We start from the raw sequence: 144,179 nt of genomic DNA on the forward strand, positions 1-144,179 counted from the left end.
CGTCTTCTCGCAGACCACCATCTGCCGCTTCGAGGCCCTGCAGCTCAGCTTCAAGAACATGTGCAAGCTGAAGCCTTTGTTGAACAAGTGGTTGGAGGAGGCGGACTCCTCCTCGGGCAGCCCCACCAGCATAGACAAGATCGCGGCGCAGGGCCGCAAGCGGAAAAAGCGCACCTCCATCGAGGTGAGCGTCAAGGGCGCGCTGGAGAGCCACTTCCTCAAGTGCCCCAAGCCCTCCGCCCAGGAGATCACCTCGCTCGCGGACAGCCTACAGCTGGAGAAGGAGGTGGTGAGAGTGTGGTTTTGTAACAGGAGACAGAAAGAGAAGCGCATGACCCCCCCGGGGGGGACGCTGCCGGGCGCCGAGGACGTGTACGGGGCCAGCAGGGACACGCCGCCGCACCACGGGGTGCAGACCCCCGTGCAGTGAACTCGCGGCGGGCGGCGCCCGGCCCTCCTCCTCCTCTTCCTCCTCCTCCTCCTCCCCCAACTTTTGATTGTCCTTTTTTTTTTTCTTTCGTTTTTTTAATTCTCCTATCTTAAAAAAAACACACAAAAACAAAAAGAGAGCGAGAGAGAGCGAGAGCGAGAGAGAGGAGAGCGCGAATCAAAGCAGACAAAGCATCCGCACCGGACTGTCCCTTAGACGGTAGCAGGTGTAATGCTGTATTTTGACCTTTCCAGGCGAGTGCCCGCGCGATGGAGTGGAGTGAGTATCGCGCACACGCAGGCAGACAGCCGGCAGGGCAGGGGCACGCACACGGGGGCAGGCGCAGGGCGAGGCAGTGCGCGGAAACTCCGCTCCTGGCGGAACACTGCGCGCTGCGCGGCTGGGGAGGGGGCGGGCGTGAGCGGCCGCCTCGGAGGGCCTCTGCAGCCCCCCTCCACACAAAGGCAGGTCGCATTGTGGAATGTCGCTCAGTGTTGGCACATGCTGCTGTGTTTATTTTCTGTGGATCCCCTGTAGGAATATATTAAAAAAAGAAAAAAGAAAAAAAAAAGAAGAGAAAAGCTATCCCTTTTGATGTAGACAGTATTTAACCGTACGAATTTGCACTGCAAGAAAATCGAAGTTTACATAAACAAATTCATTCTTTTTTTCTTTCCTACCTTAATTTTGAAAATGACTTGCATTTTCCACAGTGAGCGTTAAGTCAGCCAGTGACCGGTCTACAATATGTTCCTGTGTTATAGCCTTTGCTTTATGTGTATATGTGAACTTTTGTTATAAACAAGTCTTCTTAAATATGTGTAATGCTTATTTTCTCCTTTTACCGTAGCAAAAAGAATACATATATCTATATCTATGTATACATATGCATGCATACATATACATACATATAAATATATATTATATTATATATATTTATATACATATATATGCACCGCCAGCTCCCATTCTCCAGAAATGTGACTCTCGTAATTGCTTAATATATGCCTCCACAGGCGAGAGTCGAGCGTGGAGAAGGGAGAATAATGCAAATCAACAAAGTAAACTTCATTTTCAGGCAGTGTTTCTGGGGGTCGAAGCGCAGCGAAAGGGGGAAGAAAAAATACTCCGTCCTGCAAGAGCGTTTCAGTCCGAGCGAGCAAGGCCCATTGTGGACGAGCTCCAGGGAAATGTGGACGTGAGACACGTTTCCGGAGTTATCCAGGAGAAAGTGGCACTTCCTAGAGAGGGAAAGGGGATTCTCTAACTCCAGCCCCCCCCCCCCAGCCCCTTGCCGCCCCCTCCCCCGAGGCTCTCTGTGTGCCTTTGGCGTCTCCAGTCCCCCTGCCCTGGCAGCTCCTGCCCGTGGCAGCCTCCAAACTTTCTTGCGTTGAGCAGCTTCACATAAAGATGGAAACAGAAAGAGCCCGAGAACCTGCTTTCTCTGCTGCGTGTGAAGGTGTGTGTGGCTGTGTGGTTATACCTCCGTGTAAACACACAGCATGGTCCTGCCGACATATACCGTGTGCAGTTATTTTTGCTTTGCTTTTCGTATTTATTTTTCTATTCATATCTAGCCCCCCAACGTCCTTTGGTCAGATGGCAGTATAATTTATTGAACGAAAAGACCAGTTTAACTTGGGCAGCCTTGTGTCTTTCACGGGGGAATGAAATGAAGTGGAAAAAAATGCCATTTTCAATCCGTCTTTTCTCCCCTTCGTTAATAGTTTTAAAGTGCATTTCGTGGCATTAGCTTGATGGCGAACGGTTAACTTTCCAAAAAAAAACCCAACCCCAGCCAAACAAAAATGAACACAAAACAAAAAGCTCTAAAGGGGAGCATAGGAGCGGAAACTCAAAAAATCATATGTATATGTGTGTGTCAGTGTGTGTATATATTTACATACTTATACACACACGTCTATACATATACATTAGAGGAACTTTAAACTATGATAGTTATAAAGGCATCATTTAGTCAGCACAAACGGGTGCTCTATAGACAAAACATTTTTATAATCTAAAAGTTTACTTAGACGAGTGTTGGACAATTATGGAGAAAAAACAATGAAGCATTCTCTCACAGAACTATCATATAAATATTGCATTCAGTAGCTGAGGCTTTAGGATATGTTTCTCATTGTCTTTTAAAGCGCCTGTGACATTTGATTTTTTCTTTTCTTTCTTTCTTTTCTTTCTTTCTTTCTTTCTTTTCTTTTTAGTACGACAGATGTTGATTTCTAAGAGGCACATGCATTAGCCTTTTTCCTAGTTTTCCAACAATTGTTACAACGATACGGGCACCAAGGTTTTTTTTTTTCTTTTTTCATTTTTTTGGATGTATTGAGCTGCTTGTTATTTAAAGTATTGAGGACTAGCGCCTAGCAAAGTGAATCAGATCAGGGCAGATCCAGTGGTAAAGGGAGGAAATGAACTTTCAGACACTTATTAATATGTGTGTAAGGTCAGAAAACGGAGTCTGGAGGATGTTTGAGAAAAGCCTCAAGCTCCAAATAGGTTTACTAAAAAAAAAAAAAAAAAAAAAGTTACCACGCAAACCTTACCACTATGTATATATGTTTAATATTTGTCCTTTGAAATGCAGAAATAGTTTCAATGTTTTCTTTGTCTATTTTTCTTTTTTTTAATGCTACCCAGGGAAATATTTTCATATCATTTTTAAGTGGCCTGCCTCAATGTATATTTATTTCCTTTAAAGCAAACAGGTTCTGGAAACTGTTTTTCTGTAGCTTTAAATGAGTAGGTGAACAAAATCTATATGGGATGTAATTTTTTTTGGTTCAGTCTCTTTAAAAATACTTTGTTTTGGTACATTTGGATGTGCTTGTGGGGAAAAATAAAAACGCAGAGATCCTTATATATTTATGTTAAAGTAATATTTTATTATCTACATAAAACAGAAATGCACAATACCTTCAAAGTTTGTTCTAATTATTGAAATATCTTTATTTTATTTTTGAAGATAGCACAGATTTGCATAGTTCTTAAAATTTGGAGAGAGAACACCCCAGTACTTATACTGAGTTGAGTTCTGTGTAAAGCACCGCCATTCCTTTATATTTCATGGAATTTTGGAATAAATTTTATGCCTATACCGACAGATTCCACGTTTATAACTTCCAGGGTCTTTAAGTGGAGCGTAAGGAGCTGTGTTCACTGTGTCTCTCCGCAGAAAACCGCAGCAGTGTGTTTTTAAGCATTGAATTCTGTGTTTGTAGGGGTGTCCTTCCTTTGATGTTTATATAGAGATCTCCTCCTCAAGTTAGTGGCGGCGATATGTTCTGGCGGAAGGCACGGGCGAGAAGTGGCTCTTCTCTAGTCATCCCCTCTCGATAATTTAAGATCTGACTCCTTAAAAAAAGGCGGAGCTTAATTATGGGGAGTACAGTTAAAAATAGATACGAAGCCAAAGGCCTCCCAGTGACTGCAGGTGCTCGCCCGGCGGCCCGCGCTGCGGGGCCGGCGCGGCGCTGCCGCGGAGGCGCGCCCGGGGCTGCCGGCGGGCTCCGCGCGGGAGGCGGCGGAGGGGCCCCGCTGCTCCGCGGCGGACGGGGCGAGCGGGCTCCGCGCCGCGGCATGGCGCAGGTGCGGCTCGGGTGGGAGCCACCCGGGCTGCGATGCCTGCCGGGGTCCCGGCACCGGCGCGCCTCGGGGCTAGCGGGCCGGGGAGCAAAATCCAACCGAGCAGTGTAAACACAGGTGGTGATATGCTAAGACCCTTTTGGGCTTGCTCGGTTTAATAAGTACAACATCCTTCTCTCTCCCCTCCCTCCCCTTCTTTTCACGATAGTTTCTAGGCTTATTAGATTTAATCATCTTTTCTAACTTCTAGTCAATATTACACTCATCCCGAACAGATTCAGCTAAATGATCTTATCAATAGTTTCGAAGAGAAGTGACAGAAAGAAGAAGTGTTTTGTAACCGCAGATGTGCTGACGGGTAAAATGTTTAAGCTGGGTATGGATTTAAAGTCCTTGGTCAATATCCCGTTGAATTGTCTGCAGAACACAAGCAGCCTCTGCCCTCTGCAGGACATTTCGGTGGACTCGGAGGGAATATTTCGCCTTTGCCAACAGGGCCTTGCTATCTTCAAGCGCTCACGTGCTGGGTGGGCAGGATGTGACTTTGATGGATACCTGCCTTTCCCAGCCGGGCACGTCGGGCGGGCGGCCCTGCCATCGCCGCGGGGCAGGCCCGGCGCCGCGGGGATGGCCGCAGGGGAGCCCGCCCGCGGGGCCGCGCACCCCGCCGCTGCACGGGCCGGGGCCGCCGGCCCAGCAGCCTCCCAGCCCGCCTGGGCTGCTGCTTCAGGGCTTTTTCCCCAGCGGGAAGTTGACCCTATGGGAGCGACTTCGCTCGCCCTTCTCTGCTGGTTGTGGGAAGGCCGGTTGGCTGGGGTTTGCCGGATTTCCTTTCTTTTCCTTTCTTTCTTTCTTTCTTTTTTCTTCTCTCTCTTTTAAGAGAAAGAGAAGGGGGAAAAATGAGTAGTCGCAGGATGCACTGTCTGCAGGTGGATGTCACAGTGTGCGGCAGATAGCTGGGCTCACCCACCTTTATCCCTAGCTGAGACTCTCTTTTATAGATCCGATGTCAACAACAATAGCACTATTTCCTCGGCTCGCTCCCTCTAATGGAGGCGGAAACTGGAAGGCACGGGGATTGCGTATCCTGAAGTCCCTGCTTTGTGATTGACTCCCCCAGCGCCCCGGTCCCGCGGAGGCAGCGAGGGGCTGAGAAACAGCGGTCGCCGTTATCTGCACCGCCAGGGAAAATACCGAGCCGTGCGGCAGCCCTGAGGTGGGCGCTCCCCGCCGGCGGGGCTGCTGGCCCGCCCACGCTGCGCGCCAGCTCTCCCCGAGCGCAGGCAGAGGGGGGCGGCCGAGGGGGGACACAGGGATCAGAAAGTCCAGGAGAAATAATTCTAGCCATTGCCCACGTTGTGGGACAGACCAGGGCAAGGACCTAGCCAAGGGAGCCACTCGGGCTAGCGACTTCCGAGAGCCCTGACGGGGGGGAGAGTCGCCCCCGGGTCCGCCCCGCCGTCTCTCCCTCGCCCTCGACTGCTCGCGCTTCGTCTCTTTCTGCCCCCATCCCCGGGCCCGGTGACCCGTGCGCGTTTCTGGCCCCTGCCGAGCGCCGGGGACACGGCCGGGGCGGCCTGGCGGCGCCTAGGCACCCTGAGCCTTCCCAGACCCCTGACCGCCCCGGCCTCGGGGCCCGCAGCCCCACGGCGCACCCCGCCGCCTCTGCTCCCGCAGCGCCTCTGCCGAGGGGACCCCCGCAGCCCCGACGGCCCCCTGCCCTGCTGCCGGCCGGGCCCCGCCACCGGCGCTGCCCTCCCGAGGGTGCCCCGGCCACGTTGGTAGGGGCCTTTCGGCTCTTTGTTCCGGCGGTCGCGGGCGCTGCTCTTGCCTGGGAGAAAACGGCCCGGGTGGAGGGCAGGGGGCCCGGGCGGGGGAGCAGAAACCCCGCGCCGGGAAAGCCTGGGGGGGGGGGTGGGAGGCCCGTTGCCGGGGAGCAGTGGGGCGGCCCTGCCCGGGCCGTGGGCACCCGCGGGGCTGCCCCGCCGGGGAAGGTGCGCGGCTGCCGGCGGTGGGCAGGGCCGGGCTGCGCGGGGCTGTTTGCGGCCGAACCCCCTGGGTTATAGGGACGCGGGAAGGGGCTTTCTCGCGCGGGTGCTCCCCCACCGCCACCTCCGCAGCCCATTCACAAGCGAGAGCCGGGCCTATGCGCTTTTCAGAGCACAAGAAAGCGGGCGGTCGGAGCAAGGAGGGAAAGTTGTCTGCGATTTCTTGACGGGCGCATGGCAGTGGCAGCCTTTTGATTACCAGACAAATGGAGGCTAGGCGTTGTGATGTGTCTTGGAAAACGTGGCTCTCTTGCGTCCTCTGCTCCTTTGGGGTTTATTTATTTATTTTGTATTCTGGAAGGAGGCGGGGGGCTTTGCCCACGCTCCGGGTTTAATTTCGAAATGGAAAAGAAAAATATTTCAGAGTTGCAGGCGGTAAATCGGTACTTCGCGCTCTCGACATGCTTAGGTTGACAACAAACGTAAGATGCTCCAAACAAGGCAACTTTAATTCTGTCTTGGCCGGGCAGCGAATGCACTTAGCTGTACTTTGAGAAGGAGGTATTTTTCAGGGGGAAATTGGTTAAAGAGAAAAACAAAAAAAACAAAAACAAAAAGCGACCAAGCAGAACTGGTAAAATAAAAGCAAGAACTCCTTCTCAAACGCGACTTCTCATCAAATTACAAAACAAGCAACTTGGCTTCTCGGCAGACGGAGTCTGAGCCGCAGTGCGTGGATTTCCACACCGCACCATGGCCTGAACCCAAGCGAAAAGTCCCTCTGCGAGAACAGCAAATCCCTCCCTGCAAAGTGCATGCAAATAAACCTGAAAGTCGGTGAAGTGTCCCCTTGTAAACTCCCACGTGTGCCTGAATTTAAAGCGGCGCTACGGCCGCCGGGGCGGCTCGCCTGCGCCACGGGCCGCGCCGGGAGCAGAGCCCTTTCCCCTGCCCCGCTGCGGGCCGGCTCCGCTCCGCGGGGCCCGTCGCCGCCGAGCCGCGCGCAGAGCCTCTGCCCGCGTCCCGCCGCCCCGCCCCGGCCGCCGCCGTGCGCCGCCGCCGGACCCTGTGGCCCACCGGGGACAAGGGAAATGGCCCGGGGCTTGGCGAGGTCAGCGGCAGAGACGCGGCAGAAACTCTTCACAGCCCCTGCCAGCAGAGCGGGGAGGAGCGGGGGGCGACGGGCGGAACAGCGGCGCGGGCTTAGCCTTTGTTCGGGATGAAACACGGGCAGCGAATCGCAGAGCCAGCGGAGGTGCGAACTTTCCCGCACTCGCCAGGAGACTGCAAAAGCCCGGAGCGGTAGGTGGGGGCTCGTCGCCGCCGCGGGGCCCGCAGAGGGGCCGCGGGGCGAGGAGGGAGCAGGCGGAGCCAGGCCGGGCGCCGCAGCCCCCGGGGAGGGCGGCCGAGTGCGGGCTGCGCGGCCGATGCCCAGCCCGGGCCACTCGCCCGCAGAGGATCAGACCCGCGCCGGGGGAAGTTGCCTCCCCGCCCGGGACAGCGCGGCGGCCTCCTGCGGGAGGCTCCGGCGGGCCGGGCCGGGCCGAGCCGAGCCGGCCGATGGACCCAGCGCTTCTCCCCGCTGCCGCCGGGGCCGGGACTGGGGCAGTTTGTGCAGGGTCGCTGGAGAGGAGCTGACCGAGGTGCAGGGCTCAGACTCCCGATTATGGCCGTGCCGGGACCAGCGGCACCACAGCGCTTATTTGGCCTGGTTCGCCCGTACTTATCTATGTATTTAGAGGTATATCTGTAGAAATACAATTTTTAAGAGTATCAGGGGAGGATTATAAAGACACTAGGCCAGAACGCTTCCGCCGGGGGAAGTTCGCAGTCAGTGTTTCTTCCCTTGTTTTTAAAAGGGGGGTAAATCCTGGGCACGAAAACCCGAGCAAAGTAGCCTGTAAAACGATGGTACGATTGCTTTCCCCCTCGTCTTCCCCTATCCCGTCCCAGAAGTTGTAAGAGAAGCTCGTCTAAAAGTTAGAACTTGTTTTTAGCCAGCCTGGCTCATTCATTAATTCTCTTTCCCTCCTTGATTCATTCATGTCTGCAGTCATTCATTGCCAAGTCCATGGAGGCATCAGCTCCTTGGTCAGTAGGGGAGACATACAAACAAGGATGGTGCTATTTATTTCCCTCTGCCTGTGGATTTCTAAGACATTCAAGCAGGCACAATCATTAAACTAATTTGTATTTGATTGTTTGGGCGGACGGGGGTGAATTTTATTGCACTAAGCATTCAAGCACGCACGCATCGCTGATTACCAGTATACATTAAATAAAGTTGTTTGTACACATTGTCTTACCACATATAGGCAGTCTTATTATTCTAATTACTCTAATTAGTGCATTGAAATGTTTTCTACTTGATTTGAGGAGACAGTGATTAGTTCTATTACTTCTTTTAACTCTTATTTCATGGAAAACTGTTGATGCATGTTCCAATTACCTTATTTTTCTCTATAATATAGTGCGGGCCAGAAATATAATGAAATAATAGTGTTGGTGGGCAGAAACTTTCATCTATTTCCCTTACTTAAAAGATCTTCAATTTTTATAGATTTCCTCATCAGATATACATTTTTCCCCAAGCGATCGCAAATAATTATTTCTAGCCAATGCAGCACGTTTCTTCTTCACAGTTTCTTCTGTTCATGCTTTGACACATTACGGTTTTAGCATTTACTTTTTTTCCCAAAAAGAAAGTCTGAGGTATATTTTATGCGAATCTATTTCATAAGATTTAAATTAATATTATTATTAATTGATAAGATTAGTTCATCAAACATGTTACTTCGATAGGGAAATGTAATTAAAACCTTAATCCCGTTTGAGACTTTTTTTTTCTTAAACACTTTCTTGAGTTTATTTTTTTGGTGGTTGTCGTTTTAAGAACAGCAAAGGTACGAGGTTGTGCACAGACCCTAGCAGAGCAGGGAGGCTATTTCGTTATCAAAATAACCATCTTCACTATTGATCCAATAGACGTTTTGTTTCGAGTTTTGTTGTTTGTGTGTGTGTGTTTTTGCCTTTTGTGTTGATCTCCTAGCCACTTAAAACGAGACGATTTACAAAGCAGGCAGTGGGGACAGAATCTCGTCTTCCTCTCACGTTACAGACAGGGAGACTGGCTACTTCTTAGTCATAAAAACACTGCTTTTATTGTTGCTGTTCCCCCCTCCCCTTCCCGCTATTTCGTTAAATAAATACGAAGGGGTGGGGAAAAAAATACAAAACCCCCGTCCCGTGAATTCTTAGAAGTCCAGATCTGGAGGGAAATCTATGGAGTTACGTAGGTAAATATTCGGCCTAGGCTACTTATACTTTTAATATTTAAACTGGGATTATGCGGGATCTAAAGACGTGTTCCTAACCTTTGCCAATTGCCTATGCAGGAGAAATCCCGCAAGATGCACAAAAGGGAGAGCCCGCTTCCAATTGCCTTTGACAAATGACTCCACGCTGATAGGGCTGGGCCCCCCGCCCGCTGGCCCAAGCCGCCCCCGTCCGCGGCCTCGGGCCTGCCCCGCCGCGTAGCACCGGCCGCCGCGGCCTCGGGCTGCCCTTGCCGGAGCCGAGGCGGGCGGGCCCCCCTCGGGGGCTGGGGGCTCCCCTTCGCCGCCGCGCGGGACGGCCGCTGTCCCCCGCCGCCATCGGCCCAGGCTGCACTGTGGCCCGCGGCAGCCCGGAGCGTGCCCCAAGCGCGGGCCACGGACCAAGCTGCCCTGCGGCGCTGCGGGCGCCAGGGAGCGGGCCGGGCGGGCGGGCCGTCGGCGCGCTGCGGGAGCCGGGTGCCCGCGCCCCGGCAGGGAGGCAGCGGCTGCAGCGGGACTGGGGGGGGGAGGTCTCTTCCTGTTCCGCTGCGCTCTCTCCGCAGAAGCCTCACGTTTCCCGGGCTGGGGCGGGGCGGCGCAGGGCATGGCCGCTGCCACCCTGCCCGCCCGCCTCCGACGGCCTCGCACCCCGGGGCAGCGGCGCGGGGCAGTGGCGCGCCCCGCCGCCGCTCGGCCGCCAGCGCCGCGCGTGGAGCGCGGGCGCCCCCCAGCGGCCGCCGCCGCTCTCCCGCCCCGCCGCAGCGGCCGCCGCCGTCGGCCCGGGCGGCCCCGCGGAGGGGCGCGGCGGGGCGGTGGTGGCCCCGCGGGCGGCGGGGCAGCGGCCGGGCGAAGCGGCGCTGGCAGCCCGGCAGAACTGTAACGACGGCACGGGGGCGCCGCCCCGCCTCCCTCCCCTCTGCGCCCCAGCCGTGGAGGAGGTGGTGTCGCTCCCGCCGCAGGCGGCTGCAACACGCCTCCCCCGCCCGGCCTGGCACCGGCTTCGCCTCGGCAGGTCGCTCCGGGGCAGCCGCAACCGGCTGCGGGCAGGTCCGCGCCCGGGACTGCCGGGAAGAGCGCTGCCGGCAGGAGCCTGATCCAGGGCCTGGTAAGTCCCCGGACGGTCTGGTGCCGAGGGAGGATACTGGGCACGAACAAGAAGACGGGTCACTTCCTGTCCCCTAGCCCAGGCTTCGGGGTCGGGCAGGCCGGGCTCGAGGGCATCTAACGGCGAGGCCACCGGAGTCCGTCGTGCCCGTGTGGCCCTATCGGGGAGCAAACTTGTGAGTACGTTGTTTTTGTTTTTGTTTTTTTTAATAAACACACAGCAACAACAAAAGCCTGCGTCAACAAATAGGCTGCTTCTCCCGCTTGCTGGCTGGGAACCTGGCTGAGAGAAAAAAAACAGAAAACCTTCAGCTCATTTGCAAGCCTCTGAAGGTTCAGAGAGTGGATGCGATTCGCCTTCCTATGACAGGAGCAGGGCTGGGGAGATGTACTATCCGTTCAAATCAACCGCTGACAATATCTCTTCAAAGCAGCCTTCAGTTCCATAACAACGTGTTTGATAGTCTGATAAAATAATTCGACCTTCCTTTCACAGGGCTTCTAAAACAATTCAACGCGATTCCTGCCTATTCACTAGCCCTAATGGCTTTCACTTCGCCTTCTTATCTCGAGGGTGGATCTGTGCTCCGCGGCCTCTCCACTAATCACGCCGCCTTTTTTAATCTCTCTTTTTGTCGGTGGTGTTGTTATTGTTGTCGCTGTAAAGTTTCTCCGAGGTCTAATTCCACTGCGAGTTATCCCCGTGTAAAACACAATCGGTGGCCACACCGCGTGTAACGAAACACCCCTGACCGCTTCCACTGCTGCTGCCAGACCTCGGCGCACCTCCGCGGCGGGCCCCGCGGGACGCTCCCCTCCCCCCCCCGGCCTGCTCACCGCCTCGGCACGACGCGCTTACCGCTGGGGGCAGAGGGGCGCCCCGCGGGGCTGTCTGTCCGGGATGGCTGTGCCTGCACGGCCGGCAGCGGCTCCGCACACCACAGCGCCTTGCGGCGGCAGAGGAAGCAGCGCAGCGGCGCCGTGGCGGAGGCGACCGTTAGGGCGCCGACCGCTGGGCGCGCGGCCCCCACCCCAGCCCGCTCCCTGCCGGCGCCGCCAGGCACCGCCTCAGCCTGGCCCGGTTGCGACTTGGCATCGCCCCCGGGGTCCTCGAAACGCCTGCGGTCACGGTGCATCGTCGCGACCAGGCCCACAGCAGCACACCTGAACCGCAGCTGGGGCAGGAGGAATGGGGGTTGTGGGATGAAACTACTAGATAAAAGGCGAAAACCGTAAGCCAGGTCAAATTTGATAAGCAGCGGCCCACGCATTGGAGCAGGAACCTTATCTGAGCAGGACACAGCTGGGCTCCCACCTCTTCGCACCGTGCACTGAAATGCTCAGACATGTTCCTGGCTTACATAGCACTGGCCTCAGTTTCCATGTGGACTTTCTCAGGTGGGATTTTCAGAAGCATTTAGTCAAACTGCTTCTGTTCTCACTGAAGTCAAAATCCCCTCAGATGCCAGACCATCACTAAAGGCCTCTGGGGGAAGGGGAAAAAAAAAGAAAGAAAATCTTCCTGCAGGCAAACCCCTAACTCCCCTGAAATAAAAACAAAACTTTGCATGGGTTTCCTTTGATGTCATTTGGTGCTGGCTGGGTGCTGTTCCTTTTCACCTGGCTAAACACCACAACAGAAGCCTGGTACCACTTGAAAGCGCCCTTCAAACTGCCTGACGGCTCTCAGGGTTTTGTCTCCTTATGGTAAGATTAAGCCCAGAATTCAGCATCAACACTGGCCAGTAAGGCATTATACAAGTTTACATCTTGCATTTATATCACTGTTACTGGTTTCATAACAACCACTTGCCACAATACGTAAGTATGGGCTGGAAACGTTAAAATACTGTATCAAAACCCCAAGCCATTCAGACATTCTGCTGTAGCAGACTTTTGCACACGGAAAACAGATAAGTGACATATCACGATCTCAGTCTTTTGCTAACACAACAGGCAAATTGAGCTAAGACAAATAAAACAAAAAACACGTGTAAGTAAGATTAAGTTTTAGAAAGAAATGAGCGTTCTGCACAAAGCTAACCACACTATAGCACAGCAAATACCATATTGCCGAACAGAAATGGGAAGAACACACCATTTTGCAGCTCAACATTAATTATGGACCTGCCCAGATTAGAAAAATAATACACTGTGTACACGGCTAGAGCAAAAAAAGTAAACGGGATTCCACCCACAGTTCAAGCCTATGTATGTCCTAGCTGTGGAAACAGCTCAGCAGGCAGGAAGCACTATGAAGACTCAGCCTTAAAGGGAAGAGCTGCCTTTTTAAAACTATGAATGTCTTTGAAGTGGGCAAGAAAGAGCATTGGCAACCCAACCTGCCTACATGCCTAGTGTAGTCAAGTAAGAGAGGTGGGTGTTTCAGAGGATGCGACTGTCCATTTGACTTCTGTGCTGCCATCTCTCCAACTGACCATTCAGAAATACAGGCACATCTGTTGCTGGATTTCACTTCTCCCCTACTCATAAGCCCTAACCACAATGCTACAACCACTCTCCTCCCTCTTCGCATCCCTCCCAGCCCCTCCAGTGGCCCCCACTTCGAGTGAAAGGGTGCTCACCCAGGACACCTCCTTGTAATCTAGAAGCTAGGTTCAACCTGAGCTGCACGTTCAGGGCCAAAGTCCAAGGTCTCCCATATCCTAGTAGTGCTCTACCACCAGCCTAGGACCTAACACTTCCCAGGTCAAATAAGCGTAGCTGTAGTCCTGACCAAATCTAGCTTGAGGGCATTTTGATGGGGAACCTGGGCAGAGTGCAGATGCTGTTACAATCCTGCTTTAGCTGAACAAGAGTTAGGTGAGAAATGGGTGTTGGAGGAGCCAGAGAACTTTTACATTAGTAATGTAACCAATACATTAAGGAGCCTTTAGATTGGGGCAGTTCTGATTAAAACAAAAGCGGTGGGGATCTGGATGTCTATTTAGACTTACGTAGGTCTTAGAGAATTCCAAGACAAATGACAAGGTTTTGAAAGTGTGAAATAATCTCTTTTTCACAGAGATTATTGGTCAGTTTATGCTGTAGTTTAGCGAAGCACATATCTGCTTAAATTCTACTATTTAGGTAATAGTGATTTAATAAAATTCACCAAAGCATATACACACATGCGACTTCCATCATTTATATTAGAGGAGCACTCAGAACCTGATCCAGGGTTAGGACCACTGTTTCACTAAGCACTGTATTTGTTCAGCACCAATACCCAAGTCCTAAACACACGACCTAACCATATTGCCACAGATTATTACATGCAAGTGGGAAGCAATGCCATTTAGATATCCTCAATGCTTTCTATTTAAGATGAAATTCAGCAATGTTCAGTGACTTTCAGATAAGGAGTACTACAGAACTTCTAAGAATCATTAGAGGAAGCTGTTATGACAATAGTGAATGTTGTAAGACATCAAAATGCCAGAATCCCAACCTGTTAGCCAATACAGAAAAGAATCCCTATTGAATATAGCCCATTTTCTCATTGCATTTTCCATTTCAAGACAAAATCTAGTATTACAATTTCTTGACTAGTAGGACTGGTCTTTCTGCCTTTATTAGGCAGACTCTGCTGCGCTATGCGAGAATGGAGGCCACAACAGGTATTAACCATCTGGTAGACTGAAAGATGCAAGGAAGAGCTGGAGTTCCTTTACTGTTCCAAATTTAAACATTGTCTGTAGGAGACTTCTGGAAAAAATTATTTTTAAAAAAACACCAGTGTTGTTTTGAGGAAAAAAAACACTACAGAGCACACTCTTTCCTGTAAAGAGATGGTTGTACATTTTCACGTAGTCTTTTACAATGCTTATAAACATTACGAGAAAACAATCTATTTTTAGTAATAAAATGTATTTAATTATTTTGAATGATAATTAGTGGTAACATTAAAAATATGGTATGATACTTGCCACAGATCAACTACATGCATGAGGGGGGATCCATTTACTGATGTATGGCATTAAACTCCTCCAGTCTGGAGCCATAATTTCATATGGCAGCTCTGACAAGCGCAGTTCATGTTCAGCTCCTGCTAACTGAGAGATGTATAAAACTCCCTAAGGATGGCATATTTGGGAAAACACAAAGAGGTGGCATTCCCCAAAATGGCTTGCTAACAGGTGACAGGTAGCACCTGATCATAAGATCAGGAACTCAAGATCATTAATCTCAGTCTATGCCTCCTTTGCAAAGATGTGCTTGAGCAGCACAGACACAGATGTGAAAGACTGCACTTTTTGGAGAACGGCAGAACACCAATGGATCAATACTTGAACTTGAAAGCTGCTGTCATTGCCCAAAAGGACTGAATTATTTAAAAGGTAAAAAACGAAACCAAAAAAAAAAATCCCAAACCCCCAAAAACTGCATTGTAGATGATACACTCCTGCATAAGATTTAAGTTCTTAATAAATCTCACTAAGATACAGTAAATATTACTGATCTCACACACATGGAAATTGGATTACAGGTTTAGTAACTTGTCCCCAGGTCAATCAGCAGGCACTGCATAGCCAGCAACACAGTTCAGGGCTTCCATTTCAAGTCTCTGTATCTAACCCCTGCTTTTTTCCACCTTCTCCATAGCTTAAAAAGGATTAGTATCTTGTGCTCAACACTAGGTAGTGTTTGCAGACCTTAAAGAAAAGATGTCTGCCAGAGGAATGAAAGTTATTCTAGACCACGCTACCAAGTGAATCAGTATATTGTATGGGAAAAAAATGCTAAAAATAGCATGTTATCATCTTCAGTGAACCCTCTATATGGGTCAGATAATTTTGCACACAAACACATTGCAAATACTAACAGAAAGCAATTAAAAATAGTAAAGATTTGTCTGAACAGGTATATTGTATAGTAAGCTTTGTAAAGTTCATCCCACAGCACAATCATTTTACGTATTTTCAAAATGCTCAATTAAACAGTTTAGCACAGACATTCTACCATAGTCACTGCTAGGAAACAGAGCTGCTTTCAGCAACAGATCCCATGAACAGGTGTTGAAAAGTGATAGCTGAGACCAAACTAAATCATTTTCAACAGTTTCTTGAAGCAAGAATGAGAACTGCTTACATCAATCACACTTTCTTAGATGTAATGCAACATTTTTTTTATTCCTATTCCAGTTTTTCATTAGCTCTGAGCTGCTTTTGATAATTTTTTGCAACTGTTACAACATCTAATTCAGACAAGGTGCTCTTGATAGTTTCATAAAAAGGCTATGTTAAAATAACAGCTCCCCACATTGCTATGTTTACTGTTGGAAAAAGGTATTAGAATAAAATAAAGTAAGTAGAATTTTTAATCACATCTTTATGCCACAGTGTTTTTTTGTTTTTTTGTTTTTTTTTTTTTTGGCTATTTGATGCCTGCTATCTTCAAACTTCTAAGTGACAGCTAATTCAAAACTCACCACTTTTTTTGCCTGTTGTCTGTTGTGGTACACTTTGGTCAAGCCTTGCGCTTCTAGCCAGTTAGCTGTAGCCAGCTATTTCTAAATATAATTTATCATTTTTATTAAGGACATGTGGTCTGTGTCACGAGGCTCAAACAGTCCTCTGAAACCAACGGCCTGGAAATGCTTCATTGTGCTGGTTCCTTTTCAAGTGGACAGCACTTCCTGAGCTTGCACATGCACACGTAGGCTCTGGCACTTCTCCTCTCCCTGTGCTTCTGAAACACAGGATAGCCCACAAAGCGTTGTCCCATTATGACTGAAAGAGAGGCAAGCAAATCCTTGCTATGGCTCCTTACTATTTTCCAGAAAAACAAAACCCTGATAAAATATAATAGTGTGCATGATAAAAGTAAATTCGGTTCAGCAAAAAACTGCGGTGTGAACTTAATTCAAATTGTGTTTGCCTATTTGCATCCAAAGAGACAGACACACTCTTGTTACAAAAACACCTGCACATATTTTAATTTCTGAAGAAATTTGGCAGTTCTAAACTGCATGGTCACTGTGTCAGAGCATTTCTAATTTCTAGGTCTTCAAAACTGTGGGGGAAAGTGTTATGATAAAATCTGCTTATAACAATAAATGTCCACATTGTATATGATACGTATACATATATATGAATGTAAATGTCCACATTGTATATGACATTTGATAGTATCAGTGAATAAACAATTGCAGCATGCATAGTATTCTGCTTACAGAAATTCAATTAAGATTGCCAATTTTGTCTTACAGTAACAGGGCCAAGCTGAAAATTTTCAAATATTTTCACAGAACACTAAACTTTTATCAATCCCTTTGGATCGATAACATATAAAACTACCTAAATATTGAGAATGTAACTGCTTTTACTCCACTCCCCAACTAATAATGCAATAAAGGAGATTATATGACCTCAGGCATTAAAATCTGGAAACCATGAAATACTTTAAACTTTAGCCTTATTTGCCTTATTTTCCCATTTTTTTTAACATAAGTACCACACAGAGAAAAAGACACACCTGACAATTTTCAGTTACAGGTGTGAATTTTCAGTACTGCAAAAGGAGCACCGAGAAACAGGTATCTGTCAAAAATAGGCCAGGAAGAAATGAAATCTCAAATTGTACTTAGCACGTGTCAAAAGCCAATGGTATTTTGTCCAAGAGACACAGAAGCAGGGTCCAATCTTGTAGTTATGTTTCTTCCTAATCAGAGGGAACAGTAGCAATAAGCTGGTGCTACAGGATAGTTTTAGCATGTTCAAAACAATACCAGCCTGAGGCAAAGCTGTGATACAAAAGCATACAAGCGAGGCTGAACAATTCTGCGTGTGCGGGAGATTAAAAACTGTTCTAAGGAAACTTTCCTTAGATACACAAGGAAACAACTCAAAGCTCACTATTTTAGTAGTTTTTACATGAGTATCTTCTTGAACAATTACCAGTATCAGGTGAATCTAATATATTTACACACTCTTCGTGAACATTGTGTAGAAGAAAATGGGAACAGATTAGACCAACACCAGTTTACTAAGCAATTCATAATCAATAAATACACTTTCTAGATAATGAAAGAGGACAAAATCTAGCAAAATGGTTGCTCATTTCTAATTAAATACTAACTCAGGTTGTTCAGCACAACCTGAGTCCACTTGATAACTAGTCCTTTTGTTTCTCATTTTCAAAAATTATACAATTTTGTAAAATCTTTCCTAAACTTGGTTTATCGTATTGACTTTCCACAGCATTTAAACAAAAATATAACTACCTACATAATTAAATGGATTAAGAGATACACTAACATGAATGTTATTATCATAGAGTAGAAAACTATTCTTGAAAGAAATTCAGCCATTACCTTTTTCTTGGAGGCTTCTTTTGGTACACTGCAATCTCCATATTCTGTTTTATATCCCGTCTGTCTATATCCATCTGTTATTTCTTACTCTGTACCTAGACCATAAACCTTTTCAGGCAGCCATATATTTTGTGTACTGCACCTAATACCATGTACTTTTATATGGCTACAGTAATAAATATTAAACAATAATACAACTTTCTAAAAAAATTAGTTCACAGATTTGGGCCTAAAGACACTCAGAATAACTTACTTCAAAATGCACAGTAATAAAAATATGCTCAAACTGTTCCTCCTCAAAACATATTTTGTGTTTTATTTCACTTTTTTTAAATCAATGCACCAAAGATCAATGAATGTAGACAAATCATTTTATTATTTAATGCACACTTGGTATTTGCAACACAATCAAAGAGAAACAAATTAAGTTTGCAAAGCAAGATAAACACTATAGGTTGAATACATTTTAAACACATCATTTCTGTCATCTCTGTATTAACAGACAGCGACATCTCAGTGAGGACATTAACTTCATCTTCTTTATACTGCTAGTAACAGAATAAAACTGTACAACATTATTATATTTTAAATGATCCAGCATGTCACAATAAAACAGGCTTAATTTATTAAATAGAAATAATTGGTGTGTGTAAATATGTAACTCACTTTTTAAGACAAAACAAAACTAGCTTTGAGTTAGTAATATAAGGCATTAGATGATTTCTCCACAATGAATCCAATTTATAAATACAGGGATAACTTTCCATTTTTCTGTGTGTACAACTTACACTATAAGTGCATATTAAGTGGTACAAATCAAAGTTATTTGAATAAGAAAGAGTCAAGTATCTGGGTCTGAGCTGTGTCTGAAGATGGTACATTTAACAGCATATACACAACAGAGACCTTTGAGTTAAACATACAGAGAAGATGCGGTAATCTGAACACAAATGGTATACTAATAACATACCTTCAGTTTACTATTGATTAAGCAGAACACAAAACACAGAGGGAAAAAGACATCATTCTGCACTGTAATCAAGTACTTGTATAAGTATTTAAAATGCACAAGTCTCAGAGGGAAACATTAAAAACAAATATAAAGATGCTAAGGTAAATATCGCTCGTATACTGAAGGAGATGCACCAAAGGGAAAATGGGGTTAATACTGAATGTGTATGACTTATGGAATGACAACCTGGAGAACAAATTTGGGAATGGTACCTACAGACACAGCTCTTAGAATATTGACTATATTTGGGACTGCAACCGTACAAAATAAGTGGATGTTAGCTTCCTGTGCCCATGTAACCAACAGCAGAAAACAGTCCTTACGAACACCTCCATGAACCTACTCTCTCCACCATCACCTCCTGCTTTTGGCCTTGCTAACCACCCTCTTCGCCATGACTTAATTATATTCTTATTAGCTTTCCTAATTTAAACTTTCTGAAGTCTATTTTCCCAAAGGATCTCAGCTAGGAATTTGTATAGTGTATGATTTGTATGTTCACACTAGCATTTCATACATTAGAGCTTGAATCACCATTATGAGATGAAAATAACCTCAGTTTGGACAGCTTTTGGAGGCAGTAGTGAGAGGGAAGTAACGGAGGTATTTAGAAGTTAGGGAGCCTTAAAACACAATCAAAAGGGGCTGTCCTGGTTTCTGATCACCCAAATTAAGACATGTGCCCAATAAACATGATCCCACCTGCGTCTTGCTATTCTCTCACTGAAGTTTACCATCCTGTCCCTTCCACTGGTTTTAACACCTAACTTGGTAGGGTAAAGGGATTTAAAACACTTGACTATTAGGAAAAAAAAAGTTTTCTACTTTTAGCCATGCCATTTTATAAGGAGCAATCAGATAGAGTTCAATCAACAGAACAGAGAAAGCGGTGGCCATTGGTGAAAGCAAGAGGAGCAAGGGGGCTAATGAGGAGCATCAAGGGATAAGCAATCTCTTACCCTCAACCCACGCGTGTTAGGATAGCCTGACTATAGTTCAGGAAGCTAGCTTCCAACAGAGGTGCTATATGGCCTACATGGACTTCATGTCCTCAATTTAAGATTGATCTTCTGATCCAAACTACCCTTTGGAGTAACCTATCCATCCAGAGTAAAGGGACCCTAGGAGACTAATTTCCTAACTTTCGTACCTACCCATGCTATTTATAAATTTGATAATTCAAATACCCTCCAGCTATAAACACATGCTTAGAAGCAGTTACCCCTTTTTTCCTTCTCAGTCTGTTATTAAAAAAGGCATTGCTTGCTTCTAGTGCTTACTGGCATAGCACACACAGCAAAACTATTACACATAGTGTTTGGAACAGTTCTCTCTATTGCTGTTCTTCTACCTTTTATATAAATTAGTCCTTTCAAAAGGTAAAACAGTAACAGTTTGTTATGACATTACTCAAACTCTATTGTTGAGCATATTATTAAATCATAAATACTGTGCAAGCGTCCCATTGCTGGCTATCGGGGGGGGGGGGGGGGTGACAGAGGTATTTAAGTGATTTCAGGTGCTGAGTTCAGGCATTTAGCTTGGAGGCCTGGAGGTGCCAATCCTTCTCACCCCCACACAGGAATAAATGTGAGCAGGCCATTTCCCCAGGCAACTGCACATGCCTCAGCTGACTATTAGAAGATCCACTTGTAGAGACAAGGCCAGCCTCTATACACCCTGACTCTTCTACCTGCCTTTTAAAGTGGATTATAAAAAGCCGTAAGTTTCTAAAGAGCTGTAGTGTTTTTGTGTTCACTAAGAACTAGAATGTGATCATCAAACCCATTTCACTAAGATGGCTCAAGGGACAGATGGTAATTAGGACTTGTCTATACTTAAAAGTTAAATCAAAAAGTGCAAGGTCTCCCTGTGGACACACTAAACTCCTGATTATTTTAATTCACTTTCAGTAACTATTCCAAAATAAATCTGAGTATAGACAAGCCACTACTTTCCAAATCACAACCAAACAGCTATTTTTAATTTGCCTCTGTTCATTTCAGAACAGTGCATATGGTGCAGAAGTGTGCTGCACTGCACTGAAGAAAATAAATCTAGAGAGACGAATGTCCCATACAGAGAACTCATCTCTGGACAGTAAGCAGAGAATTGTACTATTTGACAGCAAAGCAGTCTTTAGTAAAAAGCTCTTGACAATTGTATAATTGTAAATAAATACACAAAAGACGGTAAATTCACCACAGCTATACACAGTACCTCCCTAAAATTCTGACAGTTCAGTGTTCCATAACTTTGTCCTGTTTCTCAGCTGAATTCAAATTTTCATGTTTTGACATGATAAATAATCAACCACTACACTCGGTTTCCAATAGAGTAAGCAGAAAAAAATGGCACCTAAGCTATGGTGATCCTGACTTATAAGATCCATGGAAACAAATGCTAAAAATAAAAACATGCAAACTTAACAGTTCCTAACATAGATGATTTTACTCAGTTTTTAAACAGAAACTATTGTTGGTACACAAAAATAAGGATTGTTATCTTAATCCATGGTCTAACTTTCAGACTTCACAGTGACAATCCTACTGTAAAATAATCTGGTGTGTTTTGTGCATTACAAAACTGTACGTTGGAAACATTACCAAATTCTTATATTAACAACAGTTACATTTAGGTTTTCCTAAGCTAAGAAAAATATTGCTTCTCATTAAAAAAGCAAATGAACATGATTCAAGTTTCTTAAAATAGGTATTCTCCCCATGCCCCATCATCTTCAGCAATCAGTATACTGAAGCAAATAAAACAATCAAAGGGCAGATCTCAGGCTACCATTTTTATCTCACAACTGCAAAGTTTATTTGTCCTCCAAAAAGAACCAATTACAAAAATCCTAACCAATTAACAGTCTGTGTGTGCGCACACAAGCACATGTGCACAAAATCATTTCAGATTTTAGTAAAGATACAGGTTGGCAGAGCTGGGTGAAGAAAAAAGCCTATTTTTATGTAGTTCTTACAAAATGAAACAAAGGTGAGAGACATCAGAAATTACTGCACAAACATGTACATGAAAGCTCAATAATAGGAGTGCCCAAATGCTAAATCTTGACTTTATAAAGAAATGTTATATGAAATGTATGGGAGAAACTAAATTTCTGGGAAAGAGAACAGCTGATTTAGGGCAATGCATTTCTTTCTTCATGTCTGCAAGTAGCGCTCGCCACTTGCTCATGAAATTTCATAGCTGCTCCCCTAGAAGTTTCCCTTGCTTTATTTCCCAGCTTTCTCAGCATTTGGTATTTCCTTAGTATTCAAGAAAAAAAGACAGAACTTTCAAATAGTTAAGGTTTGGGAGAAGGGGTTGGTTGGTTGTAGAAAAAAGTAACAAAAAGTGGAAGAAAAACTTCATTCCTCACAAAAGATCCTCTCCAGCTTGGGATGTCTCTCATAACACTGCCATTTATCATTATTAAGTGAAAACAAGACAGGAGAAAACTACAGCTACACAACTTAAACTGAAGTAATAGTACTTTGTCCACTAGCTAAACGAAAAGATTCTACCATTATCTCCTATTAATGAGGTTGACTCTTCTTAAAAAGAGCCACCTCTTGCCCAGGCCCTTCTTTGAAGATCCTTAGGATCTGTAACACATGCAAGACTCATGCCTTAGCTTTTCTTAAGTGGCAGTTATCAGAATTTGTCCTACGTGTGGTAATATTTTCTAATAAAGAGCCCTTCCATTTTCAAGTCAGAAACCTAAAACCATAGCAATTACCATCAAGGTAAAACACTTTTTTGGGGGGAAAGGTGTCAATTGTGTCTAACACAGCATGTACAGATGCATTAAACCTGACATCTTTTAACACAGTAATTCCAAAAGCTACAACTTATACAATCATTGCAAAAGAGTAATAATGAACATACAAAACAACCCCCCGTCCCCATCCACACATATACTTTTTATAATAAAATGCTACATTTCATCTAGATTTTGTAATCCTGCAGATGTGATGTGGAAAACTTACCCTATGAAATGTAATAAATACATACAGTAAGAACCAGGACTAAACAGAGTTTCCACATATGTACAACGGGTAACATTTCTGATGACAGAAGAGCAGTTAAATTAGGTATAGTCTTAATTACAGCAATCTGAAAGATTATTAAAATAGCTGCACTATATCATGATTTTCAATTAGTTTCATGCATTTTTGCAGAACTATACATATAGCCAGTTGGGCGCATGAGATTTTAAAACAAGCAAAGAGGATGCAGCTCATTAAAAAGAAAAAAACCCTACACTACAGGCATTTGCAAGGGCCTCAAGGGCAGATCCTGGCATTTAAATAAGTGACTTTCAAATTGTCATCATCTCTTTAATTGGCTTCTTTCTGGATGGAATTTGGAGGGTTTTGTTTGGTTAAGGTTTTGGGGTGGAAGTTGTTATAGTCTTGCTTTTTTGCTATTTCAAGGCAGGTGGTATTGACACTGGGTGGAATTAATCTCAGTTTAGTATTCTAATGTTAAGTATTTAATCTGAGCTAAATCACAGTTTCCACAGTATCCAGAGAGGCAATCCAGAAAATGATTCACTCTGTTTTTCTTAGATATCTATCTTAGGATGAGATGAATAACTCTGGAGGTGCCCAGCTCCTTCGAAGAGTAACAGAGCGATCCAACAGCTTAAACTAGATGTCTAACTTTCAGATAGCTAACATGCAATGCAACACATTTCACTCACTACTTACCATGATTACTGGACATCATCTATCTAGAAAAGCTGGCATGAGAGTCCCAAGGAAAGAATCAGGCAGTAAATACAAGCATTTTCCCTCCTTTTGTCTGAAATTGTGCTTCTAAGCACAAGCTTAAGGTCCAAACTCCTATGAAAACCTGTTCTTCCATTTAAGATCTGTTCACTAATGTGAGTAATCATGTGCATAACTTAAGAGAAAAGTCCCACTCATTTTTATAGAGCTATTTAGTCAGACAGTTCAGGATTACAAATACAAGCAAGTATGTTATTGAATTGAAGCCTTCAAGAATTGGGAAGATGTCTTAAGTGGTAAAATTTGAACACTGATTTTTAAAATGAGCAAATATAATGTCATATTTACCTATATGAGATCCCATGCCAACTACACACACATAGTAAAGAAGTCTCCCCTTAGTTTAAGGGCACGGGCTCTTCACAGCAAGCCTTTTTCTTCTACGTCTATTTTTTTTTTAACATCTATTGCCAAAGCACATTGTCTACAATGCTTAAGAAAGAGGACAAAATAAAAAATGGAATATCCTTAAAAGCAGTATTTAGGTAACGTGGCTGAGCGACGGTCTACTGTGGGACATGATGACCAAGTTCCAGGATAATTAAAATTCTTTAGCTGATTTAGCATCACTCATTTTGGATTAAACAAAACTTGAGAAAAATTCCATCTAAAGGACTGTTTCACATAGACACAATCCACAGTAGTTAAACTCTGCATTCACACTCTATGATACCCTGTAATATCTTTCACATGTAGAGGAACGAAAAGGCACTTCAGAAAGCAACACAGGAGAACCAGTACACCTACTGCCCTGGCTTTTCCTGTTGCATGGACAGATAAGAACTCAGTCTCCAGATACAGTAAAACAACATTTTAGAATAAAATTGCTAAGAAACACCTTTTGCTATCATAGTTACTCCACAAAAGTAATTACTACATGAAAATGTTGAGATTTATACATATATATGTATAAATATATACATATATACATATACATATATATGTATAAAAATTCACACATATGTATAAATATTTATACATATACCATACATGCATGTATATATATATATGTACAAAATAACAGAACTAAAAAGACAGTGACCTATTCTTGCTTCTTTAAAATGTACAAGGAAGGTCTAAAAGTTTTTTTTTTTTTTTAATCTTGAAATATCAGGAATGTCAAGCCTGGTCTCTCCTGTCTTTGCTGGAAGACTTCTTGGAGGTATAAAGCCACAGGTAAAACAGTTGTCTCTTCCCCGAAATATTTTTCAGCTATTTGAATTAATGACACATTAGCAATAGCTAAGTTTTAAATAGTACAAATAAAAAGCAAGTTTCAATTAATCCTAAAGTGTGATCTTTCGAGTTACAATACAGAATTCCTGACAAACAGAATTTCAAACAGAAGGCACAAAATAACAAATACTTTAGAATGAACAATGAAATGTCAATTTAAACCTCCTTTATACTTCTTAAACAGCAATACAGAATTATATCCTTTACACACACATGACTGTAAATGTACATTTTTTAATGCAGTTCACTGATGCTGTAGAAGTAAACTAACTATTCACCTACTTTACCAGTTTGAAGGCACAATGGATATCGCTTCATCCACATCCCATTACTATTTAGAGTGAAAAACCAACAAGAAGCATCTTTAAGAAAAAAGGAGATAAAAATACAGATGCACCCTGAGAAGTGAAATTTCACAACAAAAAAAACCCCACATTTATTGTAAAATATCGGTATTTGTAAACTCCCATTGTCTGAACCTGTATTGTCTTATAACTAGGACAATAATGTTTAATCCTCAGTCACTATGAATAATATTACTTCTAGATAAAAATAATATTAAAAGTTAAGTTCCCAGAAACATAAACCAATCTACACCTGACTGAAAGAAATGAGGTCTTGCACAGAATCACACCAAAGCTGACATCTGTCAGTGAGGAAGAAAAAAAAATCTAAATTTAAAAATTTTTAAGGATCTCCACGTTTCTGGGGAAAAAAAATGGAATGGCATAACCTAGCTGGAAATCCCGTAGTGCCATCTGTATGGAAAGAAGGGGGGGGGGGGATAAAAAAAAGACATCTGTGCATGCCCTTCTTTGGATCTGGAATTCTCAAAAGATTCTGTAAATTTTAAAATCAGAAAAAAAGGTCTTTTTATAAAAATCAGGTAAGTGTTCTGTAGCTGTCTCATGACATGGTTTATAAAGTTTTGGCACTAGCACAAAGAGTTCAGAGCATTCATTCAAGAGTCAGAGACTGCCAAATCCTCAATGATTCGTAGCACTCCTCTACTAGTGGATGGTTATTTACTGAAGTATTATACTGATGTATAAACTGAAGTATTCTTTGCCAGTGATCTTCGGCGTAATAAGGTACTTCTGCTAGACAAAACATTTTGCCTTTTCTTCCTGTAGGTAATCAGAAATATGTGGGTCCAGTATTTCTGCCTTGATGGCAATTTCAAATGACAGGTGATGTTTCATGGTCCACATTCACCAACATACAGCTAAAAATGTACAGTTACAAACTCAAGCTGTAAATAGCAACATACTCTTGCAGTGGTTATCGAGGGGGGGGAAAAAAAAGAGGAAAATTTCATCCAAGGAAGTGCAAGAGGAAGAGGAAGAAAGCTCTGGAATTCCTCCATCAACACAGCCTTCCTTCTCCAAAGGCTAAACAGTGTTGAGAGAGAGAGAGTCCAACAGTACCTGGAGCTATCACCTCTCTTGGAAAGAACAGGAAACAAAACAAATACCTTAAACTAGTAAGTTACCAAATCATATTGCCCTTGTTTCACAAACAGTGTATTTTCATTGCTATTTTACTGAACAAAAATGTTTGCTTTTACACTTGACAGCAGATTTGATTCCAATAAAAGGGACAGTTGCCAATGCATTATCGTAAGTACTGATTTTTATGGTACTTTGCATGATAAGCAGATGTATCAACACAATCTTGACCATGAGAGAAATTTGAGAAGAAAATTGTTATGGAGTTTTCTACAAATTATCAGTTATGACACTAAGTACCTGGCTCAAACTTTATATCCAATACCAAGAAGCAGCTGGTAATTTTCTCTTTCCTTTCTGCTATAAGTTCAGGTGGAAGGTTCTTGCATTTATCTGTTGTGTCGCTTAGGCTGGACTGTAAAACATCACTATATCTATTTCAGGTGGAGGAAGGGAGAAAAATGTATCACATATAAGCCATTGCCAATAAATTGAAGAAGAAAAAATGTCTTTTCAATCCATTCTTATACAAGCTTAAATAGTTTTTTCGAACAGCTAATTAGAGGCCAATAATAAGATCTTACACTGCAGGCCAAATTAAAATGCTACAGTGTATATATATATTTGTGTGTGTTTATATATGCATGTGTACACACACATATATATAAATAAATAAAAGGAAACACCCATCTTTCTCTTACAGCTAAATATTTAACTTTTGCTTTGATAATTTATTGTCTAGAACACCCTACAAAGGGACATATAAGAATACATTTTTAATTTTCCTCTCATTAAAGCCATACATGTCTACTACTTAAAACATGCAATGCCACCAATTAACAAGGAGTAAAACAATTACTAGGTACAATATCAACTCTTTAGGAAATGCATAATGTATTTAAATATATTTTTACCCATTTTGTGCAGATAATTAATACTTTCCACTATTTCATAGGGGATTTATGTTCTTCTTTAAAAAATCAGCACAAATTCACAGGAAACAACTCTGTCAAATGAATTCCATAGCAGCATATGTAGTGAGTTACTGGGTGAAACTCTTTTTTATGAACACATTAGGAAAGTTGGCATTCAGTTCTAGGACAACTCTATTATCAATCTGTGAACAGAAGGACACATCGAGTAAAGAAAGATCTTTACAAGACTCCAGCAATTTTCTTAAAGATGCAGGGCTTACCATCCTCGTTCCTGTTCAAAAACAAAAAAAGAAAGAAAATAACTTTTAAAGTTAATGAGAATAGAGTCTCTTTTCTTTTCCTTTTTTTTTCAAAGTTGCTAATACTGCATCATGAAAAAAATGCTAGTATAACCTAAATTTTCTATAAATAATTTCAATTAGATTTAAAATGAAAAGCTTTTCTCAGAGACAGTCTTTGCAGGATCTTGCCTTTAAAAAGCCTGTTGTATTTTCCCAGCCCAACTGTGTAAGTAACCCCATCAGTTTCTACTTGAGAGAAACTTCACAATTTCAAGGGGAATTTCTAACTACAGAAGCCGACCCCAAGCACCAAAAGCCACAAGACTTCTCAGTGATGAGATTCTGGCCTTTGGCAACAAGCAACATAGTATGCTGCCCTCCTAGTCTCACGACTTCTCTGCTGACTGTAACAGCGTATGTGCTGTGCAAGCCACTATGGACTACTCCAACTGCAAATAAATCAGCAAGACTTCTGTAGAAGCCAGATTAGGGCTCTAACGTGAGGACAGGCATTACACACATGCAGGAGTAACTCTCAAAGGACTGTCAGCCCTTCCTATACATACTAACTGCAAGAGGGAACACTTAATGCTATTTGCCTCTACTAAAAATGCATCTGAACTCCTGACTCCTGTCGTACAGGGCCAGGTCAAGCATGGCATTTAGTCAGAAATTGAAAACAACAGGCATTATACGCATACGCACACGCTTCCATTACAGGTGATGGAGGCCTAGTCAGTACAATTGATGGCGCATAGCACACGATTCAGCAGACACCAGGGAATGATGCAATTACTTAGAGAGCCACCTCGCGCCCCTTGGGATTTCTTAGGCCATGCGGGACATCCAGGCAGAGCCAGCCGATATGACACAGGAGCCACGGGGGACCCCTGCCCTAGTGGAACAGCAGCTGGAAGGCAGCCAGGTTACTCGGGCAAGCGAATCAAGCCCTGACATCGAAGGTGCGCTAAACTGCTAATCAGCCCCTGACTAAAAAGTTTACATGCTCAACATGTAGACACCTACTTGTAGACACGTCAATTTAGATATCAGTCTTGAACTGAATCTCACTCCAAGAAGCCATCTAGGCCAGTATTTTGTCTTTGGCCAGGGCCAATAACACTTACAAAAGGAGAGGAAGAAACAGGATGTTTATAAACTTCCTCTCAACTGCCAGAAATGATCAGTTTAGGGATTTCTAAGCAATATTCCATGAATGCCTGCTACTTTCTAAACACATTTGTATTTATGGCCCCTTCACATGGGTTCCGCAGTTTAACTAAATATTATGTTTAAAAAACAAACAAAAGAAATCAGTCTTAAATCTGCCTGTTAACTTCATTGCCCCTTAATTTTTATTTCCTAAAGAAGCAGTGAAGATCATTCCCAATTCCCTTTCCCCACACCAATCAAGAGTTTATAGCCATCTCTTCGGTCCCCTCAAGGTTGTCTGTTTTCCAGACTCTTTTGTATCTCAGATAATCCTTGTTGCCTTGTCTCTGTACTTTCTAATTTAGTACTTTTGAAATGGGATAACCAGAACTATTTTATTCATTGTACTGAAAAAAAGGAAGTAATTCCCTCCTTTTCTTTCATAAGAAATCCCAATAGTTTATATGTCCTTTGGAGTGCTGCTGAGCAATGAGCTGATGTTTTCAAAAAAACTACCTGCAGCATCTCCAGGATCTATTTCCTTCACAATAATAACTACTATAAAGCCACTCCCTTCATATGCTTAGTTAATGTTATTTTTGTCCCATGTGATGACTTTGCTCTTACCAAGAGAGCAGTCTGTCTGCTGCATTTTATCACCTGGCTACTCAGTGCCACAGAATCATTTTGCAATTCTTTGGTGTTAAGTTCTTCAGCCTTAGATTTTTCTATCCTCAATACTTGCACAACATCAGCAACCTCTGTTATATCATTATTCATTCATTCGTCTAGACTACATTAGTCAGTACCTACCCTAGGACAAATCCGTGGTGACCACACTAGTGACCTAACTTCACTGTGAAAACAGACAATATATTCTTACCCTCTGTTGTCTATCTTTGAAACACTCATTATAATCCAGGAGAAGATAGCCAAGCTCTTTTAAAAGCAGCTTTTAGTGAGAGATCTTGGTAAAAGCTTTTGAAAATCCAATCCTATATAGCCTAGATCAGTGTTATTCCCATCTTCCTCAATTACACCAAGGAATTTTAAAAGATTTGAGAGGAAAAATTATTCTCACAGGGATGGAGCTCTCCTTCCAAATATCTTAACACTCTTCATGCACATTGATTCATTCTTTCTTATGGTTGCAACCAGTTTACACCAGACAATTTTGTTTTGTAGTGTTTAGGATCATCACTGCACTCCTTACAAAAGCTTGTGCCACATTTGTCACTCTTCATGCCTCCAGTGCGGAGGTGAATTAAAGTGACGAATCACACACCAGAAGTAAGATTTCAACAGCCTTGTATTTGAGCTCATTTAGAACTCCTGCATGAATACCATTTAGACCTAGTAATTTATTATTGTTCAATGTATTGATTTGTTCAAAAGCTTCCTGTATTGGCATTCCAATTTAAGGCAGCTTTGCAGGCTAATCTCCTGGAAAGAATGGCTTTGATGTGGCAGCCTACTTGATCTCCCCTGCAGTGAACCCTAATGGACAGACAAGTTTTCCTGCAATGGCCTTCTCATAACTGAGTGATCCTTTACACCTTGACCACCTACCAGCCTCAGTAACTCTTCTGTAAACTTCTTGTATCTAACATTTGAAATACAGTTTTAGCATTTACCATTAACCAGTGGTTTCCTAATACTTCATTCTGCCTTGCTGCAATTTTGTTTCACTTCCTAGAGTTCATTTTCCTATTTTCCATCTTTAAATAACACTCATTTCCAGAAGGATGTCTCTATTTTTAATAGTTTCCTGTACTCATCTGTGTAAGCAAAGTGGTTTCTAGGAGTGGTCTTCTTCACCTCTTCTATAGTAGGTTCTTGGATTAGTTGCTCTGAGACATCATTTAAATCATCTAAAAACAGTCTTTGTTATTATGCCCCCAAAATTTACCTCATCTGTATGGAGGTAATCAAGGCCTGACATTATTATTGTGATTTTTAACTACCTTAGCATTAAACAGTCACTGCTACCACAACAGTCAGGCAGTTGATATGATAGTCTCTGTGGCATACACAAAGATTCTGTGATGCATTTTAGTTTTTTCCTTCAGCTGACTCAAATTTTATTATAGTACTACAGTCCTACCAGTATGATCTGCTCTACCGTTCCCACTGAAATTCTAGGAATACAGTATGCTGCTCATTTTCCTTCCACTAACCCTTAGCATTGCTACTGTATCAGCACCTTCCTTAAAACTAGACAGTCATGTTTACCCATCACAGCTTTTAGACTTCAAGATCCAGCACCGCTAACAGAGGCAGCGAACAGACACAGCAGTCTGCACAGCAGTTTGCGCAGCAGGGCGCAAGAAGGCACCTTCGTTTCCAATCCTAGTAGTGTACACTTCCTCAGATATGGCCATGACACGCCGCAGAGCACATTCCCCAGTAGCTGTTGGAGTTGCTGCATCAGCTGTGTCACAAGCTTCGACCCAGACAGACCCTCTGACAACAGATGCAGCTCTACAGGTCTCAGGCTGCAGGAGTGCTTGGGGCCTCTCTATGAGGCCTGGGCTGATGGTCAGCTCTCCTGCAGAAGGTGTGCTGTTGTTGATGAGTTGTGCCGTCAGATAGAGGAGTTAGAGGATGAAGTCAGTAGGCTGTGTAGCATCCAAGAAGACGAGCAAGAGATAGACAGTATTCTCAGAGGCCATACACCTCCAAGAGTCCCAACCCCCCACAGCAGCAGAGTTGCTGGAGGGCTCTATGCCATGTGAAACAGTACATAACACTGTAGAAGAAGGCTGCAAACTGGTCACTTCTCATAGGAGAAGAAAGGCTCTTACTCCTCCTGAAGACTTGCAATTGAGGAACAGGTTTAGTGCCCTCCAGGCTGAGGAGCTGGGCACGGCTTCAAGGGAAGCAACTGGGCCAACAGATCCCGTGCCATGAGGGAATACACAGAAGAAGCGGCAAGTGATTGTTGTGGGTGACTCCCTGCTGCAGGGGATGGAGGAACCTATCTGCTGACCTGACCTCTTGTCTCAAGAGGTTTGTTGCCTGCCAGGAGCTCGAATACAAGATGTCATGGAAAGACTGCCAAGGCTTGTCCACATGTCAGACTATTACCCACTGCTGCTCTTCCATGTGGGCAGTAATGACACCAAGGGCAAATCAGAAACCATCAAACAGCATTTCAGAGCTCTAGGGATGGCGGTCAAGAGTCTGTGAGCCCAGGTCTTTTTCTCCTCCATCCTGCCAATGAGGGGGAAGGATAGCAGGAGGAGTAGACAGATTTTCCAAGATAACAACCGGCTGCACTGCTAATGTTGGCAACAGGGTTTTGGTTTCTATGACCATGGAACCCTGTCTGAAGATCGACAACCGATGGGGAGAGATGGGATACACCTCACTAAGCAGGGCACACGTCTTCACCAACAGGTTGGTCAGCCTGGTAAGGAGGGCTTTAAACTAGGTAAGATGGGGAAGAGTTACAGAGACAGGGTAGTCAGCAAAATGCAGCTCAAGTTGGGATGCCTCCAGCGGGTGCATGCAGCCAGGGAAGTGCATACAGGACATGACTATGGAGGATCCTCTTGCACCCCTCCTGGGAAACCTGCATGCTCGATTACCTCTCTGAAATGCCTGCACACCAATGCATGTAGCATGGGGAATAAACAGAAGAATTAAGAGATCTCTGTGAGGTCACAGGGCCATGATCTCATTGCAATCACAGAGACATGATGGGATAGCTCACATGACTGGAATGCTGTCATGGATGGCTATGTGCTTTTTAGGAAAGACAGGCCAGGAAGGCGAGGTGGTGGAGTTGCTCTTTATGAGAGAGCGCAACTGGAACGTATCAAGCTCTGCCTGGGGGTGAATGAAGAGCAAGTCAAGAGCTTACAGGTAAGGATTAAAGAGCAGGCTAACATGGGTGACACTGTTGTGGGTGTTTACTACAGGCCACCTGATCAGGAAGAGGAAGTCGATGAGGCCTTCTACAGACAGCTGGAAGTTGCCTCATGATCATAGGCCCTGGTTCTCATGTGGGACTTCAACCACCCTGATATCTGCTGGAAAGACAACACAGCTAGGCACAAACAGTCCAGGAAGTTCCTGCAGAGCACTGATGATAACTTTCTGACACAGGTGGTGTAGGAGCCAATGAGGAGAGGTGTGCTGCTAGACCTTGTACTAACAAACAAAGGAGGACTGGTTGGGGATGTGAAGGCTGGGGACAGCCTTGGATGCAGTGACCATAAGATGGCGGAGTTCAGGATCCTGTTAGGAGGAAGCAGGGTAAAAAGCAGGATCACAACCCCGGACCTCAGGAGAGCAAACTTTGGCCTCTTCAGGGACCTACTTGGAGGAATCCCATGGGTTAGGCCCCTAGAAGGAAGGGGGGGTCCAAGAGAGTTGGTTAATATTCACTTCCTCCAAGCTCAACACTGGTGCATCCCTATGAGTAAGAAGTCAAGCAAAGGGGGTAGGAGACCTGCATAGATGAGCAAGGAGCTCCTGGCAAAACTCAAACAGAAGAAGGAAGTATACAGAATATGGAAAAGCAGACAGGCCACTTGGGAGGAATATAGGAACACTGTCAGAGTATGCAGGGATGCAACAAGGAAGGCTAAGGCCCGCTGGGAATTAAATCTGGCAAAGCATGTCAAGGACAACAAGAAGGGCATCTTCAAATACATCAGCAGCAAAAGAAAGACTAGGAAAATCGTGGGCCTGCTGCTGAATGGGGCAGGGGCCCTGGTGACAAAGGATACAGAGAAGGCAGAGTTACTGAATGCCTTCTTTGCTTCAGTCTTTACTGCTAAGACCAGCCCTCAGGTATCCCAGACCCTGGAGACGAGAGAGAAAGTCTGGAGGAAGGCTTTCCCTTGGTTGGGGAGGATCGGGTTAGAGATCATTTAGGCAAACTTGACACCCACAAATCCATGGGCCCCGATGGGATGTGCCCACGAGTGGTGAGGGAGCTGGTGGATGTTATTGCTAGGCCACTCTCCACTATATTCGAAAGGTCATGCAGAACAGGACAGGTGCCTAAAGACTGGAAGAAAGCCAGTGTCACTCCAGTCTTCAAGAAGGGCAAGGAGGAGGACCCAGGAAACTACAGGCCAGTCAGCCTCACCTCCAGCCCCGGAAAGGTGATGGAACAGCTCATCCTGGATGTCATCTCTAAGCATATGGAGGAAAACAAGATGATCAGGAGTAGTCAGCATGGATTCACCAAGGGGAAGTCATGCTTAACCAATCTGATAGCTTTCTATGGTGGAATGACTGCCTGGGTAGATGAGGGGAGAGCAATGGATATTGTCTACCTTGACTTCCGCAAGGCTTTTGACACTGTCTCCCAAAACATCCTCATAGGTAAGCTCAGGAAGTGTGGGTTAGATGAGTGGACAGTGAGGTGGATTGAAAACAGGCTGAATGGCAGAGCTCAGAGGGTTATGATCAATGGCACAGAGTCTAGTTGGAGGCCTGTAGCTAGCAGTGTCCCCCAGGGTCAGTACTGGGTCCAGTCTTACTCAATTTATTCATCAATGACCTGGATGAAGGGACGGAGTGCACCCCCAGCAAGTTTGCTGATGATACAAAACTGAGAGGAGTGGCTGACACACCAGAAGGCTGTGCTGCTGTTCAGAGGGACCTGGACAGGCTGGAGGGTTGGGCAGAGAGGAACCTCATGAAGTACAACAAAGGCAAGTGCAGGGTCCTGCACCTAGGGAGGAATAACCCCAGGCACCAGTACAGGTTGGGGGTTGACCTGCTGGAAAGCAGCTGTGCAGAGAAGGACCTGGGAGTCCTGGTGGACAACAAGTTAACCATGAACCAGTAGTGGGTCCTTGTGGCCAAGAAGGCCAATGGTATCCTGGGGTGCACTAGGAAGAGTGTTGCCAGGAGGTCAAGGGAGGTGATCCTCCCCCTCTACTCAGCTCTGGTGAGGCCACATCTGGAGTACTCTGTCCAGTTCTGGGCTCCCCAGTACAAGAGAGACATGGCGCTACTGGAGAGAGACCAGTGGAGAGCTACCAAGATGGTTAGGGGACTGGACCATCTCTCTCATGAGGAAAGGCAGAGAGAACTGGGCCTGTTCAGCGTGGAGAAGAGAAGACTGAGAGGGGATCTTACCAATGTATACAAATATCTAAAGGGAGAGTGTCAAGAGGATGGGGCCAGAATATTTTCGGTGGTGCCCAGTGACAGGACAAGCGGCAATGGGCACAAACTAAAACACAGGAAGTTCCATTTGAATAGGAGGAAAAAATTCTTTCCTGTGAGGGTAACAGAGCACTGGAACAGGTTGCCCAGAGAGGTTGTGGAGAAAGTTAAAAAGAGCATCAACCCAGTTAGGGTTTGGTTACTCTGACCACTGGATAGCAAACAGTCTCCACAGCCTTACTTTTATTTATACAGCATACAATTAGTGATATATATTTCTTAAAAGCACATACAAAAGCATTTTAGAAGAGTAAATAATATAGCACATTTTCCTTTGTCTTTGAAAGACAGACAACACATCCTGTTACCTATAGGCACATTTTCCTAGATTTTGGAAGGGTTCGGACTTTTATTTACTACAGTTTTTCAGTTTGGACTAATTGCTCCTTTCTCAAAATAAATACATAACCAGTGTATTAACATCTGCCATTTATTTTTGTTGTTTAATTTGTTCCCTAGAATAATTCTCTGGTACTGCCTTCAAAAGGACGTTTCTGAGCAATGATTTGTTTACTAGAACGATTTTATGTGTTAGCTGTATATGATTTCATTCACATGCAACCATATATGCAGCACACCAACTCTAGGATTGTTAGGCAAACCTGTTCATGATGGTTCTGAAAATATCACCTCCAGAATATTCCTACAGCCCCAATTTCTAGGGCAAGGGATATTATTACATACTAAATAATACTTGAGAATATTCAAGTTAAAAGGTGTGCCTGCAGTAATTTCATTTAAACACACACTCTTAATAAACTCTCAACAAGGTACATACGAGAAAATTTCCAACTCCTGTACAGAAAGAACCCACACATGCAGCTAATGAAGTACAGACCCTGAAAATAACAAGCACTAGTCCCTCAAATGCTTACTTTTCCTTTCTTCCCCTAGATCAGCCAGACTAGCCTTTTATTCTTTATATTTTATTCAATCTATTGCACACTACTCAAATTCTAAATTGTAATGTGCTGCAGATTTTCCTGTTCAAATTGACTAACTACATGTGGATGTTCTCAAGAGAAAGCTGAAGATGTTGACAGCTGGCAAGGGGATAGTTGGGTTTTCTGTTGCTCAGGAAGATGTGGGAGGTGTTTTTGTAAGTAGATAGAGTATATTAATTCTGCACTAACACGGGTATCTACTTTTTTACTACTCTCTGTGCAGGACAGAGGCAGCTATGACTTTTAGGGAGAGAGATTAAGATGACTTATTCTTCATTCTTGACAGCAGCTGGTTGCTCGTATGCTCCTCATATGACATACGATAAAAGCTTTTGGCACCACCAATTCAGGCTCTCCTCTGACTCATCGCATTGCTCAACAAATCTGAAAATTAGCTTTTAACTACAGGCCTAGAGGTTTCCATTTAAATTTCTCCAGCACTAGATCACAGAATGGATAAGGCTGGAAGGAACCTCTGGAGATCATCTAGTCCAAACCCCCTGCTCAAGCAGGGTCACCTAGACTAGAGCACATTGCCCAGGACTGTGTACAGACAGCTTCTGAATATCTCCAAGGAAGGAGACTCCACAAACTCTCTGGGTAACCTGTTCCAGTGCTCTGTTGCTCTCACAGTAAAGAAGTTTTTTCTCATTTTAAGTTCTAACAATCGCACAGAGAAACCAATGTTGCACCATCAGCTCTGGTGACTATGTTGCAAGGTAAGACATTTTGATCCTTGCTTAGATCAAGGCCCAGTACATAGCAAAAAACTTCAGGCTTTTGCTGTTTTGCTGAAGCAAGAGAGGTTGCCTCACAACATGCACAGTTAACCCAGCAGCAAGCAGAAGCTGTCAATTTTACTTCCTCCAAATTCCCCCCAATATTTCTACACCCCTTACAACCCACATATAAGCCAAACATTTCATTACTCGGGAGACAGTGGGGGATATAACCTCTCCCTCATTCACATCATAGAGAAGACCCACTCTTCAAGGTTAGTCTTGCAAAACTGAGAACTGACCTCAGGTCTCTAACAGCTTCAGACCAAACCAAATAGCAGTCTTACCAGGAAAAGCCACTTGACTCAGGAATACTGTAAGCACCCAGGTGCTGAACAAATTCCTTTCGCATGTTCAGGTATTGTTTTTCCACATAAGTGTCAGCAAGATGTTAAACTGAATTCAAATGCGAAAGGAAGCGTGTGGCAACAAGCCTCCACTGCTGGCAGAAAAGCAACAGCACTAGCAGACTATCTGTAGGCTTAACACAACCAAACTATTCATTGCACAGCCTCTCTGGCATAGTGAAAGGTCAGACCAATTTGTAGGCAGACACAATGCCATTGTAATAGAAATGCATGAAAGTGGGTGATCAAGAGAACATACATGTTTTTCAAATACTTTATTCACTATGCGTTTTGGAAACTTGTCATATCTGACTAGGGAAATGTGCCCTCAAACTATCTACAAAACAGATTCCCTTAAATATAAGCAAAGCCCATTAACACCTGCAGACGCATATATCAAGCCTGAACAACTTGTACTAGGTGGAGTAAGTTTTCATCTGTTCATCCTCTTTCCCAATGGTTGTCAGAAGGTGACTTTCTTATTCAGAGATGAGTAAAAACATTTTTTATGGTAGAAGAGTATGTACTAGCTATATTGGAATGACAGTCTGAAGCCATACAGTAAATTTTTTGTAATGAGAAATGCTGATAGCCTTAAACGCACTTGGAACATTATTCAAGTTGAGAGCTCTCAGTTCTTTGCAGCATCTCTCTCAACCTAAATGTAGTGTTTTCATTAAAATTTTTAAATATTAAAAATGTGCAGTACAGCTTTCTTCCCTTTTTTAAAAAAATCTTCCTCTTTCAACTAAGCCAATAAAAATAACTCATAAAGTGCATAGGAACTTCTCCCACATCAATGTTCAGACTACTGCTGCAGTCCTACATTATTAAGAGAAAACCCCATCTTCCATTATAAAAAGAACAAATACAATATCGAGCAAAGCTACATTTCTCAAAGTCCTTACTTACAAGTATGAAGTATATTTGGTTTAGATTTCTAAAAATATTAGTAACTAGGGTTCAGAGGATTAGAATTTAAGATCTGCTTCTTTTTCTTTTTTTTTTTTTTTTTTTTTTTGCTCCTCCACGTTCTTCCCACCTGAGTGGAAAGTCCATTTAAATTTTTTTCTTAATTACTTTTTTCTCTTTCATGAGACAATTCACTTCTTGGTAAAAAGGACAAAGAAATTTAATACTGTTGCATCTATCTGTATCATGCAAAAGCAAAAATCTGTTCATTGATCATAAGACTCATGCTGTACTTTGTCACACTTCACACAAAGTAAATAAGCAACAATCAACAAAAGCAGAAACAAGCAGAAGAAATTGGATCATCTGATAGCCAAAAGTTAGTAAAAAGGATTTGAGTCAAAAAAATACTAGTGATTATAGAACTATTGGGGAAAAAAACCACACTCAATTCTCAGTTTAATCAATTAATACTAAACAGTCAAATTATATGGTTCACATAAATCCATTGAATTCTAAGTCAGAAACTCACTGTGGTGAATAGTATTTCCCAACCTTTTTTTCCTACGCTGAGCCATATTTTAAAGAAAGATTTATTCAAGAAAATGTCTGGAAGACAGTTTTATCTTGTGGACTCCCTTTTAACTGCAAGGCTTTTCAGACATAAGTAAGAAATATTCCAAAAGTCCTATGTTTTCTTACCCAATATATCCAGTTGCCGTAAATGAGTACAGTTAGCTGCAAGCTCTTCAATGTCTGTATCACACACAGACCTGTTGGCTGTAAGAAAGAGCTTTTGCAAGTTTGGGAGTTTACGTGCAAGGTTGGTGAAACAGCCTGTACTGCTCTGTAATGTAGGGCACCAGCCAAGATCAAGTTCTTCCAAAAGCTGGCATCCTGAAGCCAATTCTGCTATTCCACTTTCGGTTATGTTTTTACATCTCCACAAATCTAGACTGCGAAGCTTTTTGCATTTTGCTCCCATCATACTTGCTATAAGATCATAGTCTTCAATCTGCAAGGAAAACAAACACTCTGTCATGTATACCATCTTTTCCAGACATATATAGGTGTTACAAGAACTTGCCTGCTAACACACCTACAGATCTGTCTTAAGCATTTGTCATTTCTAAAGAGCTCGAAGAATTATGCCTTGTAGATTACAATGAGGTCTACTTTTAAAAAAGACAAAAGCAAAATATATTTTCTATCAATCACTGAATACAAATGCTTCCAAATTCGTTTAAGAAAAGGATCTGTGGAAATACAGGAAAAAGTCGGTTTTCTTTCAAAGCACCCTTTTTCGAACAGTTATTTTTCTTTCAAAAGATAATTATTTTATGGTGATAGGCACTGGAACCATAAGCATACATGCATTAAAGAATGCACATATTTCTGTTCTAGGTCGACTGGTTGCTACATCTCCTTACAAAAGCATTTCTAGTTACCTTGGGCAAGCCAAAAGCGCTGAAATAATGTCTCATTAAATAGGCAGCAGGGAATGAAATCCACTCTCAAAAAAACATAGGAAGACTAGGACTGTTGGAAAGATCAAGTCACATTGCTCCCCTTTCTCTGTCCCTGAGTCGAAGTAGGGAAGGCTGAGCAAATTCTGCTTTGTCACTTGCTTCCTGAACTTTTAGGAAATTCTACTAAGTCTCCCTAGTTATTACAGCTAGTGTGTCTATCACCAGAGACAAAAGCAAACTGGAATCCCACTACATATACCTCTGGCATATACACACAACACAGCTTAGCTGAGTTCCCTGCAGGAACTGCTATCCCTGTGTTTTCTTTCTTTAAATCAATGCATGCCCCCAGGAAGTCTATGACTAAAATGACTTTTGCAGAAAACATCTCTCTCTCATGTTTATTACTGTAGGATCATACGCAAATGTTGGCCTGCTAGGAATGATGATTCAGCTTGAACAAAAGTAAGTCCTGATAATCAGTTTTAGAAAGAAAAAGCCACTATATGCATAAAGAATGCCTGAGATTTTAGGAAAAGGTTGGAGTTCAAGAACAATGGAAAGCCTACAAGCTAAATTTTAGCCCTACTAAATTGGCATGCAACTAAGCCACATCCATTTTGAACTTTTACATGAAAACACAGTTTACTTTCTGACACAGTATCAACATAGCAGTTAACAGGTCTTTGTGCAACATAACTCCAGGTTGAGTTCCAAAGCAACTGTGTGTGTATACACACACACACAGAGTAGTCTAAGTACTCACCATGACACAGCTACCCAGACTGAGGTGCTGAAGCTCGGAACAGAAATTCAGGATACTGAGCAGCGCTGTTTGCTGCCATAGGGGAACACATCAGAAGGAAATATGGAAAGAGAAACAAAGAAGAGGTCAATTAGACATTAAAGGTTGTCACCACTTTTCCTGAAATACAGCTCAAAACTCAGCTACAGACACAGCAAATGCCACTTAAAAAATCCCTAAGTGCTCTAACTATTGATTATCTTAGAGTCACAGGAATCATTACAAACCTTTATGCAAGTCACTTTGAACGCTGTTTTTCATTGCCCTGAAGATACCTATATACCTATGACCTATGGGTTCATTTCCCAAGAAAAGCTGCAGGAAAAAGCGTGGCAAGTTCAAACAACAGGTAAGGCCAAATCATGGAGGGCTGGTGACAAACCAGGAGAACAGCAGAGGCTCTGACATTCTCTGCTCAGCCACAGCCTGATAGAGGTGCTAACAGAGCTGCACAGCATCAGGGCTGAGCTGGTGACTTCAATGTCAGAGGAGTCTCCATGCTGACAGGGATGCTGACAATCATTCAGCATCTGTCATGACTAGCATGCAGGCTGAAACACATATAGTGTATACCTGACAGTCATGTTTTTGCCATTTAACATGGTCATTCTTTTCAAAAAGTACCGCACGTTACTGAGGGAGCCTGAAATTATACTGGAACATCAAATGCAACGTACAAAACATTAAGTATATGGCTATTCTGTTCTATTTTCATATGACAAGGGAAATTTCAGTTTTTCAAAAAAACCTTGTGTTTCTAAGACATAGAAGAGACTCCATTGCATTGTCTGTAGTCATATTTTGTTTTACAGTTTGAAATATACTCAGTGCAAAAAGAAGAACTTCACCGTCTGGGATTCAAATTACAAATAACTGTGCATTATACTTAAAACATCCACCACTTTTTGAAAGATTTTGAAATCTATGAGAGCCTGAAAACTGGAGTAAGTTTCACAAAACATTAACAATAAAATCTGTGGATGTCTACAGGATATACAACAGTTTCTCTCAGAAAAAACAAAAAACAAGCTGTATACAAGGGAGAAAGTAATCTACTGCTAAAAAGCAGAAGCCCTAAGGGAACACTAGTCAACAATATTTGTATGCATGTATAGTATAATTCAAATAAAGCTAGTCATTTGTTTACTTGTTTTTAGAAAGTTTACAGTAAATGTTTCTCCTTAATTTTCTCAGTTTGTTATATTCTAATGAAACTCGGCAGGATCATGACCTTTTGTCATACCAGTGTGAAGAAGTATCTGATCCCTTGCACTGAAAGACTTGCAGCTACAGAACAGGGACATGGTGCAGAGTTTTCATGGACTCTTTTTTAAGATATCTAATTTAGGTGTCTCCTGGGAGAAATCAGAAATACCTAATGCTCAACTTTATATGGAAGCTCAGCTTCCAACTTTGCCTTCTGAGATTTGATTTCCCAAAGGCAGTCTAAAAGTAGAGGGTGTGAATAAGCCTTCCTCATGTACATCTTTACACAGGTCTTACAAAGCCGCTGGCTGTTTGCTTGCTTTACTCCATTTATGCTTTTAGAGATGAAGCATTAAAAAGTCATTACCAAAAAGGTAATACTCAGTAATACTTTAAATCTAGTAAATGTGTAAATATATTCACCTATACAATAAGCTTTAACTAAAGTACTTATTAAGCAAACACTTCATTTTGAGCATTAAACCTGAATAAGTGAGTAACTCCAATAAAATGAGACATGTATTCTACTCAGTGAAAGCTATGAGCTTTAGAATCTATTCAGGTGTCCAGATTAAAAGCAAAATCCCCAAACCCTTTGCTACACACCTTAAATATCAGAGCTAAAAAAAAAAAAAATCAGTCTCAAAAGACTGCACACACAATTCTAAATAGGATTCTGCAGGTATTCAGGTGTATCCTCAGGAAAATTAAATACTTTGATGTATTCCCCCATGTCCTTCAGTAATGGTTTTCAGTGTAGGGTTTAAACACTGGCCTGAAAGGACTGGAAGCAGCAACACTTATCTGCAATTGACACACAACGCAAGAGAGAATGGTCACTGAATAGACTGTAGGATGTAAGAGTAAATCAGTAAACTCCCTCCTTCAAAGAGGTACAATACATAGGAAGACTAGTATTTATAACTGTCTTGATCATGCAACTGAACTAATGTGTTAACTTGATCAGGGATTTTTGTATACCTCCCAGAATACCTTTTCCAGTCTCCCTCTAATTTCATGCAGTCAGTCCTTTACCTTTGAAAATGTGGGCTGAGTCCACATCTGTTTTCACTACCTATAAAACCCATAGCATTATTTTAAAAAAATCTTTTAAAAACAACCAAGAAGAGAATAAGCACAAGGAATCTGGATAATGAGAGGGGAGCCTGGTAGAACATCATGTCATACTGCCCCACAGCATCCCAAGTCAAGCCCAAGAGTAACAGCTACTTATTCAACATGAACTACATTGGATGTATTGATTTCTCTTCTGGGGTAGATTTGCCCATGAACAATAAATCAGATCTTTTCAGAAGCAGTGTCTGTTCTTCTTTAACTGAGGTAGTTTTTGCATAAGTCAAGAAAGGAAAAAAAAATGTTCTTTCAGCATGTCCAATTGTGCCTCAGTTGATTCAGAATCCAGGTGGTAAAGGACATCAAAATAGCAGGAGAGGATGGCAACTCACAGAATCCATATGCACTATATCTAGAAGGACTATCATTGTAATAACCTGTCTCTCTCTTTCAAGCCATATGTCTGTACAATTCATCTCTCTGATTTGCCTTCAATACAAGATGAGTGGTAAAACTCCTATTTAAGGAAAGCTTGGAGAAGTGCAAGGCAATCACCTGACCTTGAAGATGTAACTCAGGCCACAAACTTCAAAAGTTAGTGTGCTTTATAAGAGGAGCTAAGAGGCCACCTAAATTCTTGATCAACAAGCTTTAACCTGGAGAGAATCCATTTCACTTTCTCAGCCAAGCAGACACCATGAAATCAAAGACTACCCACATAACACTTTATTCTTCAGCCTAACAGCCAACACATGCACAGTCTGCAGATTTCTTGAGCAATGTCAATGCATTTTCCTTATACCAAGGGTAAGAAGTTTGGCTTCTATGGTGCTCCCCTTTGCACATACTCAAACTGTAGAAAGAAAAAAAAGTGGGAGATTTAAAAAAAGAACTGGAAGCAAATGTAATTTTTTTTTTTTTTAATAGAGTAATGCATAACATGGCCTCAGTGGTCCAAATTTCTTCTAGAACTCAGTTGAGTTGATCCTGCCTTGGAGAAGGGGGAGAGGAGATTAACTCAAAATATAACTCTGTGATTCCAAATGTGACAGGCGACAGTTCTGGCCCAAAACAAAAAACTTCAATTTTGTAATACGGGTCAGGGTAGAAAAGGTTTACACCCTGGGTATCAAGAGGGTGTATGCTTCAATTGAACAGCCACTACATAGGTAACTTGTATCCAATCTGTCTTTATGAAGAGCCTAGATCCAGGCAAAACCATCCAGATTTTAACCTTCGTGTTGCAAGAGTGCCCCTGGTTTGAAAAGACGACCCATCATCAGTGGAGAAACCAAATACCCAAACACAGTTAGTTAAACACATGTCAAGACTGAACTTCGCCTTTTTCCAGGATTTTTCACATTTATGATCCAGGAGGAAGTGCACAACATTTCTGATATCATATGATAAGCAAAACATCCAAGACAGCCTGAGCTCAATATCTTGTTGAACAGAAAAAAGCCTCTGTCTGTGGCAAATTAGGTCCAACTGTGAAAGAGGCATATTGAGTATTTGACAGTTTACTCACTGCAGTTGCACTGTAAAATATCCCAAGATTTAAAAGAAAACCTTTTTTTTTTAATAATACAAAAGACAGCTACCTCTGTACTATAAAAAAGTGCAAAAACAAGTGCACTACAGTGTGCCTCTAGAAGGTTAATAATAGAACTTAAGAAAAAAATGTTATAGGATTGGGACAAGGAAGAAACAGTTTGCCTTTTCTTAATACATAAACCTCCTTTTTAGATAGAAAGCTTGAAAACTGCTTTAAAAACTGTTAAAAATTGTTTCTATGCTGGGAACAAAGAACAAACTGCTCTTTCCCACTGCTTTCTCAGAACAGGATCTGACATAGGTTGGGAATTCTTACAGTCCTTTACCAAAATGACAGGAGACCCTAAATCTTTTACAAGATTTCTTTTCCTGTAATTATTTATTCAAACTTTTCAGTGAATCAGGTGCTGACAAAAAAGAAAGTTTCCAACCAAAAACTGCTTTTTCTCTTCTTTAAATTAGGGTTCCCTTGCTTGCTATGTATATTATCACAGAGTTGCTACTCTCCAGATTACCATATTGTTGTCCAAGAAAAATTTGAATTAGGCAAGATTTAGTTTCATTTTTTAACATCAAAAATTCAGGTTGGAGTAGAAAAAAAGTCCTTTAATTTGCCCTCTGTCCCCCACAAAAACAGCATTATATGTAAGAATAACCAAAATTGCGTTTACTTTTCCTTATCATTTCCAAATGGTGACCTCATCTCTAGCCCTCCCTGCCCCTTCCCCCCCAAAACTCTGTCTCTACTTACAGTAAAATAGTTACATAACACTAGTTGCAGGCAGATATCAGATAATGCACCTATATTTGCAAGCTCACCACAATGAGAATATTGTATTTTTCCATGATATCAAAGAATTAATATAAGAGTATTCCTAAAGACCACAATTTCTTCTCTCTTACATTTCAGTTACTTATCTCTTCTTCAAGAAAAATGCATCTTCAAGAGTCTTGGCAGTGAGATGCTTCTGCATGTGAAGTTTATGAGGTTGTAATATTTAATAACAGGTTCTATCACAGCATTTACCTGTATTTCTAGTTAGTATTTTCATCTTGCTCTCCTGATCTGTCTACATTAAAATGTTGCTTAAAATATTTGCTTATAGGTTAGAATTATGGTCTTTTGGGCTATATCAACAATTATACTGGATAACATACATTTATAATACTGGCTGCTATCCCACAATAAACAATGGTCTTTTCATAAGACAAACAGGTAAAGCATTAAAAGATCTGATCAGTCAGCTAGTAATGAACTGTGGAACCCAGAATACCCAGTACCCAATCATCATGCTATTCCTGTACAAACCAAACTGACATTTCTCAACAGATCTAAGAAAATTTATACAGCAACTAGACAATTACGGTAAGATATCAAACAGTCAATATCCATTTGATATCATGTAGTTATATTTTGGGAGGCTACTCATCCGACAGAACACCTGACAATATTATTTCATTCAAAATAGCTAATAACCTGAGTGAAAATCCATGACACAAAATTCGACCTTGCACAGCTAAAGAGTAAATGTGTCATGAGGGCACCCAGGAAGAAACTCTGTCTATTCTGTCTTCCTAATAAGGGGTGGAGACACCCCCACACATTCAGTACTCCATCTCTTAAAAGACTGTTTGAATGTGATAAAACAGACTGGAAAGGAGAACTGGAAAAATACAGACTAAGGTGGGGCCAATGGAATATACCACGTCTCTCTTGGCCTATCAATCACATCCATATTCTCAGTGGTCAATCCTTCAGAGAAGGATGTCCACATCAGCTGAGAAATCCAAATATTCTCAGAACTGCACAGAAAGGTTCCTCTTTTCATGACTGGTGCAGGAGATCTTTTGTTTCCAAAGGCTTTAAATTTGCAGCAAAGGACCAGCCAATCCTGTGAGGCAAACTCAGAACCCTGGAAAAAGATTACACCAAGACATCTTAAACAGCAGCATATACATTATGGGTGCTGCTTGTATCACTGCACATACCCAAACACTCCTTGTGCAACTGTCTCCTCCTGCACAGAAGCAGACTTTACTGTGTACAAAGTAACTTTGGGAATTCTCCATACAAATAATGCACCTCACAGACTAGAACTATCCTGTTGGAGAACTGAGACATACCATACACACAAAAGACATGAGAAGTCTGCATTATGTCTTTCTACATGCAGTCACAAAGTAAAGATGATAGAGAAGTTAGTAAATGAACATGCCAGAGAGAGGTAAAACCCCTCCTTAAAAAAAAACAAAAACCACCCACGATCTGGCAAGTAAAACCAAGTAAAACCAAGTCTCATAATGCTGAACATACATACATGCAGGAAGAACCCCATGTTGAAGCAAAAAAGCTGATTACCAAGTCAATGGGAAAGAGGAGAGGAAGGAAACAACCACTTGCTTTAAGAAAACCACACGAAGGCCCTTGGTAAATCTAGGGAAATCGTAATATTTACTTATTGCTCACATAGGTTATTTATTGAGACCAAGTAATCTGAATCAAAAGTGTATTTGGAAGTTTTTACAGAACAGCCTGACTGCTGGAATCAAGACCATACTTTCTGGACTGACAGATGAGTGATTGCCAGTTTATTCCCAATTTCGCACCAGCAGTTCAAATCTCCTTTGGAAAGATCTGGCTTACTTAACTAGAGTCATATCCTGCTCTTCACCAAAGATGCTTTTCTGAGAAGTGCAATGGTCGTGATTCAATGAGTAGTAAAACAGTTCTTCCCATACAAATTAATGTAACAGAGGGAATACATGCAGAGACTTAAAAAATACCCGCCAGTTAAATACAGACAAATCATACATATGATGTGAGGGATCAGGATCCTTCACATACGATGTGAAGGATCAGTCAAGCAGGATCATGAACTGGGAGAAGTGATGTTGCAGTTGGGTTTAAAAACCCCATTCATGACATGGGGTTGCCGGGTATTTCAACAGTGTGCATTAAGTCCCTGCATGCATGCTCCTACCCTGAATTCTTACAAGAAAGATTGCTTTGCTACCAAATTCAGTTGCTTCATCTGCAAGATTGAACAGCTGACAGAAATCTTCTAATGTGAGCATTCTTGCTTCCTCTTCTGGACAGTTACATTTCCGTCATTGTCACTGTCCTCGAAGTCAATCGAATTAATCAAAGGTGACAGATAGAAAAATGGGATAATGACGATGGTTAACAGAGCAAAATATTAAGTGACTGGCAAGAGCACCGAAGCATGGCTAGAAGTGATGGGTAGCAGAGCACTGCTGCAGATGGGCATGGCCTCACCACTTGGAGAGCAGGCTTTCCTGAAGCCCTTTCATCTTCCTTGGATGGACTCACTCACACAACGGCTGGCAGCTGGAGTTCTCCTGCCATGCCCCAGATCTCTCAAAGAGAACCTTTTATGTGGAAACAGGATTCGGTGGTCTACTGATGAGGGTCTGGAGAAAGAAAGGCTGTCCTCAAAAAGCCAGAGGTTTGGGGTTTTGCTTTTTGATGTTTTAAAGTTTAGTGGTTTTGAGGGTAAAAACTTAAAAGCTGCTAAAGCAGCAAAGAAAATCCTGTGTAAGCTCTGCTACAAAAGGAGTCCTGGGGAGCACTGCATGTGCAGCCTAGAGGCAGAGAATTAGAGAGCTCTGCTTGAGGAACAGTCCACAAACCAGCTAACAGCACGTCTTGTATGTCCCAGTTGCAGGTGAAACAAGGAACTCCTGCTGCTTGCACAATAATCTGACACAGAGTGGACTGAGAAGCCTCTTTGCAATAGAAATATTCTGAACTATCCTCTCTCGGACTGCAGCTTCCCCTTTCTTCACTGCAAACTGACATCTATGACTGTTGCCAAAATGGCAAATACATACAAAATGAACATAACTACTTCTAATTCCAGTGAAAACAATCAAGACACACTTAACTAAAAGCATTAATTCAGCTTTGGTGCTTCCAGAAGTATCTTACTGAATATCAATTGCTACATGTTCCTGCTGAAAGGAAGGCTGAAACAAGCAATCTTGATGGCAGCACATTACTGGATTTTTTTTTTTCAAACTACAGGTGTTTCTATACATAGTTAAGATATCCTTAGAACAGCAACTGATTCCCATATGTAAAAACTAGATAAAAGGAGGTTAATAAAAAGACTACTTAGAGGGGAGAAAAAAAAAAGTTCAACATAAAAAAGCTTTCCCCACCAGCAAGTTTTGGGTTATTGTAACAAAAATACTTCAGAAACATTGATAGAAAAGCAGCTCCCAATATCAATTGTTTGATAATATAAAATTATAACCAATTATCTATTTATCACCGTCTTTGTTCTACACCAGTGAAGTTTATTTCACAGGTATATCAAAGAATATGTTTTACCATACTAGACCTATCTATGTTAAGAAAATCAGGTGAAAGTAGACAATTTTACTCCAAGCTGAGTGCTGCTATTGTTATAAGTATTTGAAATTACAAATAGCTGATGTTAGTTTAAAAGGTAATCCTGTTAATATCACCCAAAGCAATCCAAAAATCTATAAAATTACAGAAATATATACATTTTTTTTCCTTTAGGCATTATATAGCACAAGAAGAAAGCCAAAAATCAAGGTTGTTTTTTGGCACAATCTATGTAACAGCTATGTTGGAAGATTTCAGAATTCTTATCTTTTTATCTGATGTACTTTTTAATCATTGTATTAGAATAAAGGTGCCAAGTGACTTCTACTAAACCTTTCACTTTGAAAGGTACAACAGGGCAAATCAATATTGCATTTAAAAGGTAGTAAAATTTTATGTTATGAATTTCAAGGTATTGTACCTTAGCATCTAAAAACAACCTACAACATTATCAAGAGGAAATTCTTTTAACGGAAAGAAGAATGTAATATGCTAATAATGCAGAAACAAAAGATACATTAATCATGACATAAGATTCAAATCTAAATCTGCTCAAGCAAGGAAATATTGTTTCTGGCCTTTTTTTCAAGCCATACAAATCTTGATATTTAAGGTATCAAGATCATTTCAAAGTATGCACTTGTTGCTATTACAATACTTTGAAACAATGTTAAAAATCCAATAGGATGGAATTTGAGAGGTTTAGAGAGTTAAGAGATAATTTGCATACTCAACCATATGATCTCATTGGTTTAACTGGTTAAAGAGAAAAAGAATATTTAGATAGCCACCTTTCAGTTTTCAAAAAAGTTTTTCATACCAGTTGGCTTCCCCGAAAGCACTCATTTTTAGACTACTATAATTTTGTGTTCTAAGGATAAATACTTATCCTTAGTACCTTATTTCTGACAGAAAGAACAAATTTTGGGATAGTAAATGAGCATTCAATAACACGCTAAAGGCATAACATTCTGTTTCCGTAAATTAAACTTGGATCTAAAGAACTGCACAGCTATTCAGGTTGTTCACCATCCTTCGGTTTCATCTATTTTCATTCTTCTATGCACTGCACTTCAGTAGTCATGCTACAAGCTGCAAACAGGGAATCATATGCCAGATCAGAACTAGATGGCAGCCAAATCTGTTTTTATATTTAAGCCATTCAGTTCTCTGAGCTAACTTATCCATTTCATAAGAAGGAAGTGAGTAGGAGATGAGGTCATCTCATCCTTTACAAGGTAGTTTATTTGGCCTTTAAGAAGAACAAGATGCCCACATAGCTCCAGATAGAGCTGTCCACAGAAGGCCTCCAGTCACTTAGTCCACAGAAATGCTTATACCTCTTACGCAATTTTTCTTTAGCTATCGTTTATTTTTTACAGAGAGAAAAGGCCGACTTCTGTAACTAACTAAATTACCTGCAAGTTAGAAAAGCTTGTATCAAGACACCAGCAGTATTTCAAGTACATATACATACCCTTATGTATTTATATGGCACCACGAATATCAGACAGTCTCTACATCTTCAGCATATTCATCCTCATACCACGGCTACCAAGTGAGAAGGTGCTATGATGCAAATTTGACTGATGGAAAAAGCGTGGCATTCAGGAACAGTGCATCTTGCAATAGGTCATTAATCCTGGTCACAGATTAGGAGAACAGAACTCACGTTGGAATTCCTCAATTAGTGCCAGCAGCAATGAGTCATCCTCCTCCAACTCAAACGGCCTCACCAACCAGGCTGAAAAAATCTGTCATCTGTAAGAGCCAGTTCCTTCACAGTCCTCCTCAACTGATGTTCACAGAAGGGGATAACGGACTGCAACGTTGTTTAGGTCAACAAAAGTTATAGCCTCTGTACATAATTTATTTACTATATTTTGATTTTGCTTCATTTGGCCAAGTTATGGCCTCACGTCTGTACATCTTTCTTACATCTTCATTCTTCCCCCCCCACTTTTCATGTTAGAGACTCAAATGTCCAAAGTCAGCTCTATAAGCCTAACATGGGATCAGAGGGCATCATTAGAGTCAGGTCCCTACATTCGACGATCATTTTATTTGCCACTGGATCAACCTTCCTCCAAGAATCTGCTCTCTCGTTAGAGGCTTTCACTATTTTTCACCATTTGTTTGCAACTCTTAATCCTCATGATTTGAACACAAGCCAGCGAAGCTTTGTCCATGCCGAAAACCTTCAAACAGCGCTCAGAAGTATAATGTGCCCCATAATAAGTTACGTCTGAAAACTCTGCAGAATAATTTTAGGGCAATATTAACTCTTTCATTGCTCATTATTTAAGAAAATAAGAGCTGTTATGTTCATTTCTGAGATTCTCATGCCTCTTCTGGGTAACTACAATTTTCAATGTCCTCTCCTACAGCTGCCTGAATTTCAAATTTGCTCTTGGTTGGAGATATCAGTGATATAATTTATAAATACAACACTTGCTTTAAACTACGTAAAACCCAAAAAGCTGTGTGACCACTGTAATGCGATTTTAATTTAGTTCATCCTATATTGCAATCATAATTGCATTACAAACTTTAAAAACTCTTCCTTCACACATTACAAAGAGCTTAGAATATCATACAACATGAAATATGTAATCCTACATAAAAATTTACAATCAGCAATAAGGAGACAAGTTTTTCTGGTTTAATTGTGGCTTTGGTGTCTTTAAAATATAATTTTGGCTGCACTATACATACAGATCTTCGTGATAAGCATTAAATCGAGATAACATTCATATCCAAACCATGAAGACATGCATTGCCAATTACTGTATACAATAGTATTCATTGTTCATTGTGCTCTTTAAATGTATCAATACCAACAAGTGCTTAAATTATGCTGTGAATACGCTCTCAATGAATAAACATTAAGGACTCATGTATCAGCAAATACAAAAACCACCTGCACAAAAAACCCTCAAGTATAATAGTGGTCTCAAGCTAGCAGAAATTACATTTAAAAAATGTTGGGATTAGTTTCTCAAAGCAAGTTACAGACTATTTCAAGCTCATACAGAATCTAACAACCTTTAAGAATGAAACCTTTAAAAATGAATTTAAAGCACTGGAAACATCAACTGCACTTAGTGAGGAAGAGCACAATGATGCAAGACAATTTTTTTTTCTTGTTTGGCCTGGAAAAAGTTAATGAAATTCACGGAACATCCCTTATTGTAACATGGAGATACAAATACTTTAAGGGTGTTGGAAGCTTCACTTTGTAGCAGCTTGAAACTGATCTTGTGCACAATGATGAACACTCAGTAAGTCGAGGAAATAACATTATAGAAGGCATTAAGTATCAGCAGGATTGGGACTAGAGATCATAAACTCTTCTAGATAGTACAGCTGTCTTCCAAAATATTAACACAGTGCCTTCAGTGCCAGAGGTAGTAACAGAACACCAGAATCACCCATTTCCCTGAAAATGTATGCTTAGAAATGGGAGCTTTGATTACAGAGACAGTGGGAACATATTTTGAAACACAAAGCCTATATAAAGAAAACAGCTAAAATAACAAGTAACTGTCGTAAGAACAGCTCAGATAATAAAACTGACAACATATTATGCAATAAAGTTCCTCCTTTCACTAAAAGCGATCAGTTTTCTGCAGAGTATTTTCTCAGAATGTATTACGTTAGTGTCACAATAATCATATAATCAGAGAAGTTCAATACTTAAAATTTCAATGTGAAATGCAACCTTTCTTTTTCTTCCCCCCCGTTCACTCCCCAACCCCCCTCAAAAAAGGGAAAGAGTACTGCAAGATGCAGTCTGAATAAGGAAACCCTCCACCTGTACAGGTACCTGGGAGTTTGTTTTTATTTAATCAAAATAGCATTTCTTTTAATAAAACTTTAATGCTGTACTTTATAAAACATAAAGCAAGAAGAACAAACAACTTGATCAACATATTGATAACAAGGACAGACAGTCTTTTTCTCCATATCCTATGTTACTTAAATACATGCCCAAATTCACAACTAACAAAGAATAAGTTGTACTGTTTGCTCAGAAGGGCTCTCTAGCACAGCACTGCATTTTCAACAGAGAACAACAACCGGAGTAGGAAAATGACCTTTTTACTTGCGTCACAAACATATGCAGAAAGAGGTCCTCTTTTAAAAGTCAATTATGGCTTGAATTCCTATTTTTTCTTTTCTTTTTTCTTTACTGTTTCTTCTTTGTGTTGCCATTAAAAAAAACTCACTTCCATTAAATAATTCAACTTCAGTGTTTACCTTGTACATGACAATAAATTCTTCAAACTATTTACAAGCATAAGAAGTACACCCCCTGCCCTGATTGATCTAATTATACTATGCTTTAATTTCAGTGACTACCTTCTTTTCAGCTAAAAGCAGATGCATATCCTTACACAAGAAAGACAAAAGTTAATCTTCATAACTTAAAGGCTTCTGAATCAGAGACTATCGCATTTAACCTTATTTCAAGTCAAGTTCAGCAAAGTGATAACTGAGAAGTGACATTTAATCATTTTCAGAGTATATGTCAACCACGGCACAATTATAAATTTAGAATCTCAAGCTTTAAAAGTTAACCAAGTAGAATCAAGAAGATTGTACAATGATCTCTCTCAGACGTGAAAAAGCCTTACAAATTATCCCTGTTACAGGGCCCATGCCCAGGCGAAGTGGGATAAAGAGGTTTACCCAAGACTTATACAGACAACTGAGCTCAAGACAGAACAGATATACCCAAGGTACCACTTCAGAGCACTAATCAAAAGGCACTTCAAAGCAGGACTCATCATTTTGTTTTTTCTTTGAAGGAAATGCACATTGCTACGTGTACAAGATTTTGATGCACAGAGAAACTACCGCAAAGTAACAAGCTATTGAGTGGTACTGGCTTTGTGGTAACTGCCTGCATATCCCACAGCAAACACCAGTAATTCAAGGTAGCTGACCTTTTATCCAACTACCTTGCATTAATCTTTTAGAGATGGCTAGGCCTTCAACATAAAAGTGCATATGGTTTACTGAAAAAATGATAACGAAAACGCAATTAACTTTGTACCCTCTGTTAGATGTGAACTGCTTATAAACAAAAAGTATACTGTAATTTCAGGTCCCTCTTAGATATCTTGGAAGTGAGTCACGACCTACTGTTTCAGCTTCACTTCTTCCATTCTTCCACTACAGCTTAACACCCCACACAATCCAGTGTCATAATCTCATTTTTCCTGACAAAAACATAGCAGAAGTAATAAACATAAGTAAACTCTTCCTAAAATCTTTATCTTCTTCTTGCTTTCCCATCTTAATAACTTCATATATACTTTATCTGAGAAGGAGTATTTTTAGTGTTATCAAACTACTACACATCTTAACCTCTGCCAAAGGTGTTAGGGCTAGTATGCTGGACATTGATTATATATGTCAATAGACCATGGTAGCTACTGAAAGGTCATCACTGCCCTACTTTGTGCTTTTAAGAGAACTCAGGGAGGCAAAAGACACATCCACAGGCTATAGAGAGAGCAAACAAACTTATGCTGAGATTTCCACCAACACATTTTTAACCTAGAATATGAACTGCAGAGATATGAGTTGCTCATTTTGGCACTCTGAGCGGTAGCACTTGCAACAGGAGGAGCACAACTCGTATGAGAGCTTCAATGGGAAACACAATAGTAAGGCTGTAATACAGGAGTAAGATAACTAGTGAAAAATAATGGGACTGCTTCCAATTTGAATAGCCGAGTATACTAGGATACAACATTCGTAAAATGTAGTAAACTACAACAGTCTCATTGAACGTAATATGTACAACATTTCATTTAGATAGGAATTATCCTGCAAGAAACAATAACCTTGATTTGGATAGTTGAGTAACTCTGCAAAATCATTTTTACACTGTTCTTGAAAAAATATACTAAAAAGTTTTTGTTTCATGTCTCAAATACTGCTAATATACAAAGACAGTAGGAATCTAGTAATCAGCAAGTTGTTCCAGAGAGAGTGTTGATAATTAACAGTAAGTTACTAAACACGATAATTTCCCAGTTACATTGCCAAATACAGTCTGTCTGGAGTGCACTTTAAAAGAGAAAAGCTTTCACATTTATGATTTCACTAAGGTGCTTAAAATGGTCGATGCAAAGTCTCCAATCTTGCACACAACTTATAAAACATGCAATAATTTCTTTTTTTTTTGAATACACAAACTATCTTGAAAATAAAAAAGCCTGTGGTGACCACCTTTGAATCTGCCTATGTAATTCTAATTCACCACTTAGTTAATAAAGCAATTACAATTTCATTAGGATTAAAAATGTTTATTGCAAAGGTTAAAAATAGTTGTTCCTACCTCCACTTTCGTTCGGTAAAGAATGAGACGCTTAAGGCTGCCCACTTTGGCTATGTGGTTGAAAGCCTGAGGTGGTATCTTATCACATGATGAAAGATTTAGTTCCTGAAGATTTGGACACAGTTCAGTAATGACCTCCAAACACGTTTCATTGAGGAAATGACCACAAGACAACTCAAGGCGCACTAGCTCAGAGCCACAAACTTTCAAGAACCTGTAAAAAGCACATTAAGTGAAAAATAAATCTACTTTCCAGTCAGAATCTTTGAATACTATCTAAACTTCAAGCACGTGAAATAGGAAATACTTTCAGCAATGAAAGCTCTACAGACCACAGCTCATATCATCTCAATTGACTAACAGAACACATGATTAGGTTAAAATAAATTGACCGTAACCACTCTGAGGAAATGAATTGTGAATCAAATCTTTACAAATCTGGAAAAGACCAAATTAAATTAACATCAGCCTTGAAAATCTCACTTTAGGTTTAGAAAGTTGAAACATTCTTCCTTCTTGCCATTTACCCTGAGCCAGTGAAGCAAAATGCAACAGAGAATGTTTGACACAACACTTTTGAAATGGTCCCCAAAGCCAGTTTTGACAATGGCCTGCAACTTTCCACGAACATTCTCATATTTTTTGTCTCTGAGGAAAATCTGCAAATGTGAAGTTAACTGAATATAGATATATTTTTAATAGATATAATATTCAGGAGAAAAAGTATTTTAAAAGCTTTCAGAAAAACACTGACAAGCCAAATCAACACTTCATAGCTGTTTTAGAACACAAGGATTCATTAGAGGAACTGTTTCATAGAAACTAATTTGAATTAAATAAATTAAGCTCTTAGAAGACAGAATATCCAAATACGTAGAAACTGCGATGGTCTCTATACGAATTACAACTCTGTCAGAGATCTAGCGTCAGAATTTCAAGCTCCATTACATCTAATCTAAACTTTCATTAGAGACATATAAGCTTATGGCCCTCTTCATTGAAAAGATAACCTTCAAAATGTAAATCAATCAGCAGCCTTTTAAGTTTGATATTTAACAGGAGGAAAAAAAAAACTTGCAGTGATTGTTATACTCTATTCAAAAGTTTCTCTAATAGAAAAAAAATAACATCCTAATCCACAGGCTGCAATCAGTTCCCCTCATTACTTAGAATAGAATAATGGAGGTACTCATGAGAGGGCATGAATTAGTTCATCATGAAAAAAGTTCCCATCTGCTCTATTTTCAGTTCCACTATCCTACAAAAGCCTTCATGCAGAAAAGGCAGCTTCAGGTTCTGACACTTTCACCTCAAAGTTAATACTGTTTCTTGGGTTCAAATGATACAACAGAAATGCCAAAAAGACACGAGTCTTTCACTTCCGCAAAAGCTCCTATTCCTACAATTAAACAGATGTTAGCCCTACCAAGATTTTGCTCTTGCTAAAACTTAGGAAAGGGAGGCATACCCTAATGACACTAAATAGTAATGGAGGACTTGAAGTCCCTGCCTGTCTGGATGCCCACAGAGATTGTGGAATCTCCATCCTTGGAAATAGTCAAAGCATGACTGGACATGGTCCTGGGCAACCTGTTGTAGATGACCTCACTTGAGCAGAGGGGTTGGAGCAGATGATCTCCAGAAGCCCCTTCCAACCCAAACTATTCTGTGAAGTCATACTTGCCATTCATCATCACCTTTCTTTATTCCTTCAGTCCTGAACACTACCCACCCCACTATGCCTTACTTCCATTATATGCTTCCTAAACAACAGGATGAGGCATGGAGATTTTAGGATGGAACCTCCATCCCTGCAGGTTTTAGAGAGTCACCTAAACACAGCCATGACTGACCTTACCTAACGTTGGGGACAGTCACACTTCAAGTGGGAGCTTGGACTAGATGACATTCAAACAGCTCCTAACATCTCACATGTCTATGAGTCTATGGTAACAGAAAGAAAGAGAGGCTCAGAGATATGAAAGGAGACATGGCCCCAGAGCCACGTGGGTTCAGTTGGGTACTGCCTTCAGCTCTCCTCTTCCACTGTTTTTGTGTAAATCTGCAGTCTCTCTTTGGAATCTATTTTACCTTGTAAAACCAGAGTCTACCAGACACCAAGGACCCATCTGTTGTTTTCCTACTGGACAGAGTGAATTCACCTGTAAGTCGGACTGATAAGCTTTCTTACAGGAATGCCAGAGCTGAAACATGGAACTCATGACAATTAACATTGGATATCTGAACATTAGACTTAGTTTAAAACTAACACAACACTATCAGAGAAACACAGGATAGAAATCCTCTGGAAATCTGAGTAGAGGCATACTACTTTAATGTATGTATCACATTACACAATCAATTGATGACTACCAATTAGCCAAATCCGCTATTTAATGAGTGCTTTAACAATACTGAACCTCACGTTCACACAGCTTCTTTCATCAACAAATTATCATCAGGTTTGTTTGCGCGGTGATATTTTCCATAAAGCGATGTCAGTTGCCATTTATTATACCCCTAGCTTTTAATTTGCTAACGGATAAATATTTCATGAACTATTCCATTACAATAATGGAAGTTAGGTTAACTACCATAAAATTTAACAGGGCTTGGCTGTTATAAATACTGGTATACATAAACACTTTTCTCATTCTAGGCCTACTAAAATTTGATATCATGAGAAAAACTCAGTTAAACCCCTAGATTGGAGAAGAACCTGAGTCTGTGAATCCCCATATAACACCCCAATTCTGCCAGTTAAAAAGAACAGGCAAGATGCTGATGGTGATCCAGAGTATCGCTTTGTACAAGATTTAAGGGCTATAAACCAACATGTAGTTGCTCCACATCCAGCAGTCCCCGACCCATCAGCCATTTTACTACAGATACCCCACTGCGCAACTTATTTTACTGTGATTGACCTAACAGCAGCCTTTTTTAGTATACCGATAGCTGAAGATAGCCAAGATCTCTTTGCTTTCACTTGGAAGGGACAACAATTAACTTGGACAAGGCTGCCACAGGGATTTACTGGGTCTCCGACTATTTTTTCACGTATACTTAAAAATGACCTCTCAGATATCGTACTTCCAGGACATTCTGTATTAATACAATATGTAGATGATTTGTTATTAGCAAGTAAAGATTATGAGACATGTCTGAAAGATACTGTTTCTCTATGTAACGCTCTTGCAGAAAAAGGGCATCGAGCATCTCTGTCTAAACTCCAGCTGTGTCAAAGAGAGGTAAAATATTTGGGTTTTATCTTAAAAGAAGGACACAGGTTAGTTGATCCTGAACGAGTAAAGACAATTCTTGATATGCCTCGTCCTGTAACAAAAAAACAGCTTAGGGGATTTTTAGGAGCTGTAGGATTCTGCCGACCGTGGATTCCGGGGTTAGCAGAACTTACTAAGCCTCTAGTACAGGCAACAAAAAAGGAGGAGATAGAGCCTTTGGCCTGGGGCCCAGAAAGGGAGAAAGCTTTTACATCTGTGAAAAAAGCGTTGGTTTCAGCCCCTGCTCTAGGATTACCAGATTATAGCAAACTATTTGAATTATTTGTCCATGAGCGACAGGGAGTAGTAAGTGGGGTACTCACCCAAAAACTAGGCCCTCACCGTAGACCAGTGGCCTATTACTCCACGCAGCTAGATGAGGTAGCTAAAGGCACTCCAGGATGCATCAGAGCAATAGCAGCTACTGCAGCTCTTATTGAAAAAACACGACCTGTAGTTTTGGGTCACTCATTGACTGTTTATGTGCCACATGAAGTAGAACTGTTAATGAAACAATATGCGACTCAAGCACTATCCCCACAGAGAGCTCACCGCTATGAACTGATAATACTGCATGCAGATAATGTGACTTTAAAAAGATGCAATATTTTGAATCCAGCAATGCTATTGCCTCTACTGGAGGACGGAGAGCCACATCATTCCTGTGAGCAGGTGGTCGTCAGCTCGAGCAAGCCCCGGGAGGACCTTAAAGATGAACCTTTGGAGAACCCGGACTTAGTTCTGTTTACAGATGGGTCATCCTATTATTTTGACGGAAGACGTCACTCCGGCTATGCTGTCACTAATGTCTTTGAGGTGCTCGAGGCCAATCCTTTGTCTCCATCAGTAAGTGCTCAAGGAGCAGAATTAATAGCACTGACCCAAGCAGCAAAAATAGGTAAGAGCTTGCGGGTAAATATCTATACCGACTCTAAATATGCATTTGGAGCGTGTCATGCAACAGGGATGTTATGGAAAGAACGAGGATTCTTTTCGTCATCAGGAAAGAAATTAGCTAATGGAGAAGAAATACGTAATTTGCTGGAAGCAGTTCAACTGCCCAAAGAAATTGCTGTAATACACTGCCCAGCCCATACTAAAGACACTACAGAAATTAGCAGAGGAAATGCTTTAGCCGACGCTGCTGCGAGGGCTGCAGCTCAACAACCTCTGAGAGAATGTATGGGGGCAGTTCCTAGGATGGACCAGAGTGAGTGGCCAAACTTAATAGACCCCAAAACTATGTATGAAAAAGACTGCTCAGTGGAAGAGAAAAAACAATGGGAGCAGTGGGAAGCCAAACAAAATGATGGTGGAATATGGACAATTGGGGAAAAACCAATTCTACCAAAAAAATATTTAATTACTATAGCTAGGTGGTTTCACGATAAAGCTCATGGGGGAGCCAAGGCAACAGCTAAACAGGTACAGAAAGTATGGGCTGCTCCAGGAATTTATGCAGCTGCTAAAAGAACAACAAATAGCTGCCCAACCTGCCAGAAGTTTTCAAATAACAAGCCAAGCTCAGATTTAGGGGGGGGGCAACCATGGGCTTACTTCCCTTTCCAGAAGCTGCAAATAGATTATGCAGATATGCCATCTGTCTATGGATACAAACACTTGTTAGTTATAGTAGATCAGTTATCAGGCTGGGTAGAAGCTTTCCCAACAAGAAAGGCTGACACAGGGGGAGTGGTAAAAGCCTTACTAAAAGAAATCATACCCAGGTATGGGGTCCCAGAAGCCATTGATTCAGACAGGGGTGCCCATTTTACAGCAAGCATAATCAATCAGTTATGTAAATCGTTAGGAATAAAAAGAAACCTACATACTCCTTATCACCCACAATCTTCAGGACAAGTAGAAAGAATGAATAGAACATTAAAAGAGAAAATAGCAAGAATATGCACACATGCTAGCCTAAAATGGCCAGAGGCATTAAACTTAGCTCTATGGGATGTTCGAAGTTCTCCATGGCAACCCATAGGACTAACACCAGCAGAAATTCTTTTTGGGAGACATTTAGCGATACCAGGGACTTATATCCCTGCTAAGACCAGCCTATTAGACGGAGATGAACGAGTAGTACAGTATGTACTAGCCTTACAAGAACGGTTTAAGGCTTTGCAAAATCAGGCTCAGTGGTTTCAGCTGGTGCCATCAGACATTCAGGCACATGATATACAGCCTGGAGATAAAATGTTGATAAAGGTATTCTCGCGAAAAACAAAATTAGAACCAGAATGGGAAGGACCCTATACGGTATTGTTAAGTTCTTACTACACTGTTAAAATTCTAGGAAAAGAGAATTGGACTCACCACTCTCACATGAAACGAGTGACAGTCCAAGAAGCAAACACAGCAGAGGTTGCAGCAGAACAGTGAAAACAACCACGTAAAGCTCGATGGGATACACGACTTCCCCAGGGTAATCTGTTCGGACTCGCCTCATTAACACAATTCTCCTTCCCTTTACTGCACCCTGCAGGATGGCAGGCAGAAGTGCCGTGCTCATGTTGCTGTTTCAAACCCTAGCGATGCTACTTTCCCTAACCTGTGGTCAAAGAACCTTAAGAGTGGCCATGGTCCCAGGCCCGTGTTAAGTATACCGGAAGTATGGGATTAAATTCTACTAAAAACTTAAACCTCTCAACCCTGGTCATGCATGGAACTGAAGTATACTCAGAAAATGAATGGAGCTGGGATAATACTAACCAACTTCCCCAACTCCTGGGAGGGACAGGAAAGGAAATAAAGATAGGGTGTCGAATGATCAATGGGTCCACCCACGAAAAGGCGACTCAAATCTCTCTCACTAAAGTCAAATCAAATGAAAAAGAAAGGAAAATTTGTGCCACTGAAAAACTGGATTGTTGGTACAATTTTACCTTAGAACAACCTGTTTTAATAGTTTGTCTGTGGGCTCACCACAATGTGGGACTATCATTTAAATTTAAAATAGACATTATTGAGCCCAGTACAGCAATACCTACCCTGACTACAATTATTTCCACCAGTATAAATAACTCTGTTACCATGAAGAGTAAGAAAACCTTATCCCCACAAATTTTTGAAATTGGACCGTATGTGATTAGAAATACAGGCCAACAAGGAGTGTTATTTAATCCATCATGGTCTCTCAAATGAGTAGAGCTATTAATGCAAATTAATATCTCTACAATCAAACTGACCTGTTCACCATTCTTAGGTACATCCTATGTGGAATGGATGGCGTGGTTACACAGGCGAACCCTCACCTCTCCAAAACAAACAAGGAGAGATGTGACCGGTATCATAGGAACAGGATTGGGAGTCCTAAACAGTATAGATGCTGCAGTACTCATAAATAAACTGAGCACAACAAGAAGTGACTTATACAGATTAAAACATCCATTGAGGTCTTCCTTATTAGCATTAGGAACTAACCAATTGCTTTCATCCGAGATATTACCTCAATGGGAAAAAATGAATGAAAAAGATCACCAATTGATAACAGATGCACTTGGGGAAGCCCAAATTAATATTTCCCTGGCCCTCAGTTGCATCCAAGCTCAACTGTGGATGCAATCTATGGCAGCAGCGATTATAAGGGAAGGGGAAGAGGGCACTTTACCCACTGAAATTCAAAAGGTCATTTGGGATAATGCAACCGAATTTGAAAAGGAATTCCAATCCTGGTGGTATCTGGTCAATTTTACTTATGATCCTATCAACACTAAGGCCACAGCCTTTGTTTTAACAATACGTAATGCTTCAACATATACAATATATCCAATCATTGCGTTAGGATTAAATCACAATGGAGCTATACTCTACCCATTGGAACATAGAGTATGGGCCCAACAAAATGGAAATAAATGGCAAACTGTGGACGTTAGCGCATGTATTGTACGGGAACAGCAAGGGTTTATTTGTGAAAGTAATACTATCAAAGCCCAAGACATTTGTCTTGACACTGAGCAAAACGTTTGTCATTTTGAAATACACCCTGATGAAACACCTGAAACTATACTTGTATATATTGGGAGAGGGTACGTATGTATGAGAACCTTTTGTAGTCTTATAGTTATAGATGGCATTGTAGTAGATATGAGTAATCATTCAAATATCTATATTTGTAACTTTACCAAAATCATGGGATGTGATTTCAATTATTCAGCTCCTATCACGTCTTATCAATTGTTACAATCTAATTATACATTAATTCAAAATTTACTACCTACCCCCATTGGGATGAATTTCACCCTGGTAAGGAAACTACTACAGCATGATGATTTGCATCGACTGCTAGAGCGCATCCGGAACAGTGGACAGAAAACTCTAATCACTGTTCACCATGATGCAAAAGAGATACATCATATCTTAGAAAGGGTAAAAAGGGACGGAGAACATCATGGCTGGGAAACTCTTCCACGGTGGTCACCAACCGCAACAGGGATATATAATCATGTATTGCACCCAGTAGTAGTTGTGTTAAGTTTAACTGTGTTCTGCCTATTGCTTACGATCATATTATACATAAGATTATGGAAAGTGATAGTACGCCTCGAAAGGCTTCGAGAACTCTGTTTAAAATATTAGCAGGGATGCTTCATAAAAACAAAGGGGGGAAATTGCTAAAGAATAGTGAATTGAAACTGTCTAGAAATGGCTGCTTAGCACAACTTCTATAAAACCTGCTTAGCATGCGTGGCTAGATTTGCTGAAGCCTTAGGCCGAGCGTGGGAAAAGTAACGAATCTTTACTCAGTTTAATAAAAAAAAGTGCCTCAGAGCTTGTTCGGGCTGGGAAAATAAGGAAGCCACACGCAGTCTGCGCACCTGTGTCACCGACTCCAAGAGGGAAGACGCCAAAACAATGGGGGAAAATAAGACCTTGGGAGGCAACCGCCAGACCCAACAAAAACAGAGGTACAACCGTCATCAGAGACTGCAAAAAACAAGAATAAGGAGAAAAACAGCTTGCCTCAGAATGACGATGAGACCCAATGAGGAGCAGGAGACCCCAGACCAAAAAATTATTATTGGTCTAACTACCGCGTGAGGGGTGGGAAATGTAAGTCGAAAAGACTATAATTACCCAGAATTTGTTTATGTTAGGGTCCCTCTTTGGAGGCACCCAGCTCGAGCTGTAATTACGGCACACACGTGATTAAAATTATCTGATTTATTTTGATTTGACTCTGAACTTTTCTGCGGGAACCTAGGGTCGAGCCCAGTTATGGTGGCCGACAGGCCTAATTTCCATAACAGGCTCACCAATCTGAAGAGTTATAACCCTCATAACTTTTTATTTAAATTCACTACACTTAAAACACACAGGCAGAGCAAACATAGCAACAACACGGAGCATTGCATTTATTCTTCACAGTTTTGCTCCCTTTTTGGACAAGCTTATTTAGGAGACATTAAATAGAGAGAAAGGGAAGGGGGACAAGGGGGACACAGCAGGGTACAGGAACGAACTGACAGGCATGAAGCAAAGAGACGAACAGATTCAGGAGGAGACATCTGAGGAAGTCACCAACCAGAACAGGGCAGAGTACATTAGCCAAAAGTGCAGAGTTCTCTGAGTCATCAAGATATCCATCTCTGTTTACATTTAATAGGCTGCTCAGAAGAGGTTTTTGCTAATTTCTTTCGACAAAGATTTCCAAAGCCATGTGGCAAGGTAGCATATGTGCTCTCAAGCTTTCAGAGCAAACATGGCATTGCCTCTGTACTACTAAGTTTTAACAGACACTGGATACATGACTAACTTAGCCCATTTAAAAATAAACAATGACAACAAAAGCTAGGACTGCCTGGCTCCTTTTAATAGTTTCTCCTTTGTGCATAGTCCTCCATCACTTTAATTTTGCTTTTATTATCAACTTTTTTTTAATAATACGCTATCTCTTAAGTGATTTCCCTTTACCTCTTTGTATTTGTCATGAACTACGATTAACTAAATCTAAAAGAATCTGAACACAGGGTTTTTTGGGTTTTGGTGGGTTTTTTTGGTAGGTACGAGAAAAGGACTTTACCTAAGCTCACCCTCATCCTAGACTACAGTATTGCAGTCTTAAAAAAAAAAAACAAAAAAAAGGTCACTCTCTCCATCACTTTCTGCTTACTTCTGTCCTCTCAGAAACTGCTGTTCATTTTTTCTCCTCAGCTTTGGGAAATAATTTAGTCCTTCTGGAACATCGAATATATCCATTAGTAGTTCAGATTCTTCCATTTGCTCATACTAATGTTAAATCACTCACGATCACTGGGTCACTAGCCAAATAGTATTTTCCAGTCTCCTAATCAATATCTGTATTGCAAACACATCCCATGAGACGAAGAAAATCCAAAACCAAAATATCAAAGTACAAGAGACAGCACCTTCCATGTCAGACCTGGCTGTGTAAGACCTCCCTCAGTTTCTCAAAATACCTTTAGACACATGCTTAAGACAATACTGAACACGATGAACCGGATTCAGCAGTTTTTAACAGAATCTCACTCGATCCAAAACCTAGACTTCACTGTTAGCACAATGCTCTCCACTTACTCAACATCCTATGTTCCAAAGCTACTGAAAACTCTACAAGCAAGGATGACAGCCCAGTTCTCCCTCATATATCTACCCTTCCTAAACAGACTTAGCTACCTAATTTTACATTCCTTCAGTGCAATCATCCCAACAGGTTTCAGTCATGCTGACTGATCAAATCTATTTTCAATGAGAAGTTCAGCTACTCATTTTGTAACCACTGACACATAAGCCACTGAACTTTGGTGCCTGAGAATGCAAAAAAGTAGATGGATTGTTTCTTAAGTGCTTTCACTTGTACTGTTAACTTCCGCTAGCATCCAAATCAGGGACATTACCTCTACACCTGACAGGTATAGGCTGCCTCATTTGCCTGGTCCTCCTTGGTGTGTCCCTCCTAGAACACTTCTAGTTTTATGAAAACAGAAGTTTCAGTCAGCTTCAAGCCAACTGCACTCTCCCTCCAGCTTCTCAGGCCTCCCCCCAGCTCCTCAGGCCTCCTCCCTTCCTTAGCCTGCAACCAGACAAGAATAATGTCAAAAAACACTTGGACTTTATTCTTCCTCATTTCACTTCCAAGATCCTAAAGCCTTCTCTTTCTTACTGTAGTTTTAACTATATTATTACTAGTGGAGACTTGGCAGAGGATTTCATAATCCCAACCAATTCTGCAGTTAAATCTTGCATTTCTACTCCAAGGCAACACTCCAAGGTATCCCTGCAGTTTACTGTATTTTCTCTTTGAGTCTTCATAATTAAGGAGACAATCTGCTTACCCTGCACATGGAGGGTTCACATATCTGAATAAAACCAATTCCTAATGCTCCATATAACTTTAAGCTTAATTCACTCTTCTGTTCCCCCTCCCCCCAACACTGAAAGACTAGTCTGTTCTTCTTTCTTTCAGTCAGTGAGTTGTTTTCTGTTGTCTTTAGTTTCCAAAGTTGTGATGTGGGTACTTGCATGGCAGGGCTTTTGATACTTCTGTTCATGGGATACCCCATTTCTGAGATCAGGGTTTCTGCACTGAGAGTTGAGTTCATATAAAAAAGTTTGAGCGCCGGATTAACTCTGGATCATACTACGATATACCAGCTTTACAGCAGATATCTGAGTAACAAAAGGAACATGGCTGTAAGTTTACGCTGTTTAAAACAACAAGAGTTAACTTGTGGAATCATGTTTTACTATGGTCTTCTTAAAGTCATGTTCAAGTATTTTTATACTCACAGTATTTTTCTTCTCAGGGCTGCTGTGTTACACAACAGCAGCAGCATCTAGTACAGAGAACTGTAACAAAAATGTTAACATTAGCATGAACGGAAAACAAATGGGACCATACAGGTGTGGAAGCACCAGAAGGAACAAACAGCAATACAATGGCTGTAAGAATGGCGTGCGTTGATGGCACGTAGATTAGCAGCTCATCAAGATCCTCAAACACACATCCATGCAATTTCCCAGGACAGCCAGACTGGGAGAAAAAGGACAGAGGGTAAACTCCAAAGCCTCAGAGGTGGCCCTGGATGATGACACTGCACATGCCGGACACATTTCTTGCACACACACGCGTCTCAGTCACCTCGATGCTTGTAAGTATGCATGCATGCCAGTGCGACTGAGTAAAATCTGTTTTGTTTTTAAAGGGCAATCGCCTTCCTACTAGTTTGATTTATAGAAAACTCTCATCATTTCTGCTTAAAATTTGTCCACTAAGTTAAACATCGTCCAAACACACCTCTTAAGCAGCAACCAAAGCCTTCCAATCTTAACAAAATTGTTAAAGAAATACTCCTTGACATGCTTCAAATGTAAACACTGCATCACTAATCTGAAAGAGAAATTCTATCAATCTGTTTTCATACTATAAAGCATCAGGAGTAAACAAAAACACTAATACCTCAGATATTTAAAACAGAACAGTTTAAATAAGCTTAACAACACTATTAGTGATATAAAGAAATCTGTATGCACAACTCAGTTTTTAAACTGTCAGCATCCTTTAGCTCTTTAAACTTCAGAGCATTTATTCAATATCCTGATATTTAGTATACTTGCCTCACTTTTCCTATCCTCCCACACTGTTATTTCCATTACATGAAGAAACTCAGCAGACCTGTAATGCCAGGGGAACAGTTTTGTTTATGTAATGCTTTCCCTGCAATCTTTGTTTATTCCCTGTCACTTTTCATTCCAGACACCTGAGACTGCTCAAATACTCATTTTATTTGTCTTTCACTTTTCAGTACACTTATAGTTCAGTCTAAATTATAAAGGTTAGTTCTTTAATATTATATGCTGAAATGAAAAATTTATGTTAGTCATTTTTAGCCCTAAGGAGTATATGTTATCAATAAGTTAAAATACCTTCAGCTTTGCCTCAGGATGTTCATATGCCTGAAGCATTCCATCTTCTCATGATAATACAGTATTTGCTCTAGTCATATTTCCTAATTTTTTTAAAACCTATCACTTTAATATATTTTTCCAAGAACATACATATTTTCATTTATTTCTTAAAACTATGCCTATATGAACCTTTTAGAGCAACAAACAAATTTATATCAAGTTAACTTTTAAGGCTAATGTCCTAAGAAACCAATCACAGATAAAAGCATTTTTGAAAGATGTTCTCCAAAATAAAATTCAAGCAAGAGTAGCATTTAAACAAGCATCCACTTACAGAGATCATAATCTAAACAGTACAGCTATAAGACTGAAACTAACTTTACCAGTTTTGAATCAGACAGTGCCAATTTTAACACTAAATGCTGAGAAAAGTGAAAAAAGTAAAAAAACCATAAGATTAAAAACAGGCCCTGCAGAAGTCAAATGCACTTTCTTTTAAGGACAAGTATTCTGGTTTTAGAATTTTACTGGAGTAATTTCTCATGTTTATGAAGTTATTTCAACTTTCATTTACAAAATGACCTTTCTTTTTTTCTCTCCTCTCAAACTGACAAATATACATAGCCCTTTTTAAAAGAATGTAATGGAGTCCTTTGAACTGTTACAACTCCTAGGCAGGATCCTCTGCACTTTCATATGACTGGCTTGATAAGCCCTTCATGGTTGTTTATGCAGCAACTTATCACAAAATTGATAAACTACAAGTATCGGAATAAGCAATTTAAGCTAGTTTCAACTCAGCCTCAAGTTACAAGATGACTTTTTCACCAACTAAATACAAAATAAAAGGCACAGCTTGGTACTCTATAGGAATGCCTCATTGCTTTATCAGACATTTCCTCTGCACATCAACCATGACCAGAAAGCAGAGAGAGTAGCAAGACCGGGGAGGAGTCAAAAAGAGGAGAAAGAGAAACCAATACATTGATTCAGAAAGATTCAAGCAATAGGTAACAAAAGGAGATTTTACACTAGTAGATGTAGTTGCATGTGCTCATTACTGTTCCATATGGATACAGACAGCCCCATCCAAATACTTCACTTTTTGCAACAGTCACTTATGATCTGAAAATCTGATCAGCTTCTGTTAATAAGTCAATATCAATAGATAACTGATAAAACTAGCAATGCAGTCTGCCTAGCTAACTGACAACCTCCTCCGCAATATTCATATTCTGAGAAGTAAACGACAAAGAAAATTTAAGGGTAAAGCAGAATTCCTTGGAAAGTCAAAGTGCCTCCATTCTTTGGAAACTCTGTTTTACTTAATAAGACCCAAAACTCAGTCCAGATGAGAAAAGTCCAGAAGTCCAAAAGGAATACCTGTGGGAATTCAGGACCCCGTGTCCCAGGTGTTATAATATCCACTTAAAAGTGGCATCTTACTGATAGCTGAGAACATTAAAAGTAAAACATTATTTGACAGCTTTCTCCTTCTGAAGAACAGTATCTCTTACCTGGAAGTCATTTTCCTGGAGAAAGTTATATAAATGCTTTTGAAAGGAAAAAGTTAGTCTCATACATCTCCTGCATTAATAGATATTTAAAGAGCAAATGAGAAGCACATTTTCATTTCTGGAGGCCAGCAAACTTGCCAAAAATGCTGATGAAGAATGTCTAAAGAAGAAAAATTTGTATTTGGGAATTGTACCTTTTTTCTGCTTTTATAAACATAAAAAAGACACTTTTACAGAACAAAGTTTCAAAGTCATTTCCATGTAAGGAGAAAGAAAACTTTCAAAAAACAGACCGTGTTATAGGAGACAGGTTTAGATTCAAAACTGAAAATTCTGAGTAGAAGTCACACCTAAAAAATTATTTAGCCCGCATCTTTGTTTCAAAAATGATAGAATTGCATCTCTCATTTCTAGACTGCTTGTACCTCTTCCAAGGATTACTTCTTCCTAGAAATACACATAATTTAACGATTGTCTCAAGGTCTAAGAACACATCCTTCCCCCCTTCAAAGCTGTTATAAATATTGTTCACTATAATGAACGTAAGTTGACCATGTTTATTCAGAGATTATTAATAATCAGGCTATGAATAATTATTTTGGAAATGCTGATCACAAATAACTGCTGATACCAATTCAGTAGTGAAGTCAAAAAACAATAATCAGCAAGAAGGATCTAACTGGAAGGCAGAAATGTAAGAACTGCAAAGTTTATAATCCTCTGAACTTGGACATTCATTTAAAGACAAGGTTATTTTCAGCAGTACTGTATGTTCAAAAAAACATGAAATGAGAAAATTCACATGAACATGCACAAACTTCAAGTTTTCAAAAACATTTACTAGCTAAGCATCAGAAAGCAAACACTTGATTTCAGAGTTAAATACCTGAGCTTGAATTTAGAATTCATTTTCAGCATGCCATATCTAAAAATTCAAGTTTTAGAGAAACTTTTGTACCCCATTCAACTAGGTCATATCTATCTCCTTCTCCACCAAGCAAACATAAAGGAGCAGAGGGCTCTTGGATTATAGTGGAAGGTTAGGAAAAAGGGAAAAAGCATTCTCATCGTAACAGAGTACTTCCTCAAGTTAATTTACTTCCCTGGGGCACCAAAGGAAATAAAGTATTTGAGTACTTTTTAACCTTTTCATTCAGGAAATGAAGGAAATTTAAGATAACTCATTTTTAAGATACATTAGATTAAGCACTTCTGTTTCTTATCTGTCAAGTTCGGCTTTCACCTGTCACTGCTGATTATCTCCTAGTTGAAGCCCCAATCTTTAAGTGAAGTGCATGGACAGATGCTGTTTAACTAATGCAAATGAGCAAAGAAGAAAGAAATGATACGTTAAGCAAGCAGAGAACATGGCTGTTATACAGAGAAGAATCCCTGTGAATTTGCTGTTTTAATGACCTATAGCAGAGTCATATTTTCAACTCAGTGTGAAGATGCACATGCAACCCCCTTGTTTCCTAACAGGACTAATGTTTTAAATAATTTTTATGAAAATATTTGCATTTACATTGCACTCCAGTGATTACTTAGGGCCTGTACTTTATAAGCATGCACTGTAATCAGTTTATTACTACAGCCATTCTAATACAGTCCTATTGATGACTCATCTATACACAGGACAACTCTCCAAATGTTTTCTTTGTAAGATGGATTTTCCGTAGCTTAGTTCCAGCTGAAGTCTTTCGGAATCTCGGAAGAACTCAAAACACTGCTCCCCCTGGAAGAAGCCTTTCAGCCACAGGCAAGATGCAGATTCTACATATTAAAACAGACTGCTGCTGCTGCATCTAGTATCTCTTACTGTTTTAGCTGAGGGTTTTTTCCTACATCATAAAAATCTCATCCTTTATGGTAAATCAAAGAAGTTTCTTGTCTTTTACATCTTATTAGATTTGAGACTTAGCAACAAACTACTGAGCAGCTGCTCTACACACAGAGCTTGCCAAAATACTTCTGTACATTTAGCACTGACCTGCTAAATCCAGAAACAGAGATGGCTCCCCTGTTTCCAGTCCAAGATAAATTCAGCCACTGGATGAGTGTGCAGCGAGACTGTAGGTATTCCAGAGATGTGTCATTAATCCTTGCCCAGTAAGGTTGTAAACTGAGATGAATATACTGTAGAGGATCACAGCAATGTTGATATAGTAGCTTACAAGTTTGTGCTAGTCTACACAGGTCTGGTACTGTAAGGTGACTCAAAATCAACTGGATGAGCTATATTAAAATACAAAAAAAAAGTCATAGATGATCATACAGCACTTGAAATGTTAAGGGAAAACTGCAAAGGAATAATAAAAGATGTTCCAACTTCAAAGAAAAGTAAATCCTTTTCCTTAAAAGTAACTTCTCAGATCATTGATCAACTATTAAATAGGATTGCACTGCCTTCTCAATTTGACAGCATATTAAACAAGAAAGAAAAAGCAGATCAACATACAAAAGTGACAGGAAGCTTTCAAATTAGAAGTTTCTTTATCCATGCTAATTTAAACAGTGATATATATGTAAACACTATGTTTACATATTTCCCTTCACAACATCTGCACATTTGTTGATCAGAAGACTAAATTGACATCCTCTTTCTTCTCTGGATTTGATTTTTAGCTGGTGGCACATTTGCAGAGTACATGAAAATCACACCACGGTCCAGTTTCCCCAGTCCTTGAACTGGTGGCTCATTTGCAGAGTACATGAAAATCATACCATGGTCCAGTTCTCCAGTCCTTGAACTGGGCTAGATTTATTCTTCTGCTCCCTGGTATAAAAATTCACGGTTTTGTGTTCTACCTTATATCCTCTCCCAAGCTGGACATGCAGCTAGATAAAAAGCTCAACATTTACAGATCATCCTTTACGAAGTAATCTCTTTCTTGCTGTAATACTTTCAGTGCATCTTTGTTCTACGCCAGAGTCAAATCTGAAATGCATTTTTTTTTAATCAAATTGAATTATCTCAGTTTCGGAATAATCACCAGCTCTTCTCACTAGCAGCACCACTCTGTGTATTTTTGTAATGACTTATCTCACATGCAGAAATAAGGAAGTATCCCCTTCTCCTATTATGCTCTGTTTTCCTTTTAAAGAAACATTAACCGAAACAAATACCAAAAAAACATACAGATAAACACTCACTTTAGGAAATAACAGAAAATCCTCAACACAAAATCTCCTCCAGTTTAGAGACTGAGAGAAAATGCACTTGAATAATGAAATCTAAAAATTAATGCTGACTTAACTGGGGCTTCCTTTAACAGCCATAAACACCTGCACTCAAGTGATGTAATTAAAATTGACTAAGCACTTTCAAGCCAAGGAGGAAACAATAACTCCCTGAAATGAACCAGTATAAATAAATAAATAAAGTCCTGTGGCTCTTTCAAAATATCATCATGTTTCATTTTAACTTGTTGTATGGATTCACACAACAAAACTGTCAAAAATAAGACTAAAACCTGCAGCATTAAATCAAAATGAAGCTGTTCAAGAGATCCAAAACAAACTGTACTTCCGAAGTACCACTTTATGGAAAGTTAATCCCCACCTCCTGCCAGTTTTGGAAGAGAAGCAGCAAGAACACAGTTCAGTTTCCTGCAAAATGAAAAGTGTTACTTCCTCCTCAGCTCCAGATTTAGTATTGGAATATGAGACATACTATAGACATGTACAGGATTTTCATTTACAAAAAGTTAACTTCAAATTCAAAGCCAAAATACAGTGTGCGTGCATATATACTCAAGCTTCTCTCAAATTTGACTTCAGCCTTCCCTCTATTCTCCTCACTCTCCCTTCTCCTCCCAGAGAAAGCAGCACAGACCTCCTCCTGCACAGGTGTGGGGAACTCTTACCTCAGCTTCATGTTGAGGATCAGAGTAGACATTTTAATGCAAGTGATGAAATGCATGTACGCAGTGCATTTAATCATATAGTATAAATCAAAGCTTGTTCCTGACTAACATTTAGGTTGTTGGCTTTTTGGTATCTGAGGGAGAGCAAACTAACTAGGAGTAACAGAGATATAACCCCAAGTAAGTATCTTGATTTTTGCCTTGCTCAGACACATGCTCTAGTATATAAGTTGCTTAACACAGCTGTTTGCTATTCTAATAATAGATGTCTAAACAGATACCTATTTTGCTAAGACCATCAATTCACTTGAAAGAATTTTTCAATGTTCTGAAAGACAACTTCAAGTTATTTTGCAATCTTTCAGCTATTCCACTTGCCATAATCCACCCAAATAATTATTTTCTGAATGTCTTCCCCTTTCTCAGAGGTTTTTTTCCAATGCTTATTCATTAAGTTTTCTAGAGCAAGCAGCCCAGCAGTGAAGGCTGCAGAGTTAGCTGAATTTATGCCTACAATTACTGTGGCATGATATGTCTGATAAAGCAAAGCAACACAAATTTTGTTAAATAAGAGAAAAGTTGCTTTGACTTCTGAGCAGTAAAGATAACAGTGAATGAAACTAAAAGTGCCTCACCAGTGTCCTTTTACACTAACTGATGACTTCAATGAGTATTTCACAATATACAGAATGCTCCAATTCTTCTCCACCTGAGATGAAATCCCCTACCACACAAATCTTAATCAGAAGAGATAATCCTTCTTTATTTTTACTAAAATTACACTACTCTAATATGTAGAGTGAAAAAATATAATGAAATGTCACTACTATGACATTAAGATATAAGTACCTTTTTCTAGCTTTTGATTAAACAAAGATAACAGGTTCCAAATCTACAGGCTAATAACCATTAATCACTGTTAGTCTGGAGACTGGTGTCTGTCAGAAATCTGCTTTTTATGTATGTGTATCCTAGCATAAAGTACAATTTGATACCATAATGAGTATGCGACATGATGTGCTGTATTGTGCTATGCTGTGTTCACAGTGATTCCCAGAATGCTGGAGAGCTGAGGATCTGCTTTGAAAACTAATCTCATAACACAGAGTTTTTTGCAAACAACTGTTGTTACTCTGCATTTATAAAGAATTATGGCAACCAACATTATTGTTTCACACACTTTCTTATAAATCAGCCAGTAAAAAAAAAAAAATATGGTTACTGGAAAGGTACTACAAAGGAATTTTAAAAAGGAAAACAGAGTATAACAAATGTAATGCCAATTACCTTTTTAGGGTATGACAGACCAAAAAAAAAAAGTAATAATCAGAAGTGCTTTCCCCCATTTCCAGGGGAAACAATGCACATTCCACAGTTTTAAAAATATACAGATATATACACACACACACATATATACATACATATGTATATAAAAAGCACAGCTTAAAAAACACAGAAGTCTCCCTCATTGCATCAGAGTTTGCTTATAATCTGAGACAGGATCTCCATCACACTCTTCAATACATGGGGTAAAATTTAAAATTAGCGTGTCTGCTAACACTACTTATTTCCCAAAAAGTTTCTTCAGCTTTTCAAAGAAATGAATTTTAGCAAACTATAATCTTTTATACCCAATAACACACTTTCTGCAACTATACTACAATAACGCAGAACTTGATTTGGTAAGGAAACAATACTTGGGAACTAGTCAAACCCAGAAATCCTACTCTTTCTAGAAATTTCCTCCTTTGATTCATTTTTTTCCTAATATGAAAGCATTTTGGCCTATACACACCACTAATTTAGAAACATTCCAAAGAATACTAGACTGCATTTTTTTTATTCTGCAACTAGGGCTCCCACAGCTTACACCCTAAATAATTAGAACTGAAAGAGACACACTTAAAGGACAAGGGATATGCGGACAAAAAGAATGAAGGCAGGAAGTAGAAGGTGGTATTCCCCAGCTGGCTACATGCCTCAGTATAGTGTAGGAAAACACACTCCATAGCTCCATGGTGCTATAGCTTGCATCAGCAAATGCACACACATCCAACAGCGCATGTGAAGGTATGGAGAATGGATCACACAACTGCTTCACAAAACATAACCAGTTAAGTCTTAAGTTCTTTATCCTACTCTCACGAAACACTTTGGTGGAGTGGGCTTTCTACCACCAGGGTACAGATCCTGATCCTTTCAGCAATGAAAGGCTGCAAAGGTTTTAAGCCCTTTCTTGATTCACAGAACAGCAAAGGATCTTACTGCCAGACTGCACAATCAAATCAAGACTCCAGGAAGGTTAAAGCTGGAGAGTTCTTCTACATGTGCCCAGAGCCTACCCTGCTACGACAACTGGTAGCTGAAGACTATCCGGATATGAAGAGTCTCCTACAAGTCCTTTCTCAAATTTAACATAATTCTGGAGATAAGAAGATAGTATACGTACTTTCACAGCTACTAAGGATTGGTTAACACAGTCCATGAGCCATGAAGAAAAATTCTCTCACCTAGTTCATCCAAGACTTCACGCTTCCTTCTAAGGAAGCCTGTGCCCCAGGAGTTGACCATTTGCCTCTTTTGTTTGCATGAGCAAACTAGATTCTTGTAATGCTTTTAGTATTCTGCACACTGCACCAAGCCATTCCCAAAGACATTCTGAAGAGTGACATAGTCTATTAAAGCATCATCTACAAAAGCTTCAGAAAACTAAAGATGGTCAAATAAAAGACTGGAGGAACCATTGTCTATTTTAAGACAACCATAGAAGACCATTCAGACTGTATATTTTGTGAACTGCTGTGACAGTAGCATGAATTCATCCTCAACAGGCAGCTCAAACAAGGACTGTGAAGACTATGTGAAGACTAAGAACAGTCACATATTTACAGTCAGGATGAACATATAAAAAGATACTAATTTTCATGTAGTGTATCATAACCAGAATTGAAATGAGTCAGTGGTTGCTTCATTTCATCATTACAAATTTCTAGCACTTCTGAGAATAATTTGGCACTGGTCTTGAAGACAGCACAAAGAGCTGTTCCCGTATCTGATGCTATAAAAATTGTCATACTACAAAGAGTAACATTTCTGTTGTTCTCACCGATACCCAAACCTTCCATCTGGACCAGAAAAGCAAGAGACTGGGATTTCTGTTGTCACAAAACCAGTCCAGAAAGAGTCATTTGTAGTTTTCTGATAAATATTCTACCCATATTTTCAGTTTCTTTAAATCAAAGCAAAAGAAAAAAGTGTACTCCGTACTGATAGACCATATAAATGCATTCATGAAACCCAACATGTTAAAAAAATAAATTAAAAAAGGAGGCTGGTACCCCCCAAAAAAAGCAAAAAAGACAATACAGAGACAGAGGTTCATAGGAGTAACAGGACTACACATAAATATTTCCTTAATGATAATCCTGATAACCTGTATAATTATATGGAACAACGATGAGATTATTAAAGTAAATTGTCTGGTAGTCTACCATACTACAGATCAAAGTATCTAGCCTTTCCCAATCAAGCTTCCTAGATTTAAGTCAGGTTTTCACTAGAAGTATTTTGTTAGAATGGCTAAGAACAAACTTTCAAATACAGTTATACATGTCAAGATTTTCTGGACAACTGTGTCCTCACATATGCACTAAACTACTTTTTTAGTTGAGTACTGGTACACAAGCACAAACAATAATATATACAACTACTATACAAGCTCTGGGGTAAGGGGGAGCTAGTTAATTCTGGATGAAGTTAGTGTTCTCATTTATCATTCCACTGCAGCAACAGTAAAAGTAAACACAATAGGGATAAGATCCAACATACATTCCATAGGGATTTGACATTAAAACACATTACTTCATGTAATAGTTTGAGGGTCCTAATGCGAAAAGGAAGACCTTCAAAGACCTGAAAAAAGACTTTTAAAAAGAAGAAAACAACTCTCACCATTTTTCTCCAATGTACTTATATTCACCACCTCTTTCCTCTTTGCAAGCGCAACAAAGTTCTTTTGCAGGTAACTATAGCATAGCAGTGCCCACCACGGCCTGGTGCAGAATTGGGGTATTTAGAGACAAGTGGCCGTGATAAAAACATGATAAAATGTGATAAAAAGCAAAACACTAATCAGATCACATGTTTCTGCAAGCTCCCTGCAACCAATGACACCACCTCTCACCATTCTCTGCTCAGTCTCAAAAGCAAATCTGATTCAAGCCAAAAGCACTCTAAGTACCTGAGGTACTACTACAGGAAGGAAACACTTGCTTCTTTTGCCAGACTGTAGTAGCCTAAAGAGTAGGAAACCTTCTGTCTCTGCCTAAGTCCAGAGCTCTGACTGGCAAGTAAAGGCTTCTCTCCACTATGTGCAAAGCTAGTTTATTTCAAGAGAGGAGATGATGATGAATTAATTGGTCTCTCAGTTCTTCAACTGACTATACTTAGTGCAGGCTGGCACTAGCCTCCACAAATGGTTATGCTCCACTATGAATTCCCAGGCCTGCACACAATATTCAGCAGTCACACTGAACCAATCTCTTTATACTAGAAACTACAGGAAAAAGAATATTTACCTCCACTGACTTTAAGCATACTTGCGACTCCCCTACAGCCAGAGGATCACAATTATTTTCTGCTATTTTTTACTCCATGATTAGCACAAGCGCACCAAAACAGGACAGTGAACACAAGTCCAGAGAGCAGAGCTATAGCATTTTTTTCTTGCATTGGGATTCAAAACTTAGCTGGATGGAAGATTATTTCACAATACCGTGAAAATCACAGGGCAGTTTCAAGAACAAAGGTCTAGGGTTTTATAAGAGAGGTAACAGAAAAAGAAACATTTAGCTTATTACCACTTCCAGATTTTGATCCCGTCTCTTTCTATCTCTTTCGTGTATCGTCTACATTACTGGAAAACTGCCAGAAAATTCTAAGTTCAAGAACTAGAAATTAAAGGCTAGAGTAACTAGAATAAAAAACTGTGCGTTAGTGGATGGATTACTGAGAAACAGAAGCACAATAACTATGCGAATAATGGCCAACTGATTTGTTAATATCTATCCAAGGAAGTGGACAGATTGACATGTTGTAACAATTCAGACATAACTCTACAATAACTGTAGGAGACCCACAAAAGAGTGCAAGGAACTCTACAACTGGGAGGGGGAAAAAAAAAACAACAACAGAAGTGTTGATCAGTAGTACCCTGTACAGTATCTTTCACTTTTAATGCTTAACACAACTACGTTCAGTATAAATATTTCCTTCTTACCTCATAAGGCAGTTTATCAAAATATCCATTAGTTGGCCACTCCCTGAGGGTAACAACGCTGAACTGTTTATTAAGGGTGTCCATTCCACAGCCATACTTCTCGTCATCCTCATCCTCATCAATATCATTCATATCAATCATTGAAGTCTTAAGTGAAAGCATAGGTCTCTCTTTCACACCGTGTAGTACTACTGCATCTAATTCAGTGTAATAGTCCAGAAGAGAACTGTTGACTTCCAGGCGAATTAAGTTTGTGGGAAAGTTTATCTGTTTGATACAAGGTGTGAACTGCCGAGCCTGGGGACCATTCACCTTTGTAGGTGCCTCAGACCAAAGAATTTCCCATCTGTGAAAAAAAATTGTACACACCATACAGAGATTAAGATCAAAGTTACTAATGCAACTTATGAATGTAGAAAGAGCACTCTTGTGTCAGAAATATGTAGCAAATGAGAAACCTCCACTGAAAAGCCAACAAAAATTGTTATATTTTCCCCTAGATTTGGTAAATACCCTAAGGAAGAACTTAAAAGGTCATACTCATTCATAACCTTAGCATATTTTCTCTGCAGTGCTAAATAACAAAACAAGTTGTATACTCACAGTCATGCACCTGGATTAGATTATTGTTATACACATACAAGTTGTTTTAATATTTCACAGTTAAAGTAATCTTAACAAATTGATTATAGATACCTTCATAATGATTATATACTAGTACAAGTATGCCTAGGGCAGTCTTGCTAACTAACTCAGTTATAGGCAGCTGACCTCTCAATCCCCACACAAGGTTCAGATACACACACACACACACACACACACACACACACACACACACACACACACACACACAGAGTCAATACAAAAGTCACAGCTCACACTCATTTACATCAGAGCTGTTTAAACTGCAGCATTAACAAAATATTAAAAAAAAAATCAAAACTTTACTTTGCCTATCTGCCCAGGTAAGCAAAATATTCTTTTAAAAAGCTATTCACTGTCAATTTATCTTATTAGTACAAGGTTATGGATAAAAATAAAAAACAGAAAGAAAATAGAATCTTCAAGTCATTTTTAAAAGGATCATTTGGAAAAAAAAAATTGCTATACTGACAAAGCTTTATCCTATTTGTTCCAGTGGCAGAAGGAGGTTCAGGACATGCACAGAACTTCCATACATACACCCTTACTTGCACACACAGACCTCAATTCTCCTCTGGTAAATGACAGTGAAACCTGCTGCCAACTCAGTAATCTGGAGAATGAAGTCTTACATTCAGTTAGGTCTTGAGTGCTCCCAAACTTGTCAAAAGACCTGAAAACAAAAACATGCTCTTTGTGTGTGCTTGGGTTCGCATCCAATGAATGGATTTTAGAGGTCCTTCAGTCACTGATGTTCTTTTCCTCCCCTCTCCTTCACACTCAAGTCTAGTTAATTAAGAAAGAAGGAAGCCTTCAGCAACCACTGCTGCTACCCCCTTCAACAGTATGCTTACAGCAATCTCTGTACCCTTTGTACAAAACCCCGAAATTTCCCCATCTATTCCCCATCTGAAGTCTGGGCCCAGCTTCAAAGATTTCTCTCAGCCTACTGTCTTGTCACATAGGTCTTAGAAAAACAGTATCTGCCCTAGGATCTCAATGCCTCTGCTCTCCATGACAGATACCACTACTATGAACTTGCAAGTACTATTCAATACTGATATGTATTGCAGAATGCATATAAAAAGAAAAACATGTTTTATTCTCCAGAACCAAATGCCTAAGATTTGTCCATCATTGCAGAAAGTAAAATACAAGGTTTCCATTAAAACAAAACACATCTAGTACAAATAAAGCTTGGAAATCTGATATTTGCTAATATTTCAAGAATAGGAAAATTAATCCGTATATGCTAAAACCTCCATTCCACAATGGACATTTTCAGGAACGCAGATAAATTTTCCTATTCTGCATCATGCCACTCTCCACAGATACCTTACAGTAGAATTGGAGGCTTACAGAAGTCTTCTGTCAAAGGAAAATAAATGTCATGATAAAAGCAAACATGCAGGATTGGTGAACATATAGCATGTTAGCAAGTACAATTGTAACAAACATGACAACTCTGTCCTAAGATTAACAGTTTTTACAAGAGAGACTTATCAGTAAGAGAGGAAAACTTCGTTCCCTTAGGAAAAGAATGTCAGTTCATGGCAGAAAGAAATAGATGTACTTCCACAGTCAAACCTTCTTGCATAGGTTGATTCCCTAAGCAAATACTTAATGTTGGGATTGTAAATGACCTTTTTCTTGAACACATCCAGACCACCATCTGACATTTTGCTTAGACACTTTCTTACACCCAAACTATCCTGAGGGAAACTCAAGGCTATTTTTTCCCACTCATTTAACACATGCTGGACCATCAACTCTTAACCAAATGCGTTTCAGTCATTGACTTCTCCTTTGGTGCCCTGGAGAAAGGATTATCTGTCAACAGTACAACTCTGGAAAAAAAAAAAATGCATCTGGAGGACTAGGTTCATCAAATTGCAAAGCAATAACCTTCCTCAGAAAGCAGTGCCTCTAATTCCCAGTCTTTGTACTAAACTAGAGAACAGTAAAGACATGTAGCAGGACTTTTTACAGCCTTGTGAAGCTTCATATTACATACCAACTGCTGATGAACAAAAAGACTATTGACTGTTCTCCACTCTTTCCATCATACTGTTTTGATTTCATCAATAGGCCGCTAATCTGACTAAAGGAGTTAGCTGTTGATTGAGGTGGGGGGGGGGGGAGAAAAAAGAAAGAAAAATCAAGTCTACCACATTGCTTTTGATGTTCTTCTCTCCCTTCGTGGCACTGCACACAAAACCAGGCCAGAATAATTCCTCTGTGAGTCAGGGCTGGTATATTCTTCCCTAGCATAGGCATCTTCCTAACATACTCACTGCTGCGACTGGTCTCTTCATTTAGTATCACTACTTTGACACTTGTCATAACACTGACTACATGCAACTTGAATGGGAGTGAAGACTATGCAGTTGGAAATAAATCAAAAAGTCCAAATTTCCAAGAGACCCCACTAAGAACTGCATTTCTTTCATTCTGAAGCATTTTTTCTTTATGGCCACCTGTTTCAAAATGCTTCTGAGGAAAGTCTTTTCACAGATAGCTCTGTTTTGAGAATGGGTACCAAAATCAGCTTCCCTAAGATGGAATGCCTGCATGTGTTCAGAATTTAAGATGCTCTATGACAAAAAGAAATTGAATCCCTAAAAAATATGAGGAAAGAAATCAAAAGAAATGTCTTCTGCTCCCCCATAGAGTTACTAAGATTCCGTGTATTCCCAAAAATCAAGTAGGATAAAATGACTGAAGGTAGGAAGTTATTTGTCCAAATCTTGCAAATGTACAGTAACAGCTGCTCAAGGATGTTGAAATGAGAACGGTTTGACAAAAAGCTTTCACTGGCAGTTGTATTGGAAAGCCTCAGCCTTACACTGCTGTGCAAGGCCTGAATGAGAGGCAGTACTGTATTCTGTACAGTCTGTATTCCTTTCTTTAATGACTGAAGAAAGTGAAGATTTAAGTCAAGTTTTCCATTCAACTTTAATGGACTCAGTTTTCCATCACATTTCTCACTATCCCCTTTATTAAAATAGCTGGGAACTCTTTATACTCAAGTTTCTGATGCTGAAGACTCCATACACCTATAAAAAACAAAACCAAAAAAAAAACCCTCCCACTATCCTTTCTTCACCTTGAAGACAGGAGTTACATTATAGTGATTTTTAGGTTGAGAAACATACTTGCAAGTTTTGTGTCAAATGAGAGCATATATTTACTGCTTATTTTTTGTTGACCTAACACTATTGGAAAGCTTTGATGTTCAAAGGCAATGGCTAAGATGATGCCTGAACAGACCTCGTTACTTCTGAAGAATATATATAATAAGAAAGATTCTTCTGAGAAGTAGCTCCCAAGAAAAGTAATCAGATTTCTCTCCTGTGAGAGGAGATCAAACTTTGTCTGTTATCTACTGAAAAGACTATTGCGTTATAAAATTGAGATCAGGATAGAGTAAGTAATGGAGTAGGTGCTGCTCAAGCACAAAAAATAAATGCCCTACCCCCCAAAATTTGCAACTGAATTAAAAGACAAAAGAAGTGAAAAACTCAGGTAGACCAACAAGGGATATATATGGAAACTTAGCAAATAAAATGACACCTTTGCTGAAACTGCAACTTCTGCAAGAACTGTAAGCATGATGTGTGCCACATCCCACCTCCTCTTGTCCAGGCAGGTACTCTGAAAATAATGTCAGCTACCTATAAGAAAATGCTTCCTGCCTGCTAACATGCCACAGATGCTTCAGCACATGAGGTTCCATGAAATCTGGAAAGTGTACCCACGGCCACACCTGTGAGTTTGTAAATACAAAAGGCAGGGAAGTCTGATCATGGGAAGAATTTTAAAACCATTCAGGTCAAGGGGACGAGCACAGCTCACTACCTCAGCAGTCTACTGTGGGGGAACAATCCACAGATTTTCATTTCTACTTTGAGAGTTTGATTCTGAAATACCAGAGAGAGCAGACAGGACTCTGAGAATGCTCTAAGGGCATTTAAAAATAGCAAATCATATTTCAAGTAATTGCTGTATCCACTTGAGCTTTTCATGGGTTTCTCAAAAATGACACTGTCCCATGAACCAAGAAACTCATTCTTTTATGACAGTCATCTGGGTAAGAGATATCTGCGTTTCCCTGAAGATGTCAAAACAAGTTATGAGTAAGGATGCCAATGGATAGAACCTAAGTTGTGTGTTACACATTGGTGACACAGCCCCGAAGGTCCCTCGCCACACTCTAATGTGTTGATAGTATCAGCAGCATTTTGGGTGCCTTCATCTAAGATTCATAGGAAAAAAATAAAGTAATGCAAAAGAGCCATTTGTATGCCTTTGTGTCCACAAGCAAGAGACTACTGATGTTTTATATTCAGTACACTACTTTTCTGGCTTCACTCCTTTATCAGAATGGGAGATCTTTTATCAAACATTTTGATCCCAATCCTGTCTGCCAGGGAAGAAATTCATGACATTCCCACACAAATTAGATTTTAAGAAAGAGTCTACTGCCTAAATACAATGAGCTTCCTAACGGAAAGAGAGGAAGCCTTTGTCTTCCTCAGCCTGCTTTGCTGGTTGCAGCAGTTTCTGCCTCTACAGGCTTCAAGACTTTCAGAAGGTCTTTGCTCTCCTGTAGCAAACACAGCCCTACGGCAGGGCTAGAAAATATTAAGCCAACCTATTCATCTACAGGTTTGAAATCAAAACTGGGATTTTACTCAAAAGAGCTTTGCATGTAGCAAAGCTTTAAGTGACACCAAAAAATAAAACAAACAAACAAACAGAAATGGCAGGAACGCATGAGGCAGAATGCTGCCACTGATAGCTCTGGAACTGCTCCCAGCCAGTCATATGACCGTGATATCTGACCTGCAGAAAACAACCTAATACTTGTTATACCATATCTGCAGAAAATACTAAGGAGAAAAAACAACAACAAAAATAAAAATATAGAACAATCTCTAATCTACCAAAGCAGCAATCATTCCATAGTGGCAAGGAAATACACTGTGAAACAACATCATCCCAAACACTGCCACGCATCCCAGACTATTTAGGAAATACTTCTTGAGCCCAAAGAACAGAACATGAATATGTAATGGTACCATAATGTATATGAGATAAGAGAAAAAGTCAGTTAAGTTAAAAAAGAAGGAAGAAAAACAGGACCCACTTTTATGTTCACATTTTTAAAAAAATTATTTTTGTAAAAGAAAAGGCTGAAAAATTCCAGAAAAAGATTTTTTACTTGAAATTTCCCATTTAAACACACACACACACTCTTCCTGTCTGACAGCCACTAACAAAGCATTAGGAGTATCAAAATGTTTCTAATAGGCTGATATAGAAGAAGTCATTGGGGAACTGTCAAGAATAAACTTTCTGTGGGGGCAGGGGAAGGGGGAGGAGGAGAAGAGGAAAAAAAAGAAAAAAGAAAACATTTTCCTCATCTACAGAACCTAGCTGCATCTTATCCATCAGTCTAACACAGTACCAGAAACAAAATAAGATTCTCCAGATCAGTTAGATGGGTTCAGCTCATGCCACTAACAGCAACAGTGCCCCACTTAGGCCTGTGTGGAACTCTGTCTTCTTCACTGGCTGAAGACCCTGAGCCACCTTTGTCACCAAGCCCTAAGTAAATAAAACCTAATACTTAGGTGTATGACAGCACAGAATATAAAAGCTACACTAGTAAAATAACCATAGCATAATGTAATACAATAAAGAGGAAGATTCCTTCACTATTTAAAAACTGAAAGTGTATGCTACAATACTACTTTAATCTCAGATTAATAACTTTTGCTTGGATTTTCTAGACTCAAATAATTCACTTAAGAAAGAAGTGGATACTAACATATGTTAGTATATTTTAGGAAACTACCAAAACCAAAATATTTCTCAGCAGTCAAGGCCTGAGGGGCACTAATCAAGAGCAAAAAAGGTCTCCATGTGTAAAGACAGAAACTCCTCTGGCATTTATGATTTTCAAACATTGTTCTATGCAGAGGTCAGTGACGAGCATTTTCTGCGTTTAGAGGAGCAGAAAATACGAGGACAGAGAATCCTCAAATTGCTGAAGTTGTGGCTAAGCTATAATCAGACGACTTGAAATTCACTCTCATGTTTTAAGCATTAGGATTAGTTATGCACAATTACATTCCAATCCGAAAAATAATGTCATCCCCCCCCCACTCCACAAAGAGTAGGTCCCACCTCTAAAAGGACTCTGAATAAAGCTGCTCTGAGACACTGCCATGCAAAACTGTCATTCATAGCAGGATCCAATGCACCAGCAACAGAGGAACATGTGGGACAACCACACAGGCTAGAACCATTTTTCTACATAAAGTCCTCTTGAGCAAGGACGCTGGTACACAAAGCCGTTACAGGGCCTTCTGCAGATTAGAAACTTTTGCACAGAGCAAAGTCTTAGATAAGCTGAAGTTTTAAATACTGAGAAAACAGAAAGAAATTATGCAGCTGGACTACTGTAATCCACTAAGCATGACATTTAAACAAGTCTCAAGAGATTTCTTCCTCTCACAACAGATTTAAGTGGTGTCCACAGGCTTCTCTCTAGACATTGACAATTCCTAAAATAAACAGGAAAGATCAATTTGGCCTTATTTTTGTATGAAAAGTAAGAACTGTTAAAAAGGGGTGAAAGAACCTTTGTAATGACCTGTCCTTTCTACAGTGCTGTTGGGAAGGAATAGTCAAGAGCAAGAAGATAAAGCAAAGCAGCACTTTATTTAGGTAGTCTGGTGATTTAAGAGTCTCAAAACAGTCAGAAGAGGAAAGCAAGGTTATAGGTGTCCTTCCTTTGAGTAACTGGGACATGGCCTTTTTTAACAGAAAAAAATGATATGGCTGTTCAAGTCCAAAACACTAGTTAAACACAGAATCACCTGAGGTTAGCAGTACTATTTCCATCTTCCCAGAAAAATAATTCTTAGTTGACATCTCAGAGGATTTTTGGAATTGAAAGCAAGGAACCGAGAATCTAAGCAGAAGACAGACCAGAGTCTTGCAAGTCTTCCTATTCCCCACATACAGCTGAAGGAGAAAAAATGCTGGCCACTTAACCTGGGGAAAGGGTTCCTTTAACTTTCTTTCAGACTTGCCGTGTTAAGACATGTTCTGTCTCTTTTAGAGGAAAGTAGGAGACAAACCAAATGAGCAGCGCTGAAGAGCCAAGTCCTGCTAAGGAAAGGCAAGCCAGAGAGATTAAAAAAATAATATGTGTAACAACTCTCTACAGTTTTCACCAGAACTAGCAAGTAGTGAAGATGCAACACAGACCACCGGTTCTGAGGATTGCTAAGGCAACCAACCTTCCTCTTATCAAAAATGCTGCTAATCTAGGGAGAACTCTGCCTACAGAGAAAAAGGCAGGGTCCTAAAGAAGCTTCAGCCCTCCTATGATAAAGCAAAAGTCTGGGCTCTCAGTCTAATCACACCCCAAGAACTGAATCAGCTTCTTTCAGTCTATAAAACAAGTGTAAAACCATGTGCTGTTCATGCATTTTGAATCAGACAAATGGTATCACGTTTTGTCAGACTGTCGTGCTTCTGGTTTTGGCCCAATTTCCAAATGAGTACTTTCAGCACCTGATTCTACTACACATACAGCCTCGTAAAGCATACAGAGAGAAGAGTTTAAGGTTACTTAAAGCATTACAACACAGCAACCACAAAAGCTCAGGCTCTTCTATACAATTTGCTTCTCTTACTGGAGAATAATGCAGTAGAACTGCCATTTCACAAGTGATTTTTGTGCAAAAACAGTTATTGCTTATCAAAATTTCAACACAGGAACTATCATTACAAAAATGAAACCTGATATTAGTGTCTACATTAATTCATATAAAAAATAAAGGTGTTCTTAAAACATATGCCACCACTGTTTTAAACACATGCAGAAAAAGAAAATGTTACTGGGTCAGATACAAAAATACAGAAATACTAAAAAGTAAAGTTTGCTAAATGGGATTACTTGTACTATTTAATATCTTACAGGAAAACATAGAGAAAAAAAATTACCTTACGTCAGCTGGTGGATTTTGTGAATAAGGATTTGCAGAGCATGCCAAAATCCTAACTACAGCTCCAGGATGATACGTTTCCAGAATATGCACTGCTGTGGGATAAACTGGTTCTTCAAAAGCGAGTTCTACATAGTCTTGGCTACAGAAGGTGGGTGGCATCCTCTTGAATGGCAACCGAGCGCTAGGGCAATGATCCCACCAGGTCCCATAAGTTCGAAACACAGCAGTCTGAGTAAAGTCGCCAGAACTAGGATACACATTTGGAATACCTGCTAAATTCCACATGGTATATGACATGCTGTTCTCACTACCATAGTGAGAGCTGAAATCCAGCACTTCTTTGGCATACTGAACGATTTCAACATTGACAGGTAAGGCTCGGGTATTCGATTCAATAGCTCTCCGGCTGTTCATTTCCCCTCTTGTAGCTGTCCTAGCTCGGCGCCGAAGGCACATATAGTAAAACATGCTCAGAACTGTTAACATGGGAAACACTGGTGACATCTAGATATGAGTTATGAAGCTGCAAAAGGTCAGGAGTCCTTTATAAGGTGCATTAACTGCTTGTGGTGTTTCAAAAAAGAGCTGATAAAACAGAATGAATAAATACAGTGAGTAAATAAAATATCCCTAGAAAACAAATAAACGTTACTCTTCTGAATGTCCTCTTAAGCAAGGTACTGATACTAAAACATTAATAAACTTTTACATGTTAAGACAATTACTTAGTTGAAGGCTATTAAATATGGCTTCCCATTTGTTTTGTTAAAAAAAAGTGTTAGCCACAACTAACCTAAAGCACCAAAAAGACTAACAGTTATATTAATTATTACTACTTTCAGGGATTTATTGAGGGGGAAAAAAGACATCCTGCACTGACTCATGAAAATGAAAACAAATGTGAACTGAAATCTGGCCCTTGCAGCAAAAAACTACATAAGAGTGTCTGAAGGTATAGCTAAGCTTATCTGCAGTACAGTTTTGAAACACCTAAACTAAAACTGACTTTAAACAAACTACTTGGGTACCTGTCAGGTTGCAGCAGCAGAGAGCTCAGCACAAATTAACCTCACTGCACATATTTTGCAGTAAGACTGCTTCCAGGACCCAACTTAGTTCATTTAAAGCTAGCTCAAGTACATCTAAGCTATCCTATAACCTGAAAAGTAAATGCACCCTTCAAAGACAGTTGTTACAGAGAATCAGAGAGCTAATCCAACATTGTTTGCTTCTTCTAACTTGTACCCGTAACTTGTGAATGGTCTTGAGAGAGAAAAGAACAAGTTTTGAAGCTAATTTGAACCCAAAACTTAGCCCACTCCTTCTCATGTAAGAATGCTAGCCTGAAACAGCCTCACAAAAATTTCTTCTTTACCCTTTGAAGTTGTCCATGACAGCATTCACCCATGATGTAACGGTCACCAGCCTCCTGAAGGATTCATTAACAATACCATTTAGTCATCTTCCAGTAAGGCAAGCAAAAAAGTAAATCTTCAGAATCCTGGCATCAGAAGCAAAAGTCCCCATAGAAAGCATTTTACATCTGGTAAGAGAAAATATTTTTATTTATATATAGATTCATTTAGATATAAAACGTGCTAGATCTGCACATAAGATCACCTAAAAAAAAATCACTACAAAATGTATTGTTAAAGATATCAATGTGTTTTACGTTGCCTAGACCAAATCACACAGCAAAACAAATAAAGAAGCAGGTATAATTATTAGAAAATGCCAAATTAAAAATAAGTCTCCTTACTAAAGTTTTCAATTAACAATGGTGAAGAAATATTTATAGCTGAATGTTGTTTTCAGGACACAGAAGTGCTATATCATATTCACCGCTAATAAAGATCCTCTTACATATGGTTGTCCCGTATTTAGCAGCCACTCTATACCTACGTGATGTAAACTGTTAGATTTACCAACGTGCAAAGAAACTTGGAATGTATTCTCAGATTTCTAGCAATACGCAAAATACTTAGGCAACAACAAAGCATTCCAGAATTCATAATCTCAAGTACAACAAACCTCATTTCTCTGCTGATATTCCAATTAGCTTGTTCTTTGGCTTTACTAGGAAAGAATAGAGAGCAGTGCCTGTAACCTGTTAGAGGCTGGAACAGAGATGACTAAGCATATCCTAAAATAGAGTAAATGTATCTCCAGCCATCTTTACCGGAGTCGCTGATTAGTTTATCACAGGGCACATACTGTGTTAATCACTGAACCAACAGAAATGACTTCCACTGCAAAATACACATTGAACAACAATTAGCACAATGCCTCTCATTGCCTAGGAGACACTACACATTTGCCTTTTCAAATGGCTACAAGTGAGACCATACTTTATAGGCCTTTTAAAGCATAAGCATAAAGTATGGTAAATAATTAAATGGAGAGGAATCCAAGTGGCTTCTGCATGCTTCAATGCAAGTTCACAGTGCGTTTCTTGAGTCACATGCTTCTTTCCCATACTCGCAAAACACACACGCACATACAAGCAGCTCTCTTTCACTTAAACACTGTCCGCAACAGGAAGGTGCAGTAACAGATAAGGGCAGGCTGCACTATTCGGCCCTCTTATTTGTGAGGGCAAGAAAGTCTATTGATGAAGTGTTCACTTCTTTCACTTTCTTCCCTCTCCTATTATTAGCTTTTTGTTTAGTTCTTGTCCTTCATTCAATTTCACATGTTGACATGGCAGTCAACAACACAAATTACCCCTGACATTCAGCACAGACAGAAATGCATAAGACAATGTGCTGGTTCTTCTTTAACCTCTGCTGGAATGCCAAAGCCAAATCATGTCACATTTCCCCCAGACATCCTGTCGAACCACCTTTTAGAAAAGGCACTGGAAAAAAAACAAAAAATCCCAATCCTTCCTCCTTTCAAAAGACAGAAAATTGTTGTTTTATCTTTTCTGCCTGGAGCTGCTTTAGGATGTAAGTGAAGATTACAAATACTTTTTGGTTTTTTTCCCCCCTCAAAAAAATCTCTTTACATAATACACCAATGCACGTCAAACTTAGACTTCCTGTTGTCAAACCCTAGAATTACCTGTAGACCAGCATACATCCCAGCTTCTAATTCAAAATTTTACTGATTAATACGGTTTTGAAACCCGCTACAGGCAATTTCTGACTTTACAGAGGTCCATTTTAAGAATCATTTAGTCAGGGTATTTCAAGACCAGATATGAATCACTTATCTTACATATGCATCCTACATAACTTCACCTCTCCACTCTGAGCTTCCTCCAGCCACAGCCCAGAGCTCTTAACGTGCTATTCCTGACCAGTGACCTCAGATGTGTTCCTTACCAGTTGGGCAAAGAACAGCGTAACCACCGACGGCTTGAGTTGTATACGAACCAACTGGGCAGCCAGTTTAAGCGGGCGGAAGGATCAGCCACCAAGTCTGACGGAACAGGTAACTTGGAACCAAGCTGCAGATTTGCCATTACTGGAAATATTGATTTAGGTCATTCTCACCTACCAACCTGATAATTTTCCTGGAACCTGCAAGAATTTAATATCCTTGAGACTGATGTCACTTTGTCAAATGCAGCTGACATTGGCCAACAGGGCTAGTTACTAAGCAGGAAGGAGAGGGGCAGAGTATGCAGCTTTCAAAAAAGCGCATTAGCTTAAACAATACGAGCAAAAGAAAACTGTTTTCAAAGAGTTAAAAACAATACACAATTTAATAATTAGTCTCCAGTATAAGGAAATAAATCTGTATAAAAGTAGGAAAAATAAGTACTAGAACTACAATACAGGTCAGAACTCTTCTATTTCACATTTTAAAAGAGCTATTAAGAATTGTGTGGAGTTCAAACACTCATGAAAAATTCCTTAAGAGGTTGAAGAATAAATAGGAAGCTAGTGGAAGGATTACGCTAAAAATAAATAAATCAGTACAGCTAGATAATAGAGAGATTTGTTCAAGAACTACCACAAATTGAGCTGATTTCCAATTAAAAGGATCTAACTTTGCAAGAAGTATAAAAATGCAGACTCGGGCCTATGGAAAGCATCAGCATGAACAGCTCAGCAATAGAGTAGCTATGCAAAGTTTATGTGGAAATTTTTTTTTTCCTTCCAGACTGCTTGACTGTATTTAAGAAAACCATTTGGTCCTACATAACTATACCTTCCAATTCCTGACAGTATCTTCTTCATTTGTCTTGTTGCATATTATTCACTTCTTTGTACAGGCATAATTATCCCAAACCAAAGCTTAAAAAAGGTTTGTTTTAAATGCATCTTCTTATCTTCCTCCCAAGCAGCAGCCTTCTGCTTTTTTCTTTTCTTTGGTTTATTTCATAAACTTTTTCTATCAAGATATCATTAAATGGGCTGAAATGACGCTAGTGACTATCCAGACCTTCAGCAGCTAGCACAGGCTAACACAAAGGGCATCGTGGTTTCATTAGAAACGAATAGCAATATGCTATGAGCGCACAGTGAAGTTGCAACATGTTGTTCTGCGCCCACATGCACATTCTGCACTTCTAGAACAGATCACAACATTTCCACAGCAGTTCAAGCCTGCCACTACTGGGGCTGCTGAAGCTCTGCACTCCCTCCTTGTGCTCCACACAGACCTGTGCCTCTCTGCTCCACAACCAGCACTCGAGCTGGCACTGCTGGGCAGCAAGCCGAGTCAAAGGGCTTACCCAACCAAGACTCCTTTTGTAAGGGTAGTTTTCAGTCAGTTCAGCTCCCTGAACCAACACATTGCCAGACAACATGACAGCAGACAGTGCTGGCTCAAAGGGGTAGTAAAACACAGAAGCCCAAAGTCAGACTAGCTCAAATTGCCATGGAAATGCTTCCTTCAGTCATCACAAGAAGAAAACAAGAATCCAGAGAACCAGACTAGATTAGATTTGGAATAAGCCTTCCACAAGAAAGGGATGCTACTTTCTTTCACAATCCATCTGTTTTATTGGTACTTCTAATCTCTCCTATTCAGATCATTACTTTATTGACAATTATTTCAGTTATGTGGGCTAATCCATTCCTCCAAGGAAAAGGCATTTTCTATAAGACGACAACGCTAGAATTCTTCCTATTGCTATACAGAAAGCCTTCTAAGACTGCAATCCACCACTTCCTTCCTTCAAACACAACAAATCTTGATAAAGGAAAGTGCCTTATGCCTTCTCTAAAGATGTCATGGGAACAGGCACTGATTAATTTAAAGCATTCAAGAGCAAATAAGTCATCACTTGACAATCAAGTCTTCATCCAGTTTCCACGCTAAGCAGAATTTTGTTTGTTTGTTTGTTTTTACTGAGATCGCTTTGTACTATTGACCCCTTTACAGGGATTTCATTTATACCAATCTGTTTTCCAGCTTCCAAGCAACCCATCCTGATAATGACTATTGTACCTACTCAATTTGATTATTTTCGCAAATTCAGCTCCCCAGCCTTCACAATTGCTTCCATCTCAGGAACGCAGAAACTGGACACAAGTGTAATATGTAGTTACTGACCAACCAGAAATGGTGGGATATATATAGAAAAATATGGGGGGTGGGGAGGAACAGCAAAGTGAAGGACGTGCATAACACATAACAAGTCACAGTTATTAGATACAAGAAAAAATGAAAGACCACATATTTCATCCCTGTAACAGTTCCTAGCAATGCATTTGTGATACAAGAGTTCATACTATATCAAGAGAAGCAGATGCCGTATATACAAGTCATGTATATACTACGTTTGATTTTTAAGGCCAGACAGGTAATAATTCCTCTTTATACCAGCTTTGCTCATCTCACACTTGGGAGTACTATGCAGGGTTTTCTCTCATTCTACTATAAAAGAAACACCAGCACTGAGAAATTATAAAGAACATATAAATGACAAAAAAACCAATAGCTTGCATGATCTTTGAAGAAAGATTAATGAGATTTAATATGTGCATCTTAGAGAAAAAATAGTAAATGAGAAATCTCTTAATTATCTTTACACATTAATGCACAGAGGGAATACCGGAACCTTACATCACTAGCTAAAATGGAGTATTTTACTACTGGTTAGCATTTTTCGCTGTTAATTTCCTAGATTCTACCATCATCTACACACAACTTGGTGAAATTAGGGGCTAAAATTAATTAAAAATTAACAAGCTCTTACAACATACTTTAAAGTCAGGCCATATCTGATGTGTTTCTTTCCACAATGTGTTCTGGCACTAGAAACATAGCCATTTTACATATCCGAAACTTATAAATGTACAGTTTGAAAATCAATAGAGTATTATGACAATCTATTTTAAATATCACTTGTGTTGCTGTCATAAGCAGCAAAACATTCAAAGTCCAACAGTTTCAAATTACTCAATTTATTGACTGACTATTCCTTCCTGCTAAGACCAGCACTCATTAAATGTCTTAGCATTGCAGTATAAACGAGAGAAACTTTACTTAGTAGCTATTAGGTGGTCAGGGTGACCACACTGCCTTCTGGAGCTTGTCCTGACATATAACAGTTTGTCTCCTAGTATGTGTCAATCATCAGGTGAACTTTTCTTTAAAAAAAACAACCCAACACTCATTCTACATAAGGCCTAAATTCACCAACATTATACCACTTTTCATTATGAATGTCTGCCCTTTCAATTACAGTGAAAGGCTCTTTCTCTGACCAAAAAATAATAATCCCCATTTAATACTACCTTCAATAAGCAATTCAAGCACACTTGTCTCCTTGTTTTTTCTTTAGTATTGTATTACCTTTCCACATATTCATGTTCTGGGTGGTATTTACTTGCTGGTCAGCTCCTTTCTTCCTGTGCAAATCTTAACCTAACAGCTGCTGGGGCATACAATTGCTTACCTTACACTGCCCATTCATCAATAGGCACAGATGATGCTTTAAATAACAACTCACACAAAGTGAAAACCCCCAAAGACATACCTAAAAAAACCCCTCAGTTAACCTCTTTTCCTGCTTCTGTTTTGTTGTGATTTGCCAACTGTGGTAACAATGTGTAAATTATGCAAGACTACAATCGTTTATGCAACAATTAATATTTATGTAAGAGTTTGAAGCTTCCACAGCAGACAAGAGAGCTGTATGAGAGAGGCATAACCTGTGTCCCAGTACTGCCAGATTTGTTTTCTTTTGAGATTCTCCTTTCTATTGTCCTCCGTTTCCTTGCTACCATTTTGAGCCTGTCAAGCACGTGAGCTCCTCGAGGACGGGGACCTTCTTCGACACCTACTTTCCTCCTAACAGACCGAGTCTAGCCGAGGCCTGCGAGTACCAACACACTGTAAGTAACAATGTTCCTGAGCCAAGCCAGGAACCGAGTGAACTGCTCGGTGCTGATAACGCTGCCCCGCACCCCGTCTCCGCGGCGGCAGAGACGAGCAGAGCGCGCACAACCGCCAGCGCGACGGCTGCCGGGCGGCGCGAGCGGGCTGCCGCTCCACAGCCCCCGCTGACGACGACGGGCCGCCCCCCTCCGCCGGGCCGGGCACGCGCCGGCAGAAACGGGCCGGCGCGGAAGGGCTGCCCGCGCCGGGGCGGCCTCGCTGCCCGCGGGGCTCACCCGAGCCCCCGCACGGCCGGCTGCCGCGGCCCGCCCGCCGCCCCAGCCAGGGGCCGGCCCTGGGCTCAGCCCACGGCAACGAGGCAGGCCGAGGGCGGCCTCGCAGGGACGCGCGGCGCCCGCCGCCCCCGCGCGGTGACCCCGGGGGGGGGGGGCCTGAGCGCGGCCCCCCCCGCCCGCCGCGCCGCCCCCCGCCCGAGCGGAGCCGCCACCGTACCCCGTGTGGAGGCGGAGCAGGCGGAGCAGCCGGGCCGCGCGTGCCGCCGCCGTCGCCGCGCCAGCCGCCGCCGGAAGCGCCGCACGGCGACTGGGGGCGGGGCCGCGAGCAGGAAGGGAGTCGCCGCCGACCGGGCGCGCCCGCGCGCGGGGCGGGACCGGGCGGGGCGTTAGAGCCGTTATGGGCGGGGCAGCGGAGGGTGGGCGTAAGGGTTATGGGCGCTGCTGGCTGGTGGCGGGTCGCTATGGTGAGCCTAGTTTGGCTTGATGCGCAGTTTATTTACCTACACAATCAAGTGAAAGGCAGAGGGGGGTTCACTCAAGCCGTTTCTTCCTTGTCCTTTACTTTTTCTCTCTGTCACTGCGACCATGTGAAACCCTCGCCTGACACCTGCGAGGAAGCTTGGCGCAAGGAGCTACCTGCTGTGGCGGCTGGGCCACGGAGCCAGCTTGCGGGAAGGTCTGCCCTGTGACCAGCTCCAGGGAGGGCTGCATGCCCTTCGCAAGCTTTGTCTGGCTTTCCCCAGGCGCTTAAATAGTTGGCTTCTAAGTCTCGCACTAGTTCCAACCCAACCTGATCATGCTTTTAACATGATCCTTTGAGTCCCTGGCATGTCATCAGGGCAACCTTGATTTTAATTGATCTTAATGAGTCCTTGCTCCAGCGAATCATAGTGCCTTTTGGGTCCCTAACTGGCATATTGCAAAAGAAATGTCATATTTTGCTTCCGTATCCTTTAATTTGATACGCTTGCCCAAGCATTTGTGTTTTCTCTTAACTGCGGTTGCTGATTCCAACCCCTGTGATGATCACAAAAATTGCTGTCAGTCCATCCAGTCTCCTCTTGTCTCAAACAATGTTCCGCATTAGATGCTACCTGGGAAAAAGCAGGGCGAGTTGCCATAATAGTATTCTTTGCCACAAGGAATTTTGTTTTGACTGTCCTAGTTGCTGCTTGGTGTATGTTGCTAGGCTTGAGGGTGTTTATGCAGTCTTAAAATTTTTGGAAAATTCTGGTGAAACTCATCAATACTTTTGACTTTTGTATGCATGTGTTAACTTCACAGGCAAGTAATTAGAACAAATGGGAAAATATGTTTAGTGAGGAAATTGCAACTTGGACACTAGAAATAAGTTATTTTATATTTGTCTCAATGTGAGACATAATACAAAAGAGATATATAATAATATAGTCTCTTCCAAACAGTGACTAAAGGACAGCTCAAAACCAGGAGCAAATTTTCTTAATTTATTGTCAATCCTTAAACAATACTACATTAAACTATACAAACATTAACAGATATAAAGTTTAAACGAACAAAGTTTAAACATCAGTAAATACCACATAAGCTCATAGTAGCATATGAACTGATAAATTTCAGTTATGGTAGAAAAATATTGTTGCTGACTTTGATTAGGTATTCAAAAATTAAATATCCGGAAAAGATTTGAAATATTTGGTATCTAAAGTACTTTTTGCATAATACTTTAAATTCTATAAATTTATAATAAATTCTGTATAGAGAATTCTATACATTTAGGATAGAACGCTTCTTTACTGCTAACTGTAGTGGCAGACTACACAACACTGCTTTCTATGAACAGACATGCCAGGGTGACTGATTTATAGGCCATATATATACTTACATATGCACACACAAATATGCATACATATATACATATTTCATATGTACAAAATACCAGTGTACCATGTGTAATATTTCTTATACAAAATTTTAACCCCCAGCTTATAAGGCATTACTACTGTGGAAGAGAAAGGAATGCTCTTCAGATTTCAGTGACGGAGGTATCGTGTGCCTTTTTGCATCACTCAGCCTCACTCTTACCGTGCTGTCAGGTGCTAGCTACAGAGTGGTTATAAAGGTGTTTTCAATACCCATGTTCCCAGACAGTGACCACCTTTCTCACTTAGAATTAAAGTAAATGAATAAATAAAAAGTTACCTCCAGTTTGGGACAGCTTACAAAATTTTTGGAAGTAAGACTACAAATAAATTCTGTGAATCAGAAAATAAAAGTTTAGATATTCATAACTGGTGCTGAATTGTCATGTTTTATTTTGTTTATTGTTTTCATTATGTTTTTCATATTAATCATAGTATCTCCCTTTCTGGTCAATGAAGAGAAAGGGAATACATTTAAGGCACAAGTCATCAGACCTATTTAAGGTTTCTACTTTAGCATGAAATGTATCACAACCTAGAAGTTCCTATTTCTGTCTACTGGCTATCAAGAAAAGGCAGGTGACTAGCTCAGATATATGTATAGAGTGGCCGAGTGATTCCTGAATGTGTTTATTTTTAAGACTCTCTAGAGATTGAGTTCTATATCAATGCAGAGGAGAGAAGGATTTGAGATGTTTTTCTCTCAGTGGGTTTATCCTCCAGCTCACATAGTCAGGAAATATCTCCCATTCAACTTACTTAAATTTAGGCTTCAAAAAGTTAGGTATCTAATCTAGTCTTGTAGGCTCACTCTATCATCCGTGGGGAGACACATGTACCTTCAGGTGATTCAGTCTATCCCATTCACTCCTATGATAGATGTCAAAGATATAAAGGATAAATCACCATTTGAAAGTACATGTCTGTCTCCACTTAGCATAGACTATACCCTAACTTCCAGACAGCAAATATAATGTGTATCTCATCTCCAGTGCTATTCATGAACAAATGCTTACCAGGCTAGACCAATTACAGACCCATCTTCATCATTATTCATAGAGGCTGTCCAACTGCAGGTAGCAGTTTAAAACTAAAGTGAGGCAGGTGTTTATTAAAAGGGAGAGAAGATATTGGGTCACAGTGCCTTTTTGTCTAGGTTGCTGTCTCAAATTCAATCTATGGCAAGATATGCTCCAAATTACTGTCAAATTGTCATTCTGCAGCCTATGTTAAAATCAATTGATGATCTGTTTTTATTCAACAGTTACTCACATCTGGAGCTGACTGGTAGTTTCCAGTGACCTATGCCACATAGACACTTCATACCTATCTCTAGATACACGTCAGTAATGAAATAGAATAGCATATGTCCCAGAAATGGTGCCTCTGTGTTGAAATGAAGCACACCGGTAGAACAGCGCGGAAACCTTCTGTTGCTCATCTTTGTAAAGTATCAGTGAGACTCATCTTCTGTGTGTTAATCAAGCTGTTTTTGTAATCACCAAATTCATAATGTCTTAACAACATCCTCCTTCTCCTTCAGCTTTAGCTCGTTATGATAAGTGGTCCTATGGCTTGCTCAGTAGGGGGAAATCCTCCTCTTACACAAGCCAGTAAGAATATTCTCATTACAAAATTAGCTATAAGGAATGAAAAGGCCGTATAACTGGCATGGTGAAGTGTGTTTAAGATATGTCTGTGTATATAACGGAAGACACGTAAGGGAATGATATGGATAGTGACATATCGATTACTTTTGGCTCAAAAGACAAGTGGCTAGTCTCGGATCCACAGTGAGATATTTTAACTTGCTCGTCACCACAACCCACCATTGTGGTGACTGATAAAAATACTCAGAATGAAACTCTCTGTAGAAAGAGGTAAAAATGCCAAGAAGTCACCTATTATGTCTGACATTTGAAGCTCCAAAGTATGTTCTACATCCACAAAAGATGTCCCGATCCACTTTTCTAGGTAAGGTGGTCTTTGAAAATGTACATAAAGGGATTTTTAGTGACACTGAAGAGTTTGCTTATTAAGCAATACAGCTTACCTAAACCTGGCATAAAGAGTCAAGAGACAGCTGCTTCTGAAAACAAGGTAACACTTCACCTTAGTTCACAAAATGTAGAAGCCTGCATTGCTATTTCTAGCATACTGGTCGAGAAAACATTTTGCAAATAAATCGTGCAAAAAACTACCTGAGTGGTAAGTCACCACTTTCTGGTCCCAGCAGGAAACTGATCTGAATTTTGTTATCACTTTGCAAAGCATTGTATTTTAAAGTGTTAGATTCAGCCCTAAATATAAAGCAATCATTTTAATCAGTGACTTATTTTTAATACAACAGAGTTAGTTGAGTGTTAACAGCAAGGCAGCACTGAGTGCATGTGCATAGCACTGTTGCCGTTGGTGGGAGTTGCTCTCTTTGGTTTCCCTCATGTCCCAGGATATTAACTCAGTGTGAAAAATACCTCACCGCATTTTGGACTGCAAAGTATGCTAAGCCAATAAGACTCTTCAATGAGTAAATTTAGATGTGTTCATAGGTATTTTCATTACCTAGATCTAGCAAGTCCGTGGTTTCTGTGTCAGCTTGAATGGAAGAGAGGAAAGTAGTCAGTTCTATTCCTCTGTTTTTCCCAGAGGAAATTTTTTATTCACTGTGAGTTTTTTTCATATCACAGTACTCTACAGAGCACCCTCTCCCTGCTATGCTCCATGAAAACTCCGTGTTATGTAGTCAGTCATACTTGATACATTATATCTTCGTTTTTTTCTGAACTTTTATTTAAAAAAATAAGAATGTGCCACAATACAAGTATATGCTTAAATGTTATGCACAATAAAACTGCTACATTACTTCATCCATACTTCACCTCCCTGCTGCTTGGCAGCTGTACTCAGTAGATCACATGCAGAATTTAGACTACAGACTCACTGGGCCAAGGGCAATGTCTTGCTATGGCTTCTGTGAAGTAGCTAATATATATTGTCACATTATATAACAATAAGTTTCTGCATTTGAATGGCTAAACACTGCACTCACTGTGGAAGTACTCTGTGGAATTACTATGTAATTAAGCTTTAAGAAAAAAGCAAGAGTAAGAAAACCCTAATTTATCAAAATACAGTATTATGTGGATATATCATGGTTTTAAATCTTTGTTTTTTATCTTTCTGCAGAAATATAGTCATGAGCAATAATCCTAAAGCCTGGAAAGGATATGTTAACTGAAGACTGTGAGGTTTTTAATGAGGATTAGGGGATCTAAGATAATAAAAACTACTGTATACAAGGAGGTTGTTGTGCAAGAATCTTTAGGCAAGTTTTAAGTCAGAATTCTTTGTCACCAGCAGTAGGATCCAGTAAGGATAATATGCTAATTTTAACCAGCAATAGGCTTCATATAGGGATCTAAAGAGACAGATACAATCTTATTAAGCTTTTGTGTTGACACAGCACAGCTTGTTACTGCTTCCAATTGAAATATAAGAGTGGGAATGTAAAACCCATATAATATTTTAGTAAGATATACAGTAACATTGAAATCTGACTAACAATTGAACGAATAAATAGGAAATTCCCTTAGCCCCTGGGCTACCGCCATTTTTCTATTCTAGCAGACAAGTAAATGCTCTAGGTGTCTATGCCACAAAAACTCCCAGAGGCAATTCTGGCAAAGCACCTACTTTCTTTAAACTGGCCCCATTGCTTCAGCCTCTGAATGTCAGATTTCTAAAGCGAAGTGCTTCTGCTGCACTGTCAGCTGCTTCTAGTCTCCAGGCTTTTCTTACAGCCTTCTAGGAGAGCAGAACAATATCACAGGAATGTGAGCTCAAGGAGCAGGGAGAATTGATTCCCTCTTCATAACAACCAGAGGGCTGCAAGGTACATTTGAACAACATCTTATAGTAATTTCATGATGAAAGGAATGTTCCAATAATTAGTGGGCCTCTGCGTTTTATCAAGCCTATGGTATTGATTGCTAGTAATTATTTATCAGCTCAAAGTCCCCTTTATCACTCCACTACTTCTTTTTAGAAATACATCAGTCATTTCATATTTTTTTGCATAATGGCTGCACCAACTGATTGGCAGCAAGGACCAGAGGACTGGTAGTTTAGAAATGGATGTTTGCAATGGCCACACTGTATTGTTTTTTAGCACAAAACCTAAGGGACTAGATAGAGCTACAGTGCAGTACTGTACTGCTTGGAGATCTGAGCTATATTGATTTCAATAGAGATATGTCGTTTGGCCTCACAAAAAGACATTGTTAGTCTCTCATCAAGCATCACATAACTATTTTAATCCGTTCATAAGATGTTCATGTGACCAGAGATATTTTATAGGTCAGTTGTATTCCATGGCTACAAAAGTGCCTGTGGCTCATCCACAGATGCCGCATTTCACAATGACATGATCAGTCAAATCAAAGCTCGGTAGAGCTGAAGAGTTAGAGCCAAACAATAAGGTGATTCCGCCCAAAGGTTAGAAACCTAGAGGACTATGAAAAGTACTATGAAATTCATGTCAATATTTCAATCAGATCAATGGGAGCATTGTTTTCAGTGTCAATGAGTGTAGGATGAAGTTATCTGTGTTTTGAATTTGATGTCTTAGGCTTCCAACATGAAGGATCAGATGTGCAAAAATTTTCTTTCAAAAATAGCACGTGTATGCACTGCAGGCCAAAAAGCTGTTTTTAGTCATGTAAATATGCCAAAAGTAAAACCATGTGCTTTATATAGTACCTTTCTCCACTACTAAAGATGCCATACAAGTATAAAAACAAAAGTGACATATTAAAAGAAACATATGAAAATTTACTCACAAAAAATTAGTGAGGCTTTACTACTTGTTGTGTTTTATTTTTAAAAAGGGAGAGGAAAGAAACAATAAATTTCAAAGCACATTACAAAGCTTATTTTGTGATGGAACAGTTCAGAATATGTAATAGAATTCAGCATTTAATTTTGTTGCTTTTTTCTAAAACAAATTTATTTCTGAATTTTAGAGATGGAAACTCTGGAAGCTCTATATATCCAGACTCAGCAGAAGCATAGTTTACAAGCCATGTCAAAAAACAGTCATGGGAAACCTACCATAACTTGGGCAGTTAATGACCTTAATGCCCTCTTCATTAACCTAATGAGCTAACCAAATGGGTCCTCTTCAGCAAACAGGGGCAAAAAAAGGAACATATCTTCTCAAATAGAGAAGGTCTATTCATCAGCACTTCAGTCCTCCCAGAGTTGAAAATAAATGGCTTCAGGTCATCCGGCTGAATTTGTCATTCAAGCGTTTTTACAGAATACGGAGCAAACTAGGAGAGCATACTGAGAAAGAGGGCTCATATTGCTAAGGCTGGTGTGTAAAATTGGCAAGAAGTCCCCAGTTGTGTTCTTTCTGGTTTTTGTTTCCAGCAGATAGTGTGTAAGAGGAGAGGCTATCACTTCCCTAAATATTTAAGTTTGTAACAGCCAATTTTAGGAAAGACTTAATGAGCTTCAACTTCTAACTAGAACAGCATAAAAATTACACTGTGTCTGTATGCTTGTAATATATATGCATATGTGCACATGGACCATTGTGGGAAATACTTGCGATCTATTTTAATATGCCATCATCCTATAAATATACAGTGGATACAGTGCAAATACCAAATAATGCAGCCGAATGTCTGACCCCAGCATTCTCTGTTTAGGAATGAATTTGTTACAAGCCTTCCAATATATACCGAACAGCAGTAGAAACAACTGGACTGAGTCACTTCTGTAGTAAGTGTGGCTATCTTGTTGGCATCCAAACTTTTAGAACATAAAAGCCAAGAATCTGAGTTTTTACATTCTTGTCTACTAATTACACTGGAGTTTTCTACCTCAGTGAGCTGAATGCCCTATTTCCATCTTACAGCCAGTCATAAATAAGCCAGAGGTATTGGTTACAAGTAGCTCTCCAATCTTTTGTGTCTTAGTTTATTTAGATAGCTCCCTTCTATTTTGTATGTTTTAGCTTTTTAACATCATATTTTCTTCCAGGGATTTGGCTGATTTTCATAGTTGATGAGGTAGGTTTGTCATCTAGGTGATATTTACAGAGAGAGGGTGAATAGGCAGTAATATCGAGCAACACAATGTCATGTTTGTACACCGAGGAATCATAATGGGCAGAGCACCTTCATATTAGTTCTCTGTGCCACATTGCCAGGCAGAAATACAGGGAAGCAGGAATAAATGCTAGCTGATCCGAAGCAAGAAAAACTGGGCATCATTTTAAAATAATTCCTTTCCCGAATCCACACATCATTATCATTTTGGAAATGGAACTCATAACATAATGGATGATGATAGTTCCTAGATGTGAAAGTACCACTGCTGTGAAACTTTAAAGATATAGTTGTGTTCAGAATAAGCTAAGTATGATAGAGTCACACACTATTAAACCTGCATGTTCTGTGATTTTATTATCTGTGGATTGATTCTGCGTATGTTAATGAAGACGTATGTATAGTTTTCTTGATTAACTTATGGCTTAGAACTTGTTACTTTAGCACTAAACAAGATTTAGTTTTTTGAGCTGTTGCATCTGATACCTCAATTATTCATCCTGGGAATTAATGTACAATTAGCATGAATTCCTGCTCACATGGAAATAGATGGTTATGCTAATTTGGATGCAGTTGGTGAAAGAGTTCTGAATAATAAAAAGACTGGTATTAATATCTTTGTATTGGATACAGATCAGACTGAGTAAGAAACAATTTTTTGTTGTAAAAATGTCTTCAAAGGTTGTTTTATTTGTTCCATTCTCCCTTCATTTTCAGGCTATTCAGCACATCTGCCAATGATTTCACATAATTATGACTGTTAAATATGTTTTGACTATATATAGAGAGAGAGAGATAAAAAATATCTGGCCTACTTCTGCACTGATTTATACACTTGTGAATGAGAATAGCTCCTTTGAAGTGACTGGAATTACCCCATAATAAAGTCAGCTTAAGGAAAATCTTAGGTAGGTCAGTTCTTCCTAGAGCTTTTTCCTCCAACATGTCATGTCTGAGATTTACCAGTGAGTTACTGTTACTGTGATTAATTAGTGCATCCAGGAAACAGGGAAAAAATGCACAGATATTAAGAACACTGGAATATCTTTTTAGTGGCAGACCTATTCCATTCTTACTTAGCTTTTAAATACAGGAGGTTCACCAAAAGAGCAGTTTTTGGTTTGGTTCTGCTCTGTTTGTCTGTTGGTTTCTCTGCTTCCTGGTACCAAAAGCTTTTCTCAGTGTTTGTTACTTTTTTCCTACTCTTACTTTTCTTACTGTGTGGATGAATGCGAGGCTGAAGTTGCAGTGACATCTGCAGTTCCTGCATGGGCTAAGGAGATTTGGGATGTGCAGAGAACAGCTGTTTGTGTAACTCACTCCACTCCACAGAGGGGACACCAAGTTGCTCAGAATAACTGGCAAAATGAAACAGTTCTGTTTCTGCCTGCTGTTAGCTTCCAGCGTGCATTAATGAAAAGTGTTCAGCAGAGCTAGTTGAGTTTTTTTCCTCTCCTATTGTTATAATCCTTTAGATTGAGTGTTATTCTGTCCCCAGCTTCCTGATGATCACTTATTCTGGGCACATAGTCCTGAAGGTGGCATTGTTATTGACTGAACATACTAACTGCTTGAGAAAATGTTGATTACTTCACATTCCTGAAAATTAATCCTGAAACCTTCCTGAACTATAATAATCAACTCCTTCAACTTTTTTTCCAGTGGAGAAGGTGAAGGCCAGCAATGTCATTGAAGAGCAGGTGCTCCTCCCTGCCTCATTAGCACCTTGCCTTTCCTCTTCGGTTGCAAAATCCTCGATGCCAAAAATGCTATTTATAGCTTTTACAAGGCTCTGTTGGTCTGTCCTGTCTTTGCTGCTAACCGTTTGTGTGCCTCTTCCACCGTGTTAAATCAGCCCCTTGTGACAGCACCCTGAAGACCTGCAGAAGCGATGGCTCTAGAATGACATGGCAGGTCTGAAGGAGATTGATGGCAGCCAGAATGGTGGACTGATGGGAATATTTAAACACTCTAGCTTCTGAGCGATTGAGGAGGAAATCAGGAGCAGGATGGTGATGAAAGGGGAATACAGGAAGGGTAGGAGGGAGGAGAAACAGGAACTCTTGTAAATAAAAACTGGATTGATCCCAAGACAGTAAAGGTGGTCTCAATGTATTTATAAAGAGGATGCTGGTAACAAATGACTTTTTATTTCTTCAGGTGTACTCAGATTACATTAGGCTTGGAATTCAAGGGGCCATTTAGATGTAATATTAGAAAAAAAAGGGAATACTTTTTTCCCCCATATTTGCAATAATCACCTTCTGACATTCATCTTAGCCTGAAGTCACAAAATCAAATACTATTGCTGGATTATTCACGAAGAATGTTTGTAGTCCGCTCTCCTAATATATATCTCTCCAGATACCATTATGGTCCCAGGATATCTGTGGAGGATTTTTCCTTCCATACCCAAGGCTGCACAGCCCCATTGGCCAAAGATATTACTCTGAAGTGCCAAGCCTGGCCATTTCCATAAATGGGATGCTGGAACTAAAAATCATTAATTCAGGTTGGAATGGAAAATTCTGTAGCATGACAGTCATGCTAGCTATGATGAAAAGAAGTGCTTTCTTATTGTGTTAACAGGCAAGGACTTTTAAACGTTAATAGCAGAGGTATGCACTACAACTAAATGCTGTGGTGATCCATTTTCAGCACGTAAGAAATGTCTGTGTACATAGTCCTAGCATACTGTAATGGCTATGTCCAGAAGTGGAAATCAGATGCTCTAGGTACTAACACCTAGCTATCTGACCTTAAATATCTATCACCTATCTATGTATGCAGATGTTCTCCCATCACAAAGGAGGATTAATGATGCTACTTCACAGACCTAATGAGAAAATGAATCAGTTAATGTTTGATTCACGGAAGCCATAAAGCATTATATAGACATTGTTTGTTTTTAATTTGTCACTCTATCATGCTAGATAATAAGCATTATTATTCATATTTATACTATTATTAAAATGACATTATATTTACCAGCTAACCCAAATCATCTTTCACATATGCTTTTTCTTGTTTCTTTCCATTTAGTATTTCCCTATCAGTCTACCTGGACTGCAGAATCCCAGTTCACTAGTATGCATATGTTAGAAGCTACAGGCAGGTGAGATCTGTTTTTTTTTCCCCAGAAAGTCATGATCAAAGAGATTTATTCTCCTCTTAGTATACTTAATGATCTCTCATTTTTCCTCAGCTTCAAGATCTCATTCTTGAGACCCCATTTACTGTTTGGGATGGAAAAGATTTAAAGGAGCTGACTCAGAGTTTGTCCTCCCACTTCTATAAAGCCAAAGAGATCATTCTCAGATAATAGCAATGTACATCCACACATGGACAGACCACACATGCTTTTTCCATCTAGTCTGTTCACTAACTAATACAGGTGAAAAGACATCAGCAAATGATGTGAAACACATCATTTAGTCACAAGTAATTTCTTTCCTGTTTAACACCAGAGGACATATGATTTTGTAAATATTTATATGGGGTCTTAGAGCCACGTATGTAATAGAGCGTTCATATTCAATAATGGCAGATCACCAACACAGAAGACTGTTCATGTTAAAATGGAATGCAGCAACAAATACACACTTTTAATACAAACAAGAATTCTGTTTTGTGTTCTCATTTGCTTCTGGTTTTTGTTTCTACCTTTTTCAGTAATACTTCTGGTTACCCAAACCCGTACATTCCTTGAACAAATTGTGCTATATGCTGTTCTGATACAAGCATGAGTCTTATGAACATAGTTTGAGGACAGGACAGGTGCTGTTTAAAACTCTTTAAACTGCTACTGCACTATCCTTAGGAAAAGAATCACTCTTTTCTTTCCTTCTGATGTATACTACTTGGCATTTCTGATGCCAGATGCATCCTTATTGCAAGTAAGACAGCAGTTCATTTGAAGCCTCTCTTAAAAACATTTTTTTACAATGCTGTGCAAGTCTTTCCAGTCCACCCAGTTAGGTACAGAGTTTCTTCTTACTTCTAACCAGTTAGGTACAGAGCTGCTTCTTACTTGTAATATAACTTTCCATCTGGAGTCAGAGCTTTCTGAAAAATCAGTTCTCACTCTTTCAAGGGTTAAATTTATGCTAACAAATATGGACTATTTGATATGAAAACCATTATTGTTTGATATGTCAAATAAAACATTCGTCAATCAAAAGTCTTTAAGCACTGGGCTATGTGACATTTACTCTTTTATAAACCGACAAAGTCCCTGGTGGCATGCCTTTCTTCCTCTCATTTAAATGGTGGTAGGAGAACAAATCACACTTCAGGGCAAGTTGATAACTGCCAGTCACGATTTCTGCCTTGTTTACTATAATGAGGAGGGTAATAAATGCATCTGACCGTTTCAGCTGGCATTTGCATAGATGAATGATTTGTCCAGTCAGTCGCTCTCCAGTGATTTGGGCCTTTTTGTCAGCACAAAGAGCATTCAGTCTCCCTGGAATTTACAGCAGCCAAGCTCTCATTAGCAAACATCCTTTACCATGAATGATTCAAATAATTACCACTGAAATAATAAACTGTTTCACAAAAACATTTTATTTGATGGCTCCAAACATCAACTTTTCTGAATTGTTGACATTCAAATAAGCCAGAGAGCTTTATTGTTAAGCAACAATGATCCCCTTGTAAAAGGGTGGGCATTGTTTTACCTCCAGTAGACCTTTAAACTTGGCCACATATCAAATGTGTGCCTCAAACAGCAAGCCAACATGCTGGGTAATCGGAGGGCACATACCAGATGGAGCTATAGTAAAACTGTATGTTCAGGCTCCTGACGAATTTTCGCTAGATTTACTTATGACATTGCAAGCATAAAACTCCAGATTAATTAGCAGCAAGTTATCTGTTTGCATTTACAGGAGTTGTATAATTATTAAATGCTTCTGCTTACACTGAGCTCTCAGTTCTGAGTTCCCTTCTGTAATGACATTCTATGTGTATAATTAAGTGTTATTTGATATAGTTTTGGAGTTCAATCAAATGAGCAAGCAACAATTATATCCTATTATGATCTCCTCTAGTGCCTGGCAATCGAATGATGTCACTGCATTTCCAAACCCATAGCATGAGGCAAAAGGTATTTCTTTCTATCACTGTCCTTTGACCTCTCTACCATGCCTAATTAGAAAATTTTTATTAGATAATGTAGAATAAGGCTATTTACTGGCGTGTCCAGAGGTTTCAGGAATGTATTCAGTTTTCATTTCAGCATTGTTTGTATGGGTACAGCATGAGATTATTATCTTAATATCAACGGAACAGGGTTCAATTGCACATCTTATGCTTCTTTTAACCACAAGGAAAAGTTCAACAACAAAAAGGGGGAAATATTTCAGCCATCCTAGCACATTCTTCATTGCATGATTTCACTTTCATATGGAGGTAGAGTAGGTAGCAATAATCTCAAACAGCCAAAAACCTGAGACCTTGACGTTCAGAAATAAAGTAACTAAGCCCTAATTTTCCTTTACGGAGTTTTTATACCCCTCTGGCAAGGTAAATTTCTTAAACTGCCAAGATGAGGTAGAGAGCTCTTAAAATATGTGAAAGTCAGGCTGGTAAAATTAAACACATTAAAACACATGACTGTTATTTGCAAGCTATAAAACGTACTCCTTAAAATATAATGTCTGTTAATTGTTCTGAGCCAGGAAGGGAAATATTTAGAATCAACTTTTCATAAATAGGTATTTCCAATAGGAGGTACAAATTCTGCCCAAGGATAATTGCCCATTAAAACATCCAAATCTGGGACCATATATCCTATTTAATTGCCAGGCTTTGCAAGCTGAGTCCAAGTAATTAAACTTACTTAGACAAACTGTACTTTGTCATTCAGCTTTCAAACTTAGTCCACTGGCATTTCTTCTTCACACGGCCAAGACCATTCAAGTTCAGTCCAATCCAATGTTATTTTTTATTTCCTCCTGCTGTTTCTCTAATCTGCAATCAGTGCCTAGATGAAATAGACAATTTTTCATTTCATTTTTTGGCTTCTCAAGTACAACATCACTAGGAAATGAAGAAATCCATTAATAGTTCATGTCTGGCAGATACATCTTTTAAATTTCTAATCCAGTTTGATTTTGACAGAGTTGAGGAACAGACAGAATTGGCTGGAGCCACGTACAAATGACCAAGAGCTAAGAATATTTCCTATACTTCCGGTATAGCTATGTTCTGGTAAACTGAAAGAAGCTAGCCATCTTGCAATGATGGACAGCAAAACCTCAGCTGAAAGAAATACTGCTTTCCAGAGCAATCCATTTACATGCCAGCAGCAACAGAACCTGGACACTAGCATTTAATTAATAGTTTGCTTTTTGTATTCTTTTGAGGTAAGTAGATCACATCGTTGCCTAGTACCAGCATGCTACAGATGAGTGGGCTGTTTCTGCCACCATCAAGCTAGACTTTAAAGCTGACTTAATTAATGAATTATTTCATCTCAGACTGTGTGCATCCAAGATATTACCACAATTTAGACAGCATGAAATACTGTGCCAGTCTCAATGAGAACAAAAAAACCCCAGAATTTAAACCAGAAATCAGAGTGGAATTCAGCTCCACATTCAGACACATAAGTTTAGGTGTCTGCATAGAAGGTGGGTATCTAATCTCCCATCTCTGTAAATAGAGGCTGAGTTGATACTATCAGTGGACTGTGGAGAGTGAATTCAGGTCTCCATTGGCTGTATAGACTAGATCTCCACAGGTTATAAAGGGAGATTAGCTACCTTGATCACCTGTAGAAATCTCCATGTAGACACCTGAGGTTTAATTTAGTTATCTAACTATAAGCACTTGGTGTTAGTTTAGATGTTCTGTGGTATCTGAGACATCTTCACAGGGCTGGCAGACATGACCTGGCACCTGTAGGCAACTTGCACCCATCTGGACCAGCAGCTGAAGGCTTAGCACATGTAAGATGCCACTAAAACGCTCATGTTTACAACCCTAAATGAAGGTATCTTAATATTGATCTGAATCCCTCCTCAGGCACCCAAATCCAAAAAGGCTGAAAAGTCCAGCTCTGCCAAAACCTGCATGCCCCAAGCAGAGCTGCCTTTAGGCACAGGTAGAGGAGGTATCTGTCTAATGTAGCACAGTGCTGGTGACCGGAGAACAGTCCCATATATGACCATATATGTATAGCCGAGCTTCTTGGGCATCCAGCACCTTCTCCCCACTCATCCTCCTCCACTGCTGGGACAAAGAGTGGGAAACCAGCAGCATATCATTGCTGCGCTGAGCATGGCAGTATTGGCTGCCCTCCATTCCCCTGCCCAGCCATGCAGGTGCAGGCTTCAGCACTGCACCGCCTGGAGAGGCAGGGTCCCCAGGAGAGCCATCGGCTTGTGTTTTGGAGACAGGAATTTGCACAGCCCCAAGCAGGGCTCCACTCAGTGGGGTGCCTAATCACCGTAGTCCTTCCACCTGCTCCTTCCTTGGTAGCAGACACAGCCAACAGTTTCAGATTGTATGGTTTGTGCGTAGTAAGCCAGCATCTCCTAATGACTCGGATGAAACCTTCACTATTGTTTTCATTGCCCGCATCCGCTTTCCAGATGTAAAGAGATAAAGCTTCTTATTTGTACAGCAGTTTTCTTTCCTTCTATTCTGCCTTGGCAGCTGGTAAAAGGTAGCTATTTGTAATACCATTAAATATTTGCCATTTCTACCTTGCATTAGAAGATGAGATCTAGTCCTGGTACAAGAGCTATTGCAGAAAGTTTTATGTTATTCATCCAGCTTGCTTTGTTCTGTTTAGACAAACTACATAATTTAGCCCATCAAACCATTACAATTCCTTGTAATTGTAAAATGCAGCTGTAGTCCATTGGTGAAATAATTTTTAAATTTCTTTCATATGTTTTTCCTTATAATTTGGACACTTCCTGCATTATTTATGATTGTTCTTTGCTTCTGCAACATAGCAATGCTATGTAAACCTAGTGAAATGAGTAAATCAGGCTGCTAGTAGTAGTGAAAGTGCCATCTGTAAGTACCAGTAAGGTGGATTGCAAGAAGTTGCTTTAGATCAGCTTCTGCTATTGCTCTTGATTGTGACAAGAAAAAGCCCAATTAACACTCAAAATAGAAAATGGAACTTTTTATTTTTCCGACACTTTGGCCAGGTTTTTACCAGTAGATTTAAAATTCTAAACACAAAAGCTTTTTGTAAATATATTTTACTTGTACTTACAATATCTATAGAAAAATCAGTTAATTAAAAATAGCCTTGCAAACTATCCCAAAATGGTCAAACTGGTACTGCTGTTTTTAAAGCATTTAATTCAGACTCTTCCAAGTAATATTTCAGTGAAGCAGCAATGATATTCAGTCTGCAATTTTATCATATGTAGATATCAAATCATTCTCTGTCACATATAAAATGGGTAGTTCTGAAGGTACAAACAGTTTTAGAACAAATTACTGAACAAATCAGTCATATGACTTCTCTAAGGAGAAAATATCAATATATTTTAAACAATTTTCTATCCTCTTAATTCACTGGGGAGGTTCTTCCTGAAAATCACATAGTATAATATTACGGCAAATGTAAACATTTCTTTAGAATGATTGCATAGGATAATATCCCTGATTTGGGGCAAATGTATCAGTTCATTTTCAGTGTATTCCAGAGTAAATTATGAGTTTATTCTCAGGAATAAACTGCAGGAAATGCTTGAGGGACTGAAGGTCAGAACCATTGCACAAAATGAGAAGAATTTTAAGATAATGCAATTTTAGAATTATGCTCAAAGTAATACATTCTATTACATCTTACTCTGTGTCTAGCTATTTGTAATGGATGTTCACATTTTTATCAGTTTAGCCTTTTCCTGAACACACTGGTCCTTCTCTGGCAATATATTTAGCAAGCAGTCAGTTATGAATACACTAAGTACATTAGATGACTCTCAGTTTTGTAAGACCACTGTCTAAGTGACCTCTTTGGCAAAGCTTCAACTGAAGAACTAAGCAAGAAAAGAGGAGATGGTTCTCATAAGAAGCAAACTTCTCTCTTTTAGGATGGATGCTTTCACAGTTGATGTGTATTTATAACCAGAGGCAAATGCTCAGTTTGTCATCTTCACATAAATAAGCATCAGGGTTTTATGATCTGGGAACCAATAAGATTCTAAAAACCAGCTTTCTCTTCTTCTGTGGGTAAGTCACAAGTGACCATTTTTGAGGTCTGTCCTCAAACTGCATTAGTCTGAAAGTCCGTGTTCTTTCTGTATGCAGATTTACTGTTTAAGATCTTAAAAAAGCTAAACAAGCCCTGAAAAATAAATAAATTCCAGCTATTGAATTCTTTTGTAAGTCATGTCCTCTGAACAGCTTTGTCTGACTCCTCCAGAGGTGAGTCATTTGGCCTGAAATCTTTTTGACAGTGAGCCAGATACTGGTTCCTGCCTTTTCTTATACTCCTCTTGCAGAGTAAAGAGCCTGTAATGATCTCTGGCAATTGCCCAAGTACAAAGAGAGTAAATCAGTGCCATGGCTGTGCCAGTACGGCAGGGCAGGGGCATTCAGGGGACCTCCTGGAGGATGTCACAGCTCCCTTCCCTCCTCGGAGTCCAGATCTGGGCTGGGTGCTAGGCTAGGTCAGGAGCTGGAAGGGAAGCACTTTCTGGGGCCACAGTCTGGACATTTCCTATGTTTATACTACACCTGTGCCTGTGCCATGCTTCCGTGCAGCCTCAGATGGAAGAGTGAACAAATGTAGCCAAGAGAGGAGATGGTGGATCATGGGTGGGAAAAAGCATATTTGATGTGCAAAGTGTGTGTAGCAGTGATATGTTACAAACCATAACTAGTGTGAAAGGCTGTCAAAGCAGAACAGCTACAGGGGGCAGGGACCAGAGGGGCCCCTCTGGCCCACAGATCTGCCAGAATTAAGAACTTGACAAAATCAGAGTATGGTTTATCTTCTTTCCTAGTCCAGCACCCACTGCTTTCTCACAATCTTCTAGGGCTTTTAGCCTGACTCTGAGTCAGAACTACTGGTATAGGAAAGGAGAGCTATGTAAGAAAGTATAGCATGGAGATATAGTGTGTCCTCAGCAGTGAGAAAAACTGATTTATAACAGGTGAGAATGTAGTATACTAAGCCTGTGGGGGCCTTCAGCCTCGGAAAGGTAAACGTTTCCAGGGAGTCCTCCCTATCCAGTAGCATTATAGCTGCTGCTGGCAATAACAGCAGCCGCTGCGCAGCAGGGAGAGTGATATTCTGCTTTCTGCAATACTGCTAGCACTGGCAGAGCTCCTTCTCCCTCCTTCCCATCTCCCCTCTCTCCAGAAGAGCAGCAGCTCTGCTGCACTCACCCCTTGAAACCTTTTCTTCCCCTCCACCTGAGCACCTACACTGCAGCATCCGCAAGTTTGACCTTATTTTGCAGGAGGCAGTAAGGAGTTAAATACCCACTGTACTAAACGCAACTGCACAAAAAGGATATGACTCCTACATATCCCAAACTTTCAGATGCCTTGCATATTTTCTTGAATGAAAGCCCTTTTGGTTACTTTTCATCAGAGAAAAAAAATGCTTTTCAGGAGAATCAAAATCAACAAAGAGATTACAGATAGCAGATGTAACACTGCACATATTATTAAGGACAAGCACAGTAAACATGGATGGCTAGTTAAATGAAATTGTGAGAATATCTTGAAATGGAATTCTCATATACGTTTCTGATGAGCCATCCATAACATCCTTAGGAAGCATCACATTCAGAAAAAGCAATGGAAAATCTTGTTCTTTCCTGCAAGGACTGCTTTAGCAGAAAGCTGGCTACATTATTATTATTTACTAAGTTTACAGTAGTGCTTAGATTTTCCAGCTGGGATCATGGCATTGTTAATCTAGGTACTTAAAAATATTGTTAAAGACAGGTCCTGACTCATATTTTGCAAAGAGGAAAGAAGGAGACACCCCTTCCATTTTCTAGATGTGAACTGGAACCACATACTCTGCCTGGGACTGGGACTGGCTCCTGAGACTAGTGACACAGATTGGCTCAGTCTGCTGTGCCTTGGGCCAGCTCTCCTCAGAGCATCCACATGACACCAGTCTCAGTCCTGGCTTTCTTCTCAGCCTAAGTGGTGCCCCTGTAGGCTTTAGACATAGTTATGACTCCACTTATTTCTTCAGTTTGAATTACTGGAAACAATATGAAACCTGTGCTGCAGCTCAACAGAGCAGTGTTTTATGAAACTAATGCAGTCTCCTCCATTCTGCCATTCAGGACTGGGCACGGGAATTAAGTTGACACAGAAGGTATCTGCGCTTTGTGTTTGAGCAAGCTATCTGCAGTGAATCAAACCAAAGCCAGGAATGAGAAACCTGTTAGCAGAGTGATAATTAGGGCCTGGAGTGTAAAATTTTCTTTGGGCCTTATTCATTTAGTGGTATAGGCAGACTCATAGAGAAGTGCTCAGAGTTGTCAGGATAGGGTAGAAACTGAAGCTGCATGTCCTGAATTTCAGCCCTATTACTTAATCACAGGATAATCTCTTACTTATTTGACCTACTGTGAAAAACTCATGCTAAATATATATATATATGACCTTCCCAATTTCTTCATTAGCTTTTAAAGCTCTCAGAAGAGGAAAATTCTTTCCGCCTTTCTGCTCTCACCATTTGCAGCTCCTCTTTTGTGTCTTCCAGAGGTATAGCACAAAATCTGTGCATGCAGTATGGAATCCCATTTGCCATATGCCAGGTGTGATTTTGCCACAAAAAAACAAAATGTTAGTCCTTCCCATGTATAAGAAGCAGAGAAAAGGGGCACAGTGAGCATATTCCAAGTAGGATATTTTGTCTGATTACTCATCATAAATTCTGAGAAAGAAATGCTAACACACACCCTTGAGGAAAAGACATAGTGCAGTCTAGAAAAGAGTAAAATATCATTATCAGAATTAAAATCTTCTAATGCACTTTGAACATCAGAAAACATTTCTACTTACAGGACAATTTGAGAATTTAAACTGGTATGGATTTACATCCAGCTTGTAACCTCTTGGACTCATAAGAATATAAGGTCTATTTAGCCAATATCTTGTTTCTGACAGTGACCAAGAGCAGATGTCCACAGAGGAGTATGAGAACAGAGAAAACGGAGTGATATTTGCCCAAAATACTCCTCCAGCTACCAGGAATTTGCATCTCAGGGACTTCCTGAGCCAGAGATACTGCTTTCTTTTAATAGCCTTTGATGGATTTCTCTTCTACCAATGGCTCCATTACAGAAACAAGTTCATGCAGTCACCAATCCCACATTTGACTGTTTGAATGCAGGATGAAGTGAATGGAGTGAAAGTGTCAAGAAAATATCAAGCTGGTTTTCCCTTGTGTAAGTAAAATGCCCTTTTTTCATGCCGACAGTATCACAAAATGCACTGAGCTGAAATATTAAGTATGTATTTTGTTAATCTCTATAATCTGGATACACCAGAAAAGTCAGACTCCTACTAGCCTAAATTGCCAAAGCCTTCATGAGGTTAGTGAGCTTTGCCACTTACCCCACCAGAAAATCTGGCCCACCATACCTTCTTCTACCTGACATTCTCTTGATAAACAAAGCTGTAAATAAATATTGCATGTATTCTTGGACTGCAGATATAAATGATGAAGGTTTTTGAAGAGAACTTGCTCAAAAAATGTCAAAGCAAAAGAACAGCATGCTCAATGCTGTATTTAAAGAAGTTAAAGAATATCTTGGATAGCCCTGTATGATGTTGCACAGTACAATTTCATTTTATTGAAGGAAGTTTGCTATCCAACTTTATCAGGCTACATGAAATTTCAGCATGATATTTTGAAATCTATCTAAAACAGCAAGAACACAGATATGTGCAACACCATGAATATAAATACAAGCCATTTAAAATATATCTAAGTGAGCAAGCCAGGAACAGTCTGATCATAGAGGAGAAAAACAGATATCTGAATTTGTCTATATCCATGTCTCTCTGTGTAAATATCTGTCTATGCATACTCATAAATATTTCATCTGGATCTAGTTTGAATTTGGATTCAGCTCCTCACCCAGATAAGCAGAGTTCACAAATTGCCTGTTTAGTGATCTTGCTTTGTTTTGGAAGCATGTAAGGATGTGACTCTCACAATCAAGATAGAATCAAAAAACCCCAAAGAAAAAATACTGTATAACTGTGCTTTCAGTTTTCACCCTAGATTCTTCCTGCATGGTGTATTATGAAGGGTAGTCAATTCACTGCTCAATTTCATATTAGATTGAAGTGAGGGCCTGGTTTCTAAGTAGCTATTTCTACTGACCTTTGCAGAAGACCATCCAGGGCACTCCATTATAATGCCACGGAGTACCTCCCACATAGTGTTTGTCCTGTACTTGGGGAGACTTTTCTTAAATCAGGAGCAGTATCCATGTGATATTTTCATCCCCAGATAGTTTTTTAAAAATACCTACAGATTAAGAACACTACTGATGTTTTTCTATTTGTTTATGGAAAATTAATTTTCATCAGTATGAAATAAGAGAGGAAGAACTCTGGTCACATATCCTTAGCTCATTTTTTCTGTAAGTTTTCTCTTTAAAAAAATGCCTGGTGCAGCACATATGTTCAAGGACCTGGATCCTGCAAATACCATTTTTTCCACTATGAAAAGAATTGTATGGTGAAAATCACTGTTTTTTTCATATTCTGTTAATTTCAAACTGTTGTAGGCTAAGAAAAGCTATTTGAAAGTTCATTGTAAAACGTAACTTTTCAGATAGATACAAGATAGTGAAAGTAAGAACTTAGCAATAACTGTCTGCTCGAAGATAATTATAGCATACTAACGCAACATCAAAATAAAGCCTTTCCCTGCATAACTGGTCCAGCTCAGATAGTAGTGGCTGGAACACTAATTTCTAATGTGCTTCATTAACTGAGATAGTAACTGCAGGCTACTCTGCACCCCAGAAAGCTGACCTATGCCATTACCCAGGCTGAATACCTCAACAAAAGAAGAAAGGAGCAAGTAGAGATGCTAATTTGGGTTTCCGGGCCACCACTGACTTATGCCATTGCTTCAGAGGAAATAAGAGTTGTCAGGCTCTAAGACTGGAAACATGGGATGATAATGTTGCTTTAGGCAATTGCTTCTCTTTGCCTTACTGTCCTTCACTGTAAAGTTGGAATAAGACAATCTGAACGTTAGCGTAAGACAAATAACAATCATGCTTACATGCTTTTCTATTTTCCCAGTGATATGATCTACCTGAGAAGTTGGAGTCGCTCAGGCTCTGTATTTTGTTTGCCCTCTAGGGGAAGGGAATGTGACACATAAAGGCTAATTGGAAAAAGGAATATAATTTTCTTCTTGTTGACTTAAAGGGACGTCCTGTTAATCTTGATCTTTATTAAACAACTTTTACTGAAGACTTCCCTCAGATCTCTTATTTATATGACATCTGGATGTGTAACAGTAAGCAAAGGTATCAATGTCTGAAAAAAAGCCTTAATTTTGTCCTCATAGACCTTCACTGGGTAAAGCACTTCAAGAAATTAACCAGTTGTCTTTTTATAGACCAAATTTTTAATGAACTTTTTTGTTCCTCTTATACTTTAAGACAGTTGAACACTGACTGTGTAAAATGCACCTCCTGTTATATAGTACTACCAAACTCGGAGCACATTAAATTTACAGTGTGCATGGGGAGGCTCAACACAGAGAAATACAGGCCAATGTGCATACAACACAAGTTTCACATTTAGGTCCCGATCCAGCAAAGTCCCTAAAACATGAACATAATATTAAGGATATGAATAGTCCCACTGAAGCGAGTGGAATTATATTCTTTCTAGTTAAGCACCTTATTCTGAGGCACATGTGCGCAAGCAAAGCTATATAAAGCCCCATCTATCTCTCAAATGGGACCTGTTGACAGATGCTGGATGTGGACAAGTATGCCCAATGCCATTTTGGTTTCTGCCAGCATTATTGCTGGTGTCACCTGAGTTTTAGGCCAAGGGAGCAGTGGCAGCTGCTATAAAAGGCCAAAGGAGACTATAATGAGCAGGATGGAAGCAGGCAGAGCAGCCACATGGAGCTGTAAGGAGCAAGGGAGAAAGAGGTGTTGGCAGCAATAAATCCCCTCACTGGAGCCATAAAACTTGGATTTTCCCCTTAATAGGGCTCTCAGTTCCTTTGTAATGTGATCTAAAAAAAAAATTATGGCATCAGAGATGAAGGAAAGAAAGCTTCTTGAAGATCTAGGCTGATTAAAACTAATTTGACTAGACTACTTCTTCATTAGGACAAAATTCTCTTAAATCCACAAGAGAATATTGATTCCAATAAAGTATGTTCCAGCAAAGTACGCGTGCTTTTAAAAGCAGACACATTCTTCCTGAGCTCATATATGTTCACTAAGAGAGGAGGATTGGAGCAAAGATCTATCATATTAATCTGTGAAGAGATATTTGCTCGAGGGTTGTAATTCACCACAGCATGGAGCCTTTGTGCAGGTGCCTCTAGCTTCCCTGTGCCCTTAGGGAAGAGTTAGATAAGGCTGCCAGGGCCTCTACACTCAGACTAAATTTAGTCTTAAGATTGTAGATAGATGTCTTGAATGTATAGTGTGAAGAAACTCTAGACTTGCTGTATTAGCCGTGTTCTCAGAGGAAATTAGGCTCATGTTGTCATGCTCTGTATATGTGTGTGCATCTGGTGCCTTTCTCCACCCCACAACACCATCTGAACTTCTTAAACCCTTGGCCAGTTTCCACCAAATTTGGCAGAAGGGTAAGAGTCACAAAGATATCAAGTTCATACAAGTTTTATGAAAACAGGTGGCTGCCCAAAGAAGAGAAATCTGGTTAGTATCCACCTGAGAGAAAGACAGGCAGATGAGTTCAGCCCTTCTTGGACCCTGGATAATCTGCAAGGCAGAAGGACGTTATGAGTGCCCCAGCTGTGGCAGAGGCTCACTCAGAGCATGCTCCGTAATAGACACTGGAGAATCCAACCAGGAGACACTGATCAGTTCATAGGAAACCAAGCTCCATTAGCACCACTGGTCATGGAGTCACCTTGCTGCAAAAATGAAGAACAAAGATCAGGTCTGAATATAATGATATTTGTTAATTTTTTTAATTTACTTTTACTGCTCACACAGTAAAATTGTGCTGCTCATTATGCTAGATATAGGTCCTGGGATCCACTGCGCAATGTAAATAACGCCAAAATGTTATTCATCCTACCGGCTGTACATTCAGCGGGAAGATAAAAAAGCAAGCGTATTCTGCAAATCAAGCTGGTTCAGTTCCAGTGCCAAATGTGGACCTGCCTGAGTGCGAGTGGAGCTGTCAGCTCATACAGGCTTCACTGTCAAGGGCTGTGTCATCTGTCAGTGTCAGTTCCAGCTCACTGTACCACGTAGAGGCAATGCACTGGTGCCTCCCAATTGATAACACGCTGCCAGAAACATGTTGCTTTCTCATCTGTCGTCTTGTAGCTGTCAAAACCGGAATCCATTAATTAGTTTGTTCTTGTGAATTTTAGTTGTTCTGAAGACATGTAAATTTCCAAGTAAGGAAAAAAAAAAAAAAAAAAAAAAAAGCGGAGGTACCAATAGGGGGTTCACAAATCCTAAGTGGCAGTTTTTATGAACAGTAAGTGCTGGCTACAAGAACTCAGTCTAAGTGAGGATAATGATGTGGCTAGTTTCACCACATTGCTTTTAATGAGACTGAGCTGCTTACAGGACCCGAGATGCAATGACAGCTAGGGAGAGGGAAGAAGACGAGGAACCAACTAGCGAAGTCAGCTGGGTCAAGAAGACTCTGCTTCTTGTTGTGTGGAGTTTTTTTTTTTTTTTTTTTTCACATTACTCATTGAGAGTGGAGGAAAAGTTTGCCAGAGCTAAATTTCCCCGTGTTTTGCATCTCATGAAAGAAATATTGTGATTTCAAAAGGAGATTTTGCCAACTCTGTGGGTTTAAGATGGGATTCTTCCCACTCTAGCACTTGTATGGGCAGTACTATCTCTAAACTGAACAGTAGTTCCATTGAAATTGCAAATGTTAAATACATGTATTTTTATTTGCATTGGTACTTTCATCCACTCCCTTAGTTTCTCAGAGTATCAGCATAGAGACTTAAGGTAAAAGTTTCAGGAACTTCCTAAATGCTTTTTCAAAACTGAGTAAGTGATTTAGGAGCCTACATTGAATTGAGAGTCAGTGGGACTCAGCACAACTAAATATGGTGTAGAAACCCCTAAAATGGCACCACCTGGGCACAGTCTTGAAAACAGCCTAACCAGTAAGTATCAGAAGTGCTTACTAGCTGAGATACAGCCGTACAGACACAACCAGACAGCGGCAGACTGACGCAGGTGCAGTCACAGCCTGAGTTGGCGCTATCAGCAGGAATCTCTACACCGCTCTCCAACATGCGGTGTAGACGTCTCATGTTTCTAAGCTCAGTCTTGGCCCAAGCTCCTCAGCCACTTTCAAAACTGGGAATTAAGCTCATGCATCACTTAGTGTTTCTGAAGTTCACCCATCCTGAGGAATCTCACATACAAGCTAACTTTAGCTTGTCTGTCTCGCTTCCTACGAAACCCTGTAAGGTAGTCTCCCTGTAGAAAATCATGCACTAAAAGTTTCAGTACTGTAATTCCTTCTACTAGAAAAGCAATCTGCTAATGCTCTGACTAGAAATTATTCATTTCTACATTTCTTTAAAGAAATGCCAGAACACTTCCCCAGAATTCATTCTCAAAATAGCTACTTCTCCCTGAAAAATCAAGATATCTCCTCCTTTTTGTCCCAAGCTATGCCAACCAAGGACATACAAATATATTCAGCCAATGTAAAAGTTGAGACTATATATTAACAGATAAGACAAACCTGCTTCCAGGAAATCATATCCTTTCTTTGCTTTTGCACTGGTTACAAAAAAGGAAATGAAGCCAAAATCTGCAATTCAACAAGGTTACTTCGGTTCATCAATGCTTTATGGCCATTGTACTTGGATATCTTCATTTGCATGCCTTTTCCTCATGTGACAATGTGCTATTTTGTAGGTATGTGTACATCTTTTTTAATAACCATTGAAAATTTGGCTCAGAATCAGATGTTTAGTGGTTTAAGTTCATTCACTCGCACAGGTAATCCATGAAAGAACAGGCGTTTTAAATGTTCCTCAGAGAAATAACTAACTATTTTATGTTTGTTGTCGATATTTTAGGCACTCATATAAAGTAAAATAAATGCAGTTTATGATCACTAGTCATATGCCTGTAATAATCCATTCCTGAAGACGTGACATTTGAAGGCCTGGCATCAGTGCTTCAGTGCTATATGGAGGAATCGAGCTCTATGCTTTTTAACAGTTTGAGCACTCTCAGGATCCTTGCTGTTTTCTGTGGTTTCAAAACCACCCAAATCCTGCCAGAATGGTAGCTTACACACACAGTCAGACCTTGGGATGTAAGAAGGATGATAAAATATAAGTATTTGCACAAAACGGTGCCAGGAGAGAAGGGGCAGCCAGCTGCAACCTCTCCTGGGTCTGGCTCTTGGACTGTGCTGGGGTTGTCAGTGCTGCTCTTCTTCTCTCCAGCCGCCCCAGAAGACAAGGAAAGGAAACTGCCTCCATCCACCTGGCCCCAGGATGCTGGATGGCAGAGCGGGGTGGCAGGCATTCTCCTTCCCAACCTATTAGTCTGCTTGGACGAAGAACTCAGAGGAGGCAGCAGGCAGCAGCCACCCTTGTTGGGGCTCCATGTCTCCCCATCCCTGATAGTTACCCCTCTGGTAGGAGGAAACCTCCAAGCATAGCTGGATGACCCCAAGCACCAATAGGCCCCCCTATAGCACCAGCTAGACTTTGCATTTTATATACATCTACATTTTTAGGCACTGCAGTTCCTGTGTGAAAGCTCCACATTACATATGCTTGTAAAAATAAGCAGCATCACTGGGGATATTTATTGCCTTATTTTGCGAATCTTATCTCTCAAGTAGTAGCAAACAGAGCCAGTTGAATGCAGTTGCCGTAGTATTGCCTGTTGTGACTCACATGAAATCAAAAGTGTTTGGTGGACAGGTGCTCTTTAATGTTAATAGCACAACAGGACTTTCTGGGGAGGAGTGCAAGGATAGGTGCTTATGAGAAACAGCTAGTGGCCCACAACAAGCAGCATGCGACGAGCTGGGCACTCTGTTAGGAGCAAGCAGCAGGTGCTTGCAGACAACAGCCAAAGAAGCGAGGCATCCTCCATGTCCTGCACATGTGGGGTGGAGATGAGGGAAGGCCATCTTACCTTAGCGCTGCTGGGGAGTCAAGTTTGGAGAAGGCTTGACTCTCAGCTAGACATCACACTATGTATCTAAATAGGCTTTTTTGCATTTGGGAGGTTAGCCGATCGTTATTTACAATATAAAACAGAAAGCTGGTCACATTCTGGGGATCTACACAAGGAAACCTGTGGACTTGGGTGATTCTTGCAAACAGACAAGGAAGCATCCTTTCCTCCTATTGGTGTCCACATACCTCTCCACAACCATATCAGTATGTGGGGAAAGATCAGGACTGAGTAAGAAGGAGGCTAAGAGCAAGGCTGGGAGGAATAGAAATCACCCTCCAGCACTTATAGCAAACTTTGGGGTTGAGTTATCATTCCCAATGTGCCTGATTCCAGCTCAGGACACTCAGGCAATATAACCTTAGTGAATCTGCTCTGTCAGAGAGGTGTTAGGCTACAGGCTTCCATAGCCAAAAAAAGGACACAAAAGCTCCACTCCCAGGGACATCCTAGCGCTCCCAATAGGTCTTGTGGGGATCCTGAAGACTGTGACTATCCTTTTCGTACAGAGTGTCAAACTCTACCTCCCTTCATGATGGAAGATTGTAGCAAAAACATGCTGGAAATATCCTCCTCAGCCATCCCCAGGGTGGTTTGCACCATGTAAATGGTAACAGTTAGATTAGAGATAATCTCTTTGTGGTCATTTAGGCTTGACATAGGTCAACCATTGACAACATGACCAGATGTTTTATTGTAGAAGGTGGAAACTAGATTGCCCTAAAATTGCACCACCTCACTCCTCCCAAGAATACATAAGTGAGTTTTGCATATGTGTATGCTTGCAGCTGTTAGTTAATAATAAAGTCCTTCAGGAGAACATTTGCCTATGAATACTTTAAGAAACCTTCTGCTCCTACAGTGGATGGAAATTCATACTTTTATTCACACTTTTTTTTAATGACCTTCTGCCATAAGAGCAATTTGCTTAGTCCATTCCAGGTGATTTTGCATGATTTGCAAATCTAATTTTTATCTCCACGTCTCACATTTGAAAATCTTTTGCCACCATATTAATTTAACATTTTTATCTTTTACTCACCAAGACAGCTCATTATGACCTTTAAATTCATTTACAAAGGATAACCCATTGGTTAATCTGGACCAATTGGCCTCAGTTACACACTTGGTGACAAACCATTATTTCTACTCCAGTTCTTTAATTGGCCAGAATGCTCTTTTTTAACAGATATATTAGCTGTCAGAAGTGCCTGCTAGCCTTTGCATACTTCCTGGATAGTGTCCAGGTCATTAAAGCAACATCTTCTGTTCAAGTCTAGAATATTTGTCCTGCGCCAAAATCCTAACTTTCTCCCTGCTTTTAATTAATTAAAGCCTGAAGAATGTTGGATGGGTCATTCTACAGTCGAGTCTTTTGAAATGGAAAAACTGATATGAAATCTTTCATGCTTCTTTTTTTTATGCATTCAGCAGTTTCGCTTCACAAATCACAATTTTAAATTTCATCTGGTTAAAGTATTTTACTTCTATTTTATTTCTGCTGAATTATTTTGCACCATAATAAGGCAGGCACAGTTTTATGGGCAGGGAGGGACAGTAGGAGCTGAAGGAGCTGTAACCCCCAGCATGTGATGGGGGAGCAGCTATACCACTCCAAAGTTGTAGCCTTCCTCTCACCAGGGGTGCAGTCTCGTCGGAACTGTATCCGCTGAGCATCAGAACAGGCTTTGGAGAAAAAAAATATTCCACAGCTGTCGCTACACAGTTCCCACAAACATTTGCAGTTGAGCCTACAGAGAACATAGGCGGGTGTATCCCACTTAATTTGCAATGGCATAACAACTGATACACCTCTTCAAGGTGCTTAGGCACTACTTACACTACTAAGCACTGTGCATGACCCACATCCTTTCATGTATTTAATGTACCATCAAGATTTTGACTGCCTTAGTGCCATATATGTTGTATTTACCTGACAAGATCTGGCTAAAATACTCTTTTACAATGAAAATTCATTTTGTTATTTTATGTCATTGTGTTTATTGCCATTTATACTTACTCTGTATTACCTATCAGTGACTCACAATGAGTCAAAACAGATTTCATCAGAAGAAATATGTGGTAAGAGTGGTGATTTCTTTATATCTATATAGTAAAATATTGTTTATTACAGGCAGAACTGGTAATACCTCTTTATACCTCATTTATGCCAGTTTTCAAATGAAAATTCCAAAATCATCCTACTAAAAGTGGATTGACAGACTTCGAAATATCATAAAATTGCTCCAGTTTTGTCACTGCTATATGAATTTGAAAACAGGCATATCTCAGTAAAAATACACTTTGTTAGAAATAATTCTTCCAGCTTTATATTCTTCCAGCTTTAATATTAACACTGCATGAAGTGTAAGACTAATGTCTAAAGGTATGCCAAATGAAGATGTTATTTCAATGGCAAACAACGAACAATGAATGTAATACTTCCATTCCTGCTCCATTTTTGGTTTATGAAGCAGAAATTAACACAGTTTTAGAGTAAATTTTTGCTGGATCTCTGCTTCCCATGCATGTTCCTTTTCACGTTTCATCTGTTTTGTATTTGGGAGATTTGAATGATCTGTGAACATTTTAAGAACAATTCCAGGGGAGAAACATTCCTGCTTTATTGAGTGATCAAACTTCATTATTGTCTGGATTTCACCCACAAAATTTCTGGTTTGCAGACATCCAGACACCACCCTGCATCTCTGTTCCCTTCACGGTCTGAGCTAGCTTACGTGCAACACAAAACTCTTCTCAGTTAAGGTCACAGAAGTGGCCTGACCCAAATGAGGCATCAGGGTTTTACTAGATGTGCTCCCTGTTGAAACCTGCAATACTGCTTCTCAGCAAGTCCTTCAATCTTTAGTATACAGTGTATTTAAATGCTGTGTAAATATAGGTTCCACACCTCCATTTATCTTTGTCTTGATTCTGCAGTGTGCTGCCAAACAATGCTGGAAGCAGCAGTGGGGCTACACATGCAGGCATGTACGCTGCACATCTGCCAGCAGGCTGATTGAAATGTTCAGAAGGTGAACAACTGCCACGCTGATGAAAAGCAAGTCCTTCAATTTTTGAATTCTTTTTCAGATGGACTATGATATAGGCTCCTCAAATTTTTAAGCCTATTGTATTTTCACAAACTGACGTCTCATGGCTGCAGAGTCAGAAGACGCAGTTGCGTAGCTCCTCTTCAGGATCTGGCCTTTACATGCATTTATTCTTAGGTAATGATTTTTCAGTAGCTCAAAAGAAAACATAATCTAGAAATGTTTATTTCTTTCCCATATGTTATTGTTAAGATAAGTCTTTCAGAATTGCTTTTCATTTTGGCATTTTCTTGCCTAAAGCTGGTGCAGACATTTTTATCTGATGACATGGATTTCAGGCCTGTTATGTTTTCTTCTTTTGTTAATGGATAGATAATCTATTTGCTATATAGTCATTGAATGAGAATATTGCAAAGGTGGCAAAATCAAACACTAAAAAACAGGTTATGCAACGGTTGAGATTGTTTGAAAATCCTTAATTTGAACTCCTTGTGGTTATCTGCACTGTGCATTACTTACATGGCTGTATTTTTTGCCACAAGACTGATAATGCAGTCAGCCAGAAGGTTTTGAAACAAACTTGTGTCCGAAAAAATGCTCTGGATCACTTCTGCCTCTTCTGCTGTAGAAGTGGTAGGTGTTAATGAAGGCAGTGGGATGTCAGGAAGGAAAGAGATGGTTTCCAGGCTGTAGTAGTCTTTCAGCCCTCTTTGATGACAATGGCTTTGCCAAAATTAAATTTGTGGTTTGGAGGATTAAGTTATTCTCATGAGGAGCACCTTGCAGGCCATGGGAAATCAGGATATCTGCCCTGGGCCAGAATTTGAACAGTAAAAGAAAAGCAAAAGAAAGTAAAGCATACCAAACAATGGTGAGGAAATAAAAATGTTTATAGTTGCTGAAATAGTTCGTCGTCTTCACTAAATTCAATGTGTACATTGGTGGGGGAAGAGAAAATTAATCTTGCCTGGGCATTGCCTGAGTTCTGAATTCATAACTTAATGTTCCTCAACATACTCTTCTATACTTAGTATACTCTTTGGAAGTAAAGTATATACAACAAGAATCCTGCAGCTCAGTTGCAGCTAAGAGCCAACCAGAAAACAAAGAAAAAAGAAAATTAAGAAATGATCAAAAATCTCCAATGTATTGGCAACACACTTCATCATTTAGTTTGAAAAAACCTCTTATATTAGAGGGCATGTCTGAACTGCAGTTTTTAAAAGACCTGTATGTGTGACCATATTCAGAATAACTGCAAAAAACAAATCTCTTACAGAAAAGCCATGCATCCTGCCAAATTTGAAGGCACTGCTCCAGAGCATTTGGGTGATAGACTTCCTCAGACGAATGAATTTTTTAACACAGGAAAACATTCATTCTACTAGCCTGTTCTCAGAATTAGCTGAGCCATTTTAATTGAATTCTTTCGGCTCACCCATCCTGAAATAAGCCTCAGAATGAAAAATTTCAGCTCACACAGTTATAGTTTGTCAGCTGAAAACAGAATCTGCGCATATAGAGGCTCCACTTACCCTGAGGATAATTGCTGCTAATACTGTTTATATTTTTGCAGCTGGCCAACGCTTGCCTTGTCTGTTTGATCAGACGAAAATTCTCCTGAGGTTAGTCAAGTTTTGTCTGAGCACAGGTAAACCACTAAAAGCCGAGGGACGAAACGCGCTCCTTCCTTCGCAGGGACATGGGAGCAAAGGGGCCTTTCCACCTCCCACCCCGAGGGCGCAGCCGAAGCCCTCGCTCTCAGACACCAAGTCCTGAATTCAGCTCGAAAGCGCCCACTTGCTATTGCAGGAGTTAGAAGAAGAGCTAGAGAGCCAAGGATTATGCAGGACTGTTACGTATGAAAGAGGCAGGAGGAGGAGGGAGAGGCTGTGTGCGACACAGCACTGCTGGATCTGCTGTCTGTAGGAATGGCATTCCCTCGGCTGCTGGAAGTGGTCACAAACAGCCACCCAGCTGTTGGGATACAGCGTAGCTCAGGCATCTCCAAAAGGCCTTGCCTCCCCAAGTTGAGAAACGCTGCTTTAAAGGGTGATATTTGTTTCCCATGGAGCTGAATGCAATGTCACTTCTCTTGTACGAGAAAGATGCATTAGGCAAGGCCTGTGACTCAAAACATCGGTTTTCGCCCCAAAGGTGGAATTCAAGATTTGGCTCAAAACCAATTACTCACTATTACCACTATCCAAGCTGATCAGAAATTGAATGGAGGAGATTCTGGTGAGCAATTATAAAATCTCTTCTACATTATGTTCTTGCAAAAAAGGGAAACAAATCCCCTTCAGTGGGAGCGAGTTTAAAACCATGGTTAATTTTATGCCAGTGGGGTCCACAATAGTTTATTCTTCTGCCTGTCAGCTAAACTGCTTTGTTATTTGTAATGTATCAGTACTGCAGCCTCTCAAAATATGTATGTGTAATGTATTGGTATTCCAACATCTTGTTCAATATAATATACCGCTCTGGTTAAAATAATAATGAAGGTAGGAATGACAGGAGTTTTTGTCGGTGCCAAGCTCAGTGTCTATAGTCTCCTCAACATTGTTAGCTTTTAAGCTGTTGGCCTGTTGGCTGCTTTCTGAACATGTTCAGTGTGTGAACTCTTTTGGATATCAGACGGCAGCAGATAATCTGCTCGGAACTGGAAACATTTGGTGGGATTTTACTGTGACCTGACCTAAGTAAAGTCCCACAGAATCAAGTGCAAACCGCCAAGAAAACAGCTTTAAAAACTATTGTAAGATTTGCGGGTTGTAATTTAGAGACAATCTTTGTCCATTTCTCTGTTTGTCATTTCTGGTCTTTATTAATATTCATTCTAACCCGGCCCAGTGGGAAATTACTATGCATTTCCTCTAACTCTTGAACTAGCCATATGGTGTGAATCCCTGTTTGTCTGGTATGGCAGAGTATATCTTTCACAGCCCTGATGCACATACAAAACTGTCTGCTTTCACTGATTTATAGCAGTGTTGTAAATATAACTGAACTTGTGAAAGAAACAAGGTGTTAATTGATGGTGTACATATTCGCCCTCATAAACGTCTGCTCCTAAACTACTTCTCCCTGTTTCTAAGGAAACCCTTATTCCTTAAATCTGCAAAGATACTTATTCACAATACAGTTTAAATTCTTTAATCATCTAAAGCACTTTTCACTGTGAGGGGAAAGGTGTAGATATGGCCCATCTGTATATTCAACAGTTACTTTGAACTTGGAGGAAGGAAAAGATTTTTGTCAGTGCTGACTGTAGGAAACTATCGATTCTCACTTTATGTGAAACGTGATACTGTATTTTCAACTCCAGCTCCTGAATTTCTTAATTAAGACTGTGCTAGACATGCCAGAAGAATGGGTCCGTGTGTCTGATCATGTGCCGACAGTTAAAAATGTTTGCCTCTGGTAGCTACAGTCATCATGCTGGTTCACTTTAAAACAGTATATCAACATTGATTTGCATCACAGAGTAAAGGAAAGGCCATCACCGTTAACCACAATGCTTTCCCTTTAGTTGTCGCATGGCTTTGTTTTACCATTGCATCCCACAAACCAGTTCCAAGGAGAGTTATCAAACCACAGTCCAAAAGGCCAAGCTGGTGGCCAGCTGCTGGCAGATGTATCCGCAGGTCATGGATCTTCCTCTTTATTTCAAGAGCCTCAATAGCATTAATATAAATTAACCTACTAGACTAATATTCTTTCTTCTACACAAGCAATTGCTGTGTCAGTCACAACAACATCAAGGTTTATAAATATGAGCATCTGTCTATTATGCTATACTTGATTTGCATTAAAAAAGTATCTGGGAAACTCTAGCCCAGAGAATGCAACCACTGTAGCAAAAGACACACCAAAAAGAAAAAAACCCACATCTGAACAGACCTTCTAGAATACCTCATCTAATGAATATGAGTTGGCCAATTTACACTACTGCAGGGCAGTTATCTGCCCCTCTCTAAATTCTTCATGTCCTTCCAGCTACCTGAACATGTGCTGATCCTTTCCCTGAGCAGGGGCCAAAGGAAGGGATGCTTGGGAAAGCAACTATGGGCTTGTGTTGCCAAAAAGTGACCACTTGTGCTATATTATTTCTTTTCCTCACAAAAACTGCATGACTCTCTTTCTTCATCCTCATCAGAGTCATCATCTCTTTTTATTGCAATCAAACTTTTAGAAAAAGAATATGAAGAAATGGGGTTTTTTTCTTCTTGTGGGGGCAAACTCTTGGCTCTAACAACGTCCCTGAACTTCCCAGGGCCATACGGGAGTGAGCAATGCCTGATGGCCCTCACACAGTCCTTACACTTTCGTGACATAAAATAACCTATAGGTACCTATAAAATAACCTATAGGTAACTTATATTTCTGAGTCACAGAATCCAACTGACATTACTCCATTACTCATATATGTTGTTATTCCTTCCCAATATTTTTTTAGATTAAAAAGGAAGCAGGTAGCATGCCATTTCTGCTGGGATTGTATTTTTCCCCTGAGAGAATGGGGAATTGTCCAGACCATATCATAATGTCTGAGTCACTACCAAGAAGGTTACAAAACCATGTGGATAAACCAGCTCAATTGCAGGTGCACAACTTCTTGTCATCGTTGTTGCTGTTATCAAATAACTCTCCATCAGTCTTGTCTTTCAGCCTCCCCACTCAACAACTGCCTTGGTAGAAATTACTGAACACATTTTCACTGCCATAAAAATTGGCCAGGGCTATATTTCTGGATTCCAAGAAAGCTTTTGACAGCCAACCATGATACTTTATGTAATAAGTTGTCAGCATACTGTGTATCACCTAACGCTGTCACTTGGCTTAGGTCAAAGCTGTCAAATTGCCAACAAAATATTGTTACTAGAAGCACTAAATCGTCTTTTTAGCCTAGTTCTGTTGGGGTCCATCACACATAGGGCTTGGTCTGCTATTGTTTATGCTGTGTATAAATGACCTACCACATGAATATGCATGACAAACAAAACTTACATATATGTAGACAACACTGCCAGCAGATACTGCGGTCGGATCTTCAGCAAGATCTGTAGGCAGGTCTTGGAGGACTACTTGCTACTCATGGTTTTAAATGTAAACATGTAAAATGTTTCCATTCAGGATCCAAACTTTAGGCATCCCTCTTGTAATTGCAGGTTACATTTACATTGTTCATTGTGTTCATGTCTGAATTATAGATTTGACCATTACATGCCTGTGTTCAGACTAGGAAAGCCCCAGCAGGGTCCTGAAAAACTCATGTGGCCCCAGAATCAGAGGCCAAGAGATGAGAGGTAAGAGAGGTGTATATGAGAGGGGGATTGGGAAGCTGCCCCTACCTGGCATTAGCTATGAGTTGCCACTGACTCACCTGACCTCTGAGCTCAAGAACAGACTGGAGGAGGAGTTCTCCTCCCCTTTTCCTTCTTTCACAGCTGTAGTGTAACTTTTTGCTCAGCTGATCGCAAAGCTGGCGACCAGAGGGGAAGAGGAGGGAGAGCCCGTGGTTGGGAGAAGATCTCAGTTGGTGGCTGAGACCACGCAGCATGACTGTGGGTGCAATGCTCACACAGGGCTGAGTGCAAGGCTGTGTTTGGTATATGGAAACAATTTTCTCTTGATTATATAAAAAGAAGACTTAAGAAAAGCATGTCATTGTACTCTCTTCTCTCAAATTTCTCTAATCTGTCTTTTAAAAACACAGCCTTCCTAGAGCACTCCACACAAACAAGTAGTCTCAGAAGCACTGACATGTTTTAGGGATGTGCACATGTCCATCATAACCAACACACCCCACAAAGAGTGCAAAACAACATTGCTCCCCTGTCTTTGGTTTGACAGCTAGTACACGGAGCTTGGTACCAGCAACAATGTCACTTCTTGACCCCTGAAACTGTGACCATCTGCTTCACCTACATCAATACGGAAACTTTACGTTGATGAAACTTCTTTAGCAATAATAGGGGTAGTTCTCCTTTAAACTGGAATGAACAAGAACTGAAGCAGGCTCTCAGAGAAAGTACAGCATTGAGAAATTCTTACATATCATAATGATGTATCATATAAGAACAGAAGATAGCAAGCTAGCCAGAAATCTGGGGCAAGAGTTTCAAAAGTAACCAATGAATTGAGGCTCCTCAGTTTCTGGATGCCTGGCATGAGGCTCTGTAAAGGGCCTTAGTTACCATACAGTGCTGAGCATTCACACTGCCTGAAAAATAAATTCACTTAAGATATCAAAATCCAACTCTCAAAGGTTGGTCTGGCTTAAAGTATTAACTGCTTTAAGAAAAAAAGCTCAGACACCTCTGCAAACAGAATGAGAGAGTTCATTGCATGGTCTCCCACTACTTTATGCAGCCTTGCAGAAGTATTCTCTAGCTCATATGCTGACTGTGCCTAGTCACAGTGGCTGTATCTACACTGCTAAATAAAACAGGCAGTCTGAGGGAGCATCCTGGAAGCCAGTAGGGCAGAGGGAGCCAAAGCCAATCCAGCCTTGTTGCTAGCACGAACCATGCCTGGGCCAGCCATGTCCAGGCAGTCCCAGAGGGAGCAGGAGCTGGCACAGACCAAGACCACACCAAGGCGTGGGCCAGCAGCTAACAGTTACATAGTGTGGTCGGCCAGCAGTCAAGCTTGTCCCCTGGCCCCATTTTATTTAGCAGCACAGACATAGCCCTTGACAAATTGATTTTTACTTTGAGAGTGAATGCAGTGCTCACGGAAACATCCGCGGGGTGTAACGTGTGATTGAGGTTCCCCGTATCATTCTGCCAATGCAATTCAGTCATGACATGGCCTGCAGTTCCCCTCTGTTGCTATCCATGACTTCTCATGATCAGATCCTGCCAGTTACACTAATTTGTGCCTGTTCCTGGGGTTGTTTGGGATATGAACAAAAGGATGAAATCATCTTATCTGGCAGCTTTATATATGACTGCGAGAAAAAAAAAGAAAAAAAAAACCTCATGTCCCTTTTTTCTTTTTAACGTAAAGCAACTGTTAGGAGCATTTACAGCTCTATGCATCTAGGTTTTTGTTGCTTTGGTTAATAACTTGCTTTAGCTAGCAGCAAAGGTTCTACCAACTCTGCACTATTGATTGTGTGGTCAATAACTCTATACAATTATTTTGCCAAAATACATTTTTATATTAATGCTAATGTAAATGCATTCAAAATATAAAGAGGCAGTGGATATGTTGTGACTCAGAGCAGAGAATCAAAGTCACAGCATGGGATGGCAATAAAGAAAAGAACACAGTTAATGAGGAAAGAAGTCTAAGAGAGAAAAAAAGGCAGCACTTGACAGACTCTTTGCAAGTTAGAAAACAAGCAGTTCTGAGAGCCGCATCATTAACGAAGCCTAGTTTACTATGACACTGTGTCCTATATTCCCATTCCCCTCCTCCTCTGCCTCCTTCCAGTGATCCCAAATCCTCCCGATGTCCTCTATGGCCTCCCACAGCCCCTCCTGTTACTCCCCCCATCCCCTAGCCCTCCTCCTCCCCTGGTGTTGTCATCTCTTTGACTTCCCCCTGACAACCTGGAGTCAACATGTGCTCCAGCACATCCCATGGGATGACTGTGGCGACCGGCTGGCCGGTGAGCATCTCCTGGCCGGCCAGCTGGCAAGCAAAGTGCCATGGATAACTCTCAGGCTTGCACTCCTCCCGCCGAGCTTCTCCAGCACAGCATTTATTTAGACCACTCCTCTGCTAGCAGGCACTGCTTTCCACTGTTCATGATAAATTCACATGTTTGAGAGCTGTAGTCTACAAAATTTGGTTACAATCATCAGTGGATTAAGAAATTGTTAGGGAGGGGTGGGTGGACACTCAGGCAATAAAACTGTGTAAGCCTTTTATTCTTAGGAAACTAGAAAACTGGCTCAGAATCCCTGTCCCATATCTAGTTTTCCAAAGAGGAACTACAACAAGCAGTTCTGCCCAGAGGCCTGGGCCATAGCCTCCTGAAAATGCTCATCTTCCATTTTAAGAAACATTCAGTTTAGCTATGTTCTGGCACACAGTGGTGGCTTTAGCCTGTACATAAATAAATACCAACAACTAAAACACAGACTCAGTCTCCCACAGCCGTTTATATGCAGTGGAAAAAGTAGTGCTAACCTCTGTAAAAAGTTCAGCTGTGCGTATAGCTCAGTGTGAGCCTTGGTAGTACCTGTATTCCTTGTTTTAACTGTGACTTGCAGAGTCAAGAGGATCCTGCTCTCTCATCACAGAGTATCTGAGGACAGCTATGGCAGATACCATGGAATAAACAGTCAGCGTATTTCCAGACAGTGACCTGTAATTCTGTGCAAGAGTACTCGATGGTATAATTAAAAGTCTAATTTAGAGTCCAGAATTAATGTTCAGCTGCTGTTCTTATCCTTCTTTTCCCTGCCTTTGAACTTTTGAATTTGCAATATTAATAATCTTTTTATAGAATTCCCATGGAATTTTTTATATTTTTTAAAATGGCAGAAATAGACCTATTCTGCCATGTACCGAAATCTGTTAGCACCAGGACACCTCAAGCTGTTCAGGAGGTACAAACAATTAGATTGAACTTTCTGCCTCATGTTATCTAAAATTTCCTGAATTAAATGGATAAAATTTCAACATTGGCAGTGACAAGCATCTTCCTAGTGGCTTAGTGGAAAGCTTTCCATGCAACTTCAACAATAATTGAGAAAGGCATAGTACGATTTACATACTCATAAGCTCAATATTCCCACAGAACCACTAGACTGTGATCAGATCACATTATTAAACGCAGAGAGCATGCAAAAAAGGACATGTTTGAAAACCATTCTAATTTTTTCAAATCACAGCTAATTTTTACCAGCTCACAAGAAGTACATTTTGCTCCCCTACACATCCTCTTGCTCAAAAATGTCCAGTTTTCATGCTTTACGAGTTCTGTCTCATATTAAAAAGGGTTTTTTTTTAATTTTTAAAAACACCTAAGCTACATTGTCTTCAAATTTGTACATAAATAGACAAATAAATTAAAAAAAAATGAAAGTTACAACAGAAGAGCTGAAGAGCAGCAACATTAGAAGTGGGTAAAAAGGTGGCAATGTCTATATAGTTTTAACTAGAGACATCACATATAGTTTTACTATGTAGTTTACTGAACATCTTCAACATACATGCATATCACACATTTGTGGTAATGACAGCCATATGGCGAAACGCGGAACTGCGAGGAAAATCCTGGAACCGTGACAAGATGACTAAATCATGCGTTTTTGACCACTTCATCGACTCCCCCACCGTTAATCAGTCTCCACTGAAGCACTAGAGATGTTCCAAACCTCTAAACAGATTAAGGAGGACACATTATTTTTTCCTAAACCAATGTTCCAGAGAATTTATTTTCTCCTTCTCCCTTTCATATTTCCTGCTCAGGACAGATGCTTTATATCATTGGGAAGGAAATCTCTCCTTCCCAATGATGTAGAGGTTTCCAGGTTCAGAGAGGAAGTCCAGGCTACCTCTGAGCCTGGGAGGAGTGTAAGATAATGGACTTTCAAGGCAGGACAATTTTATGTACCAAAAATCTATCGTAGGCCATTTTAAGCAGCTTTTATGACTTCCGCTGAATCATGCATTCATATTATTTGCTTCTTGCCTAAAATATGGTTCATATGATAAAATATGAATCCATATTGCAGTTTAATAGTTACTTCAACATCAGAAATATTTATCTGACTTCTATCTCCCAATGTCATAGAAGTTCAGAAACTGCTGTAGCAATATTTTAAGGCAGAAAACTGAATTAAAAATTTGAGGCCAACAGGTCAAACATTCCATCATTTAAAAAAGAAAGGAAGTTAAGTATCTATTTCTTAAAAGATATTCAGAAGACCACCAGATTTCATGCAGTAACTTGCTCCTCAGAAGATGTGTTTTAAAAATGCAAAAGAAAAATCTTAATCAAAGAAATCTCTCTTTTCCCCCTTTTTAAAGAAAATAAAATATGGATATATGAATTGAGGATTGTGTCTGTGAGACACTGGAAGATGCTACCCAAGGGTGTTCACTGTAGAGAGGAGGATAGCTGTATTAAAATGAATAATTTTGTGGGGAAAGGATAGAGAGTTGTTGCTGTAAGAAAAAAATCTTTTTGATTGACATGAGAAATTGCTGCCACATGAAACAGTTCATCTTCTTTGAAGGGCTCTTTTGTCGGGGAGGTCAGGTCAAAGAGGTTTGAAAGGTCCTCATCAAAGGAAGTTGCTTTTCTAGGCCCAGTGCATTCCCTTGCTGGAGTAGTCTTCGCTTCAGGAACTATATGGAGATGTGGGAAGGAGAGGGATGGCAGCTGCATAGCTAAGCAACCACAGCTAGCTGATCCATGAATCAACACTGTCACCTGCTGTGGGGAAGATAATCTCCTTGTCACCCTAGCCAGTGGAAAATTGCCGCGCACAGGCACACTACTGTTCAACTTTCTCATGTAAGTATGAAGCAAGAGACAGTCAGTTTGCTTACCTCCCCAGGCCCAGGAGTTGGAGTTAGGTTTTGGAACTGGAAAAGCAGTGCTCAGCCAAGCAGCATGTCCAATAAAAACAGAAATTCCTCTTCCTCCCCTTTCCTGTCTCAGTGCTACTCCATATCTCTTGAGCTCCTCCACTCATCTGGGAGCAGAAGAGTGCAGGCTTTCTGCTCAGTGAAGGAGCACTGTGCTGGGCTGCAAGGCCGCGCTTCCCCGGCAGGACCTGGCACTGCGGTATGAAGGAGCAATGGGTGTTGCAGAATTGCCCACCAACCCTGTAGGCAAGTGTCCCTTCTGTACTCAATCCCATGGGCATGCAGTGAGCACCTCACCCCACAAAAGAAAGAAGGGGGAAGAGGCTGACAAGGGCATCCCCTGCATCTACTGTCCAGCCAGCCCCATAATTAGAGGTTTTAACTGGGATGTGGCAAACTTGCACAAGTTCTCCTCACCAGGCTATTTTGTACTTGGCTTTATGCATGACTGATTTTGCAGAAAAGAAAGTATCATAATTTTATGAACTTTCCTCAGACATTGTTTCTGTCTGACACTAGTCAGAAGTGATTTTTGGTGTATTTTACTGACAGATAGTCATAATAGAGTCTTTTATGCCATTCCAGAACATTCTACCACAAAATGAACCCAGTTTTCTTATGAATCTCAGATTGAATCTCCAGATTATCAAGCTCCATTTGAATCCTAGCCCTAACTTTCTAGTCCAACATGTTTCTGCAGTCCCCACCACCCTGGTGTCACTAGCCAATTTTGTTGGCATCCCCACCCAGTGATGAAGATATTAAACAAACCAGATCAAGCACCTGGATGTGGCGTCTCTGTTTCACAACAAATCACTGTTAACTGCCCTTTGCAGACGTGTTTCTAGTTAGCCACGCACCACTTTCTGACAGTTTCAGCCAAACCAGATGAGTGCTACCACTCAGCCTTTGCCAGTGCAGTTGTGGCTACGTTAGAAGAATTTGTACTCCAGAACTGCTAATGCATTCTAGGTCAAACAGAGCTCCAGTTCAATACTAGCTCAGTGGGAAAGGTGGCTGTCTTTCCAGTAGTCAGCACCATGTTCTGTAGTCTCCAGGTTTTCATCTGAAATCTCGTTCCAAGATTATACAGGATATTCTACAGAATATTTTGTATTCTAAAATATATTTTTCTATATATTTCTCTCTATATATATTATTCTATATTCTAAAATATTCTACAGAATATTCTATATTCTCTTGCTTAGTTTCCAAGAGCTAGTGAGACTATGGTCTGGTATGAAAACTCTTTCCCTTTTGCCCTGCAACTTGTCAAAATTCTGGGAAAAATTCTCCTTCACAGAAGTAGCAGTGTCCTCCCTTTTGTTCCCATAGCAAGGAGGCTACCCGGTACGCTGAAGGAGCGGCCCACTCCCTGCCTGCCACGGCCTCCTGCTCTGGGGGGACCTGGCGTTTCCCCTGAGAAGGAGGGTGCTGGGATTAACATCTCATTGAGATGAAAGAAGCAGCTCACACCTCTCTGAACTCTCTGCACAGCCAAGCACTGGTAAAGGTCAGTCGGCTTTTTGCAGGGTAATTTTCTATGAAGACTAGAAAATCTGGGGGCTTGTGTTTGTGCGCTAAAAGAGAGCTGACCTTCTCGTATAATCACGTGACTCCGGGCTCTGGTTCCTTAGGCATAAATTTATGATGTTGGGGTCTTAAAGCCTCACTCAGTTGATTACAGACAGGTTTAACTGTCTCTCATTCAGTTACATCTCAAGCTATGTGAAAAATCACGTTTGCTGATTAGGGCAGGGCTTTCCTTCCTGATTGCATTGCCCTGTTTACTGTCATTGAATTCTTAAATCGGGGGAGATTTTGTTTCTTTCTCGAATTTTAGTTGATATATGACTTTCCTCTTCTTTACTAAACTGCTTTTACGTTTTAGCAAACAGTTCCAGAGGTAATGGATAAATTTATATATTCATAGAACCCCAGCACATATGTACGATAATAGCACAATTTGATATTTATGAAGTGCCACTTTTCTATAAAGGTAGAATTTCAGTTAATTATCACTGGGCTGTTTATTAACACTCAGAAATGGAAAAATAATGAATGGGCACATTGTTTATTCATTAAAAGTCTACTGATGAGTTGTCCCATTCATAAATTAGCCTTGCATTTAACTTCAGCAGAGCACTTTTTATGCTGGTGAGTTTTGAAGGTCAATTGTACTTTAACCCACAGCTTTCTGTGAACAGCAAGCATGTAGTCTTGGAGTCACACTAAATCCTGTAAACTGAACAGAATTATTCTGAAAGCAGTGCTTAGGCAAACTGGCAGACTGCTTAGGCAAAGGAACGGAGCTGCAGAAAGTGCTGTTTTTCAAGAGATAATTTTCCTTCACTTTGAACCGGTGTATCCATCTCTATCAGAACATGAGGGTTGATGCACTGAGCTGAGAAAATGCTCCGAGTGTGTATCCCTGTACGTCTTCAAAAATCAGTGCCCTTCACTTCCCCATTCCAAAACCAAGCGATTCCAGGGGAAAGTGCTCCCTTGCCACTGTAATTATATGCATTTCTGATCAGAAATCGCACACCCTGACTGGCAGAGCTGTATGGGCAGGGCATTTTAATATAGATGCAGGCTAAGAAATAAATTCACAGCAACTGTCTGAACTGACTGAAAACATTACAGCCACCTATTGCCTATTACACCCTTCTTCCATGTGCTGCCGCTCCCCCAGCCCAAGAGGGCTGTGCCAGGACTCCCAGAGCCATGTTAGGCAGCTCCAGTCCCATTTGCTCCAGCTGTGGGAGCAGAGGGACAGCAGAGGCAGCTGTGGTTTGAAGTGGCCCATAAATACTGGACTAGAGGACACCTTTTCCCAGCCATTTTCTATTCTGTGCAGTTTTAAGAAGATGCTAAACTGGAATGGGATCTAACACAGTGCCTTTCTCCTGAATTGTTACAGTCATTAAAATTATCAAGAACTTTCTCCCAGCATAATGTTAGCCCTGGGATCAATTTAAAATTGCATTTTTCATTCTGACCATCCCCAACTTTCCTGCAGCTATGAGTGGATGTGCTTTGTAGCCTGCCCGGAGCTGCTGCCCAGCGCTGCGGCGCTGTGGAGGAATCGCTGATAACTCCTGCCCTCGGGGGCAGCTGGCCGCTGTCTGCAAAGTTTGCTGAATGCCGCGGATGCTTTGGCGCAAAGGTGCCATTGAAATGTCAGCTGTTATGAGGGCGATTGCTCTGCTAGATGTGTCAAACATGACAAAAATGAGAAAATACGCACTGAAATATTTTATGATGGTGAAATGAAAAAAATGTCTTTGAAGCTGTCTTGAGCTGACGTCTATTTCTGATCGTTTTGGAGTATTCCACAACCCCAGCTGGAGCTGGAGAGACTCTAAATATAAAACAGTGCAATGAATAGCTTATAGCGGCCATTTCCAGACCAAAAAAATGTCGATATCAAGAGCTAAGCAAGCACCTGTAGCTGTGAGCACTGCTACCTTTAGCAAACAGCTTTATTAGAGGGAAAGGTCGGCATGTCACTCAAGGCTCTCCTAAGAAAATAACCTATAACACGTGGAGAAGGAAAGCTAACGCAATTTAGCATGTTTCCTACGCCTCATACCTCCAGGTCCTGAGAGCAGCCATCCTCTCATGTCTGGACCAAGTTCTGCCACCTCTAAACCAGGGACCCCCAAGCCCTTGGCCAGCACAAGGCTGTATGAACAGTAGCTAACATTAATTCCATGGTTCTTTGAGCCTCGTGGGTGCTGAGCGATTTTCGGAGGATGTGATTTCTTTTTAACAGCATAATCACCGCTTTCTCAGATCAGGAAGACTACGGAGCTTGTTTTAGTCCGGAATGAATGCAAAGAGAAAGAAGGAACCTGAAGGACCACAAAAAAGGAAGATACGATTCTCTAAACATGAGGCCAGTTATAAGCAAGGTGGATTTCTGAAAAATGGCTCTACAGTGACCTTGGAGGGAACTAATATCCCCCAAGTGTTCATGTTGCATGAGCAAAGGTTGTTCAGAGGTAAGTCTACTAACCTTAGTTTACTAAGACTGCAGACTGGCTTAGATTCCCAATGGCATGTCTGAAAACAGTAACGTAAGAATTAGATTCAGTTTCTTGTAGCCGTCTTTGAAAATGCATAAAGTTTTGCTTCAAGTATCACTATTAGAGTTTTACTATTATACTAACAATCCAGGCTACCTGCTGAATGCAATGAGCTAAGGGCTCCGTTTTGAGATTTTGTCTACTGTGAGCATTTTTTAATTTTTTTCAGAATAAGATGCCATTCCCAAGTACCCACCCTGCAGAATTTCTCTTGTAATTTTTTTTAAACAAAAAAGACTGGTTAGTGAAATTCTCTCTGCTTCTGTAAATGTTAAAGTTGCCTATAAAGCCAATAAAATATTTCTGCAGGTTTTTTTCTTATCAGTTGCAATTAAATTGCAAAACCCACCCAACTTGTACCCAATTTAAGGTACACTACATTCCTCCAAGTATTGTGATCCTTAGTGAGGTAACCAACTGAATTTTAAGACATATGTCAAATCAAATGTCAAGCAAGGACAAATTAAGGTTTGCATATGACTTTTGCTTTTTAAGTACAACTTATTTTCTTGCAAAAGTACAGCACCAGTTTTTGCAAAGCACTTCTTTTGTTATTGATTTGGGAGATATAATACATAAAGCTGCTGCCTGTACCACTCTACAATAATTAAAAGTACTTCATCATGCAGCTTTGAGATTTATTTTAAATGCACAAAATATGTTCCTTATTGTGATTCACATGAATTTACTGATGTAATTTCTTTAGAGACCAGCAGAAATATATATTGACTCTGGTTTATTTATAAACCAGCTATTTAAATTACCAAGTTATTTACATTGTTATTGTCTCCATCATTTAGACACTATTTGTAAAGATTTCACATTGCTCTTAATTTTGCACTCCCTAGTGCTTATAGTACTTATAGTAGAAGGTTATTTAGAACAAAATCATGTGAGTCATTTTGAGATGAACTGTCTCCCTGTTCCCGCAGACAGACTGGTTATATTAGCAACTTCCTTTGCAAGAGGAGGGCTTGTAGGATTGAGCCCTAAAAAATGTTGCCTTTAATTATCATCATAATAGGAGAAAGAAGTAAGGCACATCGCAAGGAATTGTAGGTCCATGGATTTCAGTTACCCTCAAGGCTTGGATTAAAGAATCTCTAGGGCAGATATTTATAATATTGCCCAGTTATAAATCGATCTGTCAGGAAGGCTGGGAACCACCAATGGAAATGTGGTTTGCCAGAAGTCGCCTGAGAAATGTACTTTGTTCTGGAATTATGAGAAGGAAGGAACAGGCTTTGGATGGACTTGATTGGCCCCATTTCATCTTAGTCCACACTGATATGACATGAAAAATCACAAGATCACAGGACTCTGAAACTGCTGTAAGAGTAACAGAAAAACATTGTTATTAAAGGAATATTTTATTCCGGAGGGTAAGGACATTATCTATTCCTTATTTTCATTTCTAACAGCATTTTTTTTAAGCCTTAAGCATGCAGTGTGCTACATATGTAATCTACTTATTTTCACAGTATTCTCGCTTTCTTTCTCTCTTTTCCGCTTTAAACTCTTAGCATCGAGAATTGAGGAGAACCGCTATTATTTATCACACGGCTCTTATGCTTGGACTGGGTCTCACTTTGAAGGAGCACCCGAAGCATCTCCGATCAAGAGACACCGATCTGACAGCATCGTGATAAAAAACAACCCCGGGAGCCTCTGAAGAGAAGCAGGCGGCGAGTGCCATTGCCTCCGCCCGCGACCCAGAGGAGCCGGTGCTCAGCGCGCCGAGGTGCGGATTAAGTGTCCCGGGAAGGCGGCCAAGCCGGCAGCCACGGCGCACGCTACCACGAGTGTGAGAGAGTTGCTGACACCACGCAGAAAGTCTTTCAGCACAGATAAAGGAATTTCACCTGAAGTGTTTGTGCAGGCTTCGTTTGCCGTAGGATTCGAGGTAATTGTTTGCTGGGTTATCCTGAAGAGGTGAATCGTATTTTAACTCTGGTTGATCTTAGCACCGAGGTGACTAGGAACTGTATGCAATTATACAATTTCGTTTTCATCTCCAGCAGCAAGAAATGAACAGATTCAAACTATCCAAAGGGGAAAAAAATAGAAGCTTTCTAACGCTGAGATTTATTTGCTTCTAGATGCTTCCAGGCTGGGGAGTCTCAAGCAGAAGTGCCAATGCCACGAATGCTTCACAAGCCACTGGAAAGGGAAGCGCTGGTGTAGGCAGCGCTGTAGCGGTGTGAGCAAAGCGGCGGTGCCCACAGACGGCACCCTACTTAAAAAGGAGGCTCAGTGCAACACCAAACCAAAAGTGCCTTGCCAGTTAAGGTGCCTGCCACCTTTTATTAATAGTTGTAGCCATGACTGTTGCCATCATCAAAAGTGCCCCCCAAAAAACCCAAACCAAAAACCAACCAACCAACCAACCAAAAAAACTCAAAAAAGAGCGTGGCCCCTTCTGCAAGGAGAAGACTGCTTCTTTCTGAAGGAAGAAGTTACTGAAATGGATATTGTTTTGCTGCCTTATATTTCTAAATAATGTATTCGATATAAAGAATAAAACCCCTACTGTTAAACAATGGAGGCGGATTCAGAGGTCATTTTGGAAGAAGTGGAAAATTTCTTCAATAGGCTTGGGATCATATCATTACAGTTTTTACATTCGTATTGGTCATAAGGGAACTAAAAATATTCCAGAGGTATGGATACATTTCCAAGCCAAGATATTCTGATCCAGAAATTTTACAACACTATGGTTTCTCTCAAGATATCCAAAATGCCATGAATTATGTATCCAACCTTGGAATATTGTTAAAAATATATTAAAAAGTCACATATTGTGCATATTTAAGTTTTTTCAGTACCCATACTTCACTATTTTTCAGCCAGATTTCTTCTCCTCGGTGACATTTGTCCTCACTGAGAATTGAGTCCAAAATATGCTTGAAGGCAATAGAAAGTTGTTTGGAATTTTCTGATTTAAGGCATTTACTTACTGTGTAAGTTGCCAAAAATCTGAGTAGTTTCAAAACACTGGGCACATCATTTTCAGTTTTTCGCAGGAGTCATTCCATTTATTTCTTTAGAGCTCTAGTATTCTTGCAGGTTTTGTTTAATTTTCACATAATGTATTTCAAGATCATTTTCATGGGGTGCCTTTAATAGATACTGTTTTAATTCCCGGCATACAGATCTTCATAGTTATTTATTGTTAACGTTTTCTCTTGGAGTAAAATCAAGAAACTAAAGAACTTGGCTCCCAAATATGGCAGACACTTAGAGTGAATGCTCTGACAAGTGAATTTGGGATTTAATTGGCTTATACCACTAGATACTGGGTTTGAAATGTATTGACAGCAAAGGACTGAAAGAGAAGCGTTGAACAGTACAGGCATTAAAATGCTGATAAAGTTGAAAGTAAAATGGGTAACAGAGATTCCTTTTTCTCGGTGTTATCAGCCATCCAGACCAGCCTCCCAGAAACCAGCAGTGAAGGCCATTAGTAAATCTTCAGCTGGTGTGAAGCAATCCTTACACCTTTTTCAAGTCAATGCAGGTATGCCATTTTATATCATCTTTACATGTTTGCTGTTGCCTTCTGCAGAGGAGAAATAGCTAGTAAAATGGATATTAGGACTGCATCTGGCAACAAAACACATTCTCCAAATCATAACGACTTATCTGAAAAAGATGAGTGAAGCAACTTCACTTCACCCCACGTGGCCAGCAGATACAGGCATTACTTTACAGGCAGGCTAATCTCTCCCCATCCTCTGAACTCATACATTTCTGGAAAGACGAAAGAAAAAATACCCTGACCTCTAGCGGGAATTCCAGAAAATGTGTGCTTCAAACACCAGTAGCAGTCAAGGATGCTTGCGTTCTTCCATCTTGCCTTTAAAAAGCTTTTGTGACCAATAATAGAGAAAATCCAAACATGTTCAGACAGTATTTTACACTGAGAAGAACTAACTATGATGAAGGAAGAGTAATACAAAAAATCTATTCTGAATTTTCCAACCATGAAAAAAGAGACCTTGTGTCATACTAAAGAAGACCTCATTCATACAGATATTGAAATTGTAACCTTTCCTGTCCTGAACCATGTTAGTGAGATGGGACAATGAAGGAAGTGGGAGAGGGGCAGAAGATTAGAGGAAAAAATTCCCTTATGTAGTCAAATTACACATTGTAGATTAAATGAAAATACATGTTTTTATGACACTAAGTAATAATTCCTTGGGTCCTAATTGATGCAGGGGTGGATTTTCTTGATTAAAGACAGTAAAACCCAAAACAGTGGAGACTTCTGCTTAAAAGAAGCACACACGTTATAGTCTGGAAAAGAACTTGAGAACTGGGAAATTAAATATACTACTACATTTCTTAGAGGAGATAAGCTTCTTCCTACTTAGATGTATTTAATTATCATCAAATTCATTTTCTTTGAAACTCTGTTACCTTTCCAGTGAAACAGTGTCTTCTACTTGAAATGGCTTTAAGGCAATTGAATTTGTTTTCTTGTACAATGGAAGGAAACACCACAAATCTTTTCAGATTTAGCAAATGAGTTATTTGTTCTCCCCCTTTTAAATGAAATTGATGTCCACTCTTTCTGAGAAGGATATTTCATGTATTTATCACCTGGATTAGTAGAGAAATACACAGCAAATTTTCTTTGTCAAAGATGAAGTAGCTTAAAAAGCAGCTTTTATATCTGCTACACGGAGTGTTTACCGGTCTGCTGTAGAAGATGATGTTAATTCACTTAAATGTTGCTATAGAAGCATCCAAACTACCTTCTAGTGCTGTTTAAAGCACTTCTTTTATTGTTTTCTCAGCATTTCTTCTGGATATCCATGAGAGTGATACAGTATGTAGCTATTTTGAAATATTCTGGCTACACATGAGTTTCAGTTGTGATTATATAACAAAACATGTTAGAACTCAGTAAATTAGGAGGCTTTTTGGTATGTGGCTAACAAGGACAGCAAGGAGGGTATTGGCCCTGTCACAAACTTACAGTGTTTTTTTTGTCATGCTGGCGCTTGTCACTACAGCAGAGGGATCAGTCTGGAAGCAGAGAAACTTTTGATAAATCCTAGTGCTGGCCTGGATGGCGGTGGGGAGCGCAGACCTCCTGTTATGCTTAGAGTTTAGGATTATGTTGGAGAGGAGTATAATAAATTTTCTCATCTGTCTCTGAAATTTCATATCCATAACTCTCTACAACGCAATAAATGAAAATCTGTTTCTGCTAAGCCGTTCCCATTGGCTTTAATGTGTGTGTGGCTTTTGCAGAAGCCAGGGCCCATAAAATCACTTTCTGTTTCACTAATTGCCTGCACAGTGCATTGATCGCAAATAGGATCCTGATGCTCCTGGGGCCAAAGCTCCTTGCACCAGTAAAGGTGCAAGTGCGCAGTGGCAGTGCACAACTCC

At 40.4% G+C, this 144,179-nt stretch overlaps 2 protein-coding genes across 5 annotated transcripts in view; one reads left to right on the forward strand and one right to left on the reverse strand.

Moving 5' to 3' along the window:
- POU3F2 (POU class 3 homeobox 2) overlaps positions 1 to 1,268 on the forward strand; it is a 2,168-nt gene extending 900 nt beyond the window's left edge. Inside the window, exon 1 of the mRNA XM_026122131.2 lies at positions 1 to 1,268. This exon is cut by the window's left edge and continues 900 nt beyond it. Coding sequence (XP_025977916.2) covers positions 1 to 430 — 430 coding nt within the window. The 3' untranslated portion in view covers positions 431 to 1,268.
- Positions 1,269 to 18,111: 16,843 nt separating this feature from the next.
- On the reverse strand, positions 18,112 to 94,032 carry FBXL4 (F-box and leucine rich repeat protein 4). Of its 4 annotated transcripts, XR_010388300.1 has the most exons (10): positions 93,894 to 94,032; positions 87,478 to 87,645; positions 86,098 to 86,687; positions 77,434 to 77,779; positions 70,280 to 70,524; positions 54,621 to 54,834; positions 40,021 to 40,092; positions 38,488 to 38,800; positions 27,158 to 27,449; positions 18,112 to 26,677 (listed from the first exon to the last, which is right to left on the reverse strand). XR_010388300.1 is itself a non-coding variant. In XM_064508808.1 (9 exons), the coding sequence occupies exons 3-9, from the start codon at positions 86,604 to 86,606 to the stop codon at positions 27,286 to 27,288; spliced, it is 1,863 nt and encodes a 620-aa protein (XP_064364878.1). In that variant the 5' UTR covers positions 86,607 to 86,687; positions 87,478 to 87,645; positions 93,894 to 94,032; the 3' UTR covers positions 18,112 to 27,285. The 4 variants fall into 4 exon arrangements, 3 of the variants coding, with proteins under 3 accessions (XP_064364878.1, XP_064364879.1, XP_025977908.1); XM_064508808.1 differs by having other exon boundaries at positions 18,112 to 27,449; XM_064508809.1 differs by lacking the exon at positions 93,894 to 94,032 and adding an exon at positions 93,215 to 93,443 and having other exon boundaries at positions 18,112 to 27,449.
- Positions 94,033 to 144,179: the final 50,147 nt, after the last annotated feature.

The sequence above is a fragment of the Dromaius novaehollandiae genome, chromosome 3 (genome assembly GCF_036370855.1).
Source record: "Dromaius novaehollandiae isolate bDroNov1 chromosome 3, bDroNov1.hap1, whole genome shotgun sequence".
In the NCBI taxonomy this organism is placed as follows: domain Eukaryota; kingdom Metazoa; phylum Chordata; class Aves; order Casuariiformes; family Dromaiidae; genus Dromaius; species Dromaius novaehollandiae.

Coding starts and splice junctions, on each gene's coding strand:
- FBXL4 (XM_064508808.1), bottom strand. CDS start 86,606: ATGTCACCAGTGTTTCCCATGTTAACAGTTCTGAGCATGTTTTACTAT. Junction 70,525..77,433: donor TTGATAAACTGCCTTATGAG/GTAAGAAGGAAA, acceptor ATTTTAATATAG/CTCATCCAGTTGATTTTGAG. Junction 54,835..70,279: donor TCTGTTTCTGGATTTAGCAG/GTCAGTGCTAAA, acceptor TGCTTTTTACAG/GTTCTTGAAAGTTTGTGGCT.